This window comes from Astyanax mexicanus, chromosome 4 (genome assembly GCF_023375975.1).
Source record: "Astyanax mexicanus isolate ESR-SI-001 chromosome 4, AstMex3_surface, whole genome shotgun sequence".
Taxonomy (NCBI): Eukaryota; Metazoa; Chordata; class Actinopteri; order Characiformes; family Acestrorhamphidae; genus Astyanax; species Astyanax mexicanus.
In genome coordinates, this window is record NC_064411.1 from 31,076,059 (window position 1) to 31,220,237 (window position 144,179).

The 144,179-nt window shown below is 38.2% G+C and overlaps 3 protein-coding genes across 11 annotated transcripts in view; 1 reads left to right on the top strand and 2 right to left on the bottom strand.

Moving 5' to 3' along the window:
- Positions 1 to 2,813: 2,813 nt before the first annotated feature.
- LOC103023088 (zinc finger protein 236) lies at positions 2,814 to 81,155 on the top strand. 3 transcript variants are annotated; one of them, XM_022673168.2, is made up of 32 exons: positions 2,814 to 3,305; positions 8,596 to 8,723; positions 9,740 to 9,904; positions 10,233 to 10,411; positions 11,171 to 11,301; positions 12,757 to 12,929; positions 17,124 to 17,252; positions 18,828 to 18,998; positions 20,160 to 20,358; positions 20,509 to 20,781; positions 24,711 to 24,914; positions 25,832 to 25,958; positions 28,326 to 28,586; positions 29,829 to 30,154; positions 33,573 to 33,659; positions 35,241 to 35,371; positions 37,998 to 38,095; positions 45,939 to 46,090; positions 47,869 to 48,051; positions 50,530 to 50,821; positions 54,804 to 54,907; positions 55,107 to 55,541; positions 57,425 to 57,570; positions 58,860 to 59,085; positions 59,474 to 59,635; positions 60,564 to 60,698; positions 60,831 to 60,970; positions 61,206 to 61,316; positions 62,792 to 62,974; positions 67,230 to 67,359; positions 70,165 to 70,338; positions 79,640 to 81,155. In XM_022673168.2, exons 1-32 carry the CDS (start codon positions 3,254 to 3,256, stop codon positions 79,786 to 79,788), a joined length of 5,556 nt encoding a protein of 1,851 aa, XP_022528889.2. In that variant the 5' UTR covers positions 2,814 to 3,253; the 3' UTR covers positions 79,789 to 81,155. The 3 variants fall into 3 exon arrangements, with proteins under 3 accessions (XP_022528889.2, XP_022528890.2, XP_022528891.2); XM_022673169.2 differs by having other exon boundaries at positions 57,428 to 57,570; XM_022673170.2 differs by lacking the exon at positions 2,814 to 3,305 and adding an exon at positions 3,436 to 3,692.
- A 5,673-nt stretch (positions 81,156 to 86,828) lies between these two features.
- Positions 86,829 to 113,560, bottom strand: mbpb (myelin basic protein b). 7 transcript variants are annotated; one of them, XM_007231659.4, is made up of 7 exons: positions 113,300 to 113,541; positions 97,277 to 97,381; positions 96,945 to 96,971; positions 95,859 to 95,888; positions 91,674 to 91,748; positions 91,354 to 91,377; positions 86,829 to 88,021 (listed from the first exon to the last, which is right to left on the bottom strand). In XM_007231659.4, exons 1-6 carry the CDS (start codon positions 113,417 to 113,419, stop codon positions 91,375 to 91,377), a joined length of 360 nt encoding a protein of 119 aa, XP_007231721.2. In that variant the 5' UTR covers positions 113,420 to 113,541; the 3' UTR covers positions 86,829 to 88,021; positions 91,354 to 91,374. The 7 variants fall into 7 exon arrangements, with proteins under 7 accessions (XP_007231721.2, XP_007231719.2, XP_022528892.1 ...); XM_007231657.4 differs by having other exon boundaries at positions 91,674 to 91,757; XM_022673171.2 differs by lacking the exon at positions 95,859 to 95,888.
- The window catches only part of LOC125801092 (myelin basic protein-like), a 66,955-nt gene continuing 36,216 nt past the window's right edge, over positions 113,441 to 144,179 (bottom strand). Inside the window, exons 3-4 of the mRNA XM_049476870.1 lie at positions 138,738 to 138,792; positions 113,441 to 113,809 (exon numbers count right to left, since the gene is read on the bottom strand). Of these exons, the coding sequence (XP_049332827.1) occupies positions 113,526 to 113,809; positions 138,738 to 138,792 (339 nt within the window). The 3' untranslated portion in view covers positions 113,441 to 113,525. The remainder of the gene's footprint in view (positions 113,810 to 138,737; positions 138,793 to 144,179) is intronic.

Genomic DNA, 144,179 nt, shown 5'->3' on the forward strand with positions numbered 1-144,179 from the left:
ACTTACACCACTAATGTTTATACGTCTCATCCAACCAAAGTCAAATTCACTCTTTTGGGATGGAGTGATTTATCTGGATAGGCGACACGCCCGAAAAAAAAAAGAAATAAAAGTAAAAAGGCTTTTTAAAAATGTAAGGAGTATAAAGTGCAGATACAGTGGTGTGACAATGTTTGGGCACCCCTGATAATTGTCATAATTTTCCTTTATAAATCATTGGTTGTTCAGATCAGCAATTTCAGTTACATATATCATATAGCAGATGAACACAATGATATGAAATGAAGTTCATAGGATTTACAGAAAGTATTTCCAACACAGAGTCTTTATATGTTTCTAGAGCTGAACGCTCTAACCCCAGCAACATCTTGGACTTTGCTGCCACCGGGTGGAGAAGATCTGTTATTTCAGGTTCACTGGGCTACAGCCTAGTAAGCCTGAACCATTACCCAATAAAAATGTGTTATTAAACAAAATAAAGTTAACTGTGAAATATTTACACAAAATAATTGAGGGATCATGTGCATTGTTCAACTACATAAAAATACATACAAATCACTGTTTCTTGTTAAATATGGTAATATTGTAAATAACTAAAATTTCTGTTTTTTTGGCTTTTTACTAAGCATTTCTTTTTTATCTTAACAGGTTTAGCATGTTTTTAATAGACAGAATGTAACTCGAGCAGGTGGCAAAACTGTCTTGAAACAACAGCTGACAGAACTAAAAGGGCAAAAGATTATTCTGGAAAACCATAATCAAGCACAACAATACAGAGTTACATTCACAAATACCACTTAATAAAACTTTACTGTGTAAAACAAAAGCCTTACGTTAGGATTTACTACCAGGCAGGTAGATAACAAACATTTAATTTCTAGCCAATCTGCTGTTAAATTACACCATTTGTACACGTGTGCCTTATTTATCCAGTGTAAATGATTATTGTCCTACTGCCTTTTTTTATCTTTTCTTCCTTACTCTTCGTTCTTCTCTGGGTTTCTGATGGATAACTCCGCTTCATGACTGCTGAAGTTTCATATTTTGCTGGCTGCAGGAATAACGAACATGGCTAACTAGCTACTGTCAGCAGCTAGTGGGAGGAACCCTCTTCAGGGGGATTCCGATAACAGTGTCCTTTTACTTTCCTGTATTGAATCTCACAGAATTTAAAGGGCCGTTCACACAGTTTGTCATTGCATACAGTTATTTTCCTACGGCCCCAGGCCAGCTTGGGGCCCTAGGCAATTGATTGGTTTGCTTGCCTTTTTTGTCATACAGTGTAAAATGGAAATGTATGTTAATAAAAGTCTTAGGAGCAGGTTGACTGATTATTCACTTAGCAAACAAAAACAACAAAAACAAACTTTTAATTTCATGAAGGTCATAAAAACACCAAAAGGGCAGAAATGTATCGGATTAGCTATGTAAACTAGCTAGCTAGCTTGTGCTGTATGGTAAGATTTCTGTTAACCTACTGCCTTAAATGCTGTACAAGTTCAGTTGTTAGTTAGCTAGCACTAACCAATTAGTTATATAGTTAGCTATTTTTATTTAGTATATATCTAGCTAGCTTACCTATATAAGCCTTATAAGGGATTCCCATTTTTATTTAGAAAAAAAATACACAATACAATTATTTTAAAGGTTAGGAAATATTTAACAATTTAAAGCAGTAGTGGTATGCTTCATTACAACAAATAAAATATGGTTCAGAGTTTAGTTTCTCTTTACTGATCCAGCGTTTTTTTTTTTTTTTTTGTGATGGTGTATTGTAGACACATTCTAGCTACGCAGTTTAAACTGTGAAGGTGGAAATGTGTGGGTGGGAACGCGAGGCCCGGCGGACCAATCACAGCTAAGGCTGTCCGCTTCACATGACGAGTAGTTACATTTCCAGGTAGCCTGGAATAACATAGTTTCGAAGCAGAAGAATAAATTGGCCTTAAACCTTCACGATCTGTTATCATCATATCGCATCATATTAGCTAAAATTTAGTGGACATTCCTCTAGATGAGAACAAAGCATATCTGCTATTTATTAAAACAGCTAGCTTTATGGCTGTTTATAGGCTATACTAGTAAGTGTTTACCACTGGGGCATTTGTGATTAGGATCACGGCATAGATACAGATTTAAGTTTATACTGGTAGAACTGTTAGAAGTTTAAATTTAACCGAAACCATAACCTATGGCCCTCAGACTGTCCAATAATGAAATATGTCCAAACATATATCACAGCTGTAAATCTCCTGTTGTGTTTTAAGCTAATACAATTTTTTGCTCAGATTGTATTTGGTTATCTTGACGGTTCATATTCACAAATGTAAGTGATCTGTATCTGTGTGCAATGTGAACGAATCTCTTCCTGAAACGTCTCACATGCTTACACTGATACATGAATAAATGTCACCTTTTTTCACCAACAAAAAACATCATATTTAAGAGACGACTCATAGTTTTATAATGCGTTACCAGCTCATATGTGAAGCATTTTTTGTTTGAGTGGAGAGTAAACAGCTGGTCTGAAGCACATTCTCAGGTCGAGGAGGTGAAAAAAGGCCAGGTGGTTTGCTTTTGCTGTTTTTGCAGCTATAGCTGCACAGCTGCATCAAGAGATGTTGTGGGTACAAGAAAGAATCACATATGGAAGTGACTCAAATCTGATTTGAAAAAAAAAAAATCAAGTTCACACAGCCATAAAAAAATCTGATCTAAACCACATTGAGCAAAAAAATCAGATTTGAGTCACTTCAACCAAGTAATATGAACGTAGCCTTTGAGGTGTTAACTCAACCAAAACTATAGTCTATACTGTTCAAGCCCAAGTGTAACAAGAGTTCGCCAGACTGCTGGAAACAGTTTGTTTACAGGCAGAGGCCCTCAGACTGTCCTAATATATGTGGCTGATGTAAATCTCCTGTTGTGTTTTAGTTGAGCGTTGAGTTTATTTGTGATTTATCTTCAGATTAACCTTTTTACTGTTGGACTGCTTTTAGTTGATGTCCCACTAATTACTGTTGGGCAATTAAACACAGGCTGTGTCCTGTAGTGTACATATAAACACAGCCTCCACAGAAACTCGTTATTAGTGAGATATTAGCGGCGGGAGGCCTCAATTTTTATAAAACAGAGCAGTTTGAGAAGCTGCTGTTGCTGCTGCTCTTCGCTCCGCTCCGCTGTGGAGGTGACGAACTCCCGCCGCCATCTTGAAGCGGAGCCCGTTCACAGCCCGCCGCGCTGAGGAGGAACTATGCCGCGGGGCCGACCACGAAAACAAGGGGGCAGTGGCCCCGGGAGCGCAGGTAACCCGCACAACACTGGCACCTTTTTAAAACTGGGACGCCCTCAGCTCCCCATAGAGGCCCGGCGGCGGCGGAGGAACCCGCGGAGAGCGGAGAAACGCGTCTGAGCGCGAGGGATATAGTCCCCGGATGCGCCGCCTTTGTGCGGTTGGGACTGGCCGAGGCGGAATGATACAGTAAACTCGGCTCGCTCGTGCACACTTGGGCTCTGGCGCGGAGAGAGCGCGAGCTGTGAACGGGCGGGCGGTGTGGCGGCCGTGGTTTGTGTTATTAGTCCGCCACCGGCGCTCTCCGGTCTCCGCACTCTCTCACAGCGGGCTTTCGGTACGGGAAGACCGGCCGCGCCGCTTTAGCCTCGAGCTAACGCAGGACTGACACAAAGCTAAGGTGCAGCTAATGCAGAGTGAACCTGAAGTTTCACCAGAGCGAGCACAAAGCTAACGCGGCTAACGGGGAGCTAAAGCGCAGGGATTAGCTACGCTAGGTAGCTAGGTTACAGAGTGGACACACAGCAGGCAGATAGCGCTTAGCTTGTTAGCTTAGCTAGTTAGATAGTTAGCTAACTAAACTCAAGATAACCAAACTGTAGCTTATAAGCTTCAGTTAACACAGCCATTCGGTTACAGAGTTTAATAGAGGTTAATTTGTCGTTCCACCTTAAAACAACTTGTACCCTTTTTAAATGCTTCACCATTTAAGGTGGGACGAAAAGTTAACCTCATACTCCGCAGCCGGTCGTTTAGTGTAGTTACGTTAGTTAACTTAATCTAGGTACCCTGGTAACGTTAGCTAGTTATGATAATTTAGGAACTAACCACCTAAACTCGCCTAAGGTTTCAGCTGCATATCTGTAATTAATATGATCCGCGAAACAAGTTTAAACCAGTGTTTTCAATTAATGTAGTCCTTGGACCAATGTTATGTTTTCTCTTTACACTTTCAGAAAAGTAACCCAAAGTGTTGCAAAAGTATGAATACATTTCCCTTGAACTTTGTCACTTCACAACCACAAAATTAAATGTGTCCCATAACTGCCTCTTCACCCAGCATCTTTGTAACCGTTTCAGCTTTATATGTAAGTACCATAACACTTTGAATGAGGATACATAAAAGAAGACAATGTTTTGACAATGAATGTACACATATAATCTCTTACATTGTAGTCATGAATGAAACCCACACACACATGAACACATTCATTTGTGTGATTAAAAAAAGAAGATAATGCATGTGATCTGTGTAAAGTAAGGTTCTTAAGAGATGACACTTGTGATGCAGCCTGTTTTTCCTGACAGGCACAGTTAATGAGAATCAATAATTCCCATGAAATTCTAAAGGAGATTAATGCAGGTCATTTTTGACCCACCTGTGGACACTTGAGGTAGTTATACAAAAAATAGAATTTTGTAAAACATATAAAAAGTAAGTAAGTGGTTGCAAATATTGCAATAAAACAACCTCATCGGGTAATTTTATAATATATGCATCTAAAGGTAGTTAATTTTCTCAGAACGTTATTAAATGCTACAGAATCCCAAAAATACTTACCTTATAGTTGAAAGAAAGATGGGTACTTAGTAGAGGTGTCACGATTCTCTAAATCCTCGATTCGATTTTATTTCCGATTTTAGGGTCACGATTCAATTCGATTCTCGATTTTCTTTTTTCTTTTTTTTACAGCAGAGAGGCCTATGCCAGTTTTAGATTAGTCTATGGTCAGTCATTGGTTTGATTCATCAAATTTACAATATCTTATTTCAAAAGGTGGGCTTGATATAAGTGGTGCAAAGTGATACAAGTAATACACCACATTAGGCACTAACGGTCAAATTTAAATAATTTATTAAGATATATATGTAATGCCATCTAGAGGCTTTTTTTTTTGGTAGCAGCAGTGTGCACTATTAAAACAGCAATGTGCAACATAACAAAATAAATAATAAAAAAAATACAGGAACAGTCATGTACAAAATAATAGAACAATTAGAGCCTTAACAAACTGAAAACCTACTATAACAGTTAAACATGAAAAATAAGACTCGGTCCCTGAGAATGACAAGTTTTTTCCTTTAACAAAGATATATTATTAACTTTATCTGAGAGAAAGATGCTCCTTAAGGTACCAAAACTATTAACATATTTGAGGCTAGACAAAAAACAACTGTTATTTTTATTTTTTGAAGTTTTTTTTTAAGAAGATGAGAATGTCCACATTCTCTGGAGAAAGGGCTGCTCTTTGAGCAGTCACAATGTCCGCGGCATCGGCTACAGTGTGCTGCGCCATTTGCATTGGCCGCGCGCGTGCTTGCAGTAGCTTAGAGGGAGGGATCGTCGATCATCTTTTTGATTCGAGGCTCGAGACCATGACATAATTTCGATCGATTTCGATAAAATATCGAAATCGTGACACCCCTAGTATTTAGATACATAAACATTATCTGTTGATAGATAATGTGACATGATTGGAATTTTGGATAGCTGCTGAAATGTGTCATCTTTATTGACCAAAAGGCAGTTTTACATAATGATTAGTTCGTCACAGTATAGTTAAAAAAGCATAATCTGTTCAGCCTTGGGGTAACGTTGTAAGAAAGTATGTGGCAACTTTGTTTGTTTTTGCTAGGTACTACACAAATCAAATGTAATTATGTATTAGATTGAGGCCGTAACTGAATGAATCAAGAGAACATTTAAACTTTATTTTTCTACCTTAATAGGGCTCTGTATATTTACGGGAGGCCTGATCTTAGATCAGCACTTTCGCTCAGGCGTGCTTGATCAATATTGGGCCAGTGTGTGTGTGTGTGTGTGGCCCAAATTTCTATTTCAGTGGTCATGCAAAGTCAGCCAAGATTTCAGAGCACAATGATTTAGCCGTTTCACCCTGAGGAGGTGTCCAGTTACGAGAAAAGTGACAGATAACTTCATAATTTTATACCTAATCTCATATTTACATTTATTAATTTATTTATATGTATAAAGAGACTGCTATGTTTATAATATATTTGTTTTACACTTTTTATGCTTTGTCCTAATTACAGTAGTACAATGATCTACTAATCACTAATTGGAACATGTTTGGGGCTTGTAGTTAGCTTCTTGATAATGCAGTTAACGTACTATCTAAACAGTATTTTATGATTTCTTAAATTCTTTATACTTTTTTGTTACCAAAACCTTACATACATTAAACATTATTGGCAGTATTGACTAGGGGTGGAACAATATTTTAAAATTGCAATATATTGTGAAGTTTTGATTAAATCACATTGATACTTGGTGTCATGTATGACACCCTCTCACATTTAAAGACTCGTCACAGACTTTTTACTCACAGACTTTTTAGACACAGTTGAAGATTTTGCTAAGACTGCGACTAGATTATTTCTGACATTCCCATCATGCTTCTGGTGGAGTTTACATACAATACATATTACATATTAAGTTACAAATAATGTAAATCAATACTGTGCCACACTGTTATTCTTGATATTTTTAATAGAATACCTTTTGTGTTCAATTCTGCCAATAAGCTTCTTTCCCCCAATTTGTAAAGCAAAGAATCAATGTTTTACTGCTATACATTGCCTTTGTTCTAGAGTTAGTACAATAAAGAACATCATTCTTGCAAAATGTTTATTTATTAAATTTTGTTTTTAACAAAAATAACACTGCACAATAAGACAAAGTATAAGACCAATAAAATAACTTCAAATATAATGACTTTAAACTGCTACCTGTGTTTAAAATACTGTATATATTAAAATTAGAACCATGTAAGGCATTTAAACTCCAAATTGTGTTCTTTATCAAATCGTTTGTAAACAGTCTTGTAAAATATTCTTGCCTTGTGGCTTTCCGTAGTTCTCTTATTGGTTGTTGACATTGTTTACGTCACTATATGTGTGAGCCAAGTTTCAAGACTTACAAAAATATAAAACACGGTTGATTCAGAGACTGTAAAAAAAGATACACAGTTTATGGGTTGATTTTATCTGAACTCAGGAAGAGAAAAAGACTGAATCTTAAAAAATCCTAACTACCCTAAACTGAACGATCGAGATGATGCGACCACAACTTGGCGCTCAAGATTCTCATGATTTTATTCAGTTTCTGGAAATTTGCCTGTGATAGTAAAATCACTTGAAAATTGTTTAGTGTAAGGTCGGCATAAGACTCTTTCCACAATTTGACTTACTAAAGTTAGTGCTTCATTACTCCACATGGTGGCGCTAATCAAATGAATATGGTAAACCTGTGGTGAAACATGTTGGATATCAAATTCTGTGAAATTGACACCAATAAATCCATAATTCCTGGTATTTACTTATTTATGAGTATCTTATCCATTTCAGTATCCCAGACAATTTCCATATATCAAGAATCACAGTATAGTAATGTCGTCATTTCCCACCCCTATTAGTGAAAATGTAGAAGTTTTGCACTGTTGTTTATCTGAAGCCTTCTCCTAAAGTCTGTTTATTTGCAATTTTTACATTTAACTCTTATCTATCTCTCTGTTTATTGGAAATGAATGTGGGTCATTTTTTAAATTATATAAGTAACGTTCTTTGAGGAATACTTGGAATATGACCAAACATCTAACATTTCATTATGAAGATATTGCAAGAAAACAACCTCACAGGCTAATTTTTGACCAAATTATGCATTTGTGGGTTAAGTTTTCCAAAAATATTTATACAGTTTTCTTCAAGAAGAAGAAAAATAAAAATGTGTTTTTCCAAGTCCATAAGTGTAAATCTTGAGATATCATTCCCTTAAACAAATACAGTGCTTGGATTCCAGAGCCATTGATCACAGTAAAGAAGTTAACATCTTACTGCATTATATTCACATAAAATTGTTTGTCAGATTTGTGTTGGGGCTGTTTTGCATTTTGTCACAGCAACTGTTAATACACACACTGAGAATAAGTACACTGCTACACATATTGTCACTTCTCACGGTACATAAGACTGTATGTGCATGCAGAAAAAAGGTATGAAAATAATAATAGTAACATTTCGGAAAGTATACTTCAAAAGGAAATGCATGCACTGTATAGCAGTGTGTCGGTTTTGTTCGTTAGGAAGTAAAATTTTAATTCTGATATATAATAATGAAATATAAATAAATAGTACAGTTATAACTAAAGTCCTTTCAATTTGAATTTATTTTAAACTGGATTCTGTCTCTTGTTTCTGCACTCCGTGAGTCAGGGAGTCTTTTATAATATTAATAATGATTTTTTTTGTACTGCTGCTGACACTGTATTTCTGTCTCTCTGCAGATGGAGGTGAGGAGCTAAAAGCTGATGGTTCTTGTGGTGTGGAGCACAGGTGCAGCATCTGCTCTCAGACCTACAGCACAGAGAATCAGCTGCACAGACACCTGCGTGATCATGAGGTCAATGACAAGGTAAACTAATGCACTTCAGACCGACACTGTGTTCACCTTACCTATTGTGTCTCTCAATGTGACCGAAAAAATACCCTACATATGATAAAATGTAGCTGCTACTGAATCATTTCTAGCAGGTATTGAATCACTTTTAGCAGTTTCTGAAACATTTTAAGCAGTTACTAAATTATTTCAGTAATTAACAGCTACAAAATTCTTTTAGCAATTACTAAATAATTTAACAGTTACTGAATCAATTATAGCATTTTGCTGAATCATTTGTAGCAGCCACTTAATACTTTTCAGCAGTTTTAATTGAATTATTAATTAATTGAAGTATTAACTGAATTATTTCTAGAAGCCATTGAATCTTTTTTCGAAGTTACTGAATCATTTGGCACATACAGAATAATTTCTAACTGCTTCTGAATTCTTTTGAGGAGTTACTGAATTCTTTTTGCAGTTATTAAGTTATTACTAGCATACACAGAATCATTTTTAGCATATACTGAGTAATTTCTAACTGCTACTGAATTATTTGTAAGAGTTAATAAATCATTTCTAGCAGTAGCTAGAATATCTAACAGGTTCTGATTTTTTTTTGAAGTAACTTATTCATTTTAACTGCTACTGAATCCTATTTAGCAGGTACTGAATTGTTTTTAGCAGTTATTGAATCATTTGTAGAAGTTACTGAATATTTTTTATCAGTTATTGAATCTTTTTTAGAATACTTTTTTTTAGCAGATTTGGAACTAATTTAAGCATTTACTGAATCATTTCTAAAATCAATTGAATCCTTTTAAGAAGTTACTGAATCCTTTTTTGCATTCACAGAATCATTTCTATCATATACTGAGTCATTTCTAACTGCTACTGAATCTTTTGTAGGAGTTATTGAATCATTTCTAGCAGTAACTACACTTTCTATCAGGTTCTATTGAATCAAGTAATGTGATGCTTCTTGTTATACTTCTTATCAAATTGGCAGCTTAATTATGAATAGTTTTCTTTGTTTATTGTTTATTTTTCAGCCTCATCGCTGTGACCTCTGCCCCCAGTCCTTTAACATGGAGTTTAACCTCCGGCTCCATAAATCCACACACAACAATGCTGACCCCACCTGTCCTGTGTGTGATAAGAAATTCTCCAGAGTGGCCAGCCTTAAGTCCCACATCATGGTGCACGAGAAAGAAGAGGTCAGCAACACACACAGCAACTGTGATGTCACCGTACAGTCTAAATCAAGGAGAATCTGTAATTGTAGTTCTATAATTACAGTCTGTAGTCCTGTATCTATTTCTCTGCAAATCCACCAAATTTTATCCACCTCTTACCCTGTTCTTCAGTGGGAAGGACACACTCAAATTATACCTGCTCTTTGATGGTCCTGTAGGGTCCTTAACACTGAAGAACAAGATAGACGGATGATAGTAAAGATTGTTTGCAAAAAAATAGATACAGGACTACAGTCTGTAATTATAAAACTAATATGTGCATCATGCAAATTTAAACTGTGTTCCTCAGAACTACCTGTGTTCGGAGTGTGGAGATGAGTTCATCCTTCAGAGTCAGCTGTCCCTGCACCTGGAGGAACATCGAAAAGAACTTTCAGGAACCAAGGTGTATAACTGCAGGACCTGCGGCAAAGAGTTCACATCAGGCTCCCTGCTGAAGGAGCACATGAAGACCCACATCAAGATCAGGTGTGTGTGTGTGTATGTGTGTGTGTGTCTGCAGATACTGTGGGTCGGATATCCAATCACATTCAGAGTGGAGGTTTGTTCTGAGATTGTGGTATACTGTAGTATAGTGAAGCTAACTGTACTTTAAGCAGTGTGCCAAGTCCTGCTGGAAAATGAAATCTGCATCTCTTAATAAAAGTTGTCAGCAGAGGGAAGCATGAAGTGCTGTAAGATTTTCCGGAAAAACAAAACTGCACTGACTTTAAACTTGATAATAAAACACAGTGGACCAACACCAGCAGATGACATGTCTCTCCAAACCATCACTGACCATCAGTAAATTTTACATTTCATTTATAAATCAAGGGAGCAGAGTCTGGAGGAAAAGTGGAGAGACACACAGTCCAAAGTGTTTAAGGTCTAGTGTGAAGTTTCCACCAATCAGTGATGGTTTGGAGAGATATGTCATCTGCTGGTGTTGATCCACTGTGTTTTATCAAGTCTAAAATCTTACAGCACTTCATGCTTCCCTCTGCTGACAACTTATGGATATGCAGATTTCATTTCCAGCAGGACTTGGCACACTGCCCACACTGCCTTGGCCTTAAATAAAATTCTAATTTTCTGAGACACTGATTCTTAAAATAGATCACTCTGTATGTAATACATCTATATAATATATGAGTTTTACACTTTGAACTGAATTACTGAAATAAAGTAACGTATCAATGATATTCTAATATTTTGAGATGCATCTCTACATTATGTCCTGATTTTTAGACCCATTATAACCACGTCAAGAAACTACAAGAAGAGCATAGATCGGAGCGGCTTCACCAACACCTGCCATCACTGTGGAAAAACGTTTAAAAAACCCAGCCAGCTTGTCCGACACATTCGCATTCACACAGGTAAACATTGCACATTCATGTGCACACACTAAACTACTTTAGACTGAATAGGTGGGGTTACAGTTATGTAGACTGATTCAACATTACATGTGTCTTCACAACATACAGCTCTGGAAAAAATAAGAGACCACTTAAAAAAAAAAAGTTTTTTTAATTTTACCAAAATAAAGTCCACCAAATATTAATTTTTGAACTCTTAAACTTTATGAACATGAACTTGTTTTCTTTGCATTATTTGAGGTCTGAAAGCTCTGCATCTTTTTTGTTATTTCAGCCATTTCCCATTTTCTGCAAATAAATGCTCTAAATGACAATACTTTTATGTGGAATTTGGGAGAAATATTGTTATAGAATAAAACAACAATGTTAATTTTACTCAAACATATAGCTATAAATAGCAAAATCAGAGAAACTGATTCAGAAACTGAAGTGGTTTCTTAAGTTTTTCCAGAGCTGTATTTGGGGAACGAAAAAGGCAAGAATACAAATGTAATTATATATGTAAATTATAATTTTATAGTGAAAAAATACATTTAATTGGGGAAAACTGCAATTGAAGTAGGGTTTAGTATTCTTTTGGCCCTATAGCCTGGAAACATGAGAAACAATTGGGCATGGAGGCATACTGGTTTCTCTTGTTAAAACGCCCATCCCGCGCGTCCATCGTATAGGCATGTAAATCGGTCAACAATCTTTTACCAAGAGGTCCACTACCTAGACGCAGCCTCTGAGAGCCTTTTTAAAGGGCTGCAAAGCAATGCAGCGCTAATCAGACCATACCTGTAATCCTTTACATATCTGCCTGATATATAACTACATGCCGAGTTTTGCAGTAATGTGAGGTGTGTGTATATACAGTATTTCATTCTTTAAGGTCAGACATATATAAAGTACTAGAGACCAGCTTGTGTGTGTGACTGGAGATGCCCCTGGTAACGAATAACGATGCAGCACGTAAAACATGTCAGAGCAAAAGTATTAAACTCATGGTAAATTTGTAGTGAAGTTAAAGTGCAAGTAGGAGGAAAAAAAATATAAAAATATTAATAGTTCTACTTCCTTGCTATACATCTTTGTTACGAAAAGAAAAAGTGGTAATTAAATGAAACACCTTGATGCTTATATAGTTCTTTGTCTGGTTAATGTAAGAGTTTTTAAAAGTGATTCTGTTTTGCATTTGAATCGTTTCATGACTGTTTAACAATATAGGCCTCTATTTTAATACTTTTTAAAGTGTACTTAATTACAGTGTAATTGTACAGTGGTGCTTGAAACACTTTATATTTTTTAGTATTTCTGCATAAATTTGAACTTAAACTTTATCAGATTTTAAGTGAAGTCCTAACAGTAGATAAGTAAAACCAAATAAAATAAATAACACAAAGGTATTAGACTCTTTTATATAGGTATTGATTATTTTTTTTCAATTATTTGTTTGTCTCTTTACACTTGCAGGAGAGCGGCCGTATAAGTGCAGTCACTGTGAAAAATCGTTTAACCAGAAGGTGGTGCTGCAGACCCACATGGTGCGACACACTGGAGAGAAACCCCATCTGTGCATGCTCTGCCCCGCCTCCTTCTCACAGAAAGGAAACCTGCACTCACACGTCCAGAGGGTACACTCTGAGGTGACCACACTTTCATTCTTTCACCTGTGCCACCTCTTTATAGTACTTTTCATCAGCGTTTCAGATCAAATTCATATGCATAATGAAGACTGATACATTTTAACATTATTAAACAGAGAGAGAAAAGAGAAAGAGAAAAGATAGGGAGAAGGGAGACAGAGAAACTGATAGAGGATCAATAAGGCAGCAGGAATGAAATGAGATTTCCAGCTAGTTGTGTACAAAACTAGTTTATGTGTTTATAGTGTTTGTGCTGTTACACATGATTCCCAGGACAAACATTCTGCTTAATTATTGTTCAGTACAATCAGTACATCAATAGTCGTACAGCTAGATACATAGTATAATATATAATATAATTTAAATACTGTTTCCATGTACAAGCACTGATTTGGAAGGTATCGGTTTTGCTCAAGAACAACATTAATTTTGATTTCTTTCTTAGCCTGTTGGTGTCTACAGTTTAGTGTAAGTGTGGCTTAGAGCACTGGTGCATTCTATTTTTTAATCAAATAGCTTTCAGAGGCTGATTACGTCTGTGTAAAACAGAGAAATGCAGACAGCCAATCAAATGCTAAAGCTAAGTTGGTTCAGCATGTACACCAGGTTTCTTTCAGCTGGAACACAGCCAATTTGTGAAGACAGTAATGTTTGTGAAGGTTTTAAACTGATATCAAGCATTATAATAAATGCTTTAAGTAATATCATTTATGTGAGTAGAGTAGGGTTGGGCGATATGGCTCTAAAATAATATCACAATATTTCATGCTATTTTCACGATAACAATACTTTTGGCGAAATTACAAATATTATTTAAATTATTTAGAATTTTATTATTTCAAAAGAATTTTATCAGATTTATAACAGAAGCCAATGATCCAGAATGTCATGGTACTAGTAATGCACTCCATATATCTACAAATATCCACAATTAAAGTAAAATAAATGATACTGGACAGATATAATCTGTCTCTAGTAGATATATAATGGGTAATTAGAACAGTGTGAATTTTTCTTTTGCTTAAAAGGGAAAAAAAAAAGTAGTACTTGGATGTGATAATTATGTAATTAGGGATGGGTAATATGGCACCATATTTCAGGGTATAATATCGTTCACGATATTCAAAATGTTTGGCGTTATTATTACGTACGATACGATATGGCACTCCCCTAGAGTAGAGTGTAAAAATGAACTTAAACTTGCCATTTGTTGGCTCCGTGCCAGCTTTCTCCCTCACGCCCTGCTTTACACACAGCAGTACAATGCCCCCGGGGGCCTTCTGTCACTGCTTATAAAAATCCTAATTATAAAGAAAACTCTGCAAAATTACTAAAATAAAATAGTCATTGTTCAATGTACAGCTCTGGATAAAAAATATGAGACCACTTACAAATTATTTTTATGATTTTCCATATTGAAAACTTCTGGAATATAATCAAGAGGAAGATGGGTGATCAAAAGCCATCAAACCAAGCTAAACTGCTTGACTTTATGCAACAGGAGTGGCACAAAGTTATCCAAAAGCAGTGTGTAAGACTGGTGGAGGAGAACATTCCAAGATGCATGATAACTGTGATTAAAAACAAAACAGGATTATTTCACCAAATATTGATTTCTGAACTCTTAAAACTTTATGAATATGAACTTGTTTTCTTTGCATTATTTGAGGTCTGAAAGCTTTGCATCTTTTTTTTATTTATTATTTTTAATTTTCTGCAAATAAATGCTCTAAATTTGAATTTTTGGGGGGAATTTGGGAGAAATGTTGTCTGTAGTTTATAGAATAAAACAACAAAGTTCATTTAACTCAAACATAAACCTATAAATAGCTAAATCAGAGAAACTGATTCAGAAACTTTTTTTTCAGAGCTGTATATTATATGGTTGCAAAATATGCTGAGCATCCCTACTTATTTTACTCCTATACTGAATACATTAAATGCATTACTAATATATTTATATGTTGGATTTCTGAACTCTGAAATCTGTAATTGTTATATTTTACAATATATATGGCAGGAATAAACTATTTCAAACTTTCTGTCATAATGATTAATAGTTTTAAAAGTTTTAAAACTGCCTTAAACCCAGGCTGATACCTGTCAAACCTTTTGAGGGTTAACCAGAGAGGAGCCGCAGACTTTATTATCTATTCCACAATCCCTGAACTGTGGAAAGCCCTTTCAATGTTCTATTTCAACACAGGAAGGAAAAATGGATGATGAACTATTAGTAGATAAAGCATCAGTCAAGGTGAGTGTAAAGGACGCAACAGGGCGTGACTATCGTTCCAGATGTGCCCTGCTACCAGAAAACCCTGAAATGTGTGGATAGTGGGGTTTATTACCTCTGAAATGCCCTAATATTCATCACAATGTTTTGTCACATTGTCAAAATAATGCAGTAGCAGCAGATGAAAAAAAATGCTGTTCCTCTATGCTGCTTTTCCATCAGTGGCTGGAGTCTGAGAGCACAATTAGCCATTAGCTCTCTGGATGGGTAGATTGCACTTTTTCCCCACATCACTGCCATTATGGTGCTGGCTGCCACAGATGTCTCTTGGCCTTATTTATTGCTGTTGTTCTTAACTAATCAGCATTCATTATTGTTTTTACAGATAATTATTTGAAATTATATTAAAGTGTAAAGTTTAAATGAGGCTACATTCATTTTATACATGAGTTTATATTATTGATTGATTAGTGATTTTTATATTATCAATGAATGTCACATGACAAATAATGCATACAGTTCCGTGAAAAGGAATTTGCCCCTTTACCTTTTTTAGTGTCATACTTACGTTTTTCAGATTTTTAAACAAACTTTGATATCAGACAAAGATTATCAAAAATATCAAAAATCATTTAAAAGCAGGTTTTAAATGATTATTTTGTTTTTATGGGGAAAAAAAGCTATCAAAAACAACCTGATCCTATGTGAAAAGTAATTGCCCTATCTACCCAAGACCAGGCCTGATTATTACCAGACCTGTAGAGTCAAAGATTCATTTAAATAGAACCTGTCTGACAACATGAAGCAGGATAAAAAAAAAGTAATTTCTGGGCGCTGAGTGGTCCAGCAGTCTAAAGCGCTGCCACTATAAGCAGGAGGTTGCAGGTTCGAACTAGGGGTGGGCAATATTATATTGTATACAATATATCGTGACACAGAAATATCATTATATTTGAAAATCCATATCGTGAGAATAGGGCTGTTCTGTCTTAAAAGTAGTCTATTATTTACTGTGAAGCTTTAGGTGTATTTTTTGCTGCATTATATTATTTTATGCTATATTATTTATTTTGCCACATTATGATTATACTGTTATACTATTATACTATATTCCTGAAATTAATGGATTATTTTAGTTTTCCTATATCGCCAAGTATATCGTTATCGCAAAAATACCCTGAAATATCGTGATATTATTTTAGAGCCATATCGCCCACCCCTAGTTCGAACCCTCGCTCATGCAGCTTTGCCATCAAGCTGCCGGTGCTCAGAGGGAGCAAAATTGGCCCTGCTCCCTCTGGGTGGGTAGATGGCGCTCTCTCCTAGGGTGATGTCTGCAGCACAGGGCGTCTGTGAGCTGATGTACCAGAACCGAGCCGCTGTGCTTTCCTTTAAGGCTGCTCTGCAATGCTGCATCAGCAGCAGCTCGAAAAGAAGCAGTGGCTGGCTTCACATGTATCGGAGGAAGCATGTGTTAGTCTTTTCCCTCCTGGTGTGTAGGGCATTACTAGTGATAGGGGGAGTCCTAGTGAGTGGGTTGGGTAATTGGCCGTGTAAAAGTGAGAAAATGGAAAAAAATTTAAATAAAATTTTGAAAAAAAAAAAAAAAATCATTTCTATGGCTTTGGGACAGTGAGTGCTATTATTCACTGGTGAACCTTCCCAGGACTGTGTTCCAAAAGAGCACAGACAACTCATCCAAGAGGTCTTTTGTATTTACTCAGGTTGACTTTATCTAATGTTAAAATGTGTCTTGTTAATCTGAAAAATGGAAGCATAAAAAGCGAAAGAAATCTGTAGGGGGGCAAAACCTTTTTTACGTCACTGTATATTAATGAAATGTAATGTAATTTCACTCACAAAGATAGTTAAGATAGGATATTTTGCTATGTATGCTTTTGATACTGTTATTGAATATGATGTTGTTCACTCTCTCTCTCTCTCTCTCTCTTTCTCTGTAGTGTGCAGGTGGGCCTGTGTACCCCTGTATGGACTGCAGCTGTGTGTATAAGAAATTGGGCAGTTTAAATGCTCACATCAGTAAAATGCACATTTCAATCTTGGAGGTGGAGGAGTCAGCCAGCACCCAGGTTACATACTCTTACTGCACTAACACACACACACACACACAAACACACACACACTGTAGTAACTGAACACTTTACCAGCTGCCTACAAGAGACACAGAACCTCATCCCTCTGTGCTGAAGGGCAAATGCATTTTTCACAAAGAAGGAGGACCAAGGACAGTTACCCTGCATTCACTCTGCCAGAAGATGAGTTTGGTGTATCGCCATGGCCAGTTAGACTGCTGGCTTATCTAGCAAGCTAACTACTGAGCGACCAACCCCCCCAGAGACCTCAACAATGTCTGCTATTTTTTTTGTACGCTTCATTTTTCCTGAAAATTATCCCTGTATGTTTGCAAAGATTCATCATAATAAACAGAAAAACAAGAAACAGTGGCTAGAAGCCTCTTTTCCAAGTTCACAACCACACTGGTGAGACTGGAAATAAATTTTCAGTGGGAACCGAAAGTTCAGAGAGCAGAATTTGCGGTCCTCGGATTCCAGCGTCAGTTTAGAATAGGGGTTCTTCTTCACTATGTGACCCCTTTTTAGGGTTTAATTTTTCTCAACCCTGATCCCTTGAAAAGAACAAATGATTGGCAGTAATGCTTTTTTTTTTAATGCAAGAACAAGGCCCAATCCCATTTCACCTCTTGGCCCCACCACTTAGCGCTACCCCTCTGTTTTGCGTGTTCTTGCCTAGGGGTAGGGGGTCCCGAGGGGTAGGGAAAGTGTTAGGTTGGGGTGCAAGCGACCAAAGAAACCCACAAAGTATTTTCCTTGTTAAAAATTTTGATCAGAATATTATGGAAGTTAAATGTGTAGTTTCAATGTTTTATGGGCTTTTTAAAAACCTCAATAGCTAGCTCCCCATCAGTTCCCTATCACAAAGGAATTAAGGATTGGACCATAATTATTCATTGATGCACCACCTCCCCCCTTTCTGAAGACATACCATGACCTAAATGTAACTAGTTTAGCAGCAGTTAGGTTGCTGAACTTTAGCGTTCCACTGTTATATGTCTGTATCAGGAGCTTGAAGAGTTGTCCCAATTCTTAGAGAAAGGAGTTCACCCCTTGCCCTTGTAATTCTTTTCCAGTGGGAGGACCTACACTCAAAAACAAGGGGTAGGAATACAAAAAAGAAATGGGATCGGGCCTTAATGTTATGTCCCACATGTTCCTTAAGAACAATTACAATTTATATTTTATGGTATGATAGGCTTTGTATTTGTTCTTCAAATAATTAACTGCAGAAAATCCTGATTAACACAGACATTTTAGAAATTCTTTAGCATTCCCTTTTCCAAATCGAACCTTTGCCCTTCTAGTAATAGTTTAAAAAAAATCCCATAATATTTACAGTTTTCTATTATTTTTCCAGATTTAATCTGTAATCGAATACATGTTTAAAGTCATAGAAGTCCGTACATCTGTTTTTACCTAACTACCCTCAATTTTACGTATTTTATTTTATTATTTCAGGAAAGAAAACATAAAACATACATAACAGGTCTTAGTTAACAACATTAGTTAATAACATTAGTTATAATAACACACCCAGCATGATGGCTGTGCATTTCCTGTTTCCTATAGGAGGGTGTGGAGCCTGGGCAGGAAGGAGCAGCTGAGGGGGCAGAGGGGGTCACCGATGTGATCCAGCAGCTTCTTGAACTATCCGAACAAGTAACAAACGACAGCACCCAGGCTCCGCCCCCTGGGCCCACCATTACCATGGAAACAGCCATCAACCAGGACATTCTGCAGGTGAGTCTTGTCATCTCTTGAGATTTTAGTAACACTTTCCTGTTCTTTAACTCTCTTTAGTTAGTTTTCTGAGACTTTAACTTAAACGAGTCTGTTTCAGACTTACACAAGATTGTCTTAGGCTTTTTAAATGACTATTGCAATATTATATATACTATATTCTCAGACCATACCAAGATTCACAGACTCTAACGAGACAATCTCAGACCATACCAAGATTTACAGACTCTAACGAGACAATCTCAGACCATACCAAGGTTCACAGACTGTAACAAGACTGTCTCAGACTCTACCAATATTCACAGACTGTAACAAGACTGTCTCAGACTTAACCAAGATTCACAGACTGTAACAAGACTGTCTCAGACTTTACCAATATTCACAGACTGTAACAGACTGTCTCAAACTTTACCAATATTCACAGACTTTAACAAGACTGTCTCAGACTTAACCAAGATTCACAGACTGTAACAAGACTGTCTCAGACTCTACCAATATTCACAGACTGTAACAAGACTGTCTCAGACTTTACCAAGATTCACAGTCTGTAACAAGACTGTCTCAGACTTTACCAATATTCACAGACTGTAACAGACTGTCTCAAACTTTACCAATATTCACAGACTTTAACAAGACTGTCTCAGACTTTACCAAGATTCACAGACTTTAACAAGACTATCTCAGACCATACCAAGATTCACAGACTTTACAAGACTGTCTGAAATGAGATTCACAGACTTTAACAAGTCTGTTTCAGACTTTAACGAGATTGTCTGAAACAAGATTCACAGACTTTAACATTTAATGATACTGATTAAAATGAGATTTACAGACTTTAACGAGTCTTTTTCAGACTTCAACAAGACTGTCTGAAACAAGAATCAAAGACTTTAACAAAACTGTCTGAAATGAGCTTCACAGACTTTAACAGGTCTGTCTCAGACTTCAACAAGACTGTCTGAAATGAGATTCACAGATGTAAACAAGTCTGTTTCATACTTTAACGAGACTGTCTCAGACTTTATCAAGATTCACAGACTTTAACGAGATTTACAGACTTTAACAAGATTCTCTCAGACTTTAACGAGAAGTTATCATATAAATTTGAATATGATATGTATATGAATATGATGTTTTGTTTTCATGTGTGTCTCTCCACAGCAAGCCCTGGAGAACAGTGGTCTCAGTGCCATCCCAGTGCAGTCCGACACACAGAGCAGTGCGGGTTCCAGGCCCGACCCTGCAGTTCCTGTCCCGGCCACAGGGGGTTCCAGCACACCCAGCCAGAAACCAGCCACAACTCATAAAGTGCTAAAGAAGGAAAAGAGGAGCATCTTTAAAAAACCTATACAGATGCCAGGTGTGTGTGTGCTGATTTGATTGATTTATTGATTGATTAGTTGATTGACGCTGTGTGCATGTGTGTTGGTTTAGTAATTGGTTCTGTGTGTGTATGAACTGTGTGGTTAATTAATTAATAGATCAGCTAATTGATTGTGTACGTTTGCAGGCACCATTAGAGAGGAGCGCGGGGTGCGCTGGCACGGCTGCCCGTACTGCTCTAAAGAGTTTAAGAAGCCCAGTGACCTGGTGCGGCACATCCGCATACACACGCACGAGAAGCCGTTCAAGTGTAAGCAGTGTTTCAGAGCGTTCGCAGTGAAGAGCACGCTTACTGCACACACCAAGATACACACCGGTATCAAAGCCTTCCAGTGCCAGTACTGCATGAAGTGCTTCTCCACGTCTGGCAGCATGAAGGTCCACATGAGGCTGCACACGGGTAAGAAACCTTTTTAGTCTTTAAATACAACCTCAAATCAGAAAAATGGACAGTGTAGTGTAAATTATATCTTAAGTAACACGTTCAGGGTTCTCAACTTTATCACATTTATTAATATACAGGTGTTGGACAATGAAACTGAAACACCTGTCATTTTAGTGTGGGGGGTTTCATGGCTAAATTGGAGCAGCCTGGTGGCCAATCTTCATTAAATGCACATTGCACCAGTAAGAGCAAAGTGTGAAGGTTTAATTAGCAGGGTAAGAGCACAGTTTTGCTCAAAATATTGCAATGCACACAACATTACGGGTGACACAAAAGAGGACAAATTGTTGGTGCGCGTCTTGCTGGCGCATCTGTGACCAAGACAGCAAGTTTTGTGATGTATCAAGAGCCACGGTATCCAGGGTAATGTCAGCATACCACTAAGAAGGACAAACCACCTCCAACAGGATTAACTGTGGATGCAAGAGGAAGCTGTGTGTTTACACCTCAGTGATGCAGCATTAATGCAGAAAAAAATTGTCACATTTTGTCACCAACCACAGCTGCGGCTTTTTTATGCGTCACGTGGCACATAGTTACATTTCCAGGGTGGTGCGCATTGAGCTACAATGTAGGGTACGCGTCGATGCATAGGCTATGCCGTAGGTACGACGCTGAAGTATAAATTGGCCTAAACTTAGGAATATTCTTTGATCTAAACACCATTCCACTGTAGCTCTGGCTGTATGTTTAGGGTCATTGTCTTGCTGGAAGGTGAATCTCATTTCCAGTCTCAAGTCTTCTGCAGCCTCAACAGGTTTTCTTTTTCCAGGATCCTCCTGTATTTAGCTCTATAAATCTTCCCATGAACTCTGACCAGCTTCCCAACTCTGTCCCAGCTGAAGATAAGCATCCCCACACCCACAGCATGATGCTGCCACCACCATGTTTCACAGTGGATATGTTATGTTCAGGCCAAAAGTTCCACAGCACCTTCTTCTACATGTTTGCTGTGTTTCCTACATGGCTTGTAGCAAACTGCAAACTGCACTTCTTATGTCTTTCTTTCTTTCAACAATGGTTTTCTATAGGGGTGTGACGAGATCTCGTGGTACGAAATCTCGCAAGATTAAAACGTGACGATATTTCTAGTTAACTTAAACCTGTGTGAGAGAAACCAGTTTGCTAAGTTTGCGTTATATGATTTTGTAAAATAAAACTCTAGTTTTTAATCCATTTTTCATTTTTGATGTTATCTTTAAAATTATGTTATCGTCACATCTCGTTCTCGTGAACCCAGTATCGTGTCTCGTCACACCTCAAGTTTTCTTCTTGACACTCTTTCATAAAGGCCAGATTTGTGAAGTGGACGACTTATAGTTGTTCTGAGGATAGATTCTCACACCTGAGCTGTGGATTTCTGCAGCTTTGTCCAGAGTGACCATGGGCTTCTTGGCTGCTTCTCTGGCCAGTGCTCTCCTTGCTCCTCCTTGTACACTTAAGTACATTTAAGTTTCAGGTTGTATGGTGAAAATTTGAAAAAATAATGAATGAACTAAAGTTGATCAGACAAAACATCAAACATCTTCGGATCACACTGTCTGTAATCAAATAAAACTTAAAGTAAGTGTAATAAACACTGTTATTTTATTTTTATTTGCATTTTTTTGTCTCAACCTTTTCTGAAGGAAGGTTTGCATCCATTCCAGTATTTCAGACCTGCAAACATTCCGAAAAAGTTGGGATAGGGAAAAAAGAATGTTTTATAAAACATAAAAAACATAGTTTGGACAAGATAACTTTTATACATGTATTAATTAAGAGTCAATTTTTTCCTCAAAAGGTTGCAGGCTAATCCCCAGTGACCCCAGTGATGTCACAGCTACCTCATGCCATTATAATCAGCAGAGGTCATAGCTTGCCTTTTATTAAAACATTTTTTTAAGAAGTTATGGTTGTGTGAATACAGGACGCAGTGTTTTCATGAAATGACTGGACTGTTGTTTGCATACAGATCATCTACAATCCCATAAGAGTATCATTATTGCACGTCTGTCAGTAATTATGGATAATTACTGGTAATGCAGGACGGTGGGGTGTGTTGGGACTGTCGTTTTGACCCAGTCTCAGAGCGCAGTAATTAGCATCTGCATTAACATGGCTCTGAGTGACGACGCTGAGGATAATTATTTATAATTAAACATGTCACTCTAAACCAAAGCCAATCTAACACAATGCAAGTTTTAATACGGTCATTATGTAAAACTGCTTGCATATTATGATTAAATGCATAATTTTGCATGGAAAACTGATATCTGATAACTGATCATCTGTTCTGCAAATCCAATTTAGATCATAATAAAAATCTCCATTTCCTCCTCTATTTACAAATATAACATTAGCTGTGTCCCTGTGTTAGCTGTAATAGATAGAAATTTTGAAACTAATTTTGAATGACAAAGAATAAGAAGATTTTTCTATTTTTTTTATTTCATAAGTGTATAAACAATGAAAAATGCACCTTATATAAATGCTCTGGGTACTGTTCTAAGCATAAACCAAATACTGCACTGTTTTATTTTTCAATTAATCTCTTGTCTATTTTGGCAATCTAGAGTGAAAATATTATGGGCCACACGGGCCGAAAAGGACCAGAACAAGAGACTGAATGTGAACAAAAACTTCCCCAAAGGGGTCTTTAATGTCTGTTAAAGAGAACTCTGGTGTAAAATGGACTTTTGTTGTAGTAAAACATGTTAAAAAGCACTTATCTTTGATGAATAGCACACCCCACCGTGTTCCGAGATCCCGAAATTTTAACAGTTTGTCCAAAACTCTTCAAACTGGGTGATACGGGGCATATTTTGCCCCGATAAATCGCTTTTTCCACCATTTTTCCAGTTACACCTCCTTCATGTGTACAGCATCGTCATGACTTTACCTTAAGAGGGCGGCATCCGGCGATTAGCTTAATCTGGGCTGTAAACAGTGTTTTTTAATAAGCTTCTTCTACACTTTTTAAGTTATTAATGCCACGTTTTAAATGTCAGGGCTCTCCGGCTTCTAGCAATGATGTGTGGAGCTACTCTGAGTCTGGATAACGGTGTAAAAAACGATCGGGGAAAAATATGCCCGGTATCACCCAGTCTGAAGGGTGTTTGGACAAACTGTTAAAATTTCTGGATCTTGGAACGCTGTAGGAGAATGGAGTTGTGCTGTTCATCAAAAGTAAGCACTTTTTATCATGTTTTATTACATCAAAAGTCCATTTTACTCCAGAGTTCTCCTTTAACCAACAAAACAAACAAAAACAAGGTTGGAAGTCCAGAAAAATGGGTCGGAGTGGTCACGCGTCCCGAAGCCCAAGTGCTCTCTCTCACCACTTTGGTCCCAATCGGGCAGCCCACACTGCAGATCAGTAACATCCGAGTGAATAATAGCAACAGAAAAAAAGGCAAAAAAGTAAGAGAAAAAATAAAAAACAAAAATAGTTTTTTGTGTAACTTCACTAAACTCTTACCTGAAGTTGGCTGTGTTTAAAATGGAAACATTTTACTGTCCACTCCAATAATTAACAAAAATCTTTTGTTTCTTTTGGATTGTGAGAGCTGGCTGGAGAAGCCAAAACTTGTGCAGCGACCACAGTGAGCCCCCCACCCACCCAACCAAAAAAGTGTCAAAGTGCTTGTGTGATCGGCCTCAGTCAAAAATGCCTGACACATCCTCTGCCCTTTGCTTATCCACTGGCTCTTTGGCCTGCACTAGTGGGACTGTTACCCCTGGTGTTCAAACAATGAAACTGAATTACATTTAATACACAGAACATGGAATTGTATTTTTCCACAATGCCCATCATCAAGTAATTCCATAAGTAAGAAATAATTGGATGTGATATTGTTGACCACAGCTGAAGGCAGGATTGTTTTCTGTGTGTGTTCCTGCAGGTGTGCGGCCGTTCCCCTGTCCTCACTGTGACAAAATCTTTCGGACGTCGGGTCACAGGAAAACGCACGTCGCTTCACACTTCAAAAACATCCAACAGAAAAAACACAAATTCCCTAGAAAACCTCACCGAAACAGAGCAGCCAAAAGCAGCCTTCCAGTGCCCGATATACCACTGCAGGAGCCAATACTCATCACAGACCTGGGTAAATACACACACACACACACACACTCTCACACACACACACACACACACATCCACTTAAAGGAGAAATCCGGTGTGAAATTGACTTGTGGTGTAGTGAAACATAATAATGAAAATTTTTTTGTCGAATAGCCCACCTCCATTCATCCCCAGCATTCTAGAGACCACCACAAAATTTATAAAAAAATAAAACATGAAATGAGATCTCTACTAAGTACTAAGTAACAACATGAAAACAAACATGAAACACTGTACCGTATTTTTCGCACTGTAAGACGTACCGAATTATAAGGTAAACCATCAATAAACGTCTTTTTTCTGGTCTATTTTCATACATAAGGCGCACTGGATTATTATGCGACACTAGTAAGGAACACGGGTGTCACCACGTTTTCCTTCTAATTCAGTTGTGTGGCGAGACCTGTTTTTAAATTTTTAAAAACAAAATACTTTTCTTTTAAAGTCAAACAAGCGCTGGATAGTAATCTACACAGATTTCTCTCTGTTTATTTGTGAGTAAAGCGCTTCCATAAAGCTTAAATTTCCACTAAGGCTGGGTGCAGCAGCATTAGCATTAGCTGCTAACCGTAGCACTAGCGGGACGTAAATGCCGTCTGACAGCGCTACACTGAGGAACCCTGAGTGTTCCGGTCAGCCAGGGCGATATTAGTTAGCGGTTCATCCAAAGTACCTTGTTTTTACACAATAAACACGGATATACTTGCCTCTAAACAGTGAAAGAGCTAATGCTAATGCTGCTCCAGCAGTGCTAGCCAAGGTTAGCAGCAGGCTACAGGCTGATAATACTCACCTCTGAACAGCAAAAGCGCTAGCGCTTAGCGCAGTTAGCGGCTAATGCTAATATAATGATTATGCTAATCTCTCCCTCTCTCTCTCTCTCTCTCTCTCTCTCTGCAGGGCTGATGCAGAGCCAGAACCCACGGGCTGCTCTTCAACAGTACCTGGAGATGGTGGACCGGCCGTATAAGTGCAACTTCTGCAGTAAATCCTACAAGAAATCCAGCCATCTCAAACAGCATGTCAGGTGTGTTACGAAAAAAAAGTAGAGAAGAGAAACCAAGTTCCGATTTCACTTTCACTGTATCTCCAGTTAATAATAATCTACTATAATTGTGCAGATTTGACCATTTTTAGTCTAAAAGAGAAAGTATTTTTCCATTAGACATATCGTATTGACTGGGTTTATCCGGTTGTCCACCATGGGAGTATTGGGAGCTGGGCAATTACCTAAAAATGAAACATAATTGTTTTACTGTTCAAAAAGAGCAGAACAAAATATAACACTTTGCAAATTACAGCAAAACACTTAGAACACACTTGCTAGAAACAAGAGACAAACATAAAAATGCTCCCTAGGACCCTGGACAGTTTTTGTGGCTGCCTAATTTGAAGTAACTGAAGTCACCAACGTTACTCGACATTACAGAAGAGGTTAAATCACTGCTACTGAAAACTTACTTGAGACTACAGAGAAGGTTACTTCAGTTCGTGAATGGGGAACTTAAACACTAAGACCCTGCATCCTCATATGAGGACTTTAAATTTCTGCTTTTAAGTTTATTTTTAACGTTGACCCATTGGCCTCATATGGAGACACTGCTGTACCATCTAGTGGTGACAACTTGACACTCAATTGAAAACAAGATGAAGCCCATTAAAAAATTCTACAGCCAGTCCAAACAGAAACATGGACCAGGTAAAATTCTCATTTAATTTTATGTATTTGAAACTAGTTTATTCATGTACAATAATATCTCTAGCTTTATAGGCACACATTTTTGACAAATGTCAAATAAATAAGTAGACTATATGTTTCCGTTAAAACTTACATTCTCGTCATTGCAAAGACAAAGAATATTTGCATAATTGGTCTGTTTGGAATGAATGAATAAAGGAATGAAGTTACACTTCTATAGTGCCTCTCAAAACACGCAAAGACATATACGCCAATTGCGTGCAGCATACTCTCAACTGGAAACAACTGTCCATCTGGAGAGTGTCCAATTCACCGGATTTCCATGTTTTTGGACTATGAGAGGAAACCAGAGACTGCAAATGAAACCCACAGAGACACAGGAAGAACATTGAACCCAATAACTCTGTGCTGAGATGAGAGGTGAACTACTAAGCCATTTTGCTTCCTTTTCCGAATATACTCTTTATAAAACCAAACCTATTTATTAAGACTTTGTTCAGATACTTCTATTTTTCTGAGCTTCTTCAGCTTAAGACTTAGAGTCTGGGCTGCCAGATGTGGCTGTTTTATATGATGTAAAATAAGCAAGGTTTTTCTGATAAAGCCATTATGTGTTTTTTGTCCGTGCTGACTAAACCCTCTCTGATCTTATGAATCTTCTTTGAATCTACAGTAAATTAGCTGTAATGCTTGCATTCAACTTGTTCAATATAATATACATTCAGGTACATCTCTCTGTTTCTATAGAATACTAGTAATAATTGCCTGCCTCCAGGGTTGGGTTATTTTCCTATTTTAATCAGTGTAGAATTGCAAGCTGAGATATGGCAGGAACTTGTTAGTAAATGCACCTGTGCCAGGAGATTTGTTTGATTTAATGTGTGAAATAGCTGAATCCAGCTCTTCTGCTGTTTTCTTTGCATTTATATCTCTGAAACCTTTTTCTTTTTTTAATTCCTGCCAATTTCCTACCCTAACAGAGGGACAAGGCAATCAGTTCTTTATCCACAGAAAGCAGTTGTGTTTATAGCTTTTCAAAGTATTTTTTTTTTCGTGTTGTCTTAACACTAGATATGATTTAAAATCAAACCATTATTCTTGGATAGAAAAAAATCATTTGATGAGTTTGGTAAATTAATTTAATGGGTGAAACATTTTATTTTTATTTCTTTTTTCAAAGAAAAAGCAATTACTATACTACTATTAAAAAAACATTTATTAAACACTTCCTTTTTTAAATCACAATACATTTGCCTCAACAATGCTATTCTAATAATGATTTTTTAGAATCTTCAGCAGTGCTACTCTAATCATAAATTAACCTAAGCATTTATGCTCAAGTAATGCTTTTATCTACCTCAGCAGTGCAGTGTTAATCGTAACTTTACCTCAGCAGTGCTGCTCAAGTCACTTCAGAGTGAAACTTAAAAAGAGACAACATTCTTAAGCATTAACATTTACTAATGTTACTTAATGTACCTTTATTGTAAAATGTTACTGAATGTGAAAAGTAGTAGACAGTGCTGCTTTGGGAGCACAAGTTGATGACCAAAACATGTTCTACTACAATCCACAAGTGTTAGCAAAGAGATTAAGAGATTAGTACATCTATCTGCTTTATGCCTCCTGTATGTTTGAATTTGTTAAAACTGACTAAGACTCCCCTGTTTACCTACGGTTTGTGTGTGTACTCAGGGCTCACACTGGAGAGAGGCCGTATAAGTGTGTGCAGTGCAGTAAAGGCTTTGCATCATCCGGCGTGTTGAAGGCTCATATCCGTACACACTCCGGCCTGAAGGCATATAAGTGTCTGCTGTGTGACACAACCTTCACCACCAACGGCAGCCTGCGGCGTCACATGACCACACACAGCGACATCCGACCATACATGTGTCCCTACTGCCAGAAAACCTTTAAATCATCACCCAACTGCAGGAAGCACATGAAAACACACAGGTGAGGAAATAAACCCGAACATACCCACAGTGCAGAAAACAGTATCACGTCACAAAACTGCAGGAAGTTAATGACAACACACACATACACACACTCACACACACACACACAGACAAATAAAAAAAGTTTACAGACAAATTACCTGAAAAAAAACTTTAAAATCAGCTTTCTGTCTACTGTGAGACATTATTTTTCAAACCATACAGATACAGCTCTGGAAAAAATAAGAGAGCACTTAAAGATGATGAGTTTCTTTATTTTTACCAAATTAATTTTACCAAATATTTACTGAAATAATCAAGATGAATGCCATCAAACCAAACTGAACTGTTTGAATGTTTGCACCAGGAGTGGCATAAATTTATCCAAAAGCAGTGTGTAAGACTGGTGGAGGAGAACATGCCAAGATGCATGAAAACTGTGATTAAAACCCAGGTTTATTCCACCAAATGTTGATTTCTGAACTTCTGAAATATGAATTTGTTTTCTTTGCATTATTTGAGGTCTGAAAGCTCTGCATCTTTTTTGTGATTTCAGCCATTTCTCATTTTCTACAAGTAAATACTTTAAATGACAATATTTTTATTTGGAATTTGGGAGAAATGTTGTCTGTAGTTTATAGAATAAAACATCAATGTTAATTTTACTCAAACATATACCTATAAATAGCAAACTGATTCAGTATGTATAAGCTCAGCAACCTAGCTGCTGGTTAACTTGTTAATTTTAGGACATTTTATGTCTTCAGAAAGTGGGCAGGTGTTGCAGCGATTAATTATTATTGTACATTCCTTGATTTCTCTCTAATGGGGAGCTGAAATTAGTTTTTATTAGTTTTATTTTACTATTTCACCTTAAATGATTTAACAAAGGGCTGGAGGATGCAGAATTTAAGGTGGAATGGGAAAGTTAGTTAGCTACTGAGACGAACTGCTAGCAATTTTTTGATGCTTGTTATGAAGAAAATGTCCATAAAACATTGAAGCTACATATTAAACTATGGTATTATAGTGAGTATCGTAATTTCTAACGAGGAAAACCCTTCATTTATTTATTTATTTATTTTTGGTTGCATTAAAATTGAATCACTCATGCAGTAAATATCCAATGGTAGACTCTAACCTATTTGAATTCAGGTGGTGACGTTTTTATTTATTTTTTGCTTCTGTGATTTTTGACACAGTTTCACACATTAATATCTATAAACATGGGCTCTGGACTTACATGTATTCGTCTTGGCAGGTATGAACTGGCTCAGCAGCTCCGACAGCAGGGCTCGTCAGAGGCTGCACCTCTGGAGGACCCCATGGGCGGGGTCAGCGCAGTGGACGGAGCCAACTCTGTGGAGGACCCGATGGGCGGGGCTAATGCAGTGGAACACACAATGGGAGGAGCCAGTACGGTAGCACATGACCTTCAGGTGGAAATGCAGGTGGGGCCTACGGGGCTAAACCAGTCCACTTCTACCATGGGGGCGGAGCCTCAGGCCATGCTGCAGGTAGTGGGTGGAGGCCAGCAGGTGGCGCTGCAGACACAGCTCGGGGACAGCACGCTGGTGCAAGATGCAGGTAAAATCCACTGTGACAGCACACGGTTATTCATTCTGACACACAGAAATGCTTCCCTATTCACCCCCTATACAATTCTATTAATGCTGAATACTACTGATCAGATCTGATTTTTGTGTTTTGTATAAATAATACAGCTGCACAGTTTAGATACCATGTGCTGCTCATTAATGCTGAAGTAAAATCTCTTTATTTTTACTAACAGTTTAGTTATTATAAAGAGACATTTATTTATTTTAGTCATTTAATAAATTTATTGATACCACCTTAAAACAAGACTCTTTTCATAAAGGGTTTATAAACAGTTTATAAAGAAGTTTATTAATGGTTCTAAATTGGTTCAAAGTTGTGAATACTTTATAAACATTAATAAGCACTTAATAAACACATACATAAAAAGAACAACAATGACAATGACTTTTTTTTACATATATAGTATAATAATAATATAATAATATTTGTTATTAATATTTATAAACCCTTTTTTTTTGAAGTGGTACCAAATTACTGTGTTAAAGTGTGTTTAATACCTTATAATGGACATTTTGTGTGTGTGTGTGTGTGTGTGTGTGTTTGTGTGTGTGTGTGTGTGTGTTTGTGTGTGTGTGTGTGTTTGTGTGTGCTTGTCACATTGTTTTTAATGAGCAATATATTGTCCCAGGAATTAGAACTATAATGAAGAACAACTTTATTGTCATTTAAAGTCATATCAAGATATGATAAAAATACAATTATCAACCAGCCCTACCATCCTCACTCTGTCATTCTACTCACTACCTTTGGCAAAATTCATAAAACACAGAGATTTATTGTGACATTATAAAGAAGTAGCATTGCGCTAATCGGGTTGTTTATTCATAGTCTATTCTATCTATCTGTGTTTTTTTTTTAACATTTTATTATGTTCTCAACTTCTGCAACACCAGAAATACAGTCAAAAATACAATCTACTGCTCCAGTCCTGTTTTTATATGAGATTATGAATCAAAAGTTTTTCTCAGGGTAAATGTTCTGTGGGGGAATGCTATATAACCACACAATAACAGCACACACTGATAACAGTGGCACTTGGATTCGAAAAAAAAAAGTGTTATTGTGTTAAAAATAGGCTCTCCTGCTGCTGTGTGTGTTTTCACTCCCCTATTATCCCTCAGGCATAATAACTCGCTGCCTCTTCCCGGTGAGCTGTCTTATCTACAGTATCTACATATTAGAAAATTAAGCTTTTCCACTTGTCAGAGATTTGAGATTTTGAGGCGCGAGACATAGACCAGTCTGTGTCCCTCTGAGCAGCAGAATTGATGAGCAGATGTGTCCCTTTTGACCTTGTGTGACAGGTTTTTAAACCTTCAGCGAAGCTGTTGACTTCTGTCGGGAACGACGACGGGTTCTGTTTTAGGTCACCGCTGGACTGGAATTTAAATTTAAATATGCGCTTTCTTCGCTCGTCAAGTTTGATAAAACACTAGAGATAAAACCCCTCTGTGGAGGAGAGCCTGAACATAATTATGTGCGGTTCACCTTCCTCTGAAGGTTGAGGAGCTAAAAAAAAAAAAAAGGCTTTGAAGAGACCTGAGAGTACTCTTTAAGAGAAAGTGTTTGGTGTGAACAGTCCTCGTTGATCTGTGTAGATTGTCTGTGATGTTTTTCTCAAGAGGAAGGACAAGAAACACAAAAAAAGGACATGGTGCTTCAAGTTTGAGGAGTGTGTGTCTGTGTCTGTGTGTGTAACAGGCGATCAGTTCTTCTTTATTTGAGATCACAGTACAGGCATGAAGAGCTAACCCATTTAAATGCTGTCACACTTAGGGCTGGACCAAGTCGTTGCTTATTAAAATACCTTACAACCAAGGTTACCGCCCACACAGAAAACAGGGGCTGTGTCCCAAATCACGCGGTACTAAAAAAGTAGTTAAGAAAAATATATAAATATATAGACATTCATTTATGTAGTAAATAAGATAGATTTGAAACACAGGCGATGATTTTTCTGGAACTTCTATTTATCAGCACTTGAAGCGCAAGAATCCCAAATTGTGCAAATTGTCATTTTAGGTAGTTTTCACATCTGAAAGTCTGTACCAGAGTCCAAAGCAAGTTTCATGCATTTGCAAATGTGTAAAAAGTATTCACATTTACATTATTTAGGTATAAATATGGATACTAGGATTTGAAATACTTCTGTAGAAGTATCAACTCAAGCTTTTTACATAAGTACTGTATTTTTCACACCATATATGTATTATAAGGCGCACTATTAATAAACGTCTATTTTCTGGTCTGTTTTCATACCGGATTATAAGGCGTATTTTAAGAAACACTATAAGAAACTTCTAATTCAGCAGGTCTCACCGCTGGGTGGTGGTGGGGTGGGTTGACAAAGTTAAGTAAAGTTAAGCTAAGTAAACAAAACTGCAATAAAAAAGATTTTCTTTTAAAGTAAAACGAGCGCTGAATATTAATCTACACAGATTTCTCTCCTGAAAACTGTTTATTTGGGTGAGGAAAGCACTTCCGTTTATTTACAGTAAACTTAGATTTTCGAATTTCTCACTTCATCACTAAGGCTTGAGCATTAGCATTAGCGGCTAACCACTAGCTAACATACTGAGGAACCCTGAGTGTTCCAGTAAGCCAGGGTGACATTAGCTAGCGGTTTGTCCTACGTAGCTTTTTGTTTTAACATGGTAAACGCGCAGACTATAGTCTGATATACTCTCCTCTGATTGGCGAAAGAGCTAGTGTGGTTAGCGGGTAATGCTAATACTGCTCCAGTCTCAGTGCTGGAGAACTAAACTGAAACTGTATAAATCTGTACTTCTGGTTTTACTGCTCCGTACAACCTGACTGGTAGAATTCATACATAATGTGCTGACGAATTTTGGGAACATTAAAGGATTTCAGTGTAAAAAATCGGTATATGTCAACATAAAGACCACTAGGCGTGTCAATATTTGGCCAACTGCCCTTAATTGCTACTCAAAATCCTTTGTATTTTATCATCAGTTAAGGTGGAGTTTCAGATACAGCAGTACCGGTATATTAAACACCAGGGGGAGCTCTTTTTCAGGTTTAAAACAGGTTTAAAATATTTTTTTTCTTAGCAAGGAAAGCCTGTTAAGCATAAGTTGGTATGTAGACTTTGTTTAGGAACAGTAGTTGTATTTAATTTATGTTTTATTTATTTAGACTATTTTAACATTAAAATTCAATGTGTCTGTATATTCTAAAAAAAAATGTACATACATTATTATTCTTTTTTATATTGGTGGAATAAAATTGTGCTATAAATGACAAGATGTATCACAAACACAGTGATCTTGTTTAACAAAAGGGTTTAAGAAGTGCAGTTTATCTGTGAAAATATTTGAAGAAATATTTTTTTGTATTTAATCAAACTTTTTTTTTCTTTCCACAGACACGTTTGTGAGCACACAGCACATTAGCCAGTATGAAACTCCAGCACTTCCACAGCCCACGTACGACCAGCAGCCACTGACGCAAGGTAACACACACACACACAAACACACACACACACTTACACTCTCAATCACATCAGTGACTGTTAGTGTAAGTGTGAAGAACTCCACCCTCAGACATTAAAGGTAATAAGGGAATTCAGTTCAGTTTACTTTATTTCAGTCAGTCTTTGTCATATTTCATTTGGGAAATGTACTGAGGAGCATAGCAGAGATATGATGCTGAAAAGCCAGAGTTCTAATTGAAAATAATTCAACTGATGCATTTTTAATATTTCATTTGTATGTATTGTTTTTCCTCCTTCAATCTGTTGATTTAAACTAATAGAAATGTCAGAATGGGATTACAGAGTGAAATAGAGCGAGGAAGAAAAACAAGAAGAAGTGTTTTCCAATAGATCAGCCAGTGAGTGTAAATTAGCTTGGAGCCAAAAAAGAAGAAAAATCCAAAATGTCCTTGAGATTTATCTTTTTGCTTTGTCTGGATAAAGATGTAAAGATATAATTTCCACAGAATCTGCTCGAAAAATATACAAAAAAAAAAAACAGATAAATACATTTAATTTTATATTATAATGTTATTAATAATTAGTACTTAACTTTAACATTATTAATTATTACAGGAATGGAAAGCTAAAGTTTGAAACAATGTTTAGAATCTTTCTTGCCACACCAGGCTAGATTGTTATAAATATCCACTATACTAATACACACATGCTAATAAAAATGCTGTTAGTTCTGTGAAAAATGTGTACAAATGTTTTAGCTTTTTTTATATATATATATATATATATAAAGTTTTCTTAGCTTATGCCTCATTGGGAAACAACCAATTTCCAATCAGCATAGCTGTGATTAAAGCAGGCTGAGCTCTTAATTAGAAGAGGTACCTCAGAGGTATCTCTGGACATACAGTACAGTCCAAAAGTTTGGACACACCTTCTCTTTTTCAATGTGTTTTCTTTATTTTCATGACTATTGTCATTTTAGATTCTCACTAAAGGCATCAAAACTATAAATGAACTCATGTGGAGTTTTATCTACTTAACAAAAAAAGGTGAAATAACTGAAAACATGTTTTATATTCTAGTTTCTTCAAATAGCCACCCTTTGCTCTGGTTACTGCTTTGCACACTCTCGGCATCATTCTCTCAATGAGCTTCAAGGGGTGAAGAGTCACCTGAAATGGTTTTCCAACAGTCTTGAAGGAAGGAGTTCCCAGAGGTGTTTATTAGAACTTGTTGCCCCTTTGACTTCACTCTGCGCTCCAGCTCACCCCAAACCATCTGGATTGGGTTCAGGTCCGGTGACTGTGGAGGCCAGCTCATTTTTTGTTAAGTACATAAAACTCCACTTGTGTTCATTCATAGATTTGATGCCTTCAGTGAGAATCTACAGAGTGTAAATAGTCATGAAAATAAAGAAAATGCATTGAATGAGAAGGTGTGTCCAAACCTTTGTTCTGTACTGTGTATAGTGTAAATTATAATGACCTTATTATAAACTTCAGTGTATGTTACAATATCATTACGGTAATTCTATATCTCTGTCAGTTGATGATTAAACTGAGTTTTGAATGAACTGTGTATGTGTGGGTATGTGTACAGGATTCTCCATCACTGAAGGATTTTCCCAGCAGCCCTCACTCTCCACTGTGCAGCAGCTACAAGATTCCAGTACACTGGAGTCACAAGCTCTAACCTCAACATACCACACACAGAGCTTACTCACCCATGAGGTACGCACATACACACACACACAGATAGGGCTCCAAACTAACACCAATGAGCACAACACACAAACATAATACACAGAAGAAGAAAGATAAGTACTCATCTTTTAGAGCCCAACAGTGTTCAACGCTTGCCTTTATTACCATTTATCACCTTTACTTCACTTAACTCTCCAGTACCCAATAGCCCTATTTAACCCTGTACTTCCTATACAACCCAATACACTAACTATACTCCTCTATTCTCCCCTACACTACTCTGTTTACCTGAATATTACCATGTACACCCTAAACTAAATATACTTTCCCATACATAGTCCATACACTGCCTAAACTACCCTTTGCTCTTTATAACACTCTATGTTTTTTATTTCCCTATTATTCCTTATACTATAAATACCTCTATGTTCTTCCTATACTGCTCAATACTTCCTCTACTACCTGACACTACTGCCTAAACCATCCCGTACTACCTTATACTTTCCTTATACTAATCTGTATGTCCTTTACTCCACTATTACTCCCTGTACTACTCTTCTCATTATCCTACCCTACTACTACGCCATATACTACCCTAAACTCCTTATACTATACTACTTTGTACCATCTTTACTTCCCTATTACTCTGTATACTACTCTACTCATTATACTTTCCTATTACCCCCTGTATAACCTTATTACTCCCTATACTACCATACACTTACATACACTAGCCAGTTCTACCATATACAGGGGTTGGACAATGAAACTGAAACACCTGTCATTTGTGTGGAAGGTTTCATGGCTAAATTGGACCAATAAGAGCAGAGTGTGAAGGTTCAGTTAGCAGGGTAAGAGCACAGTTTTGCTCAAAATATTGCAATGCACACAACATTATGGGTGACATACCAGAGTTCAAAAGAGGAAAAATTGTTGGTGCACGTCTTGCTGGCACATCTGTGACAAAGACAGTGACCAAGTCTTTGTGATGTATCAAGAGCCACGGTATCCAGGGTAATGTCAGCATACCACCAAGAAGGACCAACCACATCCAACAGGATTAACTGTGGACGCTGTAAGAGGAAGCTGTCTGAAAGGGATGTTCGGGTGCTAACCCAGATTGTATCCAAAAAACATAAAACCACGGCTGAACAAATCACGGCAGAGTTCAATGTGCACCTCAACTCTCCTGTTTCCACCAGAACAATAAATTATTGTGGTCTAAAACCAGGTGTTTCAGTTTCATTGTTCAACCCCTGTATATCTTGTATAAACCAATGGTGATTCCTGTATTAGTTAAAAACGACTAAACCTAAAGATGATCCTATCATGATGCACAGCTTTTATTATTATTTTTTTTTATATGTTAAGTTAATTTTTTTATTTTTATTAAAAAAATATATTTTTTTAGGAAATAGTTCAACTTAATAGATATACATTGTTGCTGTTAAAAATGCATTTTCCAATAAAGGGAGTATTGGCAAAACTGGTTATAATGTTTATGTTAAGGTGGCGGGAGGTGGTGTCTGCAGCTGCTGAAAGTAACTAATAAAGTAACTTAGTTACTTTTAAAATCAAGTAATCCATAAAGTAACTAAGTTACTTTTTAAAGGAATAATCAGTAATCGGATTACTTTTCAAAGTAACTTTGCCATCACTGGTCTTATGTATGAATTTTACCAGTCAGGTTGTAAGGAGCAGTAAAGCCACTCTGCTGAAGTTCAGCCTTATACAGGAGTTTCAGTTTAGTTCTCCAGCAGTATTAGCATTAGCTGCTAACCACGCTAAGCTCTAGCTCTTTCACCATTTAGAGGTGAGTATTATTGACCTGTACCCTGCTGCGAACCTTGGCTAGCACTGCTGGAGCAGGATAAGCATTAGCTGCTAACCACCAAACTAGCTCTTTTACCGTTCATGGGTGAGTATTACCAGCCTGTACCCTGCTGCTAACCCCGGCTAGCACTGCTGGAGCAGCATTAGCTCTATGTGGGACGAACCGTTAGCTAATATCTCCCTAGCTTACCGGAACACTCAGGGTTCCTCAGTGTAGCGATATGGGGTGGCATTAGCCGCTAACCACTTGAGGTTAGCTGCTAATGCTAATGCCCCAGCTTTAGTGGAAATCTGTAAATCTAAACTTACTGTAAATAAACGGGAGCACTTTACACACCAAGATAAACAGTTTTCAGGAGAGAAATCTATGTAGAATAACATCCAGCACTCGTTTGACTCGTCTGACTCATCTGAAATATTTTTTTAAGAATTATTTGTTTACTTAGTTTAGCTTTACAAGTATCTTCTGCTGAATTTAGGAATTTAGAAGACACCCCTGTTCCTACGTGTAAAATATGCCTTATAATCCGATGTGTCTTATGTATGAAAATAAACCAGAAAAAATATGTTTATTGATGGTGCGCCTTATAATCTGGTGAACCTTATAGTGTGAAAAATACAGTGTACCCAAAACCTGTTGCTGCAAATCTGATCTTGTCCACCAGATACATTCAGACAACTCTGCACTGTGCAAACCTTTATTGTGGCTATCTGATTCCATTACTGTCATACAGGCCCATTAGCAAGATAAGGAAATGTTGTTTTGTTTGGGAATTCCGTTTCCAAATGGCTATGTGTCTTTGTGTGTGTGTGTGTGTAGGCGGCTAGTTTACTGCAGGAGACAGCTGAGGGCCAGTTGCAGTTGAGCAGGCAGACGGACCAGTACCATGATGAAGAGGAAAACAGGAGAGCTTACAGGTGGGAGATACACACACACACACACACACACACACACACACACACTTCACAACATCAATAACATCAAATGAAAATGTGATGAATGAGTGAGTGCACTAAGATCACCACTGGTCTTAAATCTGCTTCACAAGCACAATTATGACTCAGTGGAGTTCCATCACTCCAGCTCATCCTAAAGCGTATAAATGGATGTCCAGGGGTTCTTCATCACTTTCATTCAGGGGTGTCAAACATACTCCCCATGGAACTGGTACAATAAAGGTTCCAGCCCGCCTAATGAATGTTCTCAACAGGGCCTTTTTAATTGAGTTCAGCAACTCAATTAACAATAAATCCATTTAAATCTCATCCCAAAGGCTGCTTTAAACCTGCTGCATATGTGAACGCAATCAACACTGACACTGACTTATAAGCACAAACAGAGAGAGAGTCAAACTCTATTGCCCAACCAATCAATGGGCTCTATTTTAGCGAGCGTCAGCTGCTACATCTCTACATCTCTTAACTAATCAGCGTGTCACTTTCCATTTCATGTAAAAGACAGGTGAGCTCTGACTTTGCTATTTTAACGACGCAGTGCTTCTGTGCTTCTCAGCAGAGGAAACTGACATATTTATTTTATTTTGTATTATGTTTATTGTTGATGTAAAAATGTTATTTGTGCACTGCAGCGTGTGTGTGTGTGTGTGTGTGTGTGTGTGTGTGTGTGTGTGTGTGTAAAGAGCAAAGTACTCACATTGGGCACCTGCGTTGCCAAGATCACAATCAACATCTGACTCTTGGCTGTTGTTAGGGTCCAAATAAGTCAGTGGCACACCTGTGTTTTCCGCTGCCAAGATAGCAAGATAGCAGTATGCCAGAAATGTACCTGAGCACACCTTTAGGACCCTATGTTCTCCAGAAATGTTAGCTAGCACCGTTAGATTAGCCCTGTATGAATCCTAAATGCCTAAAACAAACTCTGACCACTCACTCAGTTCATGAAAATGTTTATTAGGATAATATTACAGCTCTGACAAAGGCTTTATGTAAAGCTGGAAGTTAATGTTAATCAGTCATTCATGGGCTCTGTTGTCCTTTATCTGCACTGTAGAAAATTAAATGTGGCAATGATATTTAATTCTCCATTAGCAAATGAAGCTAATGCTTCTTCTTTTCGAGCTGCTTCTTTTCGATAGTGTCTGGTTTTCTTATAAAAATCTTTAAATGTCTCTTGACATTTAACTGTGTGTAATGTAGCCAATTACCTCAAATGAGTTTGCCAGCCCGCTGAACCCCATCCCAGTGGTGTTTAGTGGAGCTTAATTGCACGAAATACAGGTTGGAAATGGGGCTTTTTCACTCAAACTTCCATCACCCTAACTCTTCCCTCCAAAAAGAGGAAAATTAAAATCGGGTGACTACGTAAACCCCCTTCATCGGAGAGAAACATCAAGTCCTTTGACCTGGCAGTGAGTGGCTCAGGAGGATCGACCTGTGAAGGCATCTTCAATTCCCCCAGGAGATTGTATAAACATCGCTCCAGCCAGACCTCTAATCATGTGGCCAGAGCCATACAAGTGGAGCTCACTGTCTCTTAAGAAAAAGGGTATGAATGCTACCAAGAAGTGGAAGCGTTCCAAGTACTCAGACCTGGCATGGAATGCACTAGAGGAGGGTGTTGAAAAGCCATCAAGAACTGAATGAGGAGGTAGAGAAAGGCAGCGTTTGGCTGTGGCTAAGGAGAAATCATAGCAGTTGGGGGCCAAATAACACCTAGGGCACCAGCTAGGGGTTGCAGGGAGAAATGGTTGGAGAGACATGTCATCTGCTGGTGTTGATCCACTGTGTTTTATTATCAAGTCCAAAGTCAGTGCATTTTTTTTCCTAGAAAATCTTACAGCACTTCATCATCAGCTTGGCACACTACCCACACTGCCAAAAGTACCAATTGGTCTTATATAATATAATTTTCTAAAATGCTGATTTTTGGTTTTCTCCCCAGTGATGCCCTAGGTGTTATTTGGCCCCCAACTGCTATACTTCCTCCTTAGCCACAGCCAAAATCTGCCCTTCTCTACCTCCTCATTCAGTTCTTGATGGCTTTTTGGGGGGTTGCCTTTGCAAACAGGATGGGACATCTCGCTGGAGTGGAAGCTCCACTGTTAGCTTGGTTTGCTGGAACACTGAGCACTTTATGCTTCCCTCTACTGACAACTTTTATAAAGATGTGGATTTCATTTTCCAGCAGGACTTGGCACACTGCCCACACTGCCAAAAGTACCAATTGGTCTTATATAACATTCTAATTGTCTGAGACACTGATTAGGTTTTCATAGACTGTAAGCCTAAATCATCAACAATTAAAGAAATAAACGCTTAAAGCTCCACAAGGTAGGATTGAGATTTTGTGCTTGTGGGCTCCCCCTACAGTTGTAGAGTGTAATAAATGTTTTAGGCGGATTTGTTTCTCTTTCTCGTTTTTTGGCTTTCACAGACATATTCGGTCTCTTTCCCACTTCTGCCAGAGTGTCTGTATGTTAGTTTGTAAAGAATGAACCAGTAGTCCTTGTAGAACTGTTAGAACTAAAGGTCGGAAAGCAGGTCGCAGTTCTCGCGAGCGTTGGTCGCCGCCGCCTTGGAAAACTTACAGAGTCTGGTTTGAGCTCAGAGGAGCTCCGGCACAGACACGAGAGCACCGCTGTTCCTCCTATTACACCTCAATGCAGCGCTGCAGTGAGTTTCAAGCTGTAATTTTACTTCTTTAAAAAGATCATAAATTAAGAAAATCCTACCTAGTGCTGCTTTAAAATAGATCACTCTGTGTGTAACATGCATAACTGGTGGTCCCCTGCAAAACTGGTACTGGTGGAGGCAGTACTGGTACAGGCATAAAAACCCAGGAGGTAGACTATCGGCATGTATCTTCATTAATGGCTGAAGGATTACCGTATGAGTTTGGCACAGTTGACCATGCTCTCCCTGGGTCTGTAGATGGTGTTTTGTCCCCCATCACTTCCATTGTAATGCTGGCTGGCACAGGCATTTGTTGGCTGATGTATCAGAGCAGAGGAACCTGCGTTTCCTCTGAGCTGAGCTGAGCTGAGCTGGTGATAACGGCAGTTGGGCAGTGAACAGAACTCATTATAACAGTATTTTAGCAGATCGATGAGTGCTCTATATAAGTGAGCAGAGAGTTTGTTTATCTATTTTTTATTCTGAAAGTTTTTTGTAATGTTCATCAGATGAGCCCTGCAGGCTACAACATGACAATTATTTACATAACAGCTGGCGCCTTCGAAAAAAACAACAAAGCTAAATATTTCAGGTGTCCTACCGATGTTTACACCTGGCTATGGGGTAATAATGTTTACTTCTCTTTCCTCTTCTGTTGCCCTGCTGCTCTCTAAACTAATAAAAACAAAGTGAAAACGTTTAGAAAAAAACTAACAGATGATCTGAATGCCACTGTCTCATTAAAAACTAATGCGTCTATTCTCTGTCGACTTTCAGAAGTTTTTCCCAACTCGTCTGCACACTTAATTGTCCTACTGGTTGTTTGCACACACACACACACACACACACACACATACACACACACAGTTTTGCAAATTTACAGACTGCTTCTGTCACCGCAGGGCCCTATGTTTGACTACCGGTTGATAATACAAGCAGCTTGTGTTGAATATTATCTCAGGATCTTAGGCCATTGTCCCAGACTAAACTCAATTACATAAAGGATCATATTAAAAATCTCAAAAAGCCAGGGGCCAGACAATATTTTGTATGAAATTATTAATAAACACTTTGCTGCATAAACCAAACTGTCCCTTGTTCATTCAAAATATGCCCCCCCAAAAATCCAATTCCAAAATAAAGACACTTGAAATGACCCTAGATATATTGGTAGCACTTTAAAATAAGACTACCTTTATAAATGATACCTTTATTAATGATAATGGATAATGGTAATAAATTAGGTTGCAAATACTTTAAAAACTTCATTAATAAGCATTTAATTATTATATAACACATAAATCGAAAACAGTGAGCTGAAAATGAGCAAAATAATGATTCCACACTCGTTTATACTGTCAAACCTTTTACATTGTGTTTTTTCATCAATCAGCATTAAACCACTTATATCAATATATTCCTAAGTATGTTTAACTATTTACTATAATTTAAATTACTAATTTTCTATCGTTGCTTTTTTTTAATTGAGGTGTTTTGACTGCTTATCACTTTTTAAGGCATTTACAACCTAATCAATAATAAGTAATAATCTAATTTACAAACCATTTATAAATCATTGATAAGTCTGCCACTAAATGAGTGCCTCTGATGGGAGATGGCGCTGTGCAGAGGATGGTGAACATTGTCCCTGATTTTTAGCAGCTTGCTGAGGGCTCTCCTCTCTGCCAGTGGTGTTAAGAGACCTGGAGACCCTGGAGAGCGAACATGGAGACCTTAGAACAGAAAGCTCAGAATTAGACAAAATGCAGAACAAATGCAGATTTAGAACTAAAGAGAGCTGGTGACATAAAAGAGCGCACATCAGATTCCTTAATAAAATCATCAGATGAAAAGAGACGGTTTAGCACCACAGAGATTCACTGAGTGAAGAAAAAAAGTAAAAATATTAGTATTCAATTTCAGGTAAAGTGTTGCTATAATGTACCAGACATATTGTTTTTTTTTTGTTGTTTTTCAGAATAATGCCCTTAAGTTCATTCTCTGTGTTCAAGATTATTCAAGAATGTTTTATAAAGATAATATAATATTAAATAATTGAATAATTTAAATAACTGTAAACCACAAATTTCAAACACTAGTTAGATTACTGATTTAACTTAATGGCAGATTGAACTAAAACATTTACTGTAGGCATGAGCAAGTGTAAAAAAAAAAAGTTGGAAAACCCTACTGTGCAAAACAGAGGCCTTAAATTAATCATGTCCAGAATGGCATCGTCTTCTCTGGGTTTGGAGGTATCCAGGATGGACCTTCCCACAGTGGCAACATGTAGTGTGGTCTGAAGAATCTGTATTTCAATTGTATGTCTTTTTGGAGAGAAATGAAAGAGGAAATTCTTAAAACTTTAATTCTGACAATGATGACCAAGTGCTGTTGCATGTTTTAAGACTGTTGGCAGGAAGAAAGGGACGAAATAACAACTTAAACACTTTATCACTGTCAGGAATGAGAGGGTGGACGTAAGTGCAGATATAACATTTAATAAACAAGATAAATAAATTAAAACAGAAAACAAACACGGGCAACGCGAAAAACTAAGAACACAAAACTTGGAAACAAACAAAGAAAAGAGCTAAACAAAGCTTAACTAACCGAATAAGAACTGGATAACTAGAATAACACTAAGAATACAAACTTAACAGACTTGGCACACTTACTTAACAAAACAGACCTGGACTCAAGAAACAGAGATTTAACAAACACAAACTACAAAGCCAATACATACATATACGTTCATACAGAGGACAAAGATATAAAAGACTCGACAAGAAAAACTCATACAAAGGGCTATTTATACACAAGGAGGGTGAGGACCAGTAATGAGGGGGCGGGGTTACAAACAAAACACAAGGTGACAACACTAATGGCTAGGGCAGGGCAAGGGCGGGGCTAGGGCGGAGACAGGGACCAAAACACAACAGTAGCACATGGCTGGGAACACATGACAGGAGCACAAGGGACCAATTGAGGGAAAAACACAAGACAGACATGGGCTAAGGTGTGACAATCGCTTGCCGTTTCTGGTTGCCAAAAATGTTGTTTAATATAACAAAATGGTAATTTTTTTGCCGAGCAAACTTTCTTTGGAATAGGATGCAAGTCTGCAGTGCAGGAATTGATGTATCTTAAAAGAAAACCTTTTTTTAAATTGTTGTTGTAAGTATTTTGCGTTGTGTTTGTTAGGAATGTACTTGCTTTAAGTTCTGCCTTTGTAACCGCAGATAAGAGTATAGTATCCCTAATTTATGAAGATCCTTAGACCCAGGAGTCAGCCTGCGTGGACAGATGGAGAAATGGATTTGAAAATAATACGGATAGTAAAACGATTAAACAGCAGTGGAACAAAAGAGAAACCACAAAGATGCATCCCACAGACCAGGATCAAAAAGTAATAAAAACAATCCCATTACAAATCCATTTCCTTTACGCTTCTGTAGTGAATCTTCAGAAGCTGCCTCGCTGTGAGCTTTGGCTGGGAACGTCCTTGTCTTATTGATCTCTCTGGAGCTGTAGTGTCTATACACAGTGGATGAGCTGTGGTATGAAATCCTGCGGCTGAATTACTGGAGTCCCTGCGACGGTAAATACAAATTAGCTTGGTGCTAAACCCTTATACAGAGCATGTAGATTCACAGCTTGCATCTGGGCTCAAACATAAAATCTAATTTACCCAAATTATCTCTTTTTACTGCAGATAGATTAAAGAGACTTTAAAGAGCCAGGCTAAAAACTTTCCAGTAAAGTTCTTCACACTCTGTTCACCCAATTTTACAGTCTTGTTTTATCTTTGAGTGAAGAAGTGCAGTGCAGAAACACAAAATTCTGACTTGCTGAAATACAATAACAGTCACTGTGTATAACTGAAGGAATAGCTTTCTATATTTTCTTTGCAGTACATTTATACAACATACATTTGCCATTAATAACATTGAATCCAATTATAACCACTTTAGAGATATTATAATTATATCAGTTTAAAGCATCAGTCCTTAATATTTTTATTCTTTTAATTTGAAAGAAAGCAGTAGTGTTCCTGTTTTGGGAGAGGCCAAAATATTATTATTAACTAATGAATTAATAATAAAAAGAAGGATAAGATATAATGATACATATAAAAATATAATAAAATATAAAGTATATAAAAGTAGAATCTTTAGTGTCTGTGTAATGGAGGTAGTGCAGTTAACACAGTAAAACAACAGTGAACACCAGTTGATGTGCATATTGTGAGGCTAACTAATGTCAGCCATACAGACAGTGCAAACACACAGTTATATAATTATATAAACTTAGCAGTGCAAACTTGTAGATATTTAAACAGTGGACAGTAAACAAATAGTAGTACTGAATAGGTTAAGATTATAAAAATATTATAAATAGGGCATCTCTAAGGGTGTGTCCAGAGTGGCCAGAATGAAAAAGTGTCACAGAGTCTTCAGTTTGCTGTGCAAAGAGGAGTTGAACATTCTTATGGCCTGAGGGACTAAAGACCTCCTCAGTCTGTCTGTGGAGCAGGAATGAGCTCCTCTGCCTGGTGATGGTGCTGAGCAGAGGGTGGTGAACATTCTCCATGATGTTCATGCCCTATATTAACAGGAAGATATATACACTTAAGCTTTTATTTTAATAATAAGAACTTTTAATCTGATATTAGTGGCTGATAATGTGTGTAATAATGCGTATTTTCTAATCACTTATTTATGTCTTTGTCTGCGCCGCCCATTGTAGACATGGCATTTCTGTACTGTGCCTATAGGATCTAGTGGGTCCCGTTTGGTTTGTATTTGGCTTGTAAGTGCTGCTTCGTTGCTAGGTTACACTGTATGTGGCGGAGTAATACATGGAGAGCTTTGTTTACAGTGCATTACCAGCTAATAATGTCACTGATAAAACGCTTTTTGGCCAATCACATTGCAGGGTCAGAACTAACTGTGGTATAATACTAATTAATACTGTTTTGTCGGTACTGTAAAGTTTGTAAGCATTTATATCGCTGTTGTGTGCTTTTAAAAATTGATTTACCGGTAGATCTTACATTCAAATTCCCCATACCTGTAGATATCCTGTGTGTGTTTGACTGTATTGTGTGTGTCTTTCTCTTCTGCAGGTGCAACATGTGTGATAAAGGGTTTAAGAAGTCCAGCCACCTGAAGCAGCATGTTCGCTCACACACCGGAGAGAAGCCGTACAGGTGTAACCTCTGCGGCCGGAGCTTCGTTTCTGCAGGAGTGCTCAAATCCCACCTCAACACACACACAGGTGAGGAGCACAAAACAGTGAGCATAAAACTACTCAACTCAGCTTAGATATAGTATCAGCTTTAAGGCTGCAATTAACGTTTATTTTGCTAATCGATTAATTTGTTGATTATTGTTTTAGATTAATCAATTATTAATTGATTAACAGAAAAGAAGCAACATTTAATTTCATAATTTCATTTTATTTAATTAACCAAACCCTCTTTGTACTAAAGTTGTAACTGTGTAAAGACACACAAGCATACCATTATTAAAATATTAGTGTTTACACAAAGAATTAACCCAAGATTTACATTAATTTTATTTTCAATTAATATTTACTAACACAACAACAGTGCACAACAACAGTGTCTGTAATATAAGTATACACTTTGCTGCGATTCTTAATTGCTGGTGTAGCAGCCACATGTATGGTAAAAATGCTGATGCTAATTTATTGCTAACTTGTTTGCTAGCTTGCTGCTCTCTTCCAGAGGAAGTGCTAATGCTAACTTGCCACTTTTTACCACATTTAAGGTGGAAGTGCTAATGCTAACTTATTTGCTTACTTGGCACTTCCTGCCACATTTAAGGTGTAAGTGCTAATGCTAACTTGTTTGCTAGCTTGCTGCTCTCTTACAGTTTTAAGGTGGAAGTGCTAATGCTAACTTGTTTGCTAACTTGCCACTTTTTACCACATTTAAGGTGGAAGTGCTAATGCTAACTTATTTGCTTACTTGGCACTTCCTGCCACATTTAAGGTGTAAGTGCTAATGCTAACTTGTTTGCTAGCTTGCTGCTCTCTAACAGTTTTAAGGTGGAAGTGCTAATGCTAACTTGTTTGCTAACTTGCCACTTTTTACCACATTTAAGAAGGACGTGCTAATCTATGTATGTTTTAAGAGGGGGACATTTTGTTTAACTATCTACTCTAGCAGCTTTAGTACCATTGTGTGAGAGAAAAATGCTCATGCTAACTTGTTTGCTAAACACAAGTGAGTTATACATTTACTAAGAGGGACACATCATCTTTAACTAACTACTTTTGTAGCTACTACTCGGTGGAGGAATGTTTGGATGTGTTTTTTTTTTTCACTCTGCCATCAGCTGCCAGTTGAACTGCCACATTTTAGGTGGAATTTAAGGTGGAAATGCCAATGCCAACTTGTTTGCTAAATGCATGTGAGATATAAATTTACAAAAAATTAGACCTATCTTGTTTATCTACTCTAGCAGGCTCTAGTAATACTGAATAAGAGGAAAAATAGAATTTTATTCTATTTAATCGATTAGTTGTTAGTTGCAGCCCTAATCATTTTTTTCTGTCTCTTTTTAAATCTGTAAGATTGTAATCTATGAAGCCTCTAAAACAATAAAAAAAAACATTGTGATTAAAACAAATATGAAGGCATATTTATTAGAGATGCACTGAATATTTAGAAAATGATTTAATAATAAAAGACTCAGTGATATTTTATTCAACAAAAGCAAACAGAAGCAACGAAAACAAAAGTGCAATAACCTGTAGTGTTTCAGGTTTGGACAAAATATCCAAATATTCGGTGCATTCCTGATAATAATTAAAAATATCATTATAATCAGTTCTAAATTATTGTAACACATAATCTATGTGTGAATAACCTGTTATAATAAATCACTGCCTTAAGAAAAATGCATCCACTGCACTTTTTTTATTTATCTACTTTTTGGTGAATCACAGAAAAGAAATGGAAAATTCTGTCTAAATCTTGTACATGTATATCATAAAATGTTTCACATCATTTCTCTTTTTCTCACCAGGTGTAAAAGCTTTCAAGTGTAATGTGTGCGACTCTTCCTTCACCACTAATGGCAGTCTGAATCGACACATGATCATCCATATGAACACCAAGCCCTTCAAGTGCTCTCAGTGTGTTGAAAGCTTCCGCACACACTTGTTACGCAGGAAACACATGAAGCTTTTCCATGCCATCGGATCCAGAGGTATAATAGCACACACCATCCGCACGCTTCTGTAAAGATGCTAAGTGCACTTCTGGGTGGTCCTGGGGGACAGGGATAGAACTTTAATGCAAAAACATGTATTTTAAAACCTTTAGATCTCACAGATGTGTGACATAATAGAAAGGGAGGAAGGGAATTTAGAGGAAGGGAGGAATTTAAAGAGAATATGTGCATTCTGATAGAAGATTTTACACAAGAAGAACAGAATCTCAGACAAAAGCTAGTGCTTCATACACATGCTGCTGTGTCAGTTAGCAATATTTTTTCCAACCCTGCCGAGGCCAGCTGTTGTCAATGTGGCTAACCCACCCCAAAATTCTGAGCCCAGCTGCTGTGCTGTGTGTCTATGAGCATCGCACCTCCAACCCTGCTAAAATAATGGGCTGTTAGCATCATGGTTAACCTGTTAACAAAACCTGCTACCTAACAAGATTGCGTTGTGGTTCAAAGCCTGTCAAAATGAACTGTTAACATCATGGCTAACCTGCTTCAAAATCCGCTCCCCGTCTGCTGTGTCTGGTAGAACATGCGATTAGCATCATGGCTAACATGCTCCAATCTTGCTATGCCCAGTTGCTTTGTCTGTTAGCTTTGTGGCTCCAAGCATTGCAGCTAACCTGCTGCACAAACCACTCCCTGACTAGCCCGGTTGCTGTGTCTGTTAGCATCATAGCGATCCTGCTTAAATCTTCCTAACTTTTGAATGATGTATTGTATAAATGACTTGATTCATAAAACATAGGAGTTTTTTTTTTTGGTGGCGAAATGTTTGGACAGTGGTTTTCAGCTGAAAGTTTTGTCCTGCACTCAAGCTGCCACATTTAAGGTGGAATTTAAGGTGGAAATGCCAGTGCGAACTAAATGCGTGCGAGATATAAATTTACTAAAAAAATTAGACACATCTGGTTTAACTACTCTAGCCGGCTCTAGTAACACTAAGTGAGAGAAAAAATAGAAAGCAGTGCTTGACTTGGGGTGTACTCACACTAGGCACGGTCCCCCTGCCATGAAAAGCACCTTCTCTCGGGAGCACGTCTTCTTGATAGAAGCAGAGATAATCCACTTAAACTTAGAAATACACGCCAAAAAACGGTTATCTCAGTCATGGTTACATACATAGCAGCCCAGCTAACGGCAGTGCTGAATTCGGCACAACACCGCCATGTTTGTTTACAGTAACGTCACATCACTGACATCACTGGCACAGATCGCTCTCACACTTACACACCTATTCAAGAAGGGGTGCTATAAACTATTTTTTAAACTAGTTACTATTTAATCAATGTATTTTATTGATTAGTTGACGCAACAGGCCACCCAACTCCTGGTACAAGCAGTCGTCATCTCACGCCTCGACTACTGCAATGCCCTGCTAACTGGCCTCCCGGCCTGCGTAGTAAAACCACTCCAAATGATCCAGAATACAGCAGCACGTCTGGTCTTCAACCAACCAAAACGGGCACATGTCACCCCGCTGCTCATTGAGCTCCACTGGCTACCAGTTGATGCTCGCATCAAATTCAAAACTCTTACAATCGCCTACAAGGTGATGACAGAACAGGCTCCTTCCTACCTGCACTGATCACTCCTGAAGGCTTACGCTACCCCCGGCCGCTGCGCTCCTCCAATGAACGTCGCCTCGCTTTGCCAAACACTCACACAAAGCAATCCAGACTGTTCTCATACAGAGTTCCCCAATGGTGGAACAAACTACCTTCCACTACCAGATCAGGAGAATCTCTCACTATCTTTAAGAGACTCCTGAAGACAGAGCTCTTCAAAGAGCACTTACTCTCCTAACACCTCTAACACACTAACTACTTCTAACCCCATTTCCTTCTTCCCCTCCTTCACTTCTCTATCCCTTTATTTCCCTTCGGCCTCCTTTAAGCCCTATCTAAAAATGGGTTATCTAAATTCCTATTACTTTTGTACTTCATTATTGTAAGTTGCTTTGGACAAAAGTGTCTGCCAAATGAAATGTAATGTAATGTATTGTAATGCATCCCTAATCATTTTATTCCTATACTTCTTTTTTTTAGAGAGAGATTTTCCTTTTTTGTAGCCTATAATAAAATTAAACAATATTTTGTTTAAAAAAAAAAAATAAGGCATAATTTTTTGCCGCAATCGTGTGCACAGTGCTGTGTGGGCAGCTATGACTACAAAAAGCATAACACAGAGGGGGCGTGGCTCTGAATATCTTAACTGCACTACATCTTTACATAGTAATGAGTTGTTTGTTAATCTATAAGTCAGAAACATTTTAAACCAGGGCTGCAAAATATTAGTAATTACAGATATGTAATATTGGATTATTACAATGGTTTTCAATGTCTATTTTTCAAATCTGATTCAATTTTAGGACAAAGTTATGCAGAAATATAGATAATTCACTCATATGATAAGGTTATTAGCACTACTGATGTGTGTTTCTGCTTCTTCTTTTTTTTGCAGTGCTGGACGGGGAAGAGGCAGGTGAGGAGGACTCTGGTACAGAACAATCCATGATGAAGAGGAACCGGGCAGGCATCATCACCTTCACCGAGGAGCAGACAGCCGAGCTGGCCAAGAGGGAGCCTGGGGACAGCGCCTCTGTTTCTGAGAAGGTTCTGGTCCAGTCGGCTGCAGAGCGAGACCGCATCAGTGAGATAAAGGACAAAGCAGTGGTTCTGGACCTGGAGCCCAAGTTTGCCAACCGCTGCCAGTACTGCCCAAAAAGCTTCAAAAAGCCCAGTGACCTGGTCAGGTAACAACTGTGCTTCATTAAACTTAAAATATTCATCAGAGCCTGAGGGGATGCTCTGCTCCTGTCGGGTTTTCACAAGTAGTTTTTCCTCCCTCTTTCTTTTGCTTTATATATTTTACTTTCTTTACTTTTTTATTTCTGTAACATTCTGCCATATCTGGACGGCATTCTTTCCCAGGGAGTCCTGGGGTGATTTTCTGTTTTGTTAAGGGTACTCTGTGATTTTATTCACGTTCGGAATGAATCCAAAAGATATCTGAAACTCAAAAAAAAAAAACTAACAAGCAGTGTGAAAAAAAAATTACTAACTCCATTACTAATTATTCTATCAATATCTAGTCCAATAGTGTTCCTTACCTCTAACAGGTAATGGTTCAATTAGGATAGATCACTCGTTTTTCATAAAAAAAATAACTTTTAACTAATTTTCCTAGATCTTCAAACTTGGGTCAAAAATGGGTCAAAATGACAGAAGGGTTAATAAAATAGCTATTTGTCCGCTGCCACGCACCGTAAGTACGCTTTTCCACAACTGCGAGTGGAAATGGAGGAGCTACTGAACCAATTCCTCAGTGTTGGAAATACATATCTCCAGATAGCTGGTAGAGCGATATCCGTGTCTCTTCTCTGCTTCAGTGTCTTTTAGAGCGCTTAGACGCCGCCATCGTGCTCTGTGTGCAAAACCCGATATCACGTGACTGCTCAATGTCATGTGACCGAGAAAGCCCGCAGGCCCGCAGTAAATTTTGCAGCTCTAAAACCCAAAGGACTAAATGTTTTCAGAGATACAGTTATAAAGATACAGCCTTAGTTCTAAAGATATAGCACTGAATTCTAGGTAAAGTTAACCCTTAAACTTCACTTAACGTCAGTGCTCGGGCAGTTTCACCACGTCGAAGCCCCGGAGTCGGCTCTTTATTGTAAAGTGTTCTGTTGAGTTGTGCTACCTTGTCCAACCATGCTTCCCTATTATATATGTCAAGTCTTGGTAAAAGAGGAATCAACCGGAGATCCGATTTAAACTTATAGTTACATACACAAGATAGCTAAAGCTAACTAGCTGGTGTAAATAATGCTGAAAAACTCTTTAGCTGACAAGACAGTGTCTGCTCTGCTGCAGCCCGGCTTCAGCTCTGTCTGTGGGTGGTCCCGAGTCGAGGTGGGCTAGGCCATGAACTCACAAGTTGACGTAGACATCGAGCTTTTCCTGATCCTCTCGTTTTTCTGAGTTTTTTTTTTACTAGCTACTGCAGACAATGGAGGTTAAGGAAGAGTTTCATGTGCAGCATCCATATACAACTCAGATAGAACTGTAGTATTTCACAAAGAACAAGAAAAAATGCATTTTGTGGAAGGAGACCTTTAAATATGTTTTCGGGTTGCATTTTAATGTGGCTTGGCCACTGGGCCACAAAAATCCTGCTTACACCTGGCATTAATATTCATTTTTGTATCTGGGGAGTGTTTGAATATATTTTGACTGGATTTCGTTTATACTTGTCACTAAAATGTGTCTCCAAGATGACTAGATGAAAACTTGATTTTATTTTCCAGCGCAAAACAAACAAACATTGACAGATCAGTCATTTCTGTTTAGTTATTTTCTATTTTTCAGTTATTGAACAGGTTAGAGTGATTTATAGTGGTGGTTCTACAATACGATGGAACAATCAATAATTCTCAGTTCTCACAGTCCCGTAACAGGCTATTTAAACCAAGGGGGGAAAACTCACAATTACACAGGCATATACAAACAGTGAGGGAGGTAGAGAGAGCCAATGAGAAGCCGATCATTAAATGTGACTTTACTGGACTCAATATCAATATCAATATATTTCCATATAAGAGAAGAGACCCTATCGTTTATATTGATGTGGACTACACTGCTTTCCAATTATCTCCCTCACTTATCACATATACTCCCTCCCCACTGCTTCACCATTCAGGCAGAGAAAGCATGGAGACGGCTAAACACATGACAGAAGATATAGATTCAAGATTCAAAGAGTTTATTGTCATGTGCACAGTAAGAAACAAGTTTCCTCGTACAATGAAATTCTTTCTTTGCCCCTCTCCAAGTATGCCGCATAAAGATAAAAATAGAAAATATACAATAAAGAAAGAAATAAACTAACTAAATATAAATATTAAATTGGTGTTAAATTTACATCCAGGATGGAAATATATACATGAAAACAGTAATGTGTTATGGTTATTATTTACAAGTAAGTACATGTTATCTACAGCAGTGGAATATGAAAAAAGTGCAAAACGTTCAGTAGTGCAATTATAAAATTTCAGTAAAGTGAGCATGTGCCTCTGATAAATGTCCTTGACATGTAAACATATAAAGAGTAAAGTGCAGGTTATTTCTGAGGTAGGTTCAAGAGTCTGGTAGCAGTGGGGAAGAAGGTGTTCTGTAGCCTGGTGGTTTTGCATTTCACACTTTATATACCTCCAGCTTGAAGGCAGAAGTGTAAACAGTCCATGCTGGGGGTGGGTAGAGTCTTTGAGGATGGAGGCAGCTCTCCTGAGGACTCTCTGGTGGTAGATGCTCTGCAGAGAGGGCAGTGGAGTCCTGATGATCTTAGGAGGAGGAGCTGATTAGTAAACTATACTAGCTGGTTAACTAGCTATTGATAACTATTTAATTTTAACAGTGTGTATTTTAAGTGGCGTAACTTTACTAGCTTTGTGGTGCAGAAAATTCACAGACCCATCGTGTGTGTGTAAATATCACAAGATATTCATCAGCTAATCAGATTTCGGAGAGCTGTGCAGATTTAGAAGTGTGGCACTCACACAGGAGAGGACAGCAATGACAACAATGCCAAAACCCAACTTTTCAGTTCAAAACCAACCTGTCTCATGTTCTGAGAGCATAGTGCTAATAAACAGCAGCATCGTGAAGCGTTACCATTGAATTCAATACTAATGAGAATGAGACACTGTTTGAAAAATGAAAAAAAAAAAGCATTTTAATTAACTTTAACTCTGCTTAGGCACTTTAGATGCACTTTTTCCAAAAACACTGTATTTCTCCTTGTTTTTAGGTTATTTTAAGTGGAAGAATTTTCAGCATTTTTGCAGAATCTGTTGTTTATATTTAATTTGTGTAATTTAAATTGTCTTTCATTTGTTGATGATATAAAAGTCTGCTAGAGCTGCTAGGCTACTCTAATATACAGGATATGGCCCTGAATCATAAAAGAGCCTGTATAAAATCTGGAACAAGTAGTTTTGTCCTAGAAGTGTCCCTTTGTTATTACTTTATGGGATGAAAAAATATCAAGATGTACATATTTATTATGTAATTTACGGACTATAAGGCACACCGGATTATAAGGCGCATTTTAAATGACAATAGTAAGATCTACACAGATTTCTCTCCCGAAAAGTGAAGCGCCTCTGTGTATTTACATTAAGCTTAGATTTCCAGTAATCTAGAATGGTTAGCAACCGGGCTATCCGTGGCTAGTAAATGCTGCCAGACAGACATTACACTGAGGAACCATGAGTGTGCCGGGAACCCCAGGGTGCTATCAGCTAGCAGTTATAACACAGTAAACACACAGACTACAGTCCAACTTACTCGTCTATAAGGCTAAAAGAGCTAGCGCTGTGGTTAGCGGCTAATGCTAGTACTGCTCTAGCCTCGGTGCTGGAGGAACTTATAGCTCTGTACTTCAGCAGAGTGGCTATATTGCTCCTTACAACCTGACTAGTAAAATTCATACATAAGGCGCACTGATGATTTGGGGGAAAATATAAAAGGATTTTAAGTGCACCTTATAAAGCAAAAAATACGGTATATAGTTTTTATCCATATCGCCCAGCCCTGATCAGGTATATCTCAATTAGATAAAAGTAAAATTTAGGTGAAATTGTCACTTTTAGTAATCATACAATACATTGTATACAAACCAACAACATCTTAATACACATTCAGTGTGATGATGCTGTGTTTTTCTTTATCTCTCAGACACATCCGGATTCACACTGGAGAAAAGCCATATAAGTGTGACGAGTGTGGGAAGAGTTTCACAGTGAAATCAACGCTAGACTGCCATGTAAAGACACACACAGGTCCGTATTAAATTCGTATTCATTTTCTTTACTGCCAAAAATGGCACTGGTAGTTTTTTACGTATCAATAGTCTGTCCAAAAATGCAGTGAATTAAGTTTATTTACATTTACATTACACTACCAAAAATAACAACTGGCTAGATAATCTAAGCTTATGCTTCCATCTGACAGTTTTTCCCCCAATATGTTTCTCTGCAGGTCAGAAGCTGTTTAACTGCCACATGTGCAACACCTCGTTCTCCACGAAGGGCAGTCTGAAGGTGCACATGCGTCTGCACACCGGATCCAAGCCTTTCAAGTGTCCGTACTGCGATCTGCGCTTCCGCACATCCGGCCATCGCAAAACACACATTCAGTGCCACATGCGGCAGGGTATGGAGGGCAGAAAGATCAGGCGTGGTGGCGAGAGGGCAGTGGGTTCAACCAGTCAGAACCAGTCTCATACCCAGGCTCCGCCCAGCCAGCAGAGTTCCACGGTGGCAGAACCACTGCCCCCTGTAGGCCTGCTGCATACTGCACCCACTGACCCCCACATCTATATCCCCACCAACCCTGTTCTCACCGGCCAGTACGAGCCAACGCTGCTGCAGCAAGGCATTGTGGGACAGGCAATGCTGCCTGCAACTATGTCAGGTAATGCAGTTCGATGGAATGGCTATTTATGTAACTTGATTAGTTATTTCCCTTTAAAAAAACATTTTCACTTAATTGAATTACAAATATGTCCTATAATATGATATAAAAATAAGAGAAAAAATAGCATTAGAGACATTGTTAAACAAATGTAGGCATTGGGAAACCCCAATTTTGCATTTTTTTGTGTACGAAAAACTGTGTGTAAAACTGTTAATTTCTGTTTTTTTGAGTTTATGTAATTTATGAATTTCCCCAAACCTACAGATACCCTAAAAGGAGCTTTCATAACAAAGACATCTTTAACCTTTTTCAGCATTTAAAACAATGTTTGTACTAATTTGATTTATTTTATCTAATGTGATCATCGACATGCTTTGTCATAACTACATTTCACATGCAGACCCAGCTTCTCTACACAGAACACATCCCACTTTTGCTCATAACCAGCAAGCAACACATGTCCCGCAAACTGAGTTGACATCAGCTTGGATAAACATAAACACAAACTGCATAACCGTAACAAAAGCCTTTGCTAGGAGGCTCAGGGTGTCAAGAATAACACCATGGACAGAATAGTTTTAGAGAGTCAGTAAACTATTAATATTTCCTCTTTTATATCAGAATAATAAAAAAACTAGCGGTAGCTCACAGGTGAGTCCTCAATGAATGGGAGTGAATGGAGCTAAACGTTTTTGGCAGTAAAGAGACTTTACTGACAGAGCCTTTTTGCTACTGTGTACTGAATTGCTAAGCTGATGCTGGAGACACAGGAAAAGCATATTTAACAAGTTTATAACTTGAGTTTAGATCCTTAAAAAAATGTGTCTGCTGTGTTGAATCATGTGATATTACTTTGTGTTGAGAGAATTAGTACATATTTAAGTGTACTGTATTTTTCGCACATTTTTTTCGCACCGGATTATAAGGCGCACTTTTAATGAACGTCTATTTTCTGGTCTGTTTTCATACATAAGGTGCAAAGGATTATTAGACACATTTTATGCAACTCTAGTAAGGCACAGGGGTGTCGCAGTGTTTTTCTTCTTCTTTAGCTATGCTAATTTAAATAAACAAAACTTTAATTCTTAAAAAACATTTTAGACAAGTCAGACAAGTCAAACGAGCGCTGGATGTTAATCTACTTAGATTTTTCTCCTGAAAACTGTTTATTCGGGTGAGTAGCACTTCCATTTATTTACAGTAAGCTTAGATAACATTAGCGGCTAAACACTAGCGGTAATGCTAATGCTGCTCCAGCAGTGCTAGCCAGTTTTATCAGCAGGCTACAGGCCGATTAGTACTCACCTCTAAGCGGTTAAAAAGCTAGCGGTTATCGCGGTTAGCAGCTAATGCTAATACTGCTCCTGTCTGGGTGCTATAGAACTAAACTCTTAACGCCGTACTTCAGCAGAGTGGCTGTACTGTTCCTTACAACATTTTTGGGGAAAATTTACGAATTTTAAGTGCCACTTATAGCGCGGACAATGCGGTATATGTATAATAAACATGGAAAAAAATGGTCTCAGCTTGAGGAGAGAAAGAGCAAGGGAAAGCTTACTTACACACACACACACACACACACTCACACACACAGACACACAAACACACACACACACTTACTTCTAAGCCTGTTCAAAGGCAGCAGCTGAAGGAACACTGGGCATATTGATCAATAATCAGCTGGCCTCAGCGGCTCTGCTCTATATTGCTGTAGCTGAATAATTCCAGGCAGGAAATTGAATCATCCATCAGAAGCAGCGAGAGGGATCTGCAGAGTTTCGGCCCTTATTACTGTGCAGTTTATACAGTCACTCAACGCTGGTTGTTGTTGTTGTCCGCAGTTTATCTGCAATTGGTCTGAATCTGTGTGTGTGTTGCAGCAGGTGGTGATCTGACCGTCTCCCTGACCGAAGGTTTGGCCACTTTAGAGGGAATTCAGTTGCAGCTCGCCCCAGCCAGCCTCCTCTGCCCCAATGTACAGATCTCCGGCATCGACACAACAAACATCAACAACATTACACTGCAGGTAACACACACAAACACACACACACACACACAAAATCACACACACACACACATTTCTTATCCTACCTATTTGTTTGTGCTCATCAGTCAATATATCAACAATCAACAACAACTTAATTTAAAGACGGTGGCGCCCAGAGAACTACCTAAATGTACGGTGTGTATAAACAGTGTTGTTATTTTAACACTTTTAAAGTTCTCAGTGTCAGGGCACTCAGAATTCTACCAATAAAGTGTAGAGCTACTTTGAGTAAATGGGGTAAAAGTAGCGTTTTCTTTGCGTGGGCAAAGCTACATATGCTACACCCCTATCGCTAGCATTGTAAGCCTGTTGGGAGCATCAGATTAAAGCGTTGTACTTTGGAATGCTGGGGGACAACAGAAGTGTGCTCATTATCATGTTTTACTACACCCCAAGTCCATTTCTCACTGGATTTCTCTCCTGCAGTAGATTAGAAAAAAAAATCCTCAGAAAAACAAGTCATTTAGGAAAAGCACCATGTCTACGTCAACCTGTGAAAAAGTATTAATGGCCTCGCCCACCTTGGCTCTGGCCGCCCACAGACAGTGCAAAAGTCTGTCGGGTAGCTAAAGAGTTAGTTAGCGTTAGCTATCTTGTGCAAGTAACTGTAGGTTTAAATCGGATCTCCGGTGGATTCCGAGTGATGCCAAAAGTATGACTTTAAGTGAAGTTTAAAGGGTCTTAGTACTATATCTTTTTAACTAAGGCTGCATCTTTGAAAACCTTTAATTTTGAATGTGGGGGCGAAAGCAAGGTACCGCTCTCTGCTGCAGTGCTGTTAGCCAATCAGAGGCGATATGTTTGCATATATGAATATTCATGAGCAAGAGCTGAAATTCTGTCTTTCTTCAGACCAGACCAGACCACTAATTTAGTGAAATAAAGCAGGGCTAAATTAAAACACAGAAGCATTTTTTTCCCCCACAAAAAACAGCTCACGTGCCATTCATTCATACTAGAGACCACAACTAGACATTTTAAAATGAATTAAAAAAAATGATGGAATGGGATCTTTAACATCAGTACCAGATAAACCTCTTGAGAGTGCACTGCTTAACCCAGTATTTAAAAACAACAAAGCTAACAAACACCACTAACCACACAAACACTAGACCCAACCATGATTGGTATCAGCTATTGACTGATCGTATTAAAGACAATTGGACTATGAAAGCTGATCAATCCGATTTGATCGCTATTAGATATAAGGATGAACTCCCTTTTAAATGAATAAAAATGTCTTTAAATGAATTTGTGTGTGTGTGCAGATCGACCCCAGTATCCTTCAGCAGACCCTGCAGCAGAGTGGTCTTCTCTCACACACCCTAACTGGAGATTCTCACACTCATTCCGCCACACACCTGCTGGCAACCACCGGTGAAGCTTCCGTTCCCGCCAACGTCGTCATCCAGCCAATCAGCAGCCTGCCTTTACAGACTCCACCCACTCCAGCCAGTGTCACTATCGGCAGCCTTACAGAACAGGACAACACAGGTCTGACTCTCACACACACACACTCACAGCCTTTAAGTAATTATACTTTTGTTGAAAAAAATTGCCCTGAAAATTTTTATCTTGAATTTCAAGCCAGTCAAACATTTATTTCTTTTTATAATATTACTTATGTAGAGCTAGAATCGTTGAGAGAAAAGAAACAGGTAAGAAAAGAGCTCAGAATAAAAAACTATTATTGTGTACTACTGATTTGCATAAATAATTGGAAAACATTGGAGACCAGTAGTGGTAGTGGCTGTGCAAATTTGTCACCTTTTAAATATCGACATTATCATTTGTCCACATGACTGAAATGCAAAAGTACAGTCCCACTTTAAACACCAAATGTTATGTTGGTGTAAAGTGAATTTGCTGTGTTTGTTTTCAGGTTCGGAGCAGCTGGCCCAAGTAGTTGGGGGCGGAGCCGGAGGCCCAGAGATCACACTCACAATCAGTAACTCCAGCCTCACCCAGGCACTCACACACTCGCATGCACACTCCGCCAATACACCAGCCAGCAGCAACCAGGAGATCACACTCACCATCTCAGGTACACACACACACACACATACACACACACAGTCTGCATCACCTTGATTTATCCAAGTAAAAAAGTAATAGCCTCCCATTAGATATTTACTGCATGGGTGACTATGATTCAGCTGGCAAGTTATTTAACCCTAACTGAGGTGCACTTAAAATTTCATTATATTTCCCCAAAAATGTACAGTTCGCCTTATGTAATGTATTAATTTTACAAGTCAGGTAGCTTTGCTGAAGTACAGCGTTATAAATGATTTTTAGTGAATTTTCTCCAGCACCAAGGCTGGAGCAGTATTAGCATTAGCCGCTAACCACAGCAGTTTAAAGAAGCTACATGGGACGAACCAATAAAAGCTAAAAAGGCTCTGGGTTACCGAAACACTTAGGGTTCCTCAGTGTAGCTCTGTCGAGCGGCGTTTACTAGCGCTAAGCGCTGCTGGAAATTTAAGCTTACTGTAAATAAATGGAGGTGCTTTACTCCCCCAAATAAGGAAGAGAAATCTGTGTAGATTAACATTAAACACCCGTTTAAAAGAATTACAGGATTTTTTTATTATTATTTTTTTTTTTACAGGCATCATCCAACTTTGAACTTAAACAATTTCTTTACATTAATTTCTTTTAAAGATTAATTAAGGGTGTAATGTTGTGTACCAAATTTGTACCAAACCATAATATTATGGAGGTCACAATTTGCTGCACGCTGTTTAACACAGAATACATGGTACGCACTGTTAGTGTAAATACAGTTATGTGTCACCCAGAATCTTTAAGCTGTAAGTGGTTGAATTTGCATGGTATTGTGGGAAGTGTAGTGCCTTTGAATATTTCTATTATAACTGTAGTCTTGTTTGTAACTGGCTAAAGATACTTTGGTGGCAAAGGGATATTAAATACAGTTCTATTTCTCTCTCTCTTTCTCTCTGTGTGCTCAGGCCAGGATCTGTTGGCCCAGTCCTGCGGTAATGCTGGAGCAGACGTGGGCGGACCATTGAGACTGACTGCACCTCATACCAGCCTCAGTTCTGAGCAGCTCCTCCCACATAGCCCCACCCCCAGTAGCATGGCAGGTGAGAACCACACCTATTATAATGCTTAGTATGTTTTTCGAAACACATCTGGTTTGGAGCATGTATATTTAGTATTGAGTGAGATAAACACTGTTTATTTTTTTCTTTGTGTGTGTGTATATTTTATCATAGTTACCACGCTAGCCCCCAGCACCTCTCTCTCTCAGAACCTTGAGATGTCCTCAGCAGGCGTGGTCAGTGACGGCAGCGTCACGCTCACCCTCGCAGACACACACATGCTGGATGCAGTCACACTCAACCTGAACACACAGGTACACACATATGCTGGACAAAATCATGTCACATACATACATCAGTTATACAGAGTTGCAAGAAAAAGTATGTGAACCCTTTGGAATTACTTTAAACATGGTGCTTTTGGCCACCATTGCCCCAGCCATGGGCATGCTTATTTACTTTGTGCATACTCTCAATCCCTGTGTGTGTGTATGTGTGTATGTGTGTGTGTGTGTGTGTGTGTGTGTGTGTGTGTGTGTGTGTGTACAGGGTCAGCCATTTCCAGCTGTGGGTGAAGAAGGCTCAGCGGTGCAGTCGGCCCGCAACACACAGCAGGTTATACTGGTCAATCACCCAGCAGACAGCGCAGCGCAGCATGAGGTACCCGAGATTAAAACTGGGTTTGATTTTAATTTGTCTGATTTATTCAGGTTCATTAACATGTACATACAGTTAAGTCCTTAAATATTATATAGGGATACAGTCTTCTCGATTTGCGCTCTGCATGCCATCTCACTGGAAATAAAATGAATCAACTGAGATGTAATTAAAGTGCAGACTTAAAGCTTTGAGGAAAGGGAAAGAATAAAAATATCCTATGATTCATTTAGGAGTTACAACCTTTTTTTTATAAAAGCCTCCTCATTTCAGGGGCTTAAAAGTAAATGGACAGATGAACTTTACCATAAATATAATGTTAATTGTTTGGTACTTTGTTGAGAATCCTTAGCCGGTGTTGTGCCGAATTCAGCGAGAGCGTGCATACACATCCTCTTGGCTTTATCTTTATTTAGAAAATGTAAATACCCAAGGTACTGTTTCTACGCATTAATAAAAAAAATAGACAAGTCACCTGCAGCCTCTTCCGAAAGGGGGGTGCGATGAATTCAGTACCATAGTAGTACAGCACCATAGTAGTGTCGAAATCTGCAACCCCCGCCTTCAAAAGCACACCCTCTCGGCAGTGATAAAAGCAGAGATTAACTTTACTAGAAATCACTCCCGAGAGGGGGTGCTTTTCCTAGCAGGGGGGCTGAACTCACTGACATCATCAAACACTGGGTTTTATCATGGATTAGAAGTGTGAAATATTTTTCACAGACGTCCCCCTGAGAAACTAATCCTGTCCGGATAGGTCTTTAATTTCTAATCTGATATCTCTATGTTCTCATTAGCTCTTATCACTATGGTTGCTGAGGTAACAAGCAAAAGCTGTTGTTTCCAGAAAAAGACCACTTTAATGCCATTTATTATAATATTTTGTCACCTCTTCACTTAGTTGCAAAAATATAAAGAACTGGTGTGCCGAGTGTTCCAGTGGTCTAAAGCGCTGCCACTATGAGCAGGAGGTCGCAGGTTGGAACCCCCCCTCATGCAGCTTTGCCATCAAGCTGCCGGCGCTCAGAGGGAGCAAAATTGGCTCTGCTCCCTCCGGGTGGGTAGATGGCGCTCTCTCCCTACATCACTCCTAGGGTGATGTCTGCAGCACAGGGCGTCTGTGAGCTGATGTATCGGAACCGAGTCGCTGCTGTCCTTTCCTCCGAGTGCGCTGTGATGCTGCTCAGCAATGCTGCATCAGCAGCAGCTCGAAAAGAAGCGGTGGCTGACTTCACATGTATCCGAGGAAGCATGTGTTAGTCTTCACCCTCCTGGTGTGTTGGGGCATTGCTAGTGATGGGGGGAGTCCTAATGAGTGGGTTGGGTAATTGACCTTGTAAATTGGGGAGAAAATGGGAAAAATTGCTGCTTTAGTAAAATATGTTCTACCTGTAATAAACTGTCATAAAATGTTACATCTTTGCTTCATTTACTATCTTATAATGGTGAGTGATTGTTTTTTATATGTGTGTGTTTAGATGGATGAAGACCATGCTGAAGTGAAGGGGTCAGATCTGGATGTTCATCAGTGTTTCTACTGCAGTCAGACGTTACCCACGGCAAATGCTCTGCGGCGGCACTGCAGGACCACGCATGGCAAGGAGCGCTGCCACGTGTGCCGCGTGTGCAGCAAGGCTTTCAAACGTGCAACGCACCTAAAGGTAAGCATAAAGGCTGCAATGTGGACGAGCTGTGTGACAAAATTGCTTCTTACTGTTATTGTGAAAACATTAGAGTTGTGATTTGTGAATAGAATTTGTTTATTCTTTTACTGTATTTTTTTTTTCAGATTATTCCAAAACCACTATGATTTATTCAGTATTTACAGACCTGCCAACATGTACACATGGATTTTTTACTTTCTGAACTCGGACTACCCACCTCTGTGTTTAAGGAACTATAGATTTAAATAGGATCTCCGGTGGATTTTCACGTTTTACAGAGACGTTAAGACTAGGTCTTAGCAGGGCATCACACTGGATTTGGACTGAATTTGGTGATGTCAAAGAGAGATTTATCAGAGATATCGGAGATAATTGCTTTAACTTTACTTTTAACTTTAGCTTTCCTGGCAGGGGGTGCTGAATTCAGTACTAAGTGAAGTGCAACTAAGATAGGTTGGTGAATTTTTAAAACAGTTCTGTTTAGACAGACTACCCACAGCTGTGTTTAAGTAACTATAGATTTACATAGGATCTCCGGTAGATTTCTGCGTTTTACAGAGACTTTAAGACTAGGTCTTAGCAGGGCATTATACAAACACTGGGTTTGGTGATGTCAGAGAGAAATTTATCAGAGATAATTGCTTTAACTTTACTTTTAACTTTAGCTTTCCTGGGGGGTACCAAGTGAAGTACAATTAAGATAGGTAGGTGAATGTTTAAAACAGTTCTGTTTAGACCAGTTAAAAATCCACCTGGGGTTTTCTGCCAACAAAATCCCAGGATGATTTTTTTTTCTGGACCTGTACTACCCACCTCTGTGTTTAAGTAACTATAGGTTTAAATAGGATCTCCGGTTTTTTAGTTTTACAGAGGTAGCAGGGCATTACACATGTTGTTAAGTAACATATGACTTAGCAAAGACTGTTATTAGTGAAAAAATTTCTTTATTTTAAATTTTTTTGTACGTAAGTATTATACGTCTCCTATGTTTTTTCCCCTCTCACTTCTCCACCAGACCAAAGCAACGTTATATCGGATCACCGGAGCAATTTTTTTTTTCTCCACAAAATTCAGCTCACAGGGCATTTATTCATTTTAAAGACCACAACTAGACATTTTAAAAAATGAATGAAAAAATGATGGAATGACACCTATAACAATTGTGTCAACTTATCCAGAAGTATTGCTCTGCAAAGTCAGAGAAGCAGAATAGGGTACTGTAGATCCTCTGAATAAAACATAAAGCTTGCTTGTGGTAAACAATGTTTGATTGATGTTTTTTATCTAAAAGGCTGTCAGATGTAAGTGCTTGTGTTTAAACGTGGAAATTGAGTTTCTGACAGACCTTTAGAGGTGTAACGTGTAGCGTGTTGTAATGGGCTGTTGTGTTTGGGATATCTGAAGTGTCATCTCCCTTCAGCTGCTCCTTGTAGATGGTTGAGCTGATTAAAGTGATGAATTGAGTGATAGATGAACAGGGTAATGGATTTGTAGACATTGATAGATGGAGCAGATGGAGGAGATTGAGAATCTGCAGCTTCATCCTAGACGGAAGCACGGCTCGGTAGACAGGGTTCGTACAGGTGCTTGAAATCCTGGAAAATGCTTGAATTTCATTTCTATTTTTTTCCCATTTTCTCCCCAATTTACATGGCCAATTACCCAACCCACAACCTATGACTAATAATGTCCCAACACACCAGGAAGGTGAAGACTAACACAAGCCTCCTCTGCTTCTTTTCATGCTGCTGCTGATGCAGCATTACCGAGTAGCATCACAGCGCGCTCGGAGGAAACTGCAGCGGCTTGGTTCTGATACATCAGCTCACAGACGCCCTGTGCTGCAGAAATTACTGTAGGAGTGATGTGGGGAGAGAGCGCCATCTACCCACCCGGAGGGAGCAGGGCCAATTGTGCTCCCTCTGAGCGCCGACAGCTTGATGGCAAAGCTGCATGAGCGGGGGTTCGAACCTGCGACCTCCTGCTCATAGTGGCAGCGCTTTAGATAGACCGCTGGAGGAAAATGCTTGAATTTTAACTTTCTGTTTTCCAGGCCTGGAAAGTGCTGGAATTTTGGAGTAGGTGCTTGAAAATGCTTGAAATTGTAGCTGCATTTACTCAAATAACTATCTGACTAAATAAGTTTGCTTATAGAGAAAAATGCAGAGCGCCTCCACGGATGTGAGCGACCACAAATTTTGGTTGTTTCTCGTAATCTAAGAGGAGTTGGCTCACGAGGAACCGGCTCTTTTTGCCCCCACTTCTGTGTTTTTTTTTTTTAACACGGAGAGCAGGAGAGTTAGATAGCTATGCTAAAAGCCAAGCTTTGGATCACCTCTTTCTACACTCGAGTGCAAAAACTCCATTTGACTAAACATTAACAGCAGCAGCAGGCAATGAGCACCTGCTGATTTTTTTATACTTGTTTTACTTGTGTTCACATAAACATAATACCATCTCTTGCAGTGTGACAAAATACAAATCAATAATTTTGAGTATATGTATGTGTAAATGCTGTCAACTCACCCCCAAATTTGACATATTACAGTAACTGCTCAATTAAATGAATAGGGTAAACATACGGTGAAGAACATTGGTATTTAAATTGTGTGAAACTGACACCAATAAATCTATAAATCCTTTTATCTACTTACTTAGAAGTATTTTTTCTCAGTGACATAGTCACTGTGAAGTGTGGAGAATAGTTTTGCAATATATTATATATATTGCTGAATGGCAGTTTTGAGATATCACTGTTATCATTAATTTACCACAGCTGAAAGGTGCTGGAAGAACTTGAAAATGGGCCTTGAAAGTGCTTGAATTGTACCTTGTAAAAGGTGTATAAACCCTGGGTAGAGTGCATGTCTGGGTAGCAGACTGGAGGATTTGGAGTGTTTAAGTTTGTGAGTTGCATTACTGCATTCACCTCCCTCCATTCGTTTCTAATGTGTATGTAAAGTTCCTCAACTCATTATTGGTGCCATCACTGTTCCTAAAACAGCAGGCTTATTGCTGTTCCATCTCAAAAATCATATGCTTGTGTTCTGGACAGCCCCCAGCTCTGTAGGAGACCCAACTAAATAACATTACCTCCATATTTGGCTGAAATTGTCTTGGGTTTAGGAACATTTCACAGCGATTTGCTCCAAATCTGGAGGATTTAGAGCAAAAACAAAAACAGCTGCTTACAGGAATACAGTAAAAAAGAAGTCTGATTTGAAGTTGCAGAACATAATTTCTGTGAAACTTTAATCTTTTCAGTTTAATCTTGCATAATAACCTGTCTTGACAACAAAAAACATCAGAATAGCGATATATACAGCTCTGGAAAAAAATAAGAGACCACTTCATCAGTTTCTGAATCAGATTCTCGGATTTTGCTATTTATAGGTTTATGTTTGAATAAAATGAACATTGAACATTGTTGTTTTATTCTATAAACTACGGACAACATTTCTCCAAAATTCCAAATAAACATATTGTCATTTAGAGCATTTATTTGCAGGAAAGTTCATACATCAATATTTGGTGAAATAATGCTGTTTTTTAATCCCAGTTTTCATGCGTCTTGGCATGTTCTCCTCCACCAGTCTTACACACTGCTTTTGGATAACTTTATGCCTTTACTCCCGGTGCAAAAATTTACGCAGTTCAGCTTGGTGGTTTTGATGGCTTGGGATCATCCATCTTCCTCTTAATTATATTCCAGAGGTTTTTAATTTGGAAAAATCAACTCAAAAGAAACTCATAATCTTTAAGTGATCTCTTATTTTTTCCAGAGCTGTATTAGTATTTTAATTGGCACCACTAATATAAATATATTTGCATTTTACATTTCTTACATTCATTATTTTATTTAACATTTAAATATACACCATAAAATCTTGTGTCTTAAAAAGAACAAGTGCAATTAATCACAGAATATTGTCGTGATTAAAAAGATCTTTTTTTAAATATATTGACACCACTAAATTTAAGTAATTATATTGAAAAATAATGTTTAAAATAAGCAAAATTATCTAAAAATATCTAGTGAAAACTTCTATTTCTGGTTTTGTTTTTGCTTCGGAATGTTTGAATTATTGTTTTTATGCCATCAACACCTTGCAAATAATGTATAGTTATAGCACTTTACTTCTGAACGTCTGAACTTCAGGTGACCCTGTGATGAGGTTAAATTTTGCTTTGCTAATTTGCATCTTCACTGTGTGGGCTGGTAAAAATAATCTGTATATGTTTTGTGTTGCAGGAGCATGAATACGTTCATCTGAATGGTCCAACTCTAAGCTCTCAGAAGCCTCGTGTGTTTAAATGCTCCAGCTGTGACAAAGCCTTCGCCAAACCCAGCCAACTGGAGAGACACGTCCGCACACACACAGGTACACACACCCGCCTACACACATACAAACACAAATTAATTCTTTATTTAGGTCCACATACATTTAGGATAAATTCATTTTACAATCTCTTTCGAGATGGTAAAATTCCTCAGAATGTAGTACAGAACCAAAAAGCTGGGACTGTATTTTGTTATAGTACAGAACTTTGATTTTTCTCAAGACTAGACCATTCAGTAGCACTAAGAACATTTCTCTCTCAGGAAGCCACTCAGATGATTGTGCAGTCTCTCTCTCTCGTCATCTCAAGACTTGAGACAACTGCAACTCTCTACTGGCTGCTCTTCCACTGCAAGCCAATAAAAAAAACCCGCAACTAGTTCAGAATGAGGCGGCAGCTCGACTCTTCATTCTTCAATTTCCTGAAGTTCAGTCATGTGACTCCTTTTCTGTGTTCCCTCCACTGGCTTCCTGTTACCGCCCACATCAGATTCAAAACCCTGACGCTGACCTACAAAGCCAAAAACAGACCAGCTCCTTCATACTTGGTGGCAGTGATGGTCAAAGCCAGATCTGTACCAAGAGCTCTTAGAGCTTCCAGTACGTCTCAGCTCGACCAAGCCTCCCTCAAAACCAACAGAAAACAACAAACATCCCCACTCTTCTCTGTTCTAGAGGAACAATGTGGTGGAACTAACTTCCACTGGGTGTCAGAGTTCTTAAACTAATCTTTAAAAAAAATTATCCTAGAATTCTATACATTATTAAGCTTGGTGTATCTCTTGATCCCAGTCCCTACAAACTAGCTATGGATATATTAAATTATACCAGTTAGTTCCGACCCTGTAATTTGATTGGCTGAGAGGCCAATATTTTATGAGTTATATTATCAGCTGGTAATGCACTGTAACCAAAGCTCTCCATGTATTACTCCACCACATACAGGTAACCAAGCAACGACGCAGCGTTTACCAACCAGATGCGATATCACTGGGTCCTATAGGCACAGTTCAGAAATGCCATGTCTCTAATAGGCGGCGCAGAAAAAGACGCGGCCCCACAAATAAATTAGCGAATAAAAAATACACATTAATATACACATTATAGCAGGTTAAGAGTTGTCCTTATTAAATAAAGCTTATGTGTATATATTTAACAGTTATTATAGGGTATTTTAAGCTGAATGTAAGGTGGACCCTTGTAATTCTGCAGGTCTCACCGCTGGGGGTGCCGAAGTAATCAAAACTTTTAATTCTTAAAATTATTATTTTTTTTTCATTCAAATAAGCACTGGACTTTAATCTACATAGATTTCTATCCTAAAAAAAAGTTTATTTGGGTGAGTATATTGACTGAAATGGTCGATAATGCAGAGCTTGCAGTGCAGCTAAAGCAGAGCAGCAATAGAACTATTTAGAACCAAAACTATTGCATTTCCTTGTCCTATTTAACTCAAAACTTTTAATAAACAGTGATATGGAGCTGTGGTATAATGGCAATAATACACTTGAGGTTCGTGCTATAACATGTAATATTGGCACTGCTGTGCTGCTCTACAGTACTCGGTCTTCGGTCTCGTGCCTTAAACCACATCACAGCAGTGCCAATATGACATGTTATAGCACTCCCTCTGGTGTAAAAAACGAAGCACTGTTGTAAGTCGCTCTGGATAAGGGTGTCTGCTAAATGCCTTAAATGTAAATGTAAATTTCAGATCCTCTGAATGTAAAGCATGTTTTTACGTGCCTTATTTGTTTAGTCAGACATAAATAACTTTGTCTTTGCACCTCTGTACAGTACCATACATAAAACCTATTGGTGAATAACTTCCAGCACAAGCCGCTGCACACAGCATCTAATCCTCCACATGTGCCAACTTCCTGATAAGGACCACAATGTGTGGAACAGTATTTATCATGCTTCAGGTTTGCTTCCATTTTCAGCAAGGCAAAGCATACCCTGACCACAAACAGGCCACTGAAGTTGTGCGTCATTTTAGTAGTCTGCGTCATTCCCACATTAGTGGCCCCATGTCTGAGTCAGGTTTCTTTTTATGACACAAATTGATTGGACCTCTGTCTCACCCTGTAGTAAACACACATATTCCAAGCCTCATACATTTAGTCCTGCAGACATTTCACCCCAATGTCTCTAAATAGGAGCTAAAATAAATTGTAGCAGTTAATAAATAATGCTACACTGCTCCATTGAAAGTATTTACATTTATATTTATGGCATTTAGCTGACACTCTTATCTAAAGTGACTTAAAATGGTGCTTAGTCATTTACTTGGAACACACAGTTCCAAATTCAAGAAGCTCTAATACTCTAAAACAGAAATAATGCACACTACTGCTGGTTACACAATTTCTAGGGTCAAGAACTAGGGCTGCATGATATATCGTTTAAGCATCATCATCGCGATGGGCGCATGCGCAATAGTTACATCGCAGGACGTGCAGTGTCAGTTAAGGCCATTAAATCAAACACGTCATAATGCAATGTTTCGATTTTTGACCCAAAAAGTAGATACACAGCGCTGTCTCTGTGTCTGTGTGAGTGACAGGCTGCTGCTGCCTGAGAAGCACAAGGGGAAGGGGGAGCGTAAAGGGGGGGGGGAGATTTTGGGGTCTAAGGAGTAAACATGAGGTAACCGCAAGGCCTCCATCCACATGGTTGGGCACGTGCTTGTAAACGCATGTGTCATAAGCTGTGCACCTCAATCCAGAACAGTTTTGTGCAGATATTTCATTATAATTTCTAGTTATAATTTACCACCTGGATTTTTGGACTTCTTTCTTTGCAAAGATCAGGACTAAGAGTTGTGTGTGTGTTTGTGTCAAACAGGTGAACGACCCTTCAAGTGTGCGCAGTGTGACAAAGCGTTTAATCAGAAGAGTGCTCTGCAAGTCCACACGGTCAAACACACCGGCCAGAAACCGTACAAGTGTGAGGTGTGCACCATCAGCTTCACCCAGAAGAGCAACATGAAGCTGCACATGAAGAGGTCACACGGCTACGGTAAGAGCTTTAAAGGCATGCACGCACACGTATGCACAAACTATTGTAAGGGCAGAGCTCTACTCTGTCTCTCACTACAAATATATAAAATATTTCAATAGTTTTAAAATATTAAAAAGGTTTAGAGCTCTGAGTTTCCCCAACAGTTATTATTGCTAATGTTTTTTAGCAGCTTGGGAAATTAAGGCATCAATAACTATTGATAACCTTGTTTTCTTTTCTCACTGTTTTGCTCCTGTGTATAATTAGACATCACTCAAGCACCACTTTCTGTACTAGAGCTTTCATCATCTTATAAACTTTTCCAACTTTCAGTGAGGTGACATTGCAGGCTGTTAAACAACCAAACTAAATGATTAATAATATGGCTGTTCATTATTAATCACAGAATCACAGATTTTCTCATTTCTCCCAAAGTTTAGAATAGTCATATTTAGGTTATCTGTTGCATTTCGTCACTGAGACCAATAAAAAGATACTAAACATGAATCCATTCACATTTTATATAAACAAGATACATTCCAGATCCAGCATTTAAAATGACGTTGTTTTACCTCAGTAGACATGGCCAAGGGGACAAGTTAGCTAACATTACCGTAAAAAGAGAACTAAGGTTCGCGGAGAAGTAGCTAATATTAGCAGTGAGCTAGCTAATGTTACCAGTGAGAGAACTAAGGTTAGCGGAGCACTAGCTAACATTAGCGACAAGTTAGCTAACATTACCGTGAAGAGAACTAAGGTTAGTGGAGGACTAGCTAATATTAGCGACAAGTTAGCTAAAATTACCGTGGAGAGAACTAAGGTTAGCAGAGAGCTACCTAATAATAGCAGTGAGCTAGCTAATGTTACCAGTGAGAGAACTAAGGTTAGCGGAGCACTAGCTAATATTAGCGACAAGTTAGCTAAAATTACCGTGGAGAGAACTAAGGTTAGCAGAGAGCTACCTAATATTAGCAGTGAGCTAGCTAATGTTACCAGTGAGAGAACTAAGGTTAGCGGAGCACCATCTAAGATTACCGACAAGTTTGCTAACATTATCGTGGGGAGAACTAAGGTTAGCAGAGAGCTAGCTAATATTAGCAGTGAGCTAGCTAATGATACCGTGAAGAGAACTAAGGTTAGTGGAGGACTAGCTAACATTAGCGACAAGTTAGCTAACATTACCATGGAGAGAACTAAGGCTAACAGAGAGCTAGCTAATATTAGCAGCAAGCTAGTTAATGTTACCAGCACGAGAAATAAGGTTAGCGGAGCACTAGCTAACATTAGCGACAAGTTAGCTAACATTACCGTGAAGAGAACTAAGGTTAGTGGAGGACTAGCTAACATTAGCGACAAGTTAGCTAACATTACCGTGGAGATAACTAAGGTTCAGCTAGCTAATATTAGCAGTGCGCTAGCTAATGTTACCAGTGAGAGAACTAAGGTTAGCGGAGCACTGTCTAACATTAGCCACAAGTTAGCTAACATTACCGTGGAGAGAACAAAGGTTAGCAGAGAGCTAGCTAATATTAGCAGTGAGCTAGCTAATGATATCAGCGAGAGAACTTAGGTTAGCGGAGCACTAGCTAACATTAGCGACAAGTTAGCTAACATTACCGTGGAGAGAACTAAGGTTAGCGGAGCACCAGCTAAGATTAGCGACAAGTTAGCTAACATTATCGTGGAGAAAACTAAGGTTAGCAGTGAGCTAGCTAATGATACCAGCGAGAGAACTAAGGTTAGCGGAGCACTAGCTAACATTAGCGACAAGTTAGCTAACATTACCGTGGGGAGAACTAAGGTTAGCGGAGCACTAGCTAACATTTGCGACAAGTTAGCTAACATTACCATGTGGAGAACTAAGGTTAGCGGAGCACTAGCTAAGATTAGCGACAAGTAAGCTAACATTATCGTGGAGAAAACTAAGGTTAGCAGAGAGCTAGCTAATAATAGCAGTGAGCTAGCTAATGATATCAGCGAGAGAACTAAGGTTAGCGGAGCACTAGCTAACATTAGCGACAAGTTAGCTAACATTACCATGGGGAGAACTAAGGTTAGCAGAGCACCAGCTAAGATTAGCAACAAGTTAGCTAACATTATCATGAAGAGAACTAAGGTTAGTGGAGGACTAGATAATATTAGCGACAAGTTAGCCAACATTACCGTGGAGAGAACTAAGGTTAGCAGAGAGCTAGCTAATATTAGCAGTGAGCTAGCTAATGTTACCAGTGAGAGAACTAAGGTTAGCGGAGCGCCATCTAAGATTAGCGACAAGTTAGCTAACATTATCATGGAGAGAACTAAGGTTAGCAGAGAGCTAGCTAATATTAGCAGTGAGCTAGCTAATGATACCAGCGGGAGAACTAAGGTTAGCGGAGCACTAGCTAACATTAGCGACAAGTTAGCTACCATTACCGTGGAGAGAACTAAGGCTAACAGAGAGCTAGCTAATATTAGCAGCAAGCTAGTTAATGTTACCAGCGCGAGAAATAAGGTTAGCGGAGCACTAGCTAACATTAGCGACAAGTTAGCTAACATTACCGTGGAGAAAACTAAGGTTATCGGAGCATTAGCTAAGATTAGCGACAAGTAACCTAACATTACCGTGGGGAGAACTAAGGTTAGCGGAGAGCTAGCTAATATTAGCAGTGAGCTAGCTAATGTTACCAGAAAGCTAGCTTACATTTGCAGCAAGCTAGCAAAAGTTACCGTGGAGAGAGTCAACATTAGCAGCAAGCTAGTTAAAATTAGTGTGGAAAGAACTAAGGTTTACCAAAGAAATTATGACTAAATTTTTGGGTCTTATATTATATTTATTGAGGTCTTAAAAATCATTAAATTTTATTTTTAAAATGGTAAATTCTTAAATGAATAGGCGTATATTAGTGTGATGAATGGGTGAATAATGAGATAATGAGTGGGTGTAATAAGAGGAATAAGTGGTGATAAGAGGAATAAGTGGGTGGTTATTAATGTTATGAGTGCACTGTGAAGAGTTGTGTGATTGAATATTAGGATAGTGTTTTGTAATTTGAGTAATAAGCAGTAATTAATGTAATGAGTGTAGTAATGATGTGTGGATATTAAGATAACATTGGATTGATTTTATAAGATCATGGTTGAGTAGTGATTTAATGAGAAATTGTAGTTAATATAATGATGATATAAAGTATTTAGTGATGGTAATGTTAATGAGTGGGTGGTGATAGGGTAATGATTGTAATCAGTGTGAGGTAATGTGTGGGTGGGGAATAGGGTATTGATTGGATGATGGATATTAAGATAATGAGTCAGTGCATAGATATGAGATAAGAGTGGGTGTGATTATGGTAATAAATGTGATGTGATTAATGTAGGTTGGGGATTGCAGTGATGTGTGGGTGGATATTAGGGTAATGATTAGAGTGGGCAGTGAGGGGGTGATGCGGAGTCTGAGCTGATGGGTAAGTGGATGAGAGTGTGGAGAGCTCTCCAGGTGGTTTGAGAGGAGTGATGGAGCTGAATTATGAATGTGAATGAGCCCTGTGGATGGCACATGCATAAATGTATTTAATACAATTGAGAGCTCTCAGAGCAGAATGGCCTCGGATTACCCCTGCTGTGTGTCAGAGCTACAGTCCAGTGTTCCGGTGAATCTGAACCGGAGGGCTTGTTTAGTGCAGGAGTGTGCTGAAGGGTCGTGATCCCAGTCTCAGTCGTGTACCACTCCTTCTGCTGAAAGGAACGTGGGTTTAAAACTGATAAAATAATAGCAAATTTTCTTACTTGTATCGTGAATTGATGGACTTTATGAATCCAGTCTTTTCTGTTCTAAAAATAAATCCAAATATATATCTGCTATCTTGTCGAGACCAGTGGTGGAGGCAGACTTACTTATTCAGTTGGTAGGCCTGCTCGATTCACCCAGACTAAGCAGCTTATCGACTGGGGATGGGTGGAGCTACGCATTATACTACAACCAATCAGCAGAGAAACTACAACTGTAGTGATTTCACTGTGTGCTATTCACGTTATGCTATTAATACTTATATACAATATTGAAAGAGTAAGACCAATCTCTTATATTTGCTGTAGACTGAACTTATTTGTGTTTGGCATTAAAAGATGAATATAAAAAGTTATAATCATTCAGCTTTTATTTTTATTTATACAGGTGCTGGTCAACGAATTAGAATAATTTGAAATAGTGCAATCATGAAATTCTTTGAATGCATTTTTTGTGCAGAAAGCAAATCAGGTGTTCACCGCACCTGTCCTACTCGTTAGACTAATCACAGAACTCGTTACCTGGAAAAAAAATTGCTCAGCTGAGCTTTCCAAAAGGCCCATTTAGGCCATTTAACTGTGACACTGTTGTTTTATTGAATTAGAATAATTTTTATTATAATTACAATCATCACTTTCTCAGTATTTTGTGGCTGCCCCCTTGGCTTGTATGACTGCCTGAAGTCTCCGCGGCATCGATTTGACCAGCTTGTCGCAAGTTTCCGCACTCACAGCTTCCCAGGCAGTGGCGATGTTCTGCTTCAGTTGGTCCAGCGTAGTAGGCTTTCTGTCGCGAATTTTCCGCTTGACGATGGCCCAAAGGTTTTCAATGACATTGAGGTCAGGCGAGTTGGCCGGCCATGCCAAAACTTCAAGCTGTTTTTTAGTGAACCAATCTTTGGTCGACTTTGCCGCATGAGCCGTTGCAAGATCCTGTTGAAATATGAAGTCTTCTTCGCCGAACTGTTCCTCAACAGTCAGAATCAGGAACGTTTCCAGAACATCTTGATATACGGCAGCATTGACAGTCTTCTTGAGGAAGCAGAGTTTCCCTACACCTCGAGCGGACATGCATCCCCAGACCATAACGCTCTGGGGAAACTTGACGGATCTTTTCACGCACTCGTGGTTGTAGGTTTCGCCACCACGACGCCAGACACGAGGACCTTGGTCACCGAAGGAGAAGCGTGATTCTTCACTGAAGACCACTTTCTGCCAGTCTTCAGCAGTCCACTCGCCGTGTTCTTTGGCCCACTTCAGCCGTTTCTCCATTTGTTTCTTGTTCAGCATCGGTTTTACTGCTGGAACGCGAGATTTGAAGCCGAGTTCGCGCAGACGACGGTAAGTGGTTGATCTGGAGACGTCAGCGCCGGTCTGCTTGTTCCACAAGTCGGTGAGCTCGAAAGTGGACTTGAACCGGTTGCTGACTGCGATCTTTCTCAGCTGCTTGTTGTCGCGAGCAGAAGTTTTTCGGACGCCGGAACAGTTGGTGCGCTTGCTGCAGTTTTTCTTGAGAGCTTTGCAGACGGAAGACTGGCTGATGCCGAGCTGCTCAGCAATTTTAGTTTGGGTCAAGCCTTGTTGGCAAAGGGCTTGAATTTGAGCCACTATTCCGGATGAGAGGTCGCGCTGCTTACCCATGATTGATTGATTTTACAACTTAGAAATTCTACTCAACCCTGACTTTATACTGCACAGTGAACACTCTTCACAGAAAACAAAAATTCGAGCATTTATTCTAATTCAATGAAACGGTTTCTCCATTATTCTAATTCAATAAAACAACAGTGTCACAGTTAAATGGCCTAAATGGGCCTTTTGGAAAGCTCAGCTGAGCAATTTTTTTTCCAGGTAACGAGTTCTGTGATTAGTCTAACGAGTAGGACAGGTGCGGGGAACACCTGATTTGCTTTCTGCACAAAAAATGCATTCAAAGAATTTCATGATTGCACTATTTCAAATTATTCTAATTCGTTGACCAGCACCTGTATACATCTGGGTCTGATACACAGTTCAGAAGATGGCATCTGAATCTATCTGAATCCACCTATTTTTCTTGTGAGAAAAAATCTTGAAACATGTGACTGTCAGGTGTGTTCTTTTGCCAGTGTTTCCTTATAGATTGATTATTAAAAAAATAACAACAGACAAGCAATAGTGAAGCTGAGAGAAATATGGTCATATCCAGTATAACTGCTTGAAATGTCCTGAAGAAGAAAGTCGTCACTGGTGTACTAAGTAACAGATGATGAACAGAAAGAAACAAAGAAACCAACAGCAGTTGATGACAGAAACTTTGTGATTGCTGTAAAGAAAGACCCTAAAACAACTGTTAGTAACATCAGTAACAACCTCCAGAGGGCAGGAGTGAAGGTCTCACAATCTGTTGTTTGCAGAGGACTTCATGAACAACAGTTCAGAAGTTTCACCAGAAATTAAAACCACTAATTAGCAATAGCATAGGAAAACCAGGCTAGAATTTTCCAAGAAGTACAGAGAAAAGCCTGTGGACTGATTGTGGACTGATGAGACAAATATTAACCTTTACCAATTTGATGAAAATACTAAAGTTTGTAGCAACATAGGCTCTGCTTATGATTCGAAACATACAAGCTCGTCTGTGAAACACAGTGGAGGTAGTGTCTTAGCTTGGGCTTGCATGGCTTCTTCTGTTACAAGCTCAATAATCTTTATTAATGTACAATGAACTCAGAAATCTACAGAAACATTTTGTCTGTCAATTTAAAGACAGATGAAACCAAACTGATCGGGAGATCCTTCATCATGCAGCAAGATAATGACCCAAAACTCACTAAAGTAATGAGAAAGGAGTTCATCAGGGGCAAGAAGTGGAAGGTTTACATGGATTGGTCACAAAACTGAATTTCATGGCTAAATTGGAGCAGCCTGGTGGCCAATCTTCATTAATTACACATTGCACCAGTAAGAGCAGAGTGTGAAGATTCAGTTAGCAGGGTAAGAGCACAGTTTTGCTCAAAATATTGCAATGCACACAACATTATGGGTGACATACCAGAGTTCAAAAGAGGACAAATTGTCGGTGCACGTCTTGCTGGCGCATCTGTGACCAAGACAGCAAGTCTTTGTGATGTATCGAGAGCCACGGTATCCAGAGTAATGTCAGCATCCCACCAAGAAGGACCAAACATATCCAACAGGATTAACTGTGGACGCAAGAGGAAGCTGTCTGAAAGGGATGTTCAGGTGCTAACCCGGATTGTATCCAAAAAACATAAAACCACGGCTGATCAAATCACGGCAGAATTCAATGTGCACCTCAACTCTCCTGTTTCCACCAGAACTGTCCGTCGGGACAATAAATTATTGTGGTCTAAAACCAGGTGTTTCTGTTTCATTGTCCAACCCCTGTATATTGGCCTAGTAAATCTCCAGACCTGCAGAGCATGCGTTTTACCTGCCAAAGAGGAGACTGGAGGGAGTAATCCCCCAAAACAAACAACAGCTAAAAGCTAAAGCCTTGAAAAGCAAAATATAATCACAAAAGAAGAATGCAGAAGGTTCGTGATGTAAGTGGGTTGCCAGCTTGATGCAAGCAAAAGATTTGCAACTAAATATTAGGTCTTATTCCCTTTAATCTATTTTAAGTTTATCTGTTCCAATACTTTTGCTTATTAGAAAAATGGCTGTGATCAGACAAAAGGTGCTATCTTCTGAACTGTGTATCAGATCCAAATGTAAAAAAAATGAAATGTTTATCTTTTCTCCCATATTCATCTTTTAATGCCAAGCCCAATTGTTTTCAGTTTATAGGGGAATTAATAGGATTGGCCTCATTCTTCCAATACTTTTGGAAAGGACTGTACCGTCGATGAGATTGATTGTGGTTTTAATGAGACCTGAGAGAGATATTAGACAAGTGAAGAGCATCTCCCTCAAGACTCGATTGATATTATTGATGCAGAACTAAATCAATGATCATTAACTTTCAGTTTAAATTATTTAAGTAAATTGATCTCACCACTGTCCACCTTAAGCCAAGTCTATATTGTGTATCTTGGTTACCTGATTTATGTGTTTAATTGTTTGTTTGATTGGTTAATTGGTTAAATATGTCCTCACAGACCGTCCTTCTCTTGTCTATCAACAACACACACATTTACTTTATCAATATGAACGCACAAGTCTGTCATTATAATTATGTTATCAACATGTCGTACAATATGTGTACAATAAGGCATAATGTTGCCACTATGATCAGGAGATCGCTGGTTGGAATCCAGTTCATGTAGTTTGCTATCAGCTGCCGGAGCCCTGAGAGAGCACAATTGGTCTTGATCTCTCTGGGTGGGTAGATGGCACTCATCCCCCTCATCACTCCAAAGGGTGATGTCGATCAGCACAGGGCGTCTGTGAGCTGATGTATCCGAACCGAGTCACCTTGTTAATTGAGATTTGAAATAAATTTATAGAAAAAAAAATGCATGAAAATGCATGTTTGCTTATCAAAAATTGCCCATTCAGGTGATGGAGTGAGTATGTTGATTAAAAAAGTGTTTTATTATTATTTATGTAGGATATTTCTGAATGAATGAAGTTACACTTTATATAGTGACTTTCTAGAAACCCAAGGACACTTTACAATCACATTTTACAAACAGATGACACTGTCATGCATGCATTTACACACCAGGACAGTTTGGAGTATCCAATTTTTCAGGGAAATTTACAGTATCCAATTTAGGCTACGTTCACATTACAAGCCACATTGCTCAAATCCGATTTTTTGCTCAGATCAGATTTGACTATCCTCATGGATCACATTCACACATGTAAGTGATCTGTATCTGTGTGTAATGTGAACAAATCTGTCCCTGAAATGCCTCACATGTGCACATTAATATGTGTATGAACGTTGTCTTCTTCACCAACAACAAAAATGGTCATATTTGAGAGGCGACTCGTAGCTTTATAAAGGTGAAATGGATGTGTTTGTTAGCAGCTCATATGTGGAGCATCTTTTGCTGGAGTGGAGAGTAAACAGCTGGTCTGAATTTCATGCTCAGGTCGGATTCGATAAGTATCTGATTTAAGAGCACATATGGAAGTGTCTCAGATCTGATTTGAAAAAATCTGATTTGGCACGTTCACACAGCCATGAAAAAATTTGAGTCACATTGAGCAAAAAATCTGATTTGAGTCATTTCAGCCTGGTAATATGAACGTAGCCTTACTTGATCTCGTCGTTTTTGGACTGTGGGAGGAAATCCACGCTGACACGGAGAGATTATGTAAACTCAACCCAGACAGGGACTTGAACCCAAGACCCCAGTCCTGGGAGACAAATGTGCTAACCACTAAGCCATGTGCTCGTTTTTAAAACATTTTTATTTCTTAATAATTTCATTAAAAGTATTGTAGAATTGTTATTATTATATTTCTCTGACATAATGTAATCTTAAAATGACATTAATATTGTTTACTCCAATTATTTCTGGAACAAAAAATGTTTCTTTTGACCAGTCTAACACCAAACTGTGCTGACTGTGTGCATGTGTGTATGTGTCTTTTTTAGGGAAGCAGTCAGAGGGGGATCGAGAGGTGGACCCAGACCAGGAGTGTGTGTCTGATCCTCCACAGGCTGCATCCTCCACGGACAAGACTTCAGCAGAACTGGAACCAGGCGGAGATTGGCAGTGTGCCATTCCCAACGTCTTCCCCTAAAACCAACTAAACCTCCTAAACCTGCTGCATTCTGGACGCTCACTTTATCAAGGGCACTGCATCGACGCATCAATTCCCTTAAATGCTGTTTAATCTCCTTTAAGACATTAAATCTTCCCCTAAATCTCACACTTTCATCCACTAAATTGTACACACCAAACTGTTTCAGTGAATACTACAGAACTATCTCACTGAAAAATCTACAGAGCTATCTTTCCACAGACTTCAAATTCAGAGGTGGGCAAATCCAGGTCTGAAGGACAGATTCCTGCACAGATTTGTGCTTTTCCTGCTGAAGCACACCTGATACAAATCCCATGTTAATTAATCCCAAGTTTAGTAGGTCTGAATAGTAGGCTTTATTCAAACTGCCATTCTAAATCTTATTATTTTGTATACAGTTTGATTTTTGATAGTCTAGACAGCCTGAAACCACATGAAATCCAAAATCTGATTTTTTTTTTCAGTTTGGACATTACAATTGTATTTTCTTGGGACCCCGCACTTATGACACTAGATTTGTTAAAGACATAAATTGTCATGTAAGTGATCAGCATAAAAGACATACTGTAATCTGATTAGAGTGTCCAGATCATCCATACTGAGAAGCATCTGTACAAATCTTTACAAATCTTCAAGTGGTTTGGATATGATGTGCAACAAAAATTGATTTAATATGGTTTTTAGTTTTTTTTCTTTCCAGACTATTAAAGTTCTATCTGAATACAATCTACAGCTCTGGAAAAAATAAGAGACCACTTCAATTTCTGAATCAGTTTCTCTGATTTTGAGTAAAATGAACATGTATGTTTTATTTTATTTATAAAAATATTGTCATTCAGAGCATTTATTTGCAGAAAATGAGAAATGGCTGAAATAACGAAAAAGACGCAGAGCTTTCAGACGTCAAATAATGCAAAGAAAGCAAGTTCATATTCATAAAGCTTTAAGAGTTCAGAAATCAATATTTGGTGGAGCAAACCTGTTTTTTAGTTACAGTTTCATGCATCTCTGGCATGGTCTCCTCCACCAGTCTTACACACTGCTTTTGGATAATTTTGTGCCTTTACTCCTGGTACATAATTTCAAGCAGTTCAGCTTGGTTTGATGGATTGTGATCATCCATCTTCCTCTTGATTATATTCCAGAAGTTTTCAATTTGGTAAAATCAAATATTTTTTTTTCCAGAGCTGTAGATATGCCAAAATCTGATTTCATGTCATTATTGGATGTTCTTTGAATTGTCACATATCTGGATTCAGATCTGTATACAGTTTAGACATGTCAAATATCAGATTTGGACTGGCAGTGTGTGCATAACCATATATTGTATATTATATATTATAGGAGCTCTCCAGATACAGATCAATCAGATTCTGCTCTAAACTCCACACTTTCTTCTTCTCTTATTCTTTAAAGTTTACACACTCTAGAGCCTGCCAAAAAAACTTCATCCCCTGAACCCTGCAGATCTGTGCCCTAATCCTTACAGGTTCATCCTTTAACCGTTATGGATTTGTCTTCTAAACCTTCACACACTCCTCCTCTAAACCCCACAGACTCCCTGAAATCCAGCAGGTTAATCCACCAAACTATAAACACTCGTAATACCCTCATCCCCTGTCGACTCCAGTATTCTTCACTAATCCCCACCAATACACACACACACACACACACACACACACACACTCCCTGACTTCTCCAGTCTCTGAGAGCTCCGAGTTGCTGATGGACGTTTGTGCTGCTGCTGCTGCTACTGTTTATTTCCTCAGTCTCTGTGAGCTGAGCTTCCCCCGCAGAGAAGTCGTTAAAGCCCGACACGTCGCTAACAGGTCTCCCAATTCCCACCTTTTGTTTGTGAGTTTCCCACAAGCAGCACAAGCGCTTGCAGGATGATGACAGCAGTCCTCTTGTTAAATTAGCTGGCTGACACCGGCTCACCTCGGCCCGGGAGGTAAAAAAAAAAAATCAATGTGTTTTGCCACTTGGACGTGAGAGGGATTTTTAAATGAGTTTCTCTGTGTAATCCGCTCTCTCCACAGTCTGCAGGTGTGTGTGTGTGTGTGTGTGTGTTTCTGCACCCTTACTGTCTTCTCCAGCCTTTTCAATCTCGGGCTCGCAGTCGTGCGGCGCATCCCAGCCGTCTGAGAGTGACCCTCAGTATCACTCAGCACTGTTTACTCGAGACGCTGGACCAACCCAACTCAAAAAAGTGCACAACTGAAAACTTCTGTAAGGAGTTTCTTTAAAATGGTGGATGTAATTTAAGAAAGTTATGATTGTACAAAGTGTTTTTTACTAATGTAATTAGTCTCTGGATGGAGAACAGTCTAGTCCATAAGTCGCACTGGGTTTCATTATTATTAATTATGACCTGTTTCATGGATGGAGGGCTTTTCCTGTGTACAGAACTGAAGCTGTTCGCTTTGTGGCGCACATGTATTTTGTAATGTTGAGAAGTATTTAAAAATAAATTTGATCTTTTTTTTTTTTTTACATAAATATTGTTGTATTTTTTTTTATTTTTTTTTTTTAGTTTTTCTAACATAGTTAAATTAACAAATTCCTTAAACGCACCAGGTCAATCAAAATACTATTTTAAGTATCTGATTATAAACAAACTATCTATTATATTTTTGTAGTTATAAATCTTTATACAGTAAGGTGAAAAAGTATATTGTCACTGTCCAATTAAAAAAACATTTATCTCCAGAACAGCAACTTTACAGGAGAGAGAAAAAACCTTGTAAACTTTCAATGGAAGTGAATGTAAAAAGAGTTTATTTCAGGTCATTTTGAAGAGTTTTTATTGGTCCGTTCATCAAGAACTCTTGGCACAGTGTAAGGAACAGTTTGTTCAAATTATGTAGTAAACTAAAAATCTACATAATCAAAAATATAGATAAATGTTTTTTTTATTGGACAGCAACAATATGCCCTCCAACTGATTTCTTGTGTTTTTGCATTGTTGTTGCACTTACATTTTGCAGATTTATCTTTAACATCCGACAAATATAACCTATATATCTTTTGTTTATATATGTTTATGGCAAAAAAAACATAGCGCATCCTGAAATTCTGCAGATCTTACCATGCAGATACGGTGGCGTCAAAAACTGCAGTTTTCCTATGTTTTTGCTTTTTTGTCTTACTGATATTTTTTCGATTATGAAACAAACCTTAATATCAGACAGATATAACCTGAGTAAATACAAACAGCATTTTTTTAAATGATTATTTAATTTATTAAGGGGAAAAAAACTTTCCAAACCAATCTAGCCCTTTGTGAATTTTGTGATTTATCATCCTTTTTTATGAAAGCTGAGTTCAATTTCACTACTAACCACAACCAGGCCTGAATACTGACCTGTAGAATCACTTAAATAGAACCTGTCTGACAACATAAAGCAGCTAAAAGATCTTAAATTATAAAGAAAATTAAAAACAGATGAGAAAACAAAATCGTTGGATCAGTCTGGAAAAGGTTACAAAGTCATTTCTAAGGCTTTTTAGACTCCAGTGAACCACAGTTAGAGCTATTATTCACAAATGGAGAAAACATAGAACACTGCTGAACCTTGCCAGAAGTGACTGGCCTACAGAAATTACTCTAAAAGGGCGTACAACTCATCCATGAGGTCCCAAAAGAACCCAGAACTACAGGTCTCACTTTCCTCAGTTAAGTCAGTGTTAATGATTCAGTAATAAAAAAAGAGACTGGTCGATAATCCTATGCGGAGAGGACCATCGGTGTGAAGCTCCCCACACTGCCAGATCTCCACACCTCCAGAACCAAGAAGTGTGCAGAGAACATCGTCTCTGATCCGTCACACCCTGGACATCACCTATTCCAGTGTCTTACCTCAGGGCGGCGTTTCAGCCAACTGATGTTTAAGACCTCCAGACTACAGAGAATCTTCTTCCCACACGTCATCACACTCATGAACAGTTGAACACTACACCGCATTTCTGGATCCAGTCTGTTACATACTCATGGCTGTTACACCCAGAACACAATCCATATCCAAGACACCCTGTCTCACTCTGTTCACCATGTTCTTCTGTACTGCACTTTTATTTATCCTCCTTTATTTATCCTAGTATCGCAAAACACCTTAAACTTATCAGTGTTTTCTCTGTTCTTCCATTTATATAGTAGATTTATTCTGCACTATGTCCTTTGCTGCTGCACTCAGCACTTTTTTATTGTAATATATAATTCTGCACATGTAAGTTTACAGGTGTGTGTGTGTGTTCGTGTGCTACTGTAACCAAACAGAAATTCCTTGTATTTGTGAGCATTCTAGGGTCAGTGTAACATCTATTAATTAAATTTTCTTACCGTTTGAGGCTAAATGAAAAAATATAAAATTGGATGTATTTCATTTTTTAAATGTAGTTTAGTGTACAAGAAATAAGTTTTCATCCATTTTTTCAATTTTTGTTTTTTCCTCTCTGCCCATCACAACCCTAATTTTAGGAAAAATGAAAAAATGAATTTTATTTTCTGATTTTTCAATTTTTGCATTTTGCAAGTTGGATTATACCATCAGGTTTGTGTTACAAGTTGTGTTACGTTTCTTTTTTTATTATTCTGTTTGCGAAAGGTTAAAATGTAAAACTCTAATTGAAAAATGAAATGAAATTATCTGAAAATTAAACTGCTAAATGTTACACTGACCATTCTTGGCCAATAAAGGCTGATTCTAATTCTGATTTTGAAAATTGTCTCCATGGGACACCATCTTGATAATCCCCAGGACTTTGGGTAAATATTCTTTGGACTGACGAGACAAAAGTGGAACTTTTTGAAAGGTGTGTGTCCTGTTACATCTGGTGTAAAACTAACACAGACAACTTCAGGAAAAGAGCATCATACTGAACGTAAAACATGGTGGTGGTACAGTGTGATGATCTGGGGCTGGATGACTTGCTGTAATAAAAGAAACCAGAAATTCTGCTGTTTACCAGACTTCTGCAGCAGGACAATGATCCAAAACACACAAACAATTTCACTTCTGAATAGTTAAAAAAAATCAAAATGAAGGTTCAAGGTTTTGGAATGGTCTAGTCAAAATCTGATTGAGATGCTGTGGATGATCTTGAACAGGATGTTTATGCTGGAAAATCCTCCAATGTGTCTGAATTAAAACTTCTGTAAAGAAGGGTGGACCAAAATTCCTCCGCAGAGATGTAAAAGACTCGTTGCCAGTTACAGTATCAATAAAGCTTGATTACAGTTGTTGCCACCAAGGATGACACAAACAAGTTATATATTAAGTTATATATAACCCTTTTTTACACTGGGCTAGATTGGTTTGGATAGTTTTTTTCCTTTAATTTTTTTTTTTTAAATCTTTTTATATTTACTCTGGTTATCTTTGTCTGATATGAAAGTTTCTTTGATAATTTGAAAAATATCAGTATCACGAAAAAGCAACAACAAAATAAATTTGTAGGGGTAAATACTTTTTCATGCCACTGTAAGTCTGTTTCCAAAATCATGCATTAAATACCCCATGTAATACATTTCACATTAATTACATGTACTTTCTAAATGTAGTTATTTAAACTCTGCTCACTAAATACACTAAATAAGAAGTGATGTATCTAGAATGGATTGGGTATCATGTCCCATGACTTTTGCCATATCCAGTGTTACACTCACCTTTGGAATGTGTGTGTGTGTAAAGCCTACTGCTTCTCACAACTTATACAGGAGTGGGCGAACCCAATCCACGAGGCCTGAGATAACAATTCATGATCAATCTACATACTGCTGCTGTCTCATGATTTTTGGCCTGTTAGTGTATTTATTATACAGCACTACATTTTTTGACTATTTTATATAACAGCAATAGTCCACTCTAGCAAATGAGACCAAATGCACTGCTCTTACTTTATCGCTTTAGTAAACACTCTGAGACTAATACAAATGTTATATAGCTATGAGACTGAACTCAAATACAGCTCTAGAAAAAAAATAAGAGACCACATAAAAATGATGGGTTTCTTTGATTTTGCCAAATTGAAAACCTATGGAATATAATCAAGAGGAAGATGGATGATCACAAGCCATCAAACCAAACTGAACTGCTTAATTTTTTATACCAGGAGTGGCATAAAGTTATCCAAAAGCAGTGTGTAAGACTGGTGGAGAAGAACATGCCAAGATGCATGAAAACTGTGATTAAAAACCAGGGTTATTCCACCAAATATTGATTTCTGAACTCTTAGAACTTTTTTATGAATATGAACTTGTTTTCTTCGCATTATTTGAGGTCTGAAAGCTCTTTTTTATTTAGTTATTTTAGCCATTTCTCATTCTCTGCAAATACATGCTGTAAATGACAATATTTTTTTTGGAATTTGGGAGAAATGTTGTTTGTAGTTTATAGAATAAAACAACAATGTTCAATGATTTTTCAAAATCAGAGAAAATGATTTAGAAACTGAATTGGTCTCTTATTTTTTATTTTTTTGTGTGTGAACATAAGCTCTGGAGGCTGCAGAAGTAAGTGTAATTTCACCAAAATGAGGAACTCTGTAAAGTAAATTCCTTTTTATTCACTTCTGTTTATTTTCTTTGACTTTTTACCACTTTCAGTTTCTCTTAGTGACACACAGACAGTTAATTAACAAAACAAGAGGGAAAAAATGCACCACACACTTTTTTTTTCTTTTTTTCAGTTTTAATGGTTCCCGTCACTCAATTAGCTAGCATTCTTACTGACAAACACAGAAACAGACTTCTATGGCTTTGTGTGTAGCTGTGTAGAGTTTTTCCGCAGGGCTTATTATTCGTTTTATTCTGGTTTTAAAAGCTAAAATGGGAGGTTGGGGTCAGCAGACGGGGCGGGGAGGCGGCCACAGCGCTTCGGACCCTTCGGGAAACCTTCCAGTGCAGTCCACAAACGTACACAGTTAATCCACATCCACTTACAACAGTTTATCTATTGATTTATCAATGCTGACAGTTTATATAGGTCTGTAAGTGGTTATTATGGATGCGACACTATTTGGTTATTTTTCAGGTAGTCTTATTTTTTTGGGTAGTTGGAGGATTTTTTTTTTAGGCGGTAAAGTTCCCAGCCAGCAGTAGTCCGTTTAAAATATTTGGGAAGAGCAATTTTAGATAAGACTAGGGAGAGACGGAATTAACATATATATTAGTGGCTATAGCTAGACACGGGCAGTGATGAGCTCCTGAATAAGATTATGCTTACTAGCTTAATATCAGAGGTGTGTAGAGTAACAATGAACCCATTTTTTTTTGTTAAAGTAGAGTTTTTCTAAAGAAATAATGACAAAAGCCAGAAAGAAACATTGTTCTAGACCTGCAGTGGAGCGTCTGAGTCAGTCTAGCTTCTGTTAGCCTGTTTTTGTTAGCCTCTGAAGTGTGTTAGCCTCTATTTTTGTATGTGTGTGAAAATAAACAATGTGGTTTCAGAATGAAAGTTGCTACAAGCTACAGTAAAGCAGTTCAGAGCCTGAAGTAACACAAAAGTATCAACAATTCCAAAAAACCCAGAAAAGGAAGTCTATTTATGAGCTAAATGCTAATAGAGCTAAATCTACTGCATTTGTTGACGTTGTTAGCATTTAAAAACACTTCCAAAATGGAGCTTGTTACTCTCTCCACCTCTGCTCACATAATGCTCATATAATATCTGTATATAATAACAGCTCTGCAAGGATAAATAGACCATGCTAGCCTTGTTAGCTAAGCTTCCAAGCTAGGCTAAAGAGAAGCAGACAGATAAAAAAAAAAAACAAAGACGAATATGGCTGCACACGACACAAGCTTCCCAGACCTAACCAAAGCCTCAAACGCTTTGGGAGGAGCCTTTAAAGTTGCCTTCCTCTGAGGTCCAAGAGAATTAAAGCAGAAATCAGTAAAATCAGTGAAATTGACGTAGACCCAGACAAAAAAAGGGGATAAAGGGGAGGACACTGAGGGGGTCTTTAACCTGCTGGCTGGTTCTGAGCGCACAGAGAAAGTTTTACACAAAGAAGCTTCGCAAAGAAGCACGTTTACATTTACGTTAGCGAAGGACAACGAGCGAGGAAAAGGTGTAAGTGTAAATAATGATAATAATAATAAGCTTGTCCATCTTCTCTTCTGCTTCTCCGGTCACTTCCTGGTCTTCAAATCTTCAAACGAGGGGAAAAAGAAAAAAAAATAACGAGTGGATGATCAGCGCTTGGCTGGCGAGGCGGTCCGACTTCCTCCCTGTTTAAAAAAAAAGCAAAGAAATAGGAAAATAGAAAGTTTTTAAGAATTGGAATTATTTTAACCCTTTAAACCTTAACCGTATTATTTTGTTATTAAACCTAGAGCACAAGCAATTGTGAACTATTTGGTAACCATTATTTTTTGCATAACTGGTGGAGTCCAACAGGGGTCTATTTTGGGGTCTATGAAAGTGATAATTTCACAGTAATGTCAGTATGAGGGTGACTAAGTGTTGGTTCAGTTCATTTACAGGATGATGGATGATATATGTTAAGTCAACCACTGCTTTTTTTTTTTTTTTTTTTTGCACTGCAGCATCACTAGGCAACCAACATCAATTCGCTCCAAAGTGGAGGAAAGTGTCGATGTTGTGCCGAATTCAGCACCCCCGCCAGGAAAAGCACCCACTGTCAGGAGCGTGCACGTACATCTTTTTGGCTTTAACTTTTTTTTTTTCGAAAATGAAAATACTCAAGATGCTGTTCTAAGCTACGCTGACTCCTAAGAAATAATGAAAAATAGTCATGTCACCTGCAGCCTGTCCTGTGAGGGGGTGCTTTTCTTGGCGGGGGTGCTGAAATCTGCACCCCCGCCATGAAAAGCACCCCATCTCGGAACCGTGTACACACCGTCCCATTGATAAAAGTAAAGATAATACGCTTTAACTTGGTGACTGACCATCGTACGAATAGGAGTTCTCGTAATGCAAATAAGAACAGTTACCTCACTATCCCATCACTGAAAACCTCACTCACTGCTGTCATCCATTTCCCCTTCTACATACTGCCATTTTCCCTTCTCCATGACATAAATGTTTCATACTTTATGATATGGCTGTTCAATATGAGTTATATTGCCATGGATTGGATATATATCTGACTTATAACTGAATAACACATTACATATAGTTTACATTTAACAATTTACCTTTTGTGTGAAGGTAAGCTTTAGAGCCCGCAAAAGTCAGTTTAATTTTGCCAGAATGGGGAAGTGTTTTTTGTTTTTTTTACTTATGTTTATTTTCTCAGATTTTTCATCACTTCACCAAACGTCAGATTAAAGACAAAGCTTGATGCTAGTCACTGTTTAGCTTAGCATATAGCCTACATCAGGGGTCGGCAATTAAGTTTGGCCGCACACCAAAATTCTGTTTATGAATATGAAGTGTAATGGGATGGGGTGCTCCAGACTAGTAGCTCTCCAGCCCAGAAGGTTGTTGAACCCAATTGCAGAAAAGTTGATCTCAAAGCAGGTAAACCCAAGAAGAAAGGAAAACATTGATAAATAAACGCCCTTATACGGAGATAGGGAGCCCAAGAACAGGCGGAAACTAAAGTCACGAGCATGACAGAGAGACAGGGTAGAAATGTAAACAAAAGATAAAATTCAAACAACCACACAGGCCATGTTGTGGGCCACATCTGGCCTGTGGATTGCCTATTGCCGACCCCTGGCCTACATAATATGTCTTGTGTACATTAAGCTACAAATTTTTATAATAATTTTGCTATAGAATTAGATCTGGAAGAGATGAAAGTGCATAAATCAAGTAGCCACTCCCATCTTAGTCATTTATGCTGAGCTTTTCTTATCCAGTGTGAATCCTGTAGTAAAATTACATTATTCTGCTTTACCATGTAAAACTAATGCAAACTGAATTAGGGAGGGCTTTAATCTGTTGAGCCATTCAAATCCCAAAATACTATATATAATGTTGTTTTATTATTTACCCTAATTAATAAGTGTAAGGGTGAATGGGATTTTTTTCAAGCTAATTTATAAATGTTAGCTACATTTCCTCAATAACCGTGAGTGGGAATTTTATCAGCTTCCTCTAGGGCTTGTACACATTTCCTTACAAACCACTGAAGGCACTCCCAGCAGACAATGTGCAGATATGGCCTTTCTTGTGCAAAACTTAATGGAAACGCAGCAGCAGAAGCCGGACGAGAAACAAAAGGAAAAGCAGAAACATAATCAGCATTCAAGTGAAAGTGAAAAACTTAGAGGAGAATGATGGGATTTTAGATAATCCGCTCTGGTCTGCCTTCTCTACTTTAAGAAGCAGCCAAGTTGTTAAAGCAGCTGCTGAAACCATGCAGAGATCTGCTCATTAAAATTCACAAACATCACTGAAACAAAAATGAGGATGAAGTGAATGGAGGAAAAAAAAGCAGAAAAAAATAAAAAATACACTACAGGAAATAATGAAACGCCATATGAAGCTGAAAGCTGATTAGCTCTCTCCCCTGGAAAAGAGTGGAGAGCTTTGTGAGCTGTGGAAAGCACATTAAGAGGAAAATAGAGAAAGAGAGCGAGAGTTCGGCTTAACGGCGAATGAGCTTTTATGCCGTACTGTAATGAGGTCAGCTTCAGCGTAATTGTGTCTTTCAACTAAAAATGTAGAGAATTATTTTCAGTGGCGCTGCAGATACGAGGTGTACAGTCACGACGCAGTGGGTAATGAGGATGGTGGGGAGAATTCTGGTGGGCTGGTGCCCTTTTTTAATTTATTCTGAAATAGCTTGGAATTATATTGCGCTACATCCTCCTATAAAAAAACAAAAAAAAAACACTATGCGATTTTTGCCAGTAGATGTCGCAATAGAGCACAGACATCTCAGAATACTAAAAAAAATAATTATTTGGATTTTGCCATGCCTGTCTATTCCTGGTTACAAGTTACCCAACCCACTCATTACTCAGGACTCTCCCTATCACTAGTGATGCCCCAACACCAGGAGGGGGAAGACCAGCACACGCCTTATCCGACACATGTGAATTCAGCCACTGCCTCTTTTTAGCTTTTTGAACTGATGCTAATGATGCAGCATTGCTGTGTAGCATCACAGTGAACTCAGAGGAAAACGCAGCGACTCGGTTCCGATACATCAGCTCACAGACATCAGCCTTGTGCTGATCCACATCACCCTTTGGAGTGATGTGGGGAGAGTGAGCGCCATCTACCCACCCAGAGAGAGAGAAAGGCCAATTGTGCTCTCTCAGGGCTCCGGCAGCTGCTTGTCAGGGTTGGAGCTGATTAGCTTTGATGCTAACAGATACAACAGTGGGGCTTAACAGGGTTGGAATAGTTTAGCTGCAATCACATGCTAAAGCTAACGAACGCCAAACGAGTCGAGCCAAACAACAAGTACATACTTCTAGGTTTAGACTCAACACATGTTAGCAATACATGATTCTTCCCATGTGTTTTATGTGGAAAATAAATAAACAGAACCATGAAGAAATGTGTGGCCGTGTTGAAGGTCATCTGCAGAAGCAAAGCGAGTGAATGAATAAGTAAGTGAGCGAGAGAGTGAATTACTCACTGGTGTAGATAAGGATTCACATCACTGAGGAACAGGAAGTAGAAGAGTTTTTACACAAACTCTTATATAAAAGTTTAAACACTACAGATGTAACAATGAAGCAATCTGAGAGTGACTGTTCAGTTTAACATCAATTACAACAATATTCAAAACAAATCTTTGGTATTTTCAGGTTTGTTGTGTTTTTTATCTCATTTTATATGAGATATGATTTGACGAGTGTATACTTATGAAACAGCACTCAATATGTTTCATTGTTTAATAATTTTTTACAACATTTGCAGTTGTATATGTATGTAAAAAAAAACATGCTGCTTTACCATTTTGAAGATTTTGGTCAGGGTGCCCTGGCCGTCTGCTGGCCGTCCTTTCTGGCCCTTAGCGGAAGCCTGTTTCTGATCTCCCTGTAAAGGACAGGGCAGCATTAGCAGAGCATTGAATTGTGGGTAAAAATCGGCATCTTATTGCAGACCCAAGAAAAAAAAACATTATAAGGAATTTAGTAATATATTTACTGCTATTAGCTATTGTATATGTTAACCCTGACACTGTGACCCCCTGTTATTGTTAACCATGCTCCTGCCAACCTAGTAAATTTCAATCCTGCTATCATTAACTTTATTATTTTGAAATTCTGGTACTGTCAATCCTGTATCAGGTAACCCTGACACTGTGTTAACTTTGCTTCTGTCAACACACCAATTTCAATCCTGCTACTGTCAACTTTATTATTTTAAATTCAGTTACTGTCAATCCAGTATCTGTTTACCTCTGGCTCTGTGTCCACTGTTACCCTGCGTTCACACTGGAATGCGACGAGTCGCTTGTGTCGCCCAGCGTTTGTCGCTTGTGGGCGTGTCAAGCTCAACGCGTGCGTTTATCATGGTCCAGCCTCCCATAAAAAAAAGGCACAAAAAAGGGATCGCTTGGCCACTTTATTCTACAGCTATAACTCCCAAACTTGCTGGACTCTTGGGCGTTTCTGTGATTTAACTGCTCTGGTTCCCGCAGATCGACGTGGGTCCACCCCATTCAACAGAATGAACAGGGAAAGAAACTAGAAATTCAGAGAGCAGGAGCTTGAGGACGTCGGACCGCCTTGTTTGTGATTGGTCCAATGTAAAGCTAGAAGCCAATCAGGTTAAAATGTCGCTTCACCGCGTCATAATTCATTTACATAAAGTTGAGAAAAATTCAGCTCCGTGTCGCTTGTCGCTCTGTCGCTTGTCGCGGCGCCAAATCGCGCCCTGCCATAGGAAATGAATGGTCGCCTGTTGCTTTGTCGCTTTCCAATGTGAACGCAGGGTTATTGTTAACCCTGCTCCTGTCAACCCACTAAATTTCAATCCTGCTACTGTTAACTTGATTACTTTTAAATTCTGACACTGTCAATCCTGTAACTGTTAACTCTGGCACTGTGTCCCCTGTTATTGTTAACCCTTTTATAATCAATCCTTATATTTTCAACACTGTTGCTGGTGGTGTCAACATTCTTATTTTCAATCCTTACACTGTCAACCTAATCTTTAACCCTTTTAATGTTAACCTTTTTTTTACTGTAAACCCTATGGCTGACAACGCTGCTACCGTCAACCCTAATATTGTTTACCCTACTTTTTACAGACCTATCAATCCTTCCACTGTCAATCCTGCTACATGTTTTTAAATCTTCAATTAAAAGTTTGTAAAGGCTGATTAAAAAGGGCTAGTCAGTAATGGGGGTTTGTACATGACAGTGTCTGCTTATTAACGCTGTTTATACCGTAGCAGAAAAACAACTAATTTACGTTCGCAAAAAGCTGTAATTTATGAGGCTGTGTGGAAGCAGCTGTCTTCTCTGCTCTCTTGCGGTTTAATTAAGTTTAATTAAGGGCTTGATACCACTACTGCTACAATCACTAATAAGCTCCAAAAAGCATTCATCACTTTTCAGCGTAACAGTCTGCAAAAAAAAAACATAATTGCTGATGTAATGCTGGCGTAAATGCATGAATGCATGCATGAAGATGAATTCAGTAACACTGACAGTGGAATGGAAATGCATGCATATGTTTGCAGGTTAGCACTTATTGTGTCGGCTCATCCCTTGCTCCTCACTTACGTACACTGTTTATATGTTTTATTTATGAATAAAACTCTCAGGCTCAGTGAGGAGTGAAGGAGTGAGACTAGATTAAACAGCAGAACACAAATAAACAAACAGAAAATATACACTGAAAAAATATACACTGAAAAAACACTGAAAAAATATACACTGAAAAAACACTAAAAAATATATATACAGAAAAACACAAGCGAATGGACCTGCAGCTGGTCTGGGATCTCAGAAGCTCCACCCACAGAGCTACATTGTTTGTAAATAATATTAAAGGTAATTAAGCACATTAATAATACTTGTGCATAGTTAGTGTGAACACCCATGCAAAATCATAAACTGCTACCTTCCCCTCAGTGTTGTAGTCAAGACCGCTAGAGCCAAGTCTGAGTCAAGACTAAGATTTTTTTAGTAGTCAATAACTAAAAGTCAAAACCGAGACTTTTAGTAGTTGAGTCCGAGTCTAAACCAAGACTTTTCAGTAGTTGAGTCAGAGTCTAAACCAAGACTTTTCAGTAGTTGAGTCAGAGTCAAGACCAATACTTTTTAGTAGTTGAGTCCGAGTCAAGACCAAGACTTTTCAGTAGTTGAGTCCGAGTCAAGACCAAGACTTTTCAGTAGTTGAGTCCGAGTCAAAACAAAGACTTTTTAGTAGTCGAGTCAGAGTCAAGACCAAGACTTTTAGTAGTCGAGTCACAGTCAAGACCAAGACTTTTAGTAGTCGAGTCACAGTCAAGACCAAGACTTTTCAGTAGTCAAGTCCGAGTCAAGATCAAGAATTTGTAGTAGTCGAGTCTGAGTCAAAACCAGGACTTTTTAGTAGTCGAGATCCAAGTCAAGATCAAGACTTTTTAGTAGTCGAGTCTGTTTAATAAAATAACAATTTGTCCACTGCTACGCATTGTAATTACACTCTGGGCGTGTAAACACAAAAGCGCGTGGAAATGGAGGAGCTACTGAAGCAGCCTAAAAAACTCTGGTCCTGCTGTTTTTTCAATTGCAGTCCAGATGCATGAGTGTTATCACTGATTAAAAGTGGAGAAGTAGAGAAATATTTTACACCGACGTCCTCCTGAGAAACTAATCCAGTCCAGATAGGGCTAATGGTTATGATTATGACGGACTTTTGCCCACCCTCCTCTCTTTTCCCTTTCCCATGCCTTCCTTACTTGGTCAGTTTGTGTACTGCATGCGTCTATGCAATGAGGTTTGTGTGTATGGATGGGTTGATGGCTAATTCCGCTGGTACTTGTGACCATGTGACAATAAAGGCAATTCTGATATGAGGGCCATAAGAGGGCGTAAGTAAGAAGTGCATCCCCCACTTCTCTAGAAAGAGGCTCTCAGAGGCTACAGTACTTTTGGGTAGTGCACCTCTTGGTGAGAGATTGATGACTGTTGTTGACATGCTTCTACATGCTTCACTTGAAGACATTTGGCCCAGTTGACAGACTCAAAAACGAGTACATCATTGGACTGACAGAAGTAGGATGGTCATTTTAATGAATTCCCTTCAAAAAAAGGGGTATGAGGATCACTGGTAAGATAACCACAAATCTAAGAATTTTCCTTGTTAAAAGTGAGGATTAGCACTATATTACCACAGTTTAATATGTAGTTTCAATGGCTAGTAGTTTGTCCTAGTAGGTAGCTAAGTAACTTTCCTGTTCCACCTTAAATGGTGCAACAGACGGCAGGGGCTGCAGCATTTAAGGCAAAAGGGAAAGATAAAATAAGCTAAAGCTAATCAAAGCTAATTTCAGCTGCCCCTCACAGAGAAATTTAGAAATGTATGTCCTTCCAAAGACATACAATTCCCTGAAGTTATCTAGTTAACCAGCAGCAGCTAGGTTACTGAACTTTAGAGCTCCTGATGACGTATCGGGAGCTTGAAGGGTTGTCCCAATTCTTAGATGGAGGATTTTGTAACTCTGTTCCAAAGGGAGGGTTTACATTTAAAAACAAGGGGTAGGGGTAAGTGGTAGGACCAAGGGGGGAGGACTACTACAGACTAAAAGTAGTCTAGCATTGTTAATTCAGTGTGCAGTAACATGAGCTCACATGCAGCAATAACTTTTTAAATTTGACTCCTAATAGATATCATAATTGTCTGAAGCAATATTGATAGTTTGGTGAAAATTAAAATTTCTGCAATTGAAAATCAACTTTAGATCCAGAGTGCCAAATATGGGCATAATGAGGACTACAGAAAGACGTACAACGTCAAGGGTGTTTGGCACGTTTTTGATAAGTTTGCCTGAGTCACATGACCACATAATATAGAAGTGGGCGGCTCCTGGCCGAGCTGAGGGAGCTGTTTTGTTTTGTTCCCAGATCAGCAGCAGAACCTCAAACAGAAGTGCAGCATTAAACACATTCACTTCCCCTTCCTCTCTCCATCAGAACCTACCAGACCTAGCTTAGCTGTGAGAGAGTGCCACTGTATACACAGAGAAAGAGAAAGAGAAAAAGATTGGGGAAAGAGGGTGAGAGAAATGGAGAAAGAGAAAAAGGAGAGAAGCAGAGTGTGTTAGAAAGAAATGGAAAGATTGGGAAAAGAGAAAGAGAAATACAGTGAAAAGACAACTGAGCAAGATCCCGCAACCATTCACACAGACTGTTAGTGTGAATGTAAATGTAGCAACTATAATAAATGACTGTATATAAGTATTGATGCCATGGTTCCATGGCTAGAACTAGCAGTTAGCCACTAATGCTAATGCTGCTGCACCTACCCTTAGTGGAAATCTGGAAATCTAAGCTTGCTGTAAATAAAGCGTAAGCGCTTTACTCACCCAAATAAACAGTTTTCAGGAGAGAAATTTGTGTAGATTAACATCCAGCACTCGTTTAACTTTAAAAGAAAATGTTCTTATTTAAGAATTACAGTTTTGTTTACCTAGCTTTTCTTTTCTTTTTCTTTACTTGTCTCAGTGGTGAGACCTGCTAAATTAGAAAAACGACACCCCTGTTCCTTACTAGTATCGCATGGTGCGCCTTATAATCCGGTGCACTTTAAAGTGCAAAAGATACGGTAGTAGTAAGTACAGATAATTGTGTGAAAATTTAAGAAGTAGAAGTAAAAAGTCGTCTGAAAAATAATTACATCAGGAAAGTATAGATAACCAACATTTCTACTTAAGTAACATAACAAAGTATTTGTTAATTTAAAATAGTTTAATGAGATGGAAAATGGGTGGAGCTACACATCATACTGCAACCAGCCAGCAGAGACATTAAACCTGTGCTGGCTTCTACTACTGAGAGAAAATGCTCTGTCCATACTTATATACAGTCAATGATGTAATAAAGTAAATATTAAGGTAATCTCCAATAACAATTGTACAGTGTTACAATTGTAATTGTAATATGAATCGTTATTGAAACAGCTGTCTGTGTGCCATCTAATCAGTGTCTGCTGTGATTGGCCCTTAAGGGGAGAACAAATCAAACAAAGGGTGTGTGTGTGTGTGTGTGTGTGTGTGAGAATTTTTACCCGAGACTTGGGTGGGGCGGGGGACACCTGCAGAACAGAAAACATATGATTACTTCAACATTTAAAGCTGATGTCCATACGTTTTGGGATTTGGGGAATTTAGGGCCCTCTCTGGTGAGAATGGGTAATTGCAGAAAATCAGAAGTCACATCCACATTCACTGCAGGAGGCACATTACCCACATCCCACAGGTCAGTGTAGCCTTCTCTAACTTTGGGATATGGGATATGGCAAAAGTCACGGGACACCATACACATCAACAACAGTGTACAAAAGCATGATGACACACTTTACAGCTGGAGCTGGAGAGAGAAAGTGAGAGAGACACTTACGATAGACCTGAAGAAGTGCACCACAGCGTTTTGTTCTCCTTTACGACGAGGGGAGGAGTGTGCGGAACGCTGGGGGGAGGCAGACAGAGCACCACGGAATGAGCCCTAAAACACACACACACACAGAAAACACACACCGACCCACAGGAGTGACTTCAGGGTGGGACAAGGGGGAATATAGAGGACAGTGACACAACAGGAACATCCTTTTGTAGTAATTTCTGTCACTCGCTGGGCCAAATCCCAATTAATGGACATAATCCCGTGTTCTATTTGAGCGTAGATGCAGGAAATGGCAAATTCCAAGTATCCTACAGTAGTTTAGCCCCGCCCATTCATCTTACAGTAGTTTCATCTTGCATCAGTTTAGCCCCACCCATACATTTTACAGTAATTTAGCCCCGCCCTTTCATCCTACAGCAGTTTAGCCCCGCCCATTCATCTTAAAATATGTAAGCTGCACTCATTAAATTTTACAATCTAGCTCTGCCCATATATCTTACAGTAGGTAAACTGCACCCATAAAATTTTATCATCTAGACCCGCCCATTAATCTTATAGCAATTTAATTCTATCCTACAACAGTTTAGCCCCGCCCATTCATCTTAGAGTAGGTAAACGGCAACCGTTCAATTTTATAATTTAGTCCCGCCTATATATCTTACATTATGTAAATTGCACCCATTCATTCTACAGCAAGTTAGCCCCACCCATTCCTCTTACAGTAAGTAAACTGCACCCATTTATCTTATAGCAGTTTAGCCCCACTTACATATCTTACAGTAGGTCAATTGTATCCTAAAACAGTTCGGTTCTGCCCAATTATTTCCTACCCTGAAAGTCAGGAGAGTCTCACCAATACAAGTTCAGAATCCAAGATGGCTGGAACTCACATTAACAGTAGTAAAAGCAGCTTTATAATACAGTTTATACTCACTTCTATCTATTATATCTGTCTTATTATATCTGTTGTACACAAAGTACTGTCCAACTTCTACCTGTGGAGATGTTTACATAGTGTTTGGATGTTTGCATTGCTAACAACTGTTGTCAGTTACTAATTCCTGCTAATCAGGAACATTTGCTAACAATGCTAATGTGGGATATTCTTCAAATAACTGTGCTTTGGAAATGTTTACAATAGTGTATAGTGATCTGAATGTTTAATCTGAACCAGTCAACTCACGTGTGAAGTCATTTTCAGATCCAATATCCGAGATAAACCCAGCATATGTCATTAACATCTGAACATAATCAAACTCTCCTGTATCCTTCAGTAATGCAGTGATAAGATGGATACTCATCATTACTCCATATTTCCTGTGTTCCTGTGTTTAGCTTTAACACGAGATGCCAATCAAGCGTCTTCATTTGAATATTAATCCATGCTTTGGCCATGTCAGTTGACATTTTTCATATTTTAAAATACAGTAATACAGTAATATTTATTTCCTAAGTTCATACAAACAACCTGCCACCTTTTAGCCCCACCCATTTAGGCTACAACAATTTAGCCCCACCCATTTTGCTTACGAATTCAAGCCCCAGTTCAGCCCCACTCATGTAGTCTACAGCAGTTTAGCCCCGCCCATTAATCCTACAGTAAACAAAGTGAACCCATTCAAGTAACAAATTAGACCCACTCATTTAGTCTACAACAGTTTAGCCCCACCCATTAATCCTACATTAAGTGAACTGCACCGGTTCACTTTACAATTTTAGCCCCACCCACTTAGTCTACATCAGTTAAACACCACCCACTTTTCATACAGTAGGTATGACTGCAACCATTCATTCTACAGCAGTTTAACCCCGCCCATTCATCTTAGTAGTAAGTAAGTAAACTGCACAATTCAAGTCTCAGTTCAGCCCCACTCATACAGTCCACAGCCATTTAACCCCACCCAGTATTCTTACAGGAAGTAAACTGCATCCATTCAACCTACAATGTAGCCCCACCCATTTAGTCTACAGCATTTTACCACCACCCATTCCTTTTACGGTAGGTAATCTGCAACCCTTCAGTCTACAGCACTTTATTCCTACCTATTCAGTTTTCTGAATCATACAGTAGGTATATTGCACCTATTTATCCTAGGAAGATAAATGACATAGTGGCATAAAGTTATCCAAAAGCAGTGTGTAAGACTGGTGAAGAAGAACATGCCAAGATGCATGAAAACCACGGTTATTGATTTCTGAAACTTTGTGAATATGCATTATTTGAAGTCTGAAAGCTCTGCATCTTTTTTATTATTTCAGCCATTTCTCATTTTCTGCAAATAAATGCTCTAAATGACAATATTCTTATTTGAGAAATGTTGTCTGTAGTTTATAGAATAAAACAACAATGTTCATTTTACTCAAACATAAACCTATACATAGGAAAATCAGAGAAACTGATTCAGAAAACTGAAGTGTTCTCTTAATTTTTTCCAGAGCTGTAGTTATAGTTAAGCCCCTCCCACTCTTTCTGTAGCACTTTAGATACACCCATTCATTTATCCTACAGCAGTTCAGCCCCATCCATTCAGTCTTCAGCAGTTTAACCCCATATATGTATAGTACATTAGGTAAACTGCACCCACATTAATTCTACAGGAGTTAAGCCCCGCCTGTTCCACCTACAGCCATTTAGCCCAGTCTATACAGTCTATATCAATCTTCAATATGCCCTCCCTTAAAAGAGGAGGGGTTCTTCAGTCAAGCCAATAGTTCTATATCTATATCTTAGAAATGGGATTCCCTGTGTATACTATATGTGGTTCAATATAGAATCTTTTATAAAATGGTCCTAGATACCATGTAATACGGTTCTACTCTGATTATGTAAAAAAACATTTTTAATGTTGTTTAGAAGCTGTTTTTGCTGAGAGTGTAAATAATGTTCATTACAGTAATTATAAAGTCATTACAGTGTAAAAGCTGTAGTCAGTTCAGGGGCTTCAGCTGGAGGGATGCTCAGTGCTGAACCAAACACACACACACACACACACACACACACACACACAGAGCACCATAATTATCCATTTTCAATAACAGTTATTAAGGGCTTTTCAGAGACGGATTCTTGAAAGGCTCCAGAAAGATGAAAAACAGCGGAATGTAATATCCACGCTGTGTATGCAGCCGTCTACCTGTGTGTGTGTGTGTGTGTGTGTGTGTGTGTATATTGAGGGGATTCTCAGAAAGTATGAAAAAGAATGGATGCATAAAAAGAAACAGAATAAAAGAGTTTTTTGTAGCTGGTTTTATGCTAATGAGCGAGTGAATGCAGGGTTGATGAGTCGGTGTGGAGTATTAGTTTCTTTGTAATCAGCTGCAGCTGCTGATGTGTACCTGCTGCTCCTCAGTCTGAGTAGCTCTTACCTTCATATAACAGTACAATACAGCACACACACACACACACACACACACACACACTCCTCATTAGAGTGAGCTCAATCTGGTAAACAAACATGGGGCGTTTTCAAACCAGCACAATTTATTCTGGTTTGTTTGTACCCTTAGTGCTGTTCCATTGGGTGTGAAAACAGTGAAAACTGCACTCAGGTTCGAACCAAAACAACGTCAGTGAGACCATCTTTGAGAAGGTGGTCTCAGTCTGCTCCCAAATCAACTGTGAAGCAGTTTGTTTGTGGTATGAATGTGACCTGGTCTCGATCTGACCCAGCTATTAAATATACCTCTTTTATTTAAGCTAAACGGCTGTTCAGGTGCAGTTTAACCTGATCTATTAGCCAAACACTAAGCCACGAACTAGGACTGCAACGATTAGTCACTATATTCGCCAATGTCCGTTATTTAAATTTGTCAACTACAAATTTCATTGTCGACTAATCGTTAATTTGTAACAGTACCACATTCCCACAAGTGCTGGGGACAGAAGCGCAATGGGAGATGAGTAAATGGTTTGCTCACACAGTTTACAGTCAACCTAGTTTGTTCCTAATTCAGATATTTAAATGCCATTTAAACCTCATGTTCTGCTGTTTCTATCGTTTTTAGTGCTGGCAGAAATAATCGTTGACTAATCTGAAAAAAAAAAAAAAAAAAAAAAAAAACTACCAAAATACTCATTAGTTGCAGCCCTACTATGAACAAACGCTGTCTCTGCTGCTGCTCCACAGTGCTTACTCACTAAATTATGTGCAGCAGTATGTGCAGTGTTCACTACTCGCAGCCGCATGACTGTGTTGGAAGCGCAGCAGATATACTGCACACGCTGCAGCACAGAACCTTGTTACAGCTTTGTCCAATCAGAGGAGACCATGAGCTTGTGTGGTTTGCTGGTGCGCATGTTGGTGCGTTCAGGTTTGCTCCTTCGTGAAAACAAACCAAACTGAGGGAGAAATGTTCGAAGTTAACAAACTCATCAACTGATTTGGACTGGAGACATAAAATACAGGTGTGAAAACACCCTTAAACTACATATTAGTGGCCATGGGAATGAAATAAAAAAAAAACTACTGAATAATCCATAGTGGATACTGAATACCAATTACTGTAGATACTAACTACTTCATATGTGAATACAGGAAAGTTTTAGGTAGAAAAATAAAAAGTAACTCATAGTTGATGTGGGTACTAAGGAAATTCATGATAGATACAGATTAACTCATACATCGTAAAACAATTATGAATACCAGACAATAAAGAATTCATAGCGGATATATTCATAGCAGTTATTGAAGCATTTAATGTGGATACTGAATGATTCATACACTAATGAGGGTGGATACTGAATAATTTATAATACAGATACTTAATAATAACTGTATAAGGATATACTGAGTAATTCATACTGCATACTAAATAATCTTAATAGCAGTTACTGAATAAAATTTAATGCTGATATTGTGTAATTATTTTGTAGTTAAATTGGTGTTGACACACATGTCAGTGTGTTACCTGTACTATAACTGTAATAAATCTGTACCAATGCGTGCTTTAACAGTAGTTAAAGTGTTATTACATGATTGTTAACATGTAACTACACAGTTATTAGAGACACGGGCATTATAAAAAGACTCCAATTACAGACACTGAATAATTCATAACAGATTAAAAAATGTAAAATTCATAGTTGATCTTTAGGGATTAAAGAATTTAACAAAAACTAACATTTGTTTTTGTGTTTTGTTAATACTTTTTTTCAAAATGGATATAAAATAATTAATAGTTAGATACTAAGATACTAAGTCTTGGCAGATGCCCCATTATAACTGATAGTGGATACCAAAAAATTAAACAGGGTCACAGAATAATTTATAGGACTGTGAATAACTGTGTGGATACAGAATAACTCTTAAGTAGACACTGAATAATTCATAATGGATACAATTTATAATAAAAACTGACTAATTCACTGAATAATTCATAATGGATACAGAATAGTTAAAGGTAGATACTTAGTAAGTCATAGCAGACACTTCATATTATATGTTAATAGACAATAAATAATTTATAGTGGATACAAATTACAATAAATACCAATGAATAACCTTGAATAATTCATAATGGTTACAGAATAATTAAAGGTAGCTACTTAGTAACTCATAGCCATAGACACTTCATAATAACTGATAATGGATACTTAATTATTCATAATGGATACAGACTATTCAGAACTGAATAATTCATAGTGGATACTGTATGGATTAAAAGTATATTGAACACAGACTGGATACAAAATCATTTAAAGGGGCACTAAACCTTAAACCATTTTTTATTTTTTTTATTAATAGCTTAAATGTGTTGATTTGAAGAACTAAAACATAACAGTCCTGCTTAAAATTTTTATAAACATTTCCTAAACTTTAAAAAACTTTTATTGTGGTAATTTCTGCCTCTACAGCTTCGTTTACAGTGCATTACCGGCTGATAATGGCACTCATGGAACGCCTCTCAGCCAATCACATTGCAGGGTCGGAACTAACTGTGGTATAATAATTATTAGTAGATAGTGAATAATTCATCGTGCATGGATAAAAATTATATTGAATACAGATTGGAAACAGAATAATCTAATTTTATAGTGGATGTTAAATAATTTACAGTGGAAATTAAATAATTTGTAATAGATACTAAAACATCACCTATGCAGATCTTAACAAAGCACATGATTACCTGCTGTACTGCACTTATTGTGAACCGTAATTAAACTCAGTAATAAAACATATAATAAAGGGACTGCATTAGAAGCTCTCCATCCAACTTGACTGAGATTGAGCTGTTTTATAAAGAAAAATGGGGCAAAAATCTCAGTCTCTAGATGCACAAGTATTAATACTTAGTAAAATACTTTTGTACATCACACTTTTTAGATTTTTATTTAATAAAACTTTTGAAAACCATGTGTCATTTTCCTCCCACTTCACACTTATGCAATACTTTGTGTTGGTCCATTACTTAAAATCTCAATAAAATACATTTTAGTCAAGCCTATAATTCAAGGTTAATATACCTGTATTATTTATTATCCGTACATCTATATATCATCAGTATAGGTTTTTGTCCAATAACGATGGCGATACACAGTATTGACCTGCTTATCATGAGTTATTTACCTTGTTGTTGGTTCGCCGCTCCAGCTGAAGTGTATTTAATGTGAGGCTGTCACTAAAACACTGTGGTTATGAACAGAAATTGGGACACAAAGCACAAAAGCACACAGGCAACAGGTCCGTTGTTGTTATGCAGTTTTAATCAAGCAAACATATTCAATCAATCCTCAGTACAGGCTGGAGGTTTAGAGCAGTTTAGTAGGAGGTAAAGGGTATTACAAGCACTGCATTAATATTCCAAAGCAAATAAAAGGGTTCAGAAGGGACATGGTGCACGGGGAGGGTTCAGACACTCACTCATCAACCTGAGGCATTTTATTCTACACTGGATTAAAGGAGGACTCCAGATTTACCACCCTGATTCTGATATCTAGTCCCTCGTGTCTGTAGAGTAAAGTCTATTACCACTGACTGTAACTCAAAACATGAAAAAACGAAAAACAGAAAAAACAGAAACACAATCTCTGAATACTGAATTCACTTAGAACAGAAATCAGTGGGAAGATCTATCTATATAATTCTATCTATCTATCTATCTATCTATCTATCTATCTATCTATCTATATAATTTTATTTTGAAGATAAATTAAACTGCATAACTGAAAGACTGCAGTGATTGGATGAGTTCTAAAAAGAGTTTTAAAATTTGATTTTAGAAAGTGAAAGTAACTGGAACTACTTTTTTGGGTGGAATAAAACTTAAAAAAGGCAGTTTCCCAGACTTTTCTCATACATTGTGATTTAATATTAATGCCATCCAGACTATGAAGGAACACATAAGGAATCATTTAGTAACTTAAAAGTGTTAAACAAACCAACCATTTAGCATCTTTTATCTGGGGTTAAGTTGTTAACTCGTGGTTTCTGAGGCTGGTAACTCTGATAACTCTTGCTCTCCCTTTCCTAGGGTGGTCCTGATGAGAGCCAGTTTCATCATAATGTTTCTGATAATACTTGCGACTGCACCTGAGAGTATTTTAAAATGAATTGAAATTCTTGAAAGATTTTGGATTGATTGGATTTGGTGGAAAAGTATGATCATCTGAGACATGTTTCTATGTTATTAGATCTACGATTCTGCCAAATTTGGTGGCTGTGGGTTGAAAAATGTGACTTTTAGAGGCATTTGAAGTTTTGAGTTAAAAGTTTACAGACACTTTTCAATGCATTCCTATGGGAGAGTTTTGTCCACTTCGTATGTTTACTGTTCAAATACTTTGGGACTTATATACATATACATTACATCTATAAGCTATATATAAGCACAATATTCCAGCATATATAATCCCACTGACTTCTGTTATACGTATTTTCAGCATCAGTGCATGCCGTGTTTATCCAATCACTTTCCAATGTTAAAAAAAAGTATCTTAATTTTTGTAGATTTTTTAATTTACTACATATTAAAAAAAAAAAAACGCAAACTTTCCTTTATACTGTGTCAAACTTTTTATGATGAACGGACCAAAATAAATTCTCTAAAATGGTCATAAAAATAGAATAAACTCTTTTATGTTTTGTATTGACTTCCATTGAAAATAAGAGAGAGATATTCTGTTCATGTTTTTCAGTGGACAGCGACAATATGCTCCTCTATCTTCAGAAAAACATGTTTCAACAGGTTTCAAGTTACAGTTGGTGGTAAAGGCACATATTCTACAGATACTGAAGATCAGGTCATGAAATAACGCAATTCTTTTTTAAAACACATTTGAAAACAAGCAAATGGCTCAGAAACTCGAAAAAAAAAAATTAAAACAGTGTTAAAACGGATTAAAACAGCTTTAAAACAGATTTAAAACATATTTAAAACATCAATAACCAGAAAAATTTACTTTACACCAAGGTGTTCTGTGATGGGTGAGATTTACATACTGAAATTAATCCAAAATAAGAACCATAAGAGTGAATAAATAACTATTGAAGTGAGTTAGTCCTCATTTTTCTTTTATAAACAGCGGTTCTAGATAACTCACCATGACGCGTGACAACATGTTCGCTTACATGCTTCCCGATCCTGCGGTTAAAACATTCTGACATCATCAGCGCCACCATAATATAATAATAATAATATAATAAACACTCTACGACCAAAAGTAGTGACTGTATTCAACCGCCGGTTCAGGGTATCTGACACTGGTGTTCACACACCCTGGTTGCCAGGTTAAGGACACTAATATCCGCTTATGTTAGCATGTTGTATAATGAAGGTTTTAACCAGCACTAGTCTGGCTTACTTTACCTCACTTTTATCTCAAATCCTCTTAGTGCAGCAAAAGCTCCAATCAGCATTCAGTATTAATCCAATAATGACATTACTTTTGGCCATATAGTGATTGCACTGTATGTTAGTTAGCTATCAATCAGTTCTACAGTTTAAAATAAAGTTAAAAAATAAAATCGAAACCATAGAGTTATTATTAGGACAGCAACGATATGATGTCAGCAATGGTAACAGCAATGATATGATGTGTTTTTTATTAATAAAGTATAAACTCAAGTAAACAGAACTAAGATGAACTAAGGGGGTTTTAAATTCAGCATTTGATTCCCTTTAATACAAAAAAGAAAAAAATTAAATGCCCCAAACAGGCCTGTCACAATAATTATGATATCGACTTTTTTGTACAATATATAAACATAATCGCATAACCACAATATTGTCAGTTGTTTTTATTCAGCAAGACAACGAGTAAATAAAATCATTTTATTTATGTACCGTTTATTTAGAATATTTAATAATATTTTAGTTTTAATAATGAACTTATTTTTGTTTAAGTTTGATTATGTTATTATGTTCAAACCTCCTGTTATCTTTTAGGATCAATTTGACTCCAGTTGATGTTTAAGTTAAAAATAGAGCTAAAAATATTCTTAATTTCATATTTCTGCTTAATATTTAAGGACTTTATTTTTCTCGACCTAAATTAGTAAGAAAATTAACATGATAATATACACTACTGGTCAAAAGTTTGAGTTTTTTAAAAATACTTATGTTTATTTTTGTCATTTAAGCTCAAACGGCACCAAATCCAGTAAACTAAAATGGTACAAAACGGAAAACAACAGAAAAATTGTACAATTACTCTAATAATTTTCTCAATGCTAATGTTTTGATGACGGATCGAAAACGATAATGATTTCATTTTTTGAGGTTGACTTCATTTAACTTAAAGGTTTTTAGTAAATGTGAGGATAGCAGGAGGATTAAAGTATTGTAACTTTATTTTGATACTGTATTATTATTATTTCATCGGTGGCATAAAGTCTTTAAACTAAAACAAAAAAAAAATCTTGCAATATAATATTTTTTGCAATATAACGATATATCGTGACAGGCCTCGTCACAAACGAGCTTCTCTTATAGGCATCTGAGTGCGCATGTGTGCGGTTCCTGAGTGTTCCCGAAACGGATTTGGTTTATTTTTCACTCTTTCACTATTTTACGCTTCACTTTTTTTTCCAGCATATCCAAAAAATCAACAACTAAAACAAACAAATAAAAGAGTAAAAGTTAAAAGAAAAAGGAAAAAAACATCCAGCAAAATAAAGAGGTTCATTTGACACAAATACACTAATAAAACCCACTCATACACTCAAACACACACTCTTACACACACACACACACACTGTCAGTTATAATAAAAGCCATTAGCAGCTGATCCACTTATCATCACAATTATTAATCATACCACTGTCTTTATTTAAACAAAGAAATGAAAAAATCACTTTTTAAAAAGGAAACAAAAGAAAACAAACCCATAAATCAAAATTTACAGAAAAGAATATTTAAAAAATATATAATAATAATACAGTTATAATACTGAGCGCATGGGATCAACGCGCAAAATTGATCTGATCTTAATTTCCCCCCGATGAACACTAACGGCTATTACTAATCATATATCATATCACCCACATTCCATTTATTTATTCCGTAATACGATCGAAATATGAAACTATACATCTGTTCATTGCTGCATGTTTTACAAAAAAAAAAAAAAGGTTTATATAACAACCAGAATCACAAAACAACCCAGAGAGAAAGTTCTGATTTGGGTTTTACTGAAGGCATTCGTAGGTTTGGTGATCAGCTCCACACTTGCTGAGATTATTCACTAGTATATAAACATACGCCAAAATTTGTATATATAGATATATATTTAAATATATGTATGTGTGTACGAATATAGAATATAGGTATTCCTCCACTCTGTACCTCAGCGCCTTTTTTTTCTTTACATATAAGACACATCAGAAGTTCAGTAAACCTGCAGATTTCGCTAAAAGATCGTACGCAGTACCTGTTTCTGAAAATGCTGAAAAAATAGTGCTTTAAATTGAATTGAAAATCAAAATTTTTACAAATTTTACAAAGTTATGGTCAAAACTATATGCAAGAATGAGATGTACTGTAAACAGTATATGGCACTCAGTTTGTGATATGTTTAATTTGATATGTCTGATAATTCAGAAAAAAAAATTAGCAGGAAAGTTTACGTTATTAAAGGAGAAGTCTGGTGTGAATTAAACTTGGGGTGTAGAAGTAAAGCATGATCACTAGTTCGAATTTTGTTATAGTCTGAATAGACCAGGTTTTTATTCGATGCTCACAACAGGCTTACAATACTAGCGATTGGGGCATATTGCCTGTTGGGAGCATCAGCTCAAAGTTCTGTATTTGGGAATGCTGGAGGTGAATGGAGGTGGGCTATTCGAGAAAAGTTTGTACTCCTTATCATGTTTCACCATAACCCAAGTCCGACAAGTCTTCTATTTTTCTTTTAACGTGAACGATTTATTCACTTGCTTACATTTAAGCCGTTTTTAAACTTACAAACTTACAAAATAAAAAGGGGGCAAATCCAGTCTGGATTTATCTGTAGCTGCCCTTCACATGTGCAGCGTACAGCAAGAGATCTTCCCTGTCAGACAGGTTGTTAACGAAAGGCAAAAATTGTATTAATTAAAGGAGAAGTCTGGTGTAAAATAGACTTTGGGTGTTGTAGTGAAGCATGATAACAAGTACGAATTTTGCTATAGTCCAAATAGCAGCCCACGCTTTTAGCCAATGCTCCTAACAGGCTTGCAGTATTAGCGATAGGGGCATGCCTGTTGGGAGCATCGGCTAGAAGCGCTGTATTTGGGAATACTGGGATATACTGCAAGTGTTTGTACTCGTTTTTATGTTTCACTACAACCCAAATCTACTAATTCCTTCAAGTCTGTATTTCTCCTTTAACATAAATGATTTGTTTACTTACTGTACTTACATTTAAGCCATTTTTGAACATACAAACTCACTAAATAAAAATGGGGAAGAATCAGGTCTGGATTTATCTAGAGAGGCTCCATCACATGTGCAGCGTACAGCCTGAGATCTTCCCTGTCAGACGGGTTTACAACGAAAGGCAAAAATTAAAGTAATTAAATTAAAACTGTGAAACTTGGGGTGTAGTAGTAAAGCATGATAATGAGTACGAAATTTGCTAGAAATTAGTCCTAATAGCAACACACGCTTTTAGCGGCAAAAGGCAAAAGGAGTGGGGCCTGTGTAGCCTGTGCAAAAGCATGATGTTACACACTGTGAACTCCCAGAATTTCACCAAAGAGCTTTTTTCCACCGTCACCATCAAATAATTGTTTACAACACGCCCACACTCACATTCAGCTCTAGAAAAAAATTAAGAGACCACTTCAGTTTCTGAACAAGTTTCTCTGATTTTGCTATTTATAGGTAAATATTTGAGTTTTGAGTATAAACTACAGACAACATTTCTACCAAATTCCAAATAGAAATATTGTCATTTAGAGCATTTATTTGCAGAAAATGAGAAATGACTGAAATAACAAAAAAGATGCTTTTCAGCTTTGAGACCATATTCATAAAGTTTTAAGAGTCCAGAAATCAATATTTGGTGGAATAACCCTGGTTTGTTTTTAATCACAGTTTTCGTGTATCTTGGCATGTTCTCCTCCACCAGTCTTACACACTGCTTTTGGATAACAGTTCAGTTTGGTTTGATGGATTGTGATCATCCATCTTCCTCGTGATTACATTCCAGAGGTTTTCAAATTGGTAAAAACAAAGAAACTCATCATTTTTAAGTGGTCTCTTATTTTTTTTCAGAGCTAAAAAGGTTTGCAGGTTTACAGGAACCTATACTGGCTCTGGCACCTGCTCTTTTTTGTTGGAAAAAAAGGACCAGACTTAGATTAGTTTAGATTAGTACTAGTAATCCAACAGAATAAAGTCCAGGTAATGTCTGATTCAAAAATATGCAACGTTCACACCTACACAAACTTCTACAGGTATTGTCTGAAAAAGTTTGGGTTACCAGTAGGGGTGGTCGATATGGTTCTAAAATACTATCATGATAAAATTATTACCATACATTACTATATGGCACATTTCTATAGTTATAGCAAGCATTCATGTGGGGCACTAGTGATAGGGAGTGGTATTTAATCGTAACACAGGCCACAAGTCTGCTACTACTGCTACTGTTTATGTGATGAAGGTCTAAGATGCAATGACTCAAATGACTAAAGGTGCAAAAAAAAAACTGCATACAACTCTACCTGCAATAATTCAGCCATGTTCACATTTAAATCAATTCAATTCAAAGCACTATTTATTTTATCATCTCGCACAGAAACAGGGTTGGCTAAACCCTTAAACACAGATCCAGTGCTAACTCGCTAGCATGCTACCGTACCTTTGTGATCAGGTGGAAGAGTAAGGCAGGGGATTTGCATATTTATAGAGGAAACACTCGAGATTATATTTAAAAAAACAGAAGAAATTAATTCAGTGTTCAGGGGCTGTAAGGCTATGTGTGCAGCAGGAACGTGTGTGCATGAACAGTGTGAACACTTCCTATCATGATATCAGTAAATAAAATATAAACAATTTTGATCACTGTGGCCACTGTCAACAAACATCACCAACAAAACTAAACTGGTCAACTAATAAGGCCATTACAATCTAATGTAACGTACAGTTTGCTGGCCATGAGCCGTTTAAGTAGCTAGTTTACAAATATAGACAAAGTTTTGGTGTTGATGATCAGCTTTTTTTTAACTAGCTTGTTTTTCAAAGAGCAACTTTGAGCATTTTAAATAAGCAACCAGCAGAAGTTGGATTTTTTTAACTTTTAATTTCTGTGTCAAATATGAGGAGTTACTTAGAACATCAACAACATGACAGCTGAACAGGGGTGCACACATTTTTGCACTAGAATTTGGCCTTTTTGTAACTGCTGGAATAATTAATCCAATATACAATATAAAATCTGAATATAACTCCGCCTCTTCTCTTTTCTTGGTGGAGCGGGTGGAGCCTCAAAATAAAATCATTATTATTAATAAAAATTCCCTGCATAAAGAATGCCTGTATGTTCACACTCAACTGAAATAATCAAATACATCACTGCTTTCAGATAAAAAAAAAACACTTTAGGTTTGTATGTTAATCATAAATTACATCATTTATACACTGTTTGAAAATGGCCAACTGTTTTTATATTGTGTGAAAACTTGAAGATGAACGGACCAATAAAAAGCTTCCCAAATATTAGGATTAAAAACTTGTCTCACTATAGATCTACAGCATGTAAATTGTGATAAAACTAAGCTGCTGTAATAATAGTAATAACAATGAATTAGATGAATACAAAGTTGAAAAGAGTTTCATTTCAAACACATGAAAAAGCAAATGGAACTATTTAACACAAATTTGTCACAAAAATTATGTTTTTAGGTTATTATCTTTTCATACAATATATAAACATCGCTTTAGCCATAATTTTTGCTGTGCTTGACTATGTTTAAGTACTGTTCTTATTTTTTTTTTTTTTCATTTCATGTTTTATCTAGTTTTATATACCAATCCCAGTATCTGGAAAGTCTTATTAATTAAAACTTCGTTGCAGTTTAAAAGTAACATGTAACTGCATTAATATCCTATTAAATTATCGCATCAGTAGCATTAAAAGTCTATTAAATTGAAAATAGTGATGTTTAACATAATTATTGACAAAAAATTGGTTACTGCGACAGGCTTTAAGCTTAAGTGGGAGTATATATTATTACATATACTCTAAGCAAACAGCGTTATTTGCAGAAATAAATAAAAAATGTTTGAGTTCTAAAATCAATGAATCCCTTTTAGATACTTTACACAGAACATGGATATAAAGATTAATATAACCAACGAAACTGAATTTTCAAAAAGATTTTATAAAAGACACTACTTAAGTACAAATTTGAAGAACGCATTGCTGAATTTTTATATATATATATATATATATATATATATATATTGTGAAAATTCCATAAATTTAATGCACAGTAAGGTAGAAAGTCAGTGATTAAGTCAAATCTTGGACTACACTGACTTTTTAAATAAAATTTTACCATGAAAATTTATTCTAGACTTAATCCCTGTCTGGAAAACTGTCTGGGAAATGAACACTTAATGTATTCATGAAGTATTTCATCTCAATTTCTATTGGTCCACTCATCATCATGTTCACACATGTTCAAACAAGTTGGAAACAACTGCAGTCATTTTTAAAAAACAAGAACAAGGCTGCTACCAATCAAGATGCTAAACTTACTCCTTTATAAAGTGTCCTGTTCACACACAACCCAACCACAGCACTGCACAGCCTGCACTTAACCCTAAACAAACACACACACACAAACACACACACACACACACACACACACACACACACACACACACACACACACACACACACACACACACCCTGATCTTAACTGAATTGGGGATGTGTAACAGGCCTTGAGCTCAAACACATCACTAGACAACCACTACTTACATTATTCCACATCACCCATATCACCTACAAAAAGTACCTCAATACCACAATGATGATTATTATTACTACTGAACCGGGCGTGGCTCTGAACTTGACTGTACGATTTTAAAATTCGTACAGAAATTGAAACGATTAAAGCATCAAAATCATAAAATCTTCAAAGCATTAAAAGCATTAAGGGTCTCCTCGAGGTTTCCTCACTAAAAGGCATGACACTTTGTTTTCTTGTCGTTTTTTGTCCTTGAGACAAAACTGGATCAATCGGATCAAAATATCAACGACATATCAAAATGAGCTGGTGGTGTTTTTTTTCATTGTTTTTTTTGTTCATTTTAAACTGCGCATTAAAACATATTAAAAAAAGAAAACTAAAAAGAACAGGTACAGGCTTATGTTTCCTCCAATGCTCTCCGGTCCCAAAGAAACAAACAAACAACAAAAAAATCGTATATATATTTATATATATATAAAACACAATATAACTGTAATAAACAACAAGAACACTCCCTTTCCTCAAAACCAAAACTGCAGACCTTTCGGATAGAGGTGTGTGTGGAGTGAGTATGTATCTGTTTTTTCTTTTTCTGTAAATGAAGCCCATCTCTCCTCACCTTGCCCTTCCTTTTCTTGTCCCCGCTGAAGAACTTTCCGATTTGGTCCAGAACGCCGGGGTTTTTCTTGCTGCGGCCCAGCCTGAAGCCGGACTGACCCGAGGAGCCTCCTGATGCCATGTCGGGCGCTTTTGGTCGGGGGGTCGTCGGTGCTGCGCGTTAGCGAGGTGTTCTGGAGAGGGTTCGGAGGCGGCGTCTCTCGGCGGGTGGCGGCGGCGGCGGGAGGTTAGCTGGTCTTCTCGGCGTCCTCGTCCTCGTTCTCCAACAGGTCGTCCAGTTCGGCTCCAGCCTCCGGTATGGTGTGCAGCTCGTCCGACTCCGAAGGCCGCTCTTTGAAGGTGTTGTCCTCTCGGCCCGGGGCATCTCGGGAGAAGAGGCGGACCAAGTGTGGGCGTAGCCCCGCCGCTCCGGGGTCCGACTGATTGGCCTGCTCCGGAGTCGGGGAGGAGGTGGTCCCGGCGCTCTTGCCGGAGCACTCTTTGTTCTGGTTGACATCTGGCTCGTTCAGTCCTGCAGAGAAACAACAAGCGTTACACCCCACACTCCTCCACACACAGTGCGCGTTCTGTAGCAGACGCACCCCTCTAACCCCACTTACAGACACACAACAAGCACTCATTGTCAATGAGCAAGCATGGCAACTGTGCCTCCTACAGCGGCACAGCGCTCCGGGTACAGAGCGCTGGCAACCGCGCTAACCGAGGCCTCTGAACTGCTCTTCCAACACAGGGCTGAGAAGCTAAAGTGCTGAGGGGACACTGTGACCCCCATAATTCAGGACTGTCCTAACTATCTATGAAAAGGCCAGCAGACGGAGAGACAGACAGAGGGAAAGATCAATAGACAGCATCATAGATAAGACATTGACATTGACAGGCTTGCTTGGTGAAGCAGAAATCTTCTCTTGAAAGAAGTCAACGATGTCAACGTGCCGAGTTTGGGGTACCTTCCATTACTCTCTGGAAAGTCCGCATTATCCCTCTTGACTTCCCTCTGAAGTAGAATATGGAGATAGAGAGCCCTACAGCCCTGTGGACCTTCTCAATGATGTTGCCATTAAGGCCATGTACCTGCAAGTATCTGCAAGTCTGGAAAAACCCTAAAAATTTAAGACTCAACAGACTGAACAGATGTGGTTTGGGAATTTTGGAATCCCAAACTCAATAAGGTTGCTGTGCAGTATTTGTTGAAATGTACAGGGGTTTGACAATGAAACTGAAACACCTGGTTTTAGACCACAATAATGAATTGTCCCGACAGACAGCTCTGGTGGAAACAGGAGAGTCGAGGTGCACATTAAATGCATTGAATTTTTTGGATACAATCCGGGTTAGCACCCGAACATCCCTTTCAGGCAGCTTCCTCTTACAGCGTCCACAGTTAATCCTGTTGGATGTGGTTTGTTCTTCTTGGTGGTATGCTGACATTACCCTGGATACCGTGGCTCTTGATACATCACAAAGACTTGCTGCCTTGGTCACAGATGCGTCAGCAAGACGTGCACCAACAATTTGTCCTCTTTTGAACTCTGATATGTCACCCATAATGTTGTGTGCATTGCAATATTTAGAGAAAAAAACTGTGCTCTTAATCTGCTAACTGAACCTTCACACTCTGCTCTTACTGGTGCAATGTGCAATTAATGAAGATTGACCACCAGGCTGCTCCAATTTAGCCATGAATCCTCCCACACTAAAATGACAGGTGTTCCAGTTTCATTGTCCAACCCCTGTATATTGTTATAGAGTGTTGCTTGGTGGTTCACTGTGGTGTTCTTGGTGGTTAATTAGACAGCATCATAAATCTAAATCATCATCATGTTTCAGCACGATTATAACAGGCTAATCATCAAGTAACGCAAGTCTAGTAATGCTAATCTCCAACGTCACCAGTTTAGCATCACTGCTGGTACCTTTAGCACATCGGACTCAACTCGTCCACCACCAAGGCCACTGGGTTTGCTCTCGGTGTCACAGCCGCATCCAGCCGAACAATGCGGCAGTGTCCCTCGAGGAATGGTGCAGCAAAACACCGGAGAATCTGCATGCTAATATTTTCCTAACAGTGGCCCATTGTCTCGCCTGCAGCCCAACAAAGAGCCCAGTGTGGCCGGAATAACTCTTCTAAGTATGGATTTTCAACTCCTTCCATGGTGCCACTTATCTGATGTGGTGAACACGGCAGGCCGGGTGTGGCTCCAACCACGCTCAGCCAAGAGCCTTTCATATTTATACTGAAGCTTGAAGCTAATCTGGGATTATCCCAGACAAAATTCAGACCTACTGACTGACTGACGCTAACGCTAACTCTCAGCAGTTTCTGTCACACAATAACTCAAAACAACAAACAAACCTATTCATGAACGTCCTCAATCTACTCTGAAGAACACAAAGTACCAGCTAAACGAGGCAGTAGTAATACTAAAGTAATTATGGGAGCATGGGTAGATGAGAAGATGAGAAAAGACCCACCCACCTCTGCAATAATGCTATTGTTCTCTAGCAACACTATGGGAATTCTAGTACTAAGTTTGTACTAGATGACACATTCCATCCCAAGTATTTTACACCACTAAACCAAATCATACTGCTAGTGCTGCAAAGAGTAGTCACCATAATCAACATTGTTGATTGATAATAAAATATAAAAATGTATTGATTGAATTTCGTGCTGAAGTGTTAATTTGTAACCACAACAAAAAAATTATGTCACTGACCCGATTTTACAGTGGTGCTTGAAAGTTTGTGAACCCTTTAGAATGTTCTATAGTAGTTTTAAAAGTAGATAAACGGTAACTTCTAAGCAACTGAAGGCCTCTCCCACATTGGCCAACAATAATGTTCATGACACCACCCTAAAGAGGAAAACTGAACAACGATGGTGCATGCACATTTCCTTAATAAATAAAAGACCAACTATTATACTTTTGTCTCATTTGTTTAATAGCCAGCTTTCCCGTTTCCATGGCTGCGGTAGACAGTTTGTAAGCTGTTGTGTTCTATACCTGGCAAGCCTCAGTGTGGAAATGGGTCTTGGAGGCACACAGATTTTCATGATTTATTGCACAGTTCAAATAGGAAAATACTGACTCAAGCTCTACTGACGAGAGCTGTCGGTTTGCTTTTAAATTTTAAGCATGTTTCCTTAATTTTTGATGGTTCATCCTAAATATGTTATACATTATAATCCTCAAGGGGCCTTTAAATACATCTTTGGAAAAAATTAAGAGACTACTTCAGTTTCTGAATTATGTTCTCTGATTTTGCTACTTATAGATATATTTTTGAGTAAAATGAACATTGTTGTTTTATTCTATAAACTACAGACAACAATTTTCTTTCAAATTCCAAATATATATTTATGTATTTGCAGAAAATGAGAAATGGCTGAAATAACAAAAAAAGATGCAGAGCTTTCAGACCTCAAATAACGCAAAGGAAAACAAGTTCATATTCATAAAGTTTTACAAGTTCAGAAATCAATATTTGGCAGAATAACCCTGGTTGGTTTTTAATCACAGTTTTGATGCATCTTGGCATGTTCTCCTCCACCAGTCTTACACACTCCTTTTGGATAACTTTATACCTGCACTCCTGGTGCAAAACTTCAAGCAGTTCAGTTTGGTTCGACGGTTGTGATTATCCATCTTCCTCTTGATTATATTGTATTGAAATAGTTTAAAGTTCATCCACGCTGCTACCGGACAGGCTATTCATATGCATATATGCATATAAAACTGATTTGAGGATCTGATTGTGTATTTTTCTAATTCATTTTAGTCTAATTAAGGCTGGTCAGCAGAGCGGAACCGATTAAAATGAAGGTCCCGGGCAGCGTGCAGTCACCCACTTACACACCCACCTTACTCTCTCAGAGCTCACAGCCAGCAGACAGGTGACCTCACGGAGCCCACAGAGGACAAACACCTCTAACTAAAGATCTGATTTCTACAGTAATCTCTCGCAGCACAGATAGTCTATCAGACAGGACTCATGTGGTGTTAAGCACACTAATATCTGTACAAATAGACTAGAATTCTAGATGCTGCTGCTGTTTTTAGATCTGCTTCATACTCAAGTGCATGTTAACAAATAACGGAGTTCAGACAGTGTAAGAAACCAAATTGAAACCTTATTAAAAACTTAATAAATCAAAGCATGTGAAAGTCTGGGATTTCTCTTAAATGGTAAAAAAGAACATTTGAAATGGAAATCACAGGAAATCTCACGATATGATATTATCACAATACACTGCCCATGATAACGATGATATCATGATACAGTGGTATGAGAAAGTTTGGGCACCCCTGATATAGTGCTGGGCGATATGGGACAAATCATTTATCACGATATGGAATTTTTTATATCACGATAACAATATATATCACGATATACCACATTTGAATATGTTTTCAGTTACTCCTCGAAAAATATGACAAAATAATATCATTGCTTACTTACTTATTATATTTATTTATAAATAAATTAACAAACACGAAAATGAGGGTATTCAATCTGTAATTTTAGTTTGTTTTATTTTTTCTTTTAATTACCGTTTTTATTAGTTTCAGTTAAGGAGAACTTTCACTTTCAGTTTTCGTTATTTCGTTTGTTTTCGTTAACAATAATACTCGGTTACTTAGCTATATGGTGATTATCATACCATAGCTTTATATAAAATAAAAATAGTATTAAAAAACAGATGACTACATCACAGACTATTTCTTGGAGCCCTAGAAAAGTGATGGGAAATTTCGGGTCGGGTCCGGGCAAAGAAATAAAAGTCAAAGTATCCTGCTATTTAAAAGAATGGAAAATGAATAACAGTAATAATGCATTTCTGCATACTACAGTTTAGATTTTCTGCCTGAACCCGAGCCTGAACCCAAGCCTGAACGCTAATAAGCTAATAACAACATTTAATAAAAACAGAAAAATAGATATAAAATAGGAAACTAAACCAACTAAGCTCAAAATGCTAAAAGAAATATAATCTAACGAATTCTAAAAGAGCAAAACGAAATAGTGAACACACAGATGTGCATCAGTAATTGATAACATTACTATTGATAGGGATAGAAGGTAAGGCACGATAAACACTTTTCTATCGTCCCCACGATATTTATCGTCATATCGCACAGCACTACCCTGATAATTGTCATGATTTACATTTATAAATCATTGGTTGTTTGGATCAGCAATTTAAAATCAGTTAAATATATCATATATCAGAAGAACACAGTGATATTTGAGAAGTGAAATGAAGTTTATAGGATTTACAGAAAGTGTGCAATAATTCTTCAAACTAAATTAGGCAGGTGCATAAGCAAGAGTTCAGACATTGCTCTAATGTCTAGCTTAGCTTTGCTAGATGTCTCACCATCCTACAGTGAGACCTGCTAAATAAAAAAAAAACATGGTGAAACCACTGTTCCTTACAAGTGCCGCATAAAATGCACCTTATAATACGGTGCACCTTAAAGTGCGACAAATAAATATGGTAGTTAAAATAGAGAGGATGTTTAATAGAAGCACAGGGATGAATTTTCCAATAAAAAATCAGTCCAGCACCCTCGACGAGTTTCACAGATCTGCTTTAGAGGGATATGAGCATCAACTGCACAGTGTGAGGCTCCTTGAGTATTCTTACACTGACTGATATGACAGATGGCAGCGATATTTAAATAATAGAACATAAGGAAAGCCTGTGTTGCTGTGATTTATCTTGGTCACGCTGATTATTGAAAATGTCATATCTGTTATTACATTCACGTTCAGACAGTTGATGACGGAGTAGGTTTTAAATGGTGTGCATATGGATGGCCTTTGTTCTGTAGAAGAAATTAATTTGGAGCTGAATCAGCAAAATCTAATAACTAGGCACGAGCCTAGAGATTTGAAAAATGTGTTTTGATATATATATATATATTTTTTTTTTTTTTAAATAAAAGTCTAGCTATAATTGAGCTACAGACAAAATAAAACAGCACTGAATGGCTGATACAGGAATATAAAACAGAGCCATATTTCTCTGGAGGTTTCAATATTTACAACTTTGTTTAAAAATGATGAAACTGTCACAAGGCCAGAGGAGCCCTGAGGCATTATGGTCTGCATCGGCTTTTTTTATTCAAGAGAAGAAGGAAGCTGAACGACTGCTCTGTCTGTCAAACATGGCTCAAGAAATTGCTTTGCAATACAGGCAAAAAAAAAAAAAAAAGCATGCCTGTCCATACTGTTGTATCTCAATTTCAGCTTTTCCAATCTGATCAATAAGTATTTTAATGGATAGGTTATCAGCTATATTTTAATCCCAATCCAGTTCTAAAACTAATCACAGTGTTCAGAGCGCCATCTGGTGTCTTCAAGGTACTGAGAGACTAAGAAGGGGAGTTCTCACAAGGTAAATAAAAGTGTGTGGAACTATTTTACAGCGGAGCAATATCTGGAACTGTACTAGTGCATCTCAAAAAACTAGAATATCATTGACAAGTTACTTTATATTTCCTTGTATTTTCTATAAATGTTTTACACACAGATTTATGAGCAATGATTATGGCTCACAGTCCAAAATCAGTGTCTCAGAAAATTAGAATATTATATAAGACCCATTGGTAGTTTTGGCAGTGTGGGCGGTGTGCCAAGTCCTGCTGGAAAATGAAATCCACATCTCCATAAAAGTTGTCAGCAGAGGGAAGCATGAAGTGCTTTAAGATTTTAAACTTGATATAACACAGTGGATCAACACCAGCAGATGACATGTCTCTCCAAACCATCACTGATTGGTGGAAACTTCACACTAGACCTCAAGCAGACCTGAACTGTGTGTCTCTCCACTCTTCCTCCAGACTCTGCTCCCTTAATTTACAAATGAAATGCTTTTAAACTATACTGATGATCAGTGATGGTTTGGAGAGACATGTCATCTGCTGGTGTACTAAAAGGATCTTGAATTGGAAAGAGATTTGCTGCAATCCGACGATTTAAGTAACCGGTACACACTGTACTTTTATTTTTAGCAATAATACACTCGAGGTTCGTGCTATAACATGTAATATTGGCACTGGTGTGCTGCGGTCGTAGATCAGCACCGCATGCCAATATTACACGTTATAGCACAAACCTCGAGTGTATTATTGCTTAAGTAAAAGTTTATACCACAGTCCATTTTTACTGTTTATTAAAAGATTTTAAAGAGTTAAAGAGGATGAGTAAATACCAAAATACTGTTTGGTAATAAAAACGGCAAGAGTTAAAACAGTTCCATTGCTGCTCTGTTTGGCTTGTAAGCGCTGCATCGTTGCTAGGTTAACTGTATGTGGCGGAGTAATACATGGAGAGCTTTGGTCAAAGTGCATTACCGGCTGATAACGGCATTCGCAGAATGCATCTCAGCCAATCACATTGCAGGGTCAGAACTAACTGTGGTATAATTATGATTATAAAAGATGTGCCCTTAATATTTTTCCAACTTTCAATTATGTTTTTGTTATTGCTAAATGTAAAATGTAATTGCAAACATTTATACAAATTTTCAATTTGCTTCATTTTTTATTTTTTAGATAAGATGAAAGAAAACCTCTTAAAAACTGAAAATCAATCAATTCCACTAAAAACCAATCTGCTCCGTCTTCACTTTAAGTGTCTCTGTCTCTGAACTTCAGATCAATACTTTCTGAAAAGCTGCTGATGGCCACTGGCTGAATCAGACTTCTGTTTCCCTGCTGTCTGAACTCAGGCTGTTTCAGGCTGTTTTTCTGCACAAGCAACTTAGGGGAGTGCAATATTGATAAAAACATCTCTCATGCATATCGTTTCTGTATTTTTTGTCGATAATTTAAATTATATTTTACATTATTAAAAAAGGTAAAAGACTTTGTAAGTCTTATATAAGATATAAGATTTTATTTATTTAAATGCTGTTTAAAATAAGTCAGTCACTGCCCCGTTTCCAACTGCTGCTGATGCAGAATTGTAGCCGAGTAGCATCACAGCGCGCTCGGAGGAAAGCGCAGCGACTCGGTTCTGATACATCAGCTTACAGATGCCTTGTGCTGATTAACATCACCCTTTGGAATGATGAGGAGAAAAAGCCAATCTACCGACCTTGAGAGAGCAAGGCCAATTGTGCTCTCTCAGGGCTCCGGCAGCTGATGGCAAGCTGTATGATCGGGATTGGAACCAGCAATCTCCCGATCATAGTGGCAGTACTTTAGAGAGCGTGACCACTCGGAGCCCCCTAGAATATTGTTATGTTCTGAGTTACTGACTTTAACTGGGAGTTTTAACGGAAAAAGAAACGCAAGAGTAGCTCCATATTCCACAATGCACACAAGCCACATCTTACACATCTGCACAAGCCACAATTGACCAGTGTGCTACAGATCGCTTAAATACGGCTCAACATGCTGCTCTAAGAAATGTACTGTTCCGCATTAATGCTACCATCATGGAGGTTTACAGACCCTGGGACTGCCTTTTGGACAGTTCGAATAGTCCTTGCTATCTTTGGTCTGAAGAACATGGTGTCCACTTTTGATTCCTCTTACTAGAATACGTTACCACTGTGTGATGGTCTATCCCAGATGCTTTGGAGCACAGAAAAGACAATCCACTTCTGGACACGGTTAATATGTTTGGTTTTAAGTCCCATTTTCGAAAGTTTTGCCAAATTAACCACTTACCCATGTGCTTTATTAGCTACTACTGAATGACTGTTATTTTCTCATGCACTTGCTGTTTGAGAACATAAAATATCTTCGCTTTATACTGTCTGCAATTACCATATTTTTTTAACTATAAGGCACACTGGATTATAAGGTGCACTATCAGCACACTGTCTATTTTCAGTCTTTTTTCATGCAAGGTGCACTGGATTATAAGGTGCATTAATGTGCCTACACACCATGATATTTTATGTTGAAGAACAGCAAGTATTACTCTGCAAGGCTGATAGCCTGTTGTGCCAAATTCAGCACCCCCACCAGGAAAAGCACCCACTCTCGGGAGCGCGCACGTACCGTCTTAGAAATATGTGCCACAAATGGAAATACCCAAAATGATGGTCTAAGTTACGCTGACTTGTAAGAGATATTAAAGAAGAATCGAGTCACCTGCGCCCTCTCTTAAGAGAGGGTGCTTTTCATGGCAGGGGTGCTGATTTTGGCACAGCAGGCTAACATAGTCAGGAGCCTCAGCTTAGGGGATGCAAGTGACCTGTTTCTTTTTTAGTTTATTTGGTCAAAATACACAAACTAATGTCAGCGGATTATCTCAGCTTTCGGTTAAAGCAACACAGTGCACGCTCCTGAGTGGGGGTGCTTTTCCTGGCAGTGGTGATGAATTCAGCACAACAGAGTGCCGTGTACCACTAAGGACAACCAGAATTTATATATAAGGTGCACCGGATTAGAAGGCGCACTGTCGATTTTAGCGAAAATGAAGAGATTTAAGCGCGCCTTATAGTCTGAAAAATACGGTAATTATTCGATCAACCAATCACTGAAAAATAAGTTTAAATTATAAAAACAAGCAAACAATTAAAGGTTTAATTAATAAAAAACTTAAATAATTCAGACAGGCTAAAATGTAAAGCAATAAAAAAAGAGATAAATAATTAGAATAATAAAATAAACAAAATTGAAAAATTGGAGGACGAAAATAACAAATAATAATAAAAAAGTAAGTTAAAATAAGTTAAAAAAGCATAACTAAAATTAAAGGACTTAATAAATTAAATAAAAAGGTAAAAGGCCAAAAGTAAAACCAGCAATAAAACAAATAAAAAATCAAATTAATAAAATAAATAAAAATGCTTAAAGGTTAAAACATTCAAGTAGAAAAATAAAAAAAAAATACAAAAATACAAAATAAATAAAATAAATTATATGTAAAAACTAAACTAAACTAAACTAAACTAAACCAGTTACAGGCTGTCTGAAGATGGCTGGAGACTAAACGTTTAAATAAAAATAAATTAAATAAATAAATAAAATGTAAAAAATAAAAGCCAAAGCAAATATAATAAACACTTCAGACACAACATTAATTCAAGGCATATTTGCAATCAGTAGGCTTGAGTGACGCGACTGATCATGGCCGCAATCGCGCTCCTGAAAAATGACATTTGTATATTTGGTGTACGAGATAGTGTCAGTTATATGAGGAGTGTTTATATTCGTTTATTGACAACGAAAATAAATTACATTTCATCGTGTTGTCTTAAGTTTGTAATTATTGTTTGAGTCAATAAAGCGACCTGAATCTAAATCAATTAGAGAGAGAGAGAGAGAGAGAGGCTGTCAGAATCCATACAGTAACAGAGTATCTTATAAGCCTCTCTCCATCAATCAGACGGAGGACGGAGAGGAAGTTGAAAAGTGTAGCTATGTGAGAGAAGCCCACGGCAGCGCAGGAACAACGGGGAAGGAATTCAGAGTGTAGGCTTCAGCCTCTCGACACTTCACACTCTCTCTCGCTCTTTCGCGCGCTCTCGCTCACCCCCTGCGCTAACAATGCCGGTCAGTTCTGCAGCCTGTGGGCAGTAGGCATTACAGGCATGTCTCTAAATGCCCTGCAGGCATGTGCAGCCCCCCCCCGGCCTCCCACCTGGGTGAAGCCTTCTGCATCTCCCACATCTCAGCACACAGTTCCTCTCTGTTCATCTGCCCTCGGCCTGCATTCACAACACAGCCCCCTGCTGACCTCTGTGTGCTCCAGCCGTACCCAACACTGCTCCAGATCAAGCTCAGGCTCAGCCAGCGCGCTTACAGAACATACAATCACACTCTGAGAGAGCAGTGATAGTTCTAATTAGATTAACTCAATTAAAAAAGCAGAAACTCTACTGCAGTAAAAAATATAGGTACTGTCTCACAATCTAACTCAATTAAAAGAGCGAATATGGGTCATGTGTCACATTCTAACTCAATTTAAAAAGCAGAAACTCTAGTGCAGTGAAAATATGGGTACTGAGTTTTGCATCACACTCTTAACTCCATTATAAGAGCAGAAACTCTACTGTAGTGAAATATGGCTACTGATTATTGCATCACACTCTTAACTCAATTAAAAGAGCAGAAACGCTATTGTAGTGAAATATGGCATCACACTCTTAACTCAATTAAAAGAGCAGAAACTCTACTGTAGTGAAAATACTGGTACTGTGTCACAATCTTAATAGTTACTGAATCAAAAGCTAACTCAGAAAAGAGGATAAACTGCACTATAGTGAAAATATGGATACTGTATCACAATCTAACTCAATTTATTTTGCCCAAGATCATTTGGAAGATCCAGAGGAGTTCTGTGTTCAGTTCTGTGGTCAGAGGAGATCAAAATAGAACTTTTTGGTCAAAATTCCACTCGCCGTGTTTGAAAAACATAGAATGAGGAGTACTATCCCCAAAACAAGCGTCATGCTTTGGGGGTGTTTTTCTGCACAGGACGACTGCACTGTATTAAGCAGAGGATGACCGGGGACATGTATTGTGAGATTTTTTGGAACAACCTCCTTTCCTCAGTTAGAGCATTGAAGATGGGTCGTGGCTGGGCCTTCCAACATGACAATGACCCAAAGCACACAGCAAGGATAACCAGGGAGTGGCTCCGTAAGAAACATATCAGGGTTCTGGAGTGGCCTAGGCAGTCTCCAGAGCAGAACCCTGCAGAAAACCTGGAGGAGCTAATCTGGAGAAGATCTGTGTGAAGGAATGGGCCAAAATCCCTGCTGCAGTTTGTGCAAACCTGGTGAAAAACTACAGGAAATGTTTGACCTCTCTAATTGCAAACAAAGGCCACTGTACCAAATATTAACATAAATTTTCACAGGTGTTCAAACTCTTATTTGCAGCAGTAACACACAAATAAATTATTTAAAAAATCCTACATTGTGATTTCCGGATTCACAGTGGACATACAACGAAGATGAAAATTTCTCAAAATAGCAGAAACTATACTAATTATACTAGAACACATTTATGGGAACTGCATCATAATCTAACCCAAGTAAAGGGGCATAAGCTGTACTGTAGTGAAATTACGAGTACTACAATATAAGCAGACGACATTAAAATACCAGAAACAGCACTACAGTAAAAATATGGGTGCTGAATTACAATCTAACACAATTAAATGATCGAAGAAAATATAATATAGTGAAAGTGAGTATTGTATCACAAATCATTGAATAATTATGTAAATCTAAAGTCTAACTATGTAACTATAACTCTAAACTAAAGTATGAAAAATCAACAAAATAAGGAGAAACTCTACAACAGAGCAAATATGGTTATGGATGAACTAACTTAATTACAAGAGAAGAGAGACCATTCATAACTCAACTAAAATAGCGCAAATTGCTCTATAATGAAAGTATTTATAATGTATTGCAAACTAACTCAACTAAAATAGCACAACCTGCTCTATAGTGAAAATATGAGTATGTATCACAATCTAACTTAATTAAAAGCACAGACGCTATAGTATAGTAAAAGTATGGGTAAAGTATTGCAATCTAACTCAATTACAATAGCGCAAATTGCTTTATAATGAAAGTATGGGTAATGAATTTCCATTTAAATAAACTAAAAAAGCACAACCTGCTTTATAGTAAAATTATGAGTATGTATCACAATCTAACTTAATTAAAAGCACAGACACTATAGTATAGTGAAAGTATGTGTTTGTGTATTGCAAACTTACTCAACTAAAATAGCACAAACTGCTTTATAATGAAAGTATGGGTAACGTATTGTAATCTAACTCAACTAAAATAGCACAAACTGCTTTATAATGAAAGTATGGGTAACGTATTGTAATCTAACTCAACTAAAATAGCACAAACTGCTTTATAATGAAAGTATGGGTAACGTATTGTAATCTAACTCAACTAAAATAGCACAAATTGATCTACAGTAAAATTATGAGTACTGTATCAAAATCTAACTCAATTAAAAGCCCAGACACTGTAGCATAGTTAAAGTAGGTATAATATATTGCCATCTAACTCAACTACAACAGCATTAAAACCATTAAAAAGTGGAGAAAATGTATAGTTACTGTATCAACCAACATATAAAAAAACTCAATTACAAGACAAAAGAGACCATAGCACAGTAGAAGTACGAATACTGTATCACAATCTGTACCACAAGATGAGAAACTGTACCACAGACCTGCCTACTGTGTGTGTGTGTGTGCACTTGAGTGCATGCGAGCTAATGCAGAGTGATGAGACCAGAACTGGTAGCCAACCTACACACACACACACACACACACACACACACACACACACACTCCAATTGTCCGGCCAGATGGCCAGAGTTGTGACGTGAGCCCAAAGATTCAGTAACCTCACACTCTTACACACTCTCTCACACACAAACACACACGTGCACACACACAATTTATATATAGACACAGTCTACAATGAATGAGTCCATGACACAAGCTGGATCCCATTCTGGAGTGTGTGCGTGCATGTGTGTGTGTGTGTGCCCTTAGTAACACACACACACCTATCACTTTAATCTTGGGACAATATATTGTCACTAAGCTGAATCCAGGTAATGATACTAATTGGTCAAATATTTTAATAATAGAAACAATCCATACGCATTAATTTTGCACGGCAGTCATGTATATGGACAACTCTAAATCAACAAATCAAACAAATAAGAAAAATTAGATGCTTGTTTTCCATTGGACAGCAAATATATACTTTAGCCCCTAAGTCTAATATTTCATCTTGTTTGTATGATTTGGCTTCCTTATTTACTTCTAGGATTTGAGACGTCTGAGGAAATGTTAGGTCAAATTTATGTAGGAACGTTCCTCAAAACATTCTAAAGGGTTCACAAACTTTCAAGCACCACTGTGAAATGAAATTCGCAAAATAATATTGAAGATACGTAGTTCCGAAAAGGTAGCAGAATCTCTTATACTTGGATCAAATCTGGGTAATAAGGTAATAAGTAATAAGGACACACTTACACTTTACACTGAGTTACACTGCAGAGTCACACGTTTACACAGTACAAATCAGAGTAAATCAGAAATATAGAAGCAATAAAAACTAATACAGTACGAGCAGAGAGAGAGAATGAGAGAGTGAGAGAGAGAGGGAGTGAAAGCGGGAGAGAGAGAGAACAATAGTGTGAGGGAGGAGAACACAGCCACAGTGATGGACAAGTTTACATCAACAATGAAGGCTTTACAGTAGGGAGGCTATAAAACAGCCTGTACCAGCTAGAACCAGCCTTACACACACAGTCTGAGGCGCTCTCTGTGGAGAACACACTGCTGTCTGTGGAGCTGAGAGTGTGTGTAAGCGCTGATCCATAGAGTTCAGGCTACTGGTCAGAAATGTAGCCCATGAAGGAGGTTAAAAACTCTGGAGTGTTAAACCCAGTGTTACAATCACCCACTGACAGCATCTTATAGTTTACATACAGTTTAATTTCTAGAAAAAAATAAGAGAACACTTTAGTTCCTGAATCACTTTCTCTGATTTTACTATTTATAGGTATACAGTACAGGCCAAATGTATTGGACACACCTTTTCATTCAATGCGTTTTCTTTATTTTCATGGCTATTTACATTGTAGATTCTCACTGAAGGCATCAAAATTATGAATGAACACATGGAGTTAAAAAAGATGAGCTGTCCTCCACGGTCACCTGACCTGAACCCAATCCAGATGGTTTGGAGTGAGCTGGACCACAGAGTGAAGAAGGCAAAGGAGCAACAAGTTCTAATAAACACCTCTGGGAACTCCTTCCTTCAAGACTGTTGGAAAACCATTTCAGGTGACCACCTCTTGAAGCTCATTGAGAGAATGATGCCAAGAGTGTGCAAAGCAGTAATCAGAGCAAAGGGTGGCTATTTTGAAGAAACTAGAATATAAAACATGTTTTCAGTTATTTCACCTTTTTTTGTTAAGTAGATAAAACTCCACGTGTTCATTCATAGTTTTGATGTCTTCAGTGAGAATCTACAGCGTAAATAGTCATGAAAATAAAGAAAACACATTGAAAAAGAGAAGGTCTGTCCAAACGTGTGACCTGTACTGTATATTTGAGTAAAATGAACATTTTGTTTTATTCTATAAACTATGGACAACATTTCTGCCAAATTCCAAATAAAAATATTGTCATTTAGAGCATTTATTTGCAGGAAATGAGAAATGGCTGAAATAACCAAAAAGATATGCAGAACTTTCAAACCTCAAATAATGCAAAGAAAACAAGTTCATATTCATAAAGTTTTAAGAACACTCAGGGTTCCTCAGTATAGCACTGTCGGGCTAGCCTTAGTGGAAATCTGGAAATCTAAGCTTACTGTAGACAAACGGAATCTCTTTACTCAAATAAACAGTTTTTAGGAGATAAATTTGTGTAGATTAACATCCAGCACTCGTTTTACTTTAAAAATAATGCTTATATTGCGGAAGATACGAAAAAAAAAAAAATCACATAAGGCTGGGCGGTATGGCCTAAAATGCAAATCACAGTATTTTTCAAGATTCTGACAGTTTTTATTATTTTTTGCATGACTGGGCTTTAATGTAGGTTTATGAGTTACTGTACTGTTAGGAGTTCATACAATATAAAACACTAAGGCTTTAACTTAAGGCTTTGATTAGTATTGGGTTTCCTTTGTCCCACAAAATGTACACAATATATGAAAAAATCAGACTTCATCATCAGAAAAACAGCTAAAGAATGTAAACAATAGACCTTTAAAAATAGATACGCTAACAAATTTAATACGGCTCCCTTTATAAAACTAAAGATTTTAATAAATTAGTGTTTAATGTTCCACACTATAAACAAAACTAAAATGTTTAAGTATTCAAGCTATATGAGATATTTCTTAGAAGTTCTATTGCACAACAATTTTAATATAAATTTACTATATGTTATTCCTGAAGCCATTAGAGGCATTACAGTATTTAAATCAGTTTCATTTCCCTTCTTTCTCCAGTTAACAAATACATTCAAATCATCCTTCAAGCTTCAGTATCAATACATTTAAAAGGACTGTAGTTACTGCTCTGTTTTACTGGGATAAAAACACTCATACAGTAGAAACGGCAGCAGGAGGTGTTCAGATTTCTCTGAAGCACAGCACTAGACCAGCGTTTAACTCTCTTCTTCTTTGACTGTTCTGTTTCCGTACTGCGCTCCGCAGCGCCCTCTAGCGATGTGGCGGTATGAGAGAAATGCATACCGGTTCAAGTTCACCCTGCAATATAAAGAATGAACCGGTATAAAATAAAAAATATTGTTCACAAAAAAAAAGTTTAAAGGCTAGTATATTTAAAAAACATAAAAATACAAACATAAAAATATTCCATTGTTTTTTTTTTTCTTGGTGATGATGTTAAAAGGTTAAGTGTATTTTGTTTATAATGGTTTATGTCTGGAGTTTATATACATTCACTGTAATATTCTGCACTTTAGTTTACTTACAATACAATAATTACTTTTGATTATTTCTTTTGTACATTATTTATTTTGCTTACAAAAAAAGAAATGTGTACAGACCTTTTTGCTTGTGCTGAATGTTTGCAACTGTTCTTTTTATACTAAGTAAAACTGTATCAATTATTTTGTTGCTTTCATATATTCTTAATATATATATATATATATAATTCTTAAATTAATAAAATATTTTACAGTAAAAAAAAAAAAAAAAAAAGAATGAACCGGTACACCACCCAGCACTAGTTTCACATTTTAAGCTGAATTACTGAAATAAAGTAACTTTATGACTAGAATAACAGTAAAGTTATTGATTATGTGTGCGTTTTAGCATGCAAGCTCTAACCCAGCCACTCAGAAAGCCAGTGGAGGCTGGAGCTTTTTAATGAAGAAGCCGAGTCCGCTCACACTGCTGATCAGTGTGGAAAACAGCGTCTCTCAGAGATAAAGGGCAGAACTGATATCACGTACTGCAGGTACAGCGTGGTTCTCCCACTGCTGCAAGGGGTGAGGGTCAGGGCATGGGGTGTATTGTCTCTCCTCTGCAGGGCAGAATCACACCAACTGTTCTATTATAATGCTTCTATTAGCATCAGCCATTCACAATATAAACACTGCTTACACGGTCTTACACTATACACAATACACATATTATACAGTACGCTCACTGTACTACTGCACTGTTCACAGCTTCTTTACCAGGTTTAGGCTCATTCTACAACATCTACAGCACTGTGCAAATGTTTTATCCAGCTGAGAACATCACTTAGAATAATTTATCTCAGTTATAAAAGTGTTTTGCCTGAAAAAAAAAAAAACACAGGTGCAAATAAATAGAAATCCAGAAAAAAAAAGTAACAATAATATCTAAGATCAAAGTTTAGATCCAGATGTCTTTATAACGGCCCCAGCCAACACCCCAGCGGATGTGTTCCATTCTATCAGCAGCTCACCTGATTATAAATATAAATACAGATCTGAAAAGAAAATAAGAGACCACTTAAAAATGACAAGTTTCTTTGATTTTACCAATTTGAAAACCTCTGGAGTACAATCAAGAGGAAAATGGATGATCACAAGCCGTCAAACCAAAATGAACTGCTTGTATTTTTGCACCAGGAGTGACAAAGTTATCCAAAAGCAGTGTGTAAGACTGGTGGAGGAGAGCATGCCAAAATTCATGAAAACTATGATTAAAAAACAGGATTATTCCACCAAATGCTGATTTCTGAACTCTTAACTTAAACTCATAACTTAAAACGTTATGAATATGAACTTGTCTCCTTTGCATTTTGCGAGAAGTCTGAAAATTCTTTTGCAGAAAATGAGCCATTTCTCATTTTCTGCAAAAAAATGCTCTAAATGACAATATTTTAATTTGGAATTTGGGAGGAATGTGGTCCGTAGTTTATATAATATAACAACAATATATATATATATATATATATAATGCTAGACTTCCATGAGGAGAGATATAAAAATAGCTCGTTTTTGTATGACTGTTAGCTTTAATTACTGGTTTACTGAGCGAACACTTACTGAGCAGATGAGCTGCTTTTCATTGAGATTTTCGCAGGTGTATTTTTTTAGTTTTGCATACAATTATGTCAAATGTGTCTTTTTTTTCTTTTTGCTTTTTTCATTTTCTGAAAAAAGTTCAGGAGTGCCAACACTTTCGGGGCTTGATTGCATATTAGGCTAATTAATTACACTTTAATATCCCTTAATTTGGTCCAGATATGATCTAAAAGTGTTCAAGAGTTTAAGCTACTGGAGCTACTCCATTTGGCAGTAATATCGTCCTTCAGATGTGAAACATAGCTTGACACAAGTTTCTTGCAGCAATCAACAGGTACATTATCTAAGCCCAGTCCTCATGTGGGCAAAGACCTTCAGTTCTTTGACATTCTTGGGATTGCGTGTTGCAACTGCCTTCTTCAAGTTCCACCAGAGATTTTCTATGGGATTTAAGTTGGGCGATTGCGACGGCCACTCCAGAATCTTCTAGCACTTCTTCTGCAACCAAGGCATGGTAGAATTGAAGTAATGCTTGGGATCATTGTACTGTTAGAAGGTCCAATGTCTCCTAAGCTTTAGCTTTGTCACTGACTGCATGCCATTTCCACCCAAGCTCTCCTGGTAGTCATGATACCTTCTTGTTCTTCTTCCTTCAGACATATTGCTGAGCCTTTGGCCCAAAGAGTTTCAATTTTTGTGTTGTCGCTCCAGAGTACAGTATCCCAAAACCTCTGTAGTTTGCCCACATGGTTTTTCGGACACTGGAGTAGACACTTCTTATGCTTTGGAGACAGCAAGGGAATGCGCCTGGAAATTTTGGAATGGAGGCCTTTATCTTGCAGTATCTCGCCTTGGTTTCTGGACCAAAACCTGAGTATTTTCCTCTGACAGGTCCTGTTGCAGTTTCTCAGCTGTCAGCCGGGGCTTTTTCTCCACCTTTCGTTTAAGGTACCGGACAGCAGTCGCAGTTAGCATCCTCCTTCCTCATTTCCACTGTGCCTTTAGCTTTAAACTTGCGAATTATACTTACGGTTGTGTCTTTTAAAAGGTTTGATGTCTTTGCTATCTTTTTATATCCATAATATCCTTGCTTATGAAGAGCAATTACCTCTTCTGTTCACATCTATAGATGCTTTCAACGTCTGATTGAAAACACCCAATTTAAACTTCTGTTCTTGAGAGTGGTAATCTTTAAGGTGTTGAATAAGGCTGGTTTTGTCAATGAGGAAATCACAAAAAAGACATTTATTGGTATATTAGAAAATTTTTTTTTTGTAATTTAAGTTGCATTTGTCTGTTATACAAGTCCTTATTTTATCTGGTTGTGAGCAAGATAAAAAAATAAATGTTGCAGTGCAGTGGGGGTTAAATAATTATGAACACAACTATGGATCCCAGAAAATAAGCATTATTATTATTACTTGGTGATGTGTAAAATAAAAGTTTCAAAGTCATTCAAAGTGCAGATCACCTGAAATCAACAGAAACAGAAACATCAAGCTCTACATCCCCACCCAACCACAGCAACACCACAAGGAGGAGCCAAACACTAAACACCAGTATTTCCCAATCCTGGTCCTAAAGGCATCCTTTCACATTATAGCAGAGTGCCTCCTGGAAAAGGACTGAACAACACACATCCACACACACACACACACACACACACACACACACACACACACACACACACACACACACGCACACACACACACACACACACACACACAGGAAGAAAGAAAGAGAGAGTAGCTTTTTTTTTTTTTAGAGACTCAAAACTTTTTAAAGTAAGTTATTTAAGCACCACCTCATTAAAAGTTTATGGAAATTAAAAGATTTCCAACATAAAACCACTCCCTAATCTGACTAAACGCTACTCAACAGGCACAAAGTTATTTCAGCTGGAGGCAGGACAATCAGCAATCAATCAAACTCCCAGACAAAACCAATCAAATCTTTAATTAAGGTGGGCGGGTACGTAGGCAGTCTAATGCAGTGACAATCTACTGTAAATTCATTTTTAATTCCTAGTTTCCATACAATAAGTTGTTTATGTTTCAAGAACTTCTTAATCTGTCTTATTTTCCTCACTCTGTAGTTATGAAGGCTACATTGTTGGCATTAGTTTAGTTGACACTAGTTGACCTAATTAACAAAAAACCTTCAAATAAATTAAACTAAGCAATATTGGCTATTTGTATTGATTAATTCATTTTTTTTGTGATTACATGCAGAAATGTTGGGAAATACAACCATAGACTGGGAAATACAACCATAGACTGGGAAATACAACCAGAGACTGTGAAAACACAACCAGAGACTGGGAAATACAACCAGAGACTAGGAAATACAACCAGAGACTGGGAAAACAACCAGAGACTGGGAAATACAACCAGAGACTAGGAAATACAACCAGAGACTGGGAAATACAACCAGAGACTGGGAAATACACCCAGAGACTGGGAAAACAACCAGAGACTAGGAAATACAACCAGAGACTGGGAAATACAACCAGAGACTGGGAAATACAACCAGAGACTGTGAAAACACAACCAGAGACTGGGAAATACAACCAGAGACTAGGAAATACAACCAGAGACTGGGAAATACAACCAGAGACTGGGAAATACAACCAGAGACTAGGAAATACAACCAGAGACTAGGAAATACAACCAGAGACTGGGAAATACAACCAGAGACTGGGAAAACAACCAGAGACTAGGAAATACAACCAGAGACTGGGAAAACAACCAGATTCTGGAAAATACAACCAGAACCTGGAATTTCAAACCAGGGACTGGGAAACACAGCCAGACTCTTGGGAAATCAAAACAGCGATTTACTAAATACGACCAGAATCTAAAGAACTAAACCTTCACGCGGACTCTGAAATTTCAAACCAGGGACTAAAAAACTTAACTGAACTCTTGAATTCCAAACCAGGGACTAGAAAACTCAACCAGACTCTGGGAAATTTAACCAGACTCAAAAAAACAAAGAGGACTCTATGACTTCAACAGACTCTGAAGAACTCAACTGGACAAAAAAAAAACATAACTAGACTCTATAAAATACAAATCAGACTCTGGAAAGTTGAAGTTGCAAAAAAAGGCCAGACTACAGATTCTTTGGAACAGATTCTGAAAACCAGACTCCTATTTAAAGCAACCAGACTGCAGAATTCCCATATTGGAGTTTCCACAGTCTAAACTATCTGTGAATGAAGTTTACTTTGGACAAACATTGATGGAACTCCCCTCCATTCAGACACTGCAACAGCAGCTTTTTCCACTGTCATTTAAAAGCACTCCCAGTCCAGCAGCCCCGCCGTCTGCCACTGTTTACTGTCCAAACCCAGCCAGGCTCCATCACTCACTCGCCCTATCTCTCCTACCGGCCCCTTATCAGCTGCTTCTCATCCAGCCTCACTACAGCGGTGTGGGCACGGTGATGGACCAACAGTTAGCCAGTGTATGCTGGGAAATGAGCAGGGCAACTGGGGTTGGTTGAGAATCATGTGGTGCCATCTACTGTTCAAACAAATCAAACAAATGCTACAAAAATATTAGACTTGCTCATTTATTGAGGAACATTATCCAATATTGCATATCTGTAAGTGGCAAAAGTATGCAAATCTTTAGAACTCAAAGCAATGGCAATGCAATAGTCAATGCAATGGTAATTAGCTGCAAGTGGGCGGAGTCTGTGTCATTTATAGAACAGGTATCTATCGAAAGATCTTCACAACACGTTATTTACAGAGTATCATGGCATGAACAAGAGTTTTTGATGCTCATTAGACTGGAAAATATTACAAAACCATCTTTAAAGAGTTTGAACTCCACCATTTCACAGTCAGACAGATTGTGTACAAATGGAGGAAACTCAAGACCATTATTACTCTCCCCAGGAGTAACCCACCAATAAAGATCACGGCAAGAACAAGGTGTTTAACAGCCCGTAAAGTCACAAAGGAACCCAAGGTAACTTCTGAGCAACTAAAGGCCTCTCTCACATCTGACTAATGTTAAATATTAATACTTTCTAAAGCTCACATGGACAAACCAGAAGCATTTTTAAACAATGTTTTGAGGACGGAAGAGACCAAAATACATCTTTTTTGGTTGAAATGAGAAGCGTTATTTTTGGAGAAAGGGAAACACTGCATTCGAGAATTAAAACCTTATACCATTTGTGAAACATGATGACAAGCCTGTTTGTTGGATGTCTTGTCAACATTCATGGAACAATGAATTCTCAATTATTGCAGTACATTTTAAAGAACAATTTAAGAACTGGATCTGCATGTGAGTTGAATCTCAAGAGAACATGGATCATGCAGCATGACAATGACCCTTAGTAACAAGTGTTGCAACGAGATAAGAATAAGAAATCTATTTCTATTTTTGTTTATTTTTTATTTTGGCTTTCCAGTATTCGGTATGCACTATGAATGATTCAACATCTGCTATTGATCATTTTGAATTTTGAACCAATATGTTTTTTTTGTACATTCTATAAATTATTCAGCATACACTTTGAACTTACAGTATCTTCTATGAATTAATCTGCATCGATTGCAATTGTTTCGCTATCCACAGTCAATTATTCAGTCTCTACCATGTTTGAGACTCTAATAAGAGCCTTTTGGAGGTCCTTGGAGTTTTAGGGTTTTTTGTAATAAGGGCTAAAATGTAAGCGTCCCCTGATTTAAAATGCGTACCCGGTTCTAAGAGGAACACGTTCTCCTGATGCAGCGGAGACGACGGAACAAAGTGTGTGTTTCTCTACTGTGCCCACACGTCTTGCTCATCAGCGCGGCTCAAAGCAGAACACGCATTAACCCGACGCTCCTTCAGCTCAGCTCTGACTCACTCAGAGACAAACAACTCAAACAGAACACAGCTACACACCAACTCCTAACCCAGCATCAGCGTCAGCGTCACAGCACTGCACTGCACACACTCACTTAACTCTCACTCTTACCACCGTGACCTCCATTAACCCTCCGCAGGGGCTGCCCCACTCACACGGGCCCGGGGGTTTAGCGCCTAAACGGGGGCATCGCCCTGCAGTGTGAGTAATAACTCCCAACACTTCAATACGATAAGCAGGTGGGGTCAGGGGTCCGCTGAGGTGCGGTAGACGGACAGGGTGATACAGCGTGATAGAGCTTCTCAGAACCCGCTCTCTAGCGTCCGGCTTATGGGCTTTTAATAGTGTTTAAAAACAGCTGATCTGATATCAGTGTTTACTGTGAGCCAACAAATCAGTAGAAATCCCAGGGAGGCAGGAGGACCAGTCCCAGGCTTCTGATGGCTAATCAAACATGCGGGACATTAGCACTTTTCCCCCATTAAACCACACGCAATAATGGAGCTTAAACCGTAATAAAAGTAAAAATAATGCATTACAAACTCCCCTTAAAATGTGCAGAATTGTTGAAGATGCTAAAATTGATATTTTCAACATTATTATAGTAGTAAATAACTAATTTGTACGTAAATATGTTTTTTTTTTAAAGAAACTCGGCTCTCTTCAAAAGACAAAGGACAAGACAGTGATTGCTTACACTGCACTGCACATGCAAGATGGTAGAGTGCAGGAGAAAACATTTAGGTAAAAGCAAATATTACGACACAAAAGGCTGTTCAAATTTTGAAGGGGGGGGGGGGGGGGGGAGTGTGTTAGCTGTGACGCTAAAAGAGTAAAGTTTAGATTCCTAGATTTCCCACCACTTCCCTCGGGCCAGGTCAGGTCGGGCTCAAGAAAACGGTTTGTGATGTAAGCTTATTTTTTTTATGCTATTTTTATTTTATATATAAATGCTATGGTGTGATAATCACAATATAGCAAAGTAACACATGTTAAACTGTGTTTAAAAAAAAAGTTTTAAAAAGCTCTGGGGCTCACGTGCACGTGAGCTCCTGCACTTGTCCGTATGCAGCTGTTCTTAATAAACATGTTTATTAAATAATAAGTCTATGCTTCGCCAGTGTTGCAATGTCATTTAACATCATACTTACAAAAAAAAAATGTCAGGTTTAAATCGGGCTCGGGCTCATATTTACGTTAATGGGTTAGATGAGGTTAGTCCCAATTCTAACATCCAGCCTTGGCAGGGTTGGAGTCACAATGCTAACAGACACCACAGCCACGTTTTAAGGTTCGTAAAAAGTTAATTCACAATGCTAGCAGAAAGGCTCAGCAGGGTTTGAGCAGTGATGCTAACAGATGCAGTTTCCAGGATCCACAGGGTTGGACCAGGATAGCTATGTTGCTAGAAGCCCGGTTCAGCAGGGTGTTGGATTCGCAACACTAACAAGGAAAGCAGCCGGGCTCAGCAGGGTTAGAGCCACGGTGCTAACAGATATAGTAGACAGCATCCACAGGATTGGACCAGGATAGCCACAATGCTAGAAGCTAGTTCAGCAGGGTTGGAACCTCAATGCTAACAGATACAATAGCATTGAGGTTTAGCAAGATTGGATGGGGTTATTTACAATTCTAACGCCAAGCTTCGGGATGGATGGAGGCACAATACTAACAGACACAACAGCTTTGGAACAGGTTTGGAAGGCTTAGAGAAGTTAGCCACAATGCTAAAATCCAGTCTCAGCAGGGTAAGAAGCGCTAGCAATGGCGACCAAGTGTGAGGTCTTTTTGCACACCGGCTAAAATAGATATATTTATAGATAGATCTATAGACAGACAGACAGACAGACAGACAGATAGATAGAACTTTGACATTGTCAGATCCATGATCTGAAGTTTGTTTTGCATAAAAAACAGTAGCTCTGTATTTCATATATGTGTAAAAATAAACAAACCTTTGTAGCACAGCTAAAACGGTAGCAGCAGCAACAATCTCAAAACAAGATTTTAGCTACATTAGCGCTAAAGCTTAGCCGCTAAAACTGAGAAATAAACTTCACACACCAAACATAGCTTAGCTAATCTAAAATAAATAAATAAAGGAAACGTGGTGTGATCTGATGTTTTGCTTAAACACTAGTGAGTTACTAGAGTAACCCATAAAAACAGGCAGCTGAGTGTTGCTCAGCTAATCTGCTAATTGAGTAGCATTACCCAGAGCAGATGTGTTTTTTCACAGGGAAAAATGATAAAACCCCTGCAGGCTCTGCTCTACGCTGCGCTCTCATCCTCAGAGGCTGTCAGATTTAGGGTTGAAAGTGGCGACGCAAAGTGCGAGGGCTTTTCGCACGCCGGCTAGGCTTTAGCTTCACTTTGTTCTCGGAGCTGAGAGCAGCACGGGCTTTCAGGCGCCGCCCGAGGACACGGCCATTACCGGCCCCTTTCCTCCTCTAGCTCTCAGTGTCGAGGATCTGTCAGGCTGCTTCTGCACGAGCAACACCTCCTCCACAACAAAACAATCAAATATATAAATAAACCACCAAGGGTGCAAAAAGGCTGTTTACCGAAAACGTCGTCCTGTGGCTCGGCTTCCGTGGTGGGTCGTGAGTCCGACAGAGCCTGAGGGGAAAACAAACAAACAAACAGGAGAAAACACTTCAGTTCATCATCAAGTGTGAATAAAACTACAGTCTACACGCCACACACGCACTGCGTACATAGAAATACGTGGTAAACAAAAAAGATTCTGGCCTCCACAAACCTAAAACCCCTGAGATGAGACAACTGAGATGGTGTTTTGAGGTGATTTGGGATGAGCTGGAGCACAGTGTGAGGAAAAAGCAATTATTGTTCAGCACCTCCAGGAAATCCTTCAAAATGCTGAGAAAACTATTCCAGGTGACTCTCCCTTATGAACCTTATTAATGTGCAAATCTGTAATCAAAGCTAATGTATTTTACGGACTTTAAGACACAATTATATTCCTTTATTTTGACCAAAAATCGACAGTGCGCCTTATAATCTGATGCAGCTTGTGTATGAATTCTACCAGTCGAGTATTAAGAAGAAGTAAAGCCACTCTGCTGAGGTACAGAGTTATAAGGGTGAGTTTTCAGTGAAGCTCCTACAGCACTGGGTAGGCTGGGTGCAGCAGCATTAGCATTAGCCGCTAACCGCAGCACTAGCTCTTTCGTTATTCAGAGGTGAGTATATCGGACTGTAGTCTGCGCGTTTGCCGCGTGAAAACAAGCTATGTGGGACGAACCTGCTAGTTGATAGTGCCCTGGGTTTATTGGAACACTCAGGGTTCCTCAGTGTAGCGCTATCAGGCAGCATTTGTGTTCTGCTAGCACTGCAATTAGCAGCTAATGCTAATTCTAATGCTGCTGCACTCAGACTTAGTGCTGGAGAAACTATCCTGAAAACTAATCCGTGGAAATCTAAGCTTGCTGTAAATAAACAGAAGCGCTTTACTCACTTTCCAATTAGAAAGGTAACATGGCGACACCCTTACTCACTTCGATGTAGGCATCCTTACTAGTGTTGCTTAATGCACCTTATAATCCGGTACGCCTTATGTATGAAAACAGACGTTCATGGATAGTGCGCCTTAATTTCTGATGCGCCTTATAGTCTGTAAAATACAGTAAATGTAGATATGTACAAGAATTTAAGGTATATAAAACATTCTGGTTTGTTTAACACTTTCTGTTTAAAGAAACAAATCAGCATGTGTTCCTCTATGGCTTTAATGTCTTTAATATTAAACGTAAAAAATCATGAAAAAAAAACAAAAAAAAAAAAACACTGAATGAGAAGAGGTGTGTCCAAACTTTTGACTGGTACCATATATTTACACATGTATCTCCACCTCCCCATTTACACATACATATGCTTAACAGTCATGTTGTTGTTGTTTGGCTTTATTATTATTTAAATGTGATTACATAATGAACTACTTTGTTACTTACAGAATGACGTACATTTCCATTCTGTGTGGAGGGGTACAAATCAGCACTTGTTTACCACTCAAATACACTCCAGCAAATGTATGTGTATTTACACTCACTAATGGAAAAAAAAAAATACACATATGCCAGGCTGCTGCAAATCTCTGCATCCACTAATGTCTCAGGCAGATGTGAAAATGATTACAGGTCTTGCCACAAAAGAGTATAAAAAGTGCTTACAATATAGAACATTTTTAATCAATGCCCAGCCCCAACTAAGTGTTTGTTTGAAAAAATTGCCTGCCACGTACGCCATCTATCAGCCAGTCTCCATCACTGTTGTTTGCCGTGGTATCGCGAATAAGAAACCTGAACTTATAGACTGCTAGACTCTTTAGTGGCGAATCCAGGTTCTGTTTAGACTCCCAACGACAGTCGGGTCTATTAATAGAGCCCCTTTCGAACCCTGAATTCCAGTCATGCAGCTTCCCATCAGCTGCCGGAGCCCTGAGAGAGCCCAATTTGCCTTGCTCTCTCTGGGAGGGTAGACGGCACTCTTTTCCCTCTTTACTCTTAGGATGATGTCGATCAGCACAATGCATCTGTGAGCTAATATATCGGAACCTAGTCGCTGCACTTTCCTCCGAATGCATTGGCTGGACACATGTATCGGAGGAGGCATGTGCTAGTCTTTAGCCTCCTTGTGTTGTGGCATCACTTGTGACGGGGATATAAAGCTAAAGAGTAGAGTAGCAGCTAAATGGTTGGGACAATTGCCCTAGCTAAATGTGGGCCCTGTAGTCAGCTCTTGAATCACACTATAACAACTGCTGCAGTATGATGATCTGAAAAGTCATCACATACGACAATCGCTCACCCCTAGCAGCCATCCTTCAGCAGGATAAGGCTCACCCACACACAGCACGACTTCCCCAGAGAACAACAGGTCCTTAAATCTGGGGACCAGGCAGATTATTACCAATTAAGCAAGTGTGTGGGATCTACAGACCTAGCTGCAACATCTATGGGTAAATGTGCCACAGGATACCACATGGAACCTATATACCTGTACTAGAGCATCTATTCAATTTTACACTTTTCCCCAGCAAGCTTATTCTTTTGTGCTAATGATAAAAGACATCTAAGGTCATAAACACTTCAGTTTATGTTTGAGAGTAATTAATACTGTGGTCTACAGGTTAGCATTACAGAAAGAAAAACACTTATGCTTGGCATTATGTGTTCTGCACTGCATATGGATTTATATGTGTCTCATTTGTGTAAAAGAAACACATGAAAAAGGGTAAACAAAAGGTAGCCACGTAAAAGGACTATTTTGGCTTTTTCCATGACCTCCACGTTCCTTATCCTCACAGATTAACTGCTGTTTTGCTGTTTTTCTCATTTCTGACGTCAAACAATTAAACCGAGCTCAGAAGTGCAGATTTGAACTCAGACCTCTACACAGAGAATGGAAATGGGCTTCATTCTGCAACTAACAAAGTGATTAATTATGTAATCACATTAAAATAATAAAGCAAGACAACAATAATTCCCTCAAGAGAGCGTGTGTCTGTTTGTTGGTTAGGAAAAGGCTTTGCGTATCCGGGATTAATGGAGCTCAGTTCAGCTTTGTGTGACAGAATTAATCTGCTTTATTCTTATTTGTAGTGGAAGTAAATTTCCTTCTCTATAACTTTCTCATACTGTCTTTAAACTGAAACTCCACATTAGCAAAGCTAACTTATCTTAGCTTTGCTAATAATTTCACCTACTCAGAGTCTAGGAGAGTCTAGACAACAAGCGCATGCCTCCTCCGAAACGATACAATGTGAAGTCAGCCATCACCTCTTTTTCCAACTGGTGTCAATTACTGCAGCATCACTAGGCAGCCAAAGTGCTTGGAGGAATTGGAGGAAAGTGCTGGATGCCCAGCTCTGACACATCCACCAAGAGACACATGTGCCGGCCTGCATCACAAGGGTACCATTTGCTAATGGCAGGGTAGAATGATAAATATGCCTAATTCAAACTTGTAATGGTTCAACATCTAAGGCCCAATCCCATTTCACCCCTTAGCCCTACCTCTTAGTCCTACCTTTTTGTTTTGTGCATTCACACCTAGTCGTAGGGTGGTCCCGATTCTTGTTAGGTTTAAGGGACTCAGGGAAGTATTAGGTGTATGTGTCCCCTTCAAACTGAATAACTGGCAAGATGGCGACACAAACAATCAAAGAAACCCAGAAGGTTCGCCTACTGGTTCTTAAAGGTTTGTCCCAATTCTTAAAAACGAGGATTTTACCCTTTCCCCTTGGAACCTCTTCTTAGACTCATAAACAAGAAATGAGGGGTACGAGTACAAATTAGTAAAGGGATTGGGCCAAGTCTGCTAAGACACTAGATAATGGAACGTGCCTGAACATCACAAAAACCAAGCACATGGAATTTGTGAGCAAATCCAGTGGAACAAGCTCCCAGACGCTGTGCCTGAGTCAGTCCAGGCCAAGTGGTGACAGGTCATAGGCGTCCCTTTGTGACTCAAAGACGCCAGTGTACCTGAAGGGCAAGACCATTGTCTGTGCTGTTGACCTATATGACTCTGAGTCCATGAGACATAAGCAGATGTTCCACACCTACAGTTTCTCCAGTTCATATGTGTAGAAGGAATCTGTACCAGGTTTGTCTAGCACCTGTGTGGCATTAATGTGGCATACCAAGATCGGTATCGGCGATCGGCCGATCGAGATGAAAGACGATCGGAGATCGAAATCAGCCCCAAAAACACTGATCGGTCCATCTCTAAACACTATAGACGCTCTTTAACTGTAGGGCCAAATGTTTACTATGGCCAACCTCACTAATGCTGTGTTAGTAATGCCACCAACTGAACTGGTCCAACCTCACTGCTAACGCTGCATTACCAATGCCAGTGACCAGACTCGAGCCAACTTTGCTAGTGCACTGCTATCTATGCTGGCACACGGGCTCAACCAACATCACTAACACTGCATTATTATGCTGGCACCCTGCGACTGGGCTCAGCCAATGTCTCCAATGCTGCATTAGCAATGTTAGGTGACCAAGCTTGGCCAACGTTGCTGATGCCATGCCAGCAACGCTGGCAATCGGGCTCTGGCACTGTCTCTACTGCTACACAATCAATTAGCAATGCCAGTGACCAAGCTTGGCCAACATCCCTGACGCCATGTCGGCAATGTTTGCAATTGGGCTTCCCCAACAATGCTAATATAACAATAGTGCTGTGCTAGCAATGCTGGCACAATGTTTCTATGGTCCCTTAGTCTTTCAGCTCTCTGTGGGGTTTTGTGGCCACAAGAACATATACCTAACCGTGCTGAGAAAACAGGTCTCAGTCCACTTTGTAAGCATTCTGGGCTGAAATGTGTCCGTGTGGAAAAGCCATCAAAACAGTCACCTTGTGTTCAGAACCATTCAGCCCTGCAGTGGAGAAGTGGCCTGTGTTAATGATGAGGCCTGACCCATACATTTAACCCTGAAGGACACTACAGCACAACTGAAGGACTCTTCTGTCCTGATCCTGCTCTTTCCTCTGGCTTCTACTAGAGTGGACTCCATGTTCAGGAGACGTGCAGAGACATTATCCATGGTAATCGAGTGTGCGCTACAGATCTCGGCCATCTCTACCCATCGAAGGTCACCAGGCACTTTCGTTTCATTTCATTTCATTTCATTTCATTATTTGTTGAGACAGTTAGCGGTATAGGCTAAGATCACATTAAAAAAAATACAATCAGAGACAGCATCCAACAAAGACAATACAAACAATGCAACACAACCACAAAATATTGTCCCACAAGAGCCAACAGATGTGAGTAGACAATTTATATTCTAATGTTCACATATTTGCATATTAACAAGTTACAGTTTCAACTGATCAGTAAAAGCGTGATAAGTATTCAATGGACTGCCTTGTTTGAACTATAATGAAGAATAATGAAGAAAAAAATATACATAAAATGCTTCTCTGGAGAGCTTTTGTTTACATTTCTCCCCTGTCTCTCTGTCACGCTCTGT

Bases quoted from the DNA above. Each gene is read 5' to 3' on its own strand.
- LOC103023088 (XM_022673168.2), top strand. From the start codon at position 3,254: ATGCCGCGGGGCCGACCACGAAAACAAGGGGGCAGTGGCCCCGGGAGC. The intron at 11,302-12,756 runs GTAAACATTGCA...TTACACTTGCAG, and splicing joins ACACATTCGCATTCACACAG to GAGAGCGGCCGTATAAGTGC. The intron at 54,908-55,106 runs GTCCGTATTAAA...GTTTCTCTGCAG, and splicing joins CCATGTAAAGACACACACAG to GTCAGAAGCTGTTTAACTGC.
- mbpb (XM_007231655.4), bottom strand. From the start codon at position 113,419: ATGGCATCAGGAGGCTCCTCGGGTCAGTCCGGCTTCAGGCTGGGCCGC. The intron at 96,972-97,276 runs GTAAGTGTCTCT...TCTGTTCTGCAG, and splicing joins TGCACTTCTTCAGGTCTATC to GTGTCCCCCGCCCCACCCAA. The intron at 88,022-91,673 runs GTAAAGCAGCAT...TTTTTTAAACAG, and splicing joins TGACCAAAATCTTCAAAATG to GGAGGAAGTCGGACCGCCTC.